A 121896-nucleotide genomic window follows, 5' to 3' on the forward strand; every position below is an offset into this window, starting at 1 on the left:
GCAGAGGTATGTAGGGAGCAGGTGCAGACAGCAGGTGTGTGGGCACAGGTGCAGAGAGCGGAGGTGTGAGGGGATCAGAGCGTCAGCACAGAACTTCTGATACATCAAGCTTTAAGCTTTGATTTAAGCTTTCCTCTGCCCTCCTTGGACACAGATGACTTTGCCCTTCCGAATCTGAGCCACGGAGAATTGGCAGGACCCTCAGTCCTGCCCTAAAGAGCCTCACAGTTGAATCCAAGAACGCTGTGCTTCTGAAGTGTATTTCCCGCAGCAGCACAGAGCGTGCATGCAGCACACAGTAGGGACTCAATGCAACGCTGTGTAACTGAATCCAGAAAAAAAAATCATTCACTTTCTCCATCCACCTTGGTTGCTGGCAGACTACTTCATTATCTCATTGCCAAAATAGCCCATAAATATGAAGAGAAGTGGTACCATTGAGAATGTGAAAAAAAATTTTTTTTGAGAGGTAATTCACGGTTATTTCCGTAAATAACAGATGCGTTTCTGTTCAAATTGGGCTGAAATGATGGCGTACAAATCATGGATGTGATTTGTGTGGCCATAATCCGTCCCACCTATGAATCATGTAGCATGACTTTTCCTGCAGATTTCCCTCAGCAACATGCTCCCAAAATGAGCACAAATCTCAAAGGGGCTGCTACGCTTAAGCAAGTGCCGTGTGACTGAGGAGAAATCGATGCATATTCATGAGAGAACACAATCAGTAAAAGAGACAAGATGCACAGTGCAGTAATTGTCGATCCTGGAGTCGGGACGTCAGGAGCTCACTTTGCACAGAGCTGCTCCTTCAAATAGCGTTTTGTTTTTTCCTTAATAAGGCTCTGCTTTTTCTCTCGTTTGTTTGCTTGTTTGCACTCTGAAAACCCATTATGCTAAATAATTCCTGAAGGACGGATTAGAATGATGAATCATAACTAATCCTTATGGCACCAAACCCGAGATACAAGCAGAGCATTTTTCCAGATATATGCACATGCATGGCTTTTGTCCCTTTGTTTATGTTTAATAAAATCCAGTCGTACTATACACATTACAGAGCAAGTCTGTTTTCTTTTTAACAGTCTATTGTAGACAGCCCTATCTTCCTATCCCCAAATTGATGTGCACGCCCACGTAAGCACATACATAATTTTATGTCAATGGGTCCACACACTGTATTTTGTTCACACGTTTTATTGCTTGTCTCCTCTTTCCCCCTGCAACCCCAACAACCACTAGCATTCACCGTGCCCCCCACCCACCGATCTCCACTAGCAAACTCAGTGAACAACCGGTATGTATTCATTCATAATTGTCTCCATGCTGCTCTAATTACGACCACTCATATTTCCACACCTGCGTGCTTACGCTGTGGTGTCACATTGGCATCGAGTGTCTGGGGCCAATACTTTCTTTACAAAAATGGGATTGTTCTGTCTGTATTTATCTTCACCCGTATTCGCTCAACAGCAATCTGCAGATCGCCCACGAGATTAATTGGCATACCTCAAAAACACCTCTAAAGGCTACATGAAAGGGGCCCCTGGGTGGCTCAGTCGGTTAGCGTCTGCCTTCAGCTCAGGTCGTGATTCCAGGGTCCTGGGATCGAGTCCCGCATCTGGCTCCTTGCTCAGTGGGGAACCTGTTTTTCTTTGCCTGCTCTTCCCCCTACTTGTGCACGCTCTCGCTCTCTCTGACAAATAAACAAAAGTCTTTAAAAAATAATGAATAAAGGCTGTATGATATATATATGTATATATATGTGTGTGTGTACATATATATATAATGTATTTACCCTTCCTGATGAGCACCCATGTCTCCAAGGTAGCTTTGGTCATCGCGAACAATGCTATTATGAACACCCTTGTTCACGTAGCCTGTCCTACCACCTGTGTTTTGGTGGGCTCCAGTCTCAGAAGTGAGTTGCTAGGTAACGGGGCACAGTCAAATTTAATTTGGATAGAATTTGGGAACTTATTCTAAAACAATTGTTCTAACAATTTATATTTCTGGCAACAGTGGATATATGAGCTTTTTTTCCCCATATTTCTGGCAGTAATGAGTATTATTGCTATTGACCATTTTTACCACTTTGATAGATATTAAATGATATTGCTGTTTTGATTAGAATTTTTCCGTCCACTTGTGACTTTGAACATTAGTGCGTATGTCCGATGGTCATTTGTACTCGCTCTTCTGAGACCTGATTCACACTCTTTGCTTGTGTTTCTACTTTGTGACTTGTCTTTTTCTTTGAATTTGTAAAAACTCTTTGTAGGTGACATATATTAATCCTTCGCTTATCATCTGTGTTCCAGGTATGTCTTTCCACAGCTATAAGTTTGGGGTTTTTTTTTTTTAATTTTTTTTCATTTATTTATGTGACAGAGAGACAGCCAGCGAGAGAGGGAACACAGCAGGGGAGTGGGAGAGGAAGAAGCAGGCTCCCAGCAGGGAAGCCCGATGTGGGACTCGATCCCGGAACGCCAGGATCACGCCCTGAGCCGAAGGCAGACGCTTAACGACTGTGTCACCCAGGCGCCCCTCCACAGCTATAAGTTTTAATTGACTCGGTTTGTGGACTTTTTTGTCACGCTTGAATGTTGCTTTTCACAGCTCCGAGGGTCTGCTATTGGCTAAGACATTATCTCGAAACTCCATGTGGGAATGTACTTTGGGACATTTTTTTGCATCTTAGAAGCACAAAATTTGTTTGCTTATAACCCTTAATTCATGAAAGAGTCTGAGCTTTGTTTCATGAATGATCCTCCAACATTTATTTACTTAGGTATTTGGGTAATGGTTTGGCCATAACTCGCCAGTCCAGACTTCAGAGCACAACTACTGCCTGACAGCACGCTACTGCCCTGCTCCGTGCCCTGCTTCTCCTCACCTCGACCAGCTGCCATTCTGCGTGCTGTGTTCAGTCGCCTTGACTTCCCTTTTTATATGCTCACTTGCCTCTTCTCCTGATGCTACGGACTGCATTGTGCCCCCCCAACTGCCCCAAAGCCATACGGTGCAGCCCTAACGCATTCTGCATCAGAGACAGAACCTTCGGGGCACCTGGATAGCACAGTCGTTACACATCTGCCTTCGGCTCAGGGCGTGATCCCGGTGATCTGGGATCGAGCCCCACATCAGGCTCCTCCGCTGGGAGCCTGCTTCTTCCTCTCCCACTCCCCCTGCTTGTGTTCCCTCTCTCGCTGGCTGTCTCTATTTCATAAATAAATTAAAAAATCTTTAAAAAATAAATAAATAAATAAATAAAATAAAATGTAAAAGGAGATCCTGCAACTTAATGGCTAAAAAACCCAAATAGCTCAATTAACAATGAATCATGGAACACGACATCAAAAGCTAATGATGTACTGTATGGTGACTAACATAACAAAATAAAAATAAATAAATATATAAAATTTAAAAAAAAACAAGAAAACCACATCAAGTTGTACACCTTAAATAGATACAATTTTTATTTGTCAGTTACACCTCAATAAAGCTAAAAAAGAAATGGGCAAAGGACCTGAAGAGACATTTTTCCAATGAAGACCTTTTTGGTATATGAAAATAATTGATGTTCTTATTACAGTAAATCTTTCCTTCTTCCCTTCCAAGAATTTAAGGAATACATCTTTAAATTTTGTCAGAATGTTTTTAAAGTTTTCTTTTGATGTTTAAAATTTTCTGTATCAAATCCCTCCAGTTTATATAGATTTATTACTAAATATGGTTGTTAATTCTATTGTAAGTTGAATGATTTTTTTCCTCATTTCTGTCTCTAGATGCTTAGTATAAAGAAATGCTATTGATGTGTGCATATTTATTTTGAATACAGCTTGACATATTTTTAATTCTAGTTTATTTTTAACAAGACTCTCTTGAGTATGTTATGCATAAAATTATAAAATCAGCACAAGCAGACGGTGTAACATCTTTTGTCTTATTTTAATTCGAATGGTTTCACTTTGTCTTACTGCTGTTCTTAGAAAATTTCCTTAAATAATAATGGCAGTCATGACGTAACCTGTATAATTCCTGGTTTTAACTGAAATTTTTTTAGAGTTTTTCCTGCTTAGATGATATTTTTATTGATTTTTTGTTTTGGGGTTTTTTGTTTGTTTGTTTATTATGTTCAGTTAGTCAGCATATATTATATCATTAGTTTCTGATGTACTGCTCAACGATTCATTAGTTACATATAACACCCAGTGCTCATCACAACACATGCTCTCCTTAATACCCATCACCCTGCTACCTCATCCTCCCAGCCCCCTCCTCTGTAGCCCTCAGTTTGTTTCTCAGAGTCCAGAGTCTCTCATGGTTTGTCTCCCTCTCTGATTTCTCCCCGTTTAGTTTTCCCTCCCTTCCCCTGTGGTCCTCTGCTCTATTCCTTATGTTCCAAATATGAGTGAAACCATGATAATTGCCTTTCTCTGCTTGACTTATTTCACTTAGCATAATCCCCTCCAGTCCTATCTATGTTGATGCGAATGTTGAGTAATCATCCTTTCTGATGGCTGAGTAATATTCCATTGTATATATGGACCACATCTTCTTTATCCATTCGTCTGTTGAAGGGCATCTCAGCTCCTTCCACAGTTTGGCTATTGTGGACATTGCTGCTATGAACGTTGGGGTACATGTGCCCCTTCTTTTCACTACATCTGTATCTTTGGGGTAAATACCCAGTAGTACAATTGCTGCATCGTAGGGTAGCTCTGTTTTCAACTTTTTGGGGAACCTCCATACTGTTTCCCGGAGTGACTGTACCAGCTTGCATTCCCACCAACAGTATAAAAGGGTTCCCCTTTCTCCACATCCTCTCCAACATCTACAGTATCCTTTCTTGATAAAAATTCTCTGCCATGTAGGGAGAGAGAGAACATTCCTCAATATCATAAAAGCATCTACGAAAAGCCCACAGTGAATATCATCCTCAATGGAGAAAAACTGAGAACTTTTCCCTTAAGGTCAGGAACACAACAGGGCTGTCCACTGTCGCCTGCTGTTCAACATAGTACTAGAAGTCCAAGCTCAGCAATCAGACAACAAAAAGAAATAAAAGGCATTCAAACAGCAAAGCAGAAGTCAAACTCTCACTCTTCGCTGAGGACATGATACGTTATGCAGATAACCCAAAAGACTCCAGCAAATTTATTTCAATAGATCTACATGTAATATTTGATTAAGTTTTCCATTTCAGACTTGACCTAATATTATGATTTCTTATTATTAATTTTAAATGTTTTTGCTCATTTTCTTTCCTTAATCAGCCTTTGAAAAGTTTATCTAATTCCATAATTTTAAAGGAAATTATTCTTTCCATAGTGTTTTCTTCATTTCATTAATTTGAGCTTTTTAATTAGTAATTCCTTCTTCCTAATTTTCTGTTATTTTGCTGTTCTTTGTTAAATGTATCAGGATTGATATTTAAAGGATATACTTTCCCCTGAATATAGTTTTTGCTGGTTTCCACCAGATTTGATATCAAGTATGCTTTATGATAGGAAATCTCAGTTTTGTTTTTTCTTTGGTCTAGGGTTAACTTAGCTCCACATGGCCTAATTTACCAGTCATTAAGGAGTATTTTTAAAATAACGTGGCAGGATACAAAATCAATGCACAGAACTCAGTTGTTTTACTATACACTAACAACGAGACTAAAGAAAGAGAAATTAGGGAATCAATTTCATTTACAATAGCACCGAAAACCATACGATATCTTGGAATAAACCTAACCAAAGAGGTAAAGTATCTAAACTAGAAATTACAGAACACTGATGAAAGACTATGAAGAAGACACAAAAAGATGGAAAAACTTTCCATGCTCACAGATCAGAAGAAAAAACATAATTAAAATGTCTAGGCTACCCAGAGCAATTTATACTTTCAACGTCATCCCGATGAAAATACCAATGCCATTTTTCAAAGTGCTGGAACAAACAATCCTAAAATTCGTGTGGAACCAGAAAAGACCCTGATTCGCCAAGGAGATGTTGAAAAAGAAAAACAAAGCTGGGGGCATCACAATGCCGGATTTCGAGCTGTACTACAAAGCTGTGATCATCAAGCAGCATGGTACTGGCACAAAAACAGACACATAGACCAATGGAACAGAATAGACTCCAGAAATGGACCCTCGGCTCTATGGTCAACTAATCTTTGACAAAGCAGGAAAAAATATCCAATGGAAAAAAAGACACTCTCTTCTATAAATGGTGCTGGGAAAATTGGACAGCTGTATACAAAAGAATGAAACTAGACCATTCTCTCACACATACACGAAGATAAACTCTAAATGGATGAAAGACCTCGATGTGAGACAGGAATCCATCAAATCATAGAGGAGAACATAGGCAGTAACCTCTTCAACATCGGCCACAACAAACTTTTTCAAGACACGTCTCCAAAGGCAGGGGAAACAAAAGCAAAAATGAACTTTTGGGACTTCATCAAGATGAGAAGCACAGCAAAGGAAACAGTCAACAAAATTAAGAGGCAACCCACAGAATGGGAGAAGATATTTGCAAATGACACTCAGCTAACAGGCTGGTATCCAAGATCTATAAAGAACTTCTCAAACTCAACACCCAAAAAACAAATAATCAAATCAAAAAATGGGCAGAAGATATGAACAGACATTTTTCTAATGAAGACATACAAATGGCTAACAGACGCAGGAAAAAAATGTTTAACATAGTTAGCCATCAGAGAAATTCAAATCAAAACCACATTGAGAGACCACCTTATGCCAGTTAGAATGGCAAAAATTGACAAGGCAAGAAACAACAAATGTTGGAAAGGCTGTGGAGAAAGGGGAACCCTCTTACACTGTTGGTGGGAATGCAAGCTGGTACAGCCACTGTGGAAAACAGTGTAGAGGTTCCTCAAAAAGTTAAAAATAGAGCTATCCCTGACTCAGCAATTGCACTACTGGGTGTTTACCTCAAAGATACAGATGTAGTAAAAAGAAGGGCCATATGCACCCCAATGTTCATAGCAGCAATGTCCACAATAGTCAAACTGTGGAAGGAGCCGAGATGACCTTCAACAGATGACGGGATTAAGAAGATACAATGGAATATTACTCAGCTATCAGAACAATTACCCAACATTTGTATCAACATGGATAGGACTGGGGGAGATTATGCTAAGTGAAATAAGTCAAGCAGAGAAAGACAATTATCATGTGGTTTCACTTATTTGTGGAACGTAAGGACTACCAGGGAGATCATTAGGAGAAGGAAGGGAAAAATGAAGAGGGGATAACAGAGGGAGAGATGAACCGTGAGAGACTATGGACCCCAGGAAACAAAGTGAAGGATTTAGAGGGGAGGGGCTGGGGGAGTGGGCTAGCCAGGTGAAGGGTACTATGGAGGGCACGTATCGCATGGAGCACTGGGTGTTATACGCAAGCAATGAATCATGGAGCATTACATCAAAAGCTAATGATGTACTATATGGTGACTAACATATCATAAAATAATAATAATAATATAAAATAAAATAAAATTGTTAATTTTTTTTGGCTCTCTCACATCTCCTTGATATGTGAGAAAAGTAAAACTCTGTATTTTAAGCAAAGGTGAGTTTTGCCCTATGTTACTTGTAAGTACATGTATTCCTGACTGATACAGAATTTGCTAACAAGAAAAGTGTCTTACAAGAAACAAATGCTAAAATGTGGACTTGGCTGCATGGAAGGGTCAGGGTGGCCAAAGGGAGCACACACACATTAGCACTCTGACTTTCTAGTAGGAAAGCAGGTGCCTCTGATTCCAGGTTTTGGGTTTTTTTTTAGATTTTTTTTTAATTTATTTATTTGACAGAGAGAGAGACAGCCAGCGAGAGAGGGAACACAAGCAGGGGGAGTGGGAGAGGAAGAAGCAGGCTCTCAGCGGAGGAGCCTGATGTGGGGCTCAATCCCAGAACGCCAGGATCACGCCCTATGCCGAAGGCAGACGCCCAACCGCTGTGCCACCCAGGCGCCCCTGATTCCAGGTTTTTATCACCCCACATCTGTGAGGTCGGGAGGGAATCATGGCATGAACGTACTGTATGAGCCTGTCAGCTACTATTTTTAATTTAAAAAACATTATTCCATTCTATGCACCCTTAAGTCAGGAGCACACCTTTGTTAGAGTCGCCATCACGTTGACTCCTAGAATTCCATGATTTACGCAGCATCTTCACACATACAATGGAGTACGCACCCCAGGGCAGCTCTGTGAGCCATTCCCCATCCTTCACCGTTGCTTGTGTAAAGATGGAGAGAAGAAATGAGTCGCTGAGGTGGCGCTCCTAGGAAGTGGCGACCAAGCCCACTCGGACCCGTACTCACCACACCTGCCTCGCTAGATGTTACCAGGATGTACCCTCCTTGGAGCAAATCAGTACACTTCCCCCTGACCCCAGCACCCGACCCACACTATGGGTGAATGTGAACCCGGACACAATGGTGCTCGTGAGGATAGCCACTAGCAAAAGAACAGAGAAGAACAAGAGCTGGCAAGGATGCGGAGAAAGGGGAGCCCTTGCGTGCTGTTGGTGGGAATGCAAACTGGTGCAGCCACCATGGAGAACGGTATGGAGGTTCCTCAAAAAGTTAAAAGTAGAACTAACCTACAATCCAGCAATTCCACTTCTGGGTATTTATTTAAAAGAATTGAAATTAGGATCTCAAAGAGCATTCGTCACGCCATTACAATAGCCAAGATATGGAAACAAACCAAATGTCCATCGAGGGTGAATGCATAAAGAAAATGTGCATATACACACAATGGGAATATTACGCTGCCTTAAAAACGGAGGAAATCCTGCCATGCGTGACCCCACAGGTGAACCCAGAGGATGTTATGCTAACTGAAATAAGCCAGACACAAAGAGACAAGTACTGTGTGATTCCACTCATATGAAGTATCTGAAGGAATCGAAATTGTAGCAAGTCAGCTGCAAAAGATGAGGGGCAGGAGGACGCGAGAGTCAGTGTGTAGCGGGGACAGAGGCTCAGCTTTGCAGGCTGAGTAAGTTCTATACACCTGCCGTGCAACCACGTGAATATACTTAACAGGACGGAATTGTACAGGCAAACACGGTTAACGTGGTAAACATCCTGTTGTGTGTTTTTTAATACCATAACAATAAAATGTAGCACTGAGATCCAAAACAAAGCCCCAATTATGAAGTATATGAATTTTCAATTTAGAAGCATTTCATCAATACAAGCAAATGTGTGGACAAAGCTAAGACAAGTACGTAGATCAGATGAAGAGATGTAATGAATCAGCGAATGTGATTGTGGTCGCGTGTTCCCTGGCGTTCTCTGCTCCAATCCAAGAGCCGTCACATTTAGGGAACCCAACCGCAAAGCACTTCTGTAATTTCTCAACAAACGTGAGCATCATCGGCCATCACGACATGTCAGACCTTGTACCAAGCCCTCTCGGTGCTATTTTAATTGGATGCTAATTTAATTAAGTGGCCTTTTATGTATCTCCCTGTTGTTTTTATTTTTAAATTCTCCTTCACTGAGTACTTTAACCTGACAAAACCATGAAAAAATATATATTGCTAAAAATATAGATATGAGATCTTTAAGTTGAGCCCATAGTGACCGGGCAGCTGCGTACGACCCCCGGGAGATAGACAATCCGATTCTATGGAGAGCAAACCCGCCCGCAGAGTCAATTTCTTACCTTTTCCAAGTTACTGCTCATACATCAGCCCGGGCACTACAGTGACATTCAATAAGTGACCTTCTCCCACGTGACAGATGACACCTGCTGACACGAAGTTGGTGTCACGGGCCGGCTGACCGCAGCTGAAGTGAGCGGGACAGGCAGGCAGCGCCAGGCCAGCCGCAAAGCCCGTGGCGGTCAGTGGACATCTGCAGGCTCCCCCTGCAAGGCTGCTCCTGGATGCAGCCACTGTGGACAAAAGTATGGAGCCTACCCAAAAACCTGAACATAGAACTACCCTACGATCCGGCAATTCCACTTCTGGGCATCTAGTCAATAGAACTGAAACTGGGATCTCAAAGAGGTGTCTGCACAACTATGTTTGTCACGCCATTAATCACAATAGCCAAGATGTGGAAACAGGGGTGTCCTGTGGAGGGCACGCATCTGCATGGTCCCCAGGCCCACAGTGCACACCCATCCAGCCCTCTTCATGCTCCTCTTCACCCTTCACGGCCCTTTATTCGTTTGCTGGTCGCCCCGTGCTCAGAGCCCTCTGGCCCTTTAGCCAGCAGATGCCAGCGTGATGGGTACGCCCAGGGACAGCTCGCTGTGCTCCAGAAAGAGGACAGCACCTAGACCAGGTGTGTCTACCCGACAGGTGGGGTGGGGGGCGGACTCAGGAGTGCTCCAGGGGCTAGCATGGGGCCTCCCCAGGGACTAGAGCACGCCAGGCCTCCTCCTGTGAACCCACGGTAGCACCCTTCCCTGAGGACAAACCAGCGTGAAGAAAAAGAACTCCCATCTGCTGAGAAACGGGGCTCAGAGAAGCGAAGGGTGCTCCGGTGGTGACGACCTTGTGGATTCCAGCCCCTGTGGTCCCCAGGGCCCCACACACTCCACCCTGCCATCCCGCTCGCCGCCTCGCTCGGAACACTGCTTTGCAGCACCAGTGCCATCTCCGTGGGACACCTGGGAAGATCGGGGGTGCTTGGGTGATCTCTGGGTCTTCGTGAATCTGGGATATCCTGAGGCCTGCAGAGACTCTGCTCAAAGGTCGCTCCACCAGCAGGGACAGCATGGGGAGAACCATGAACAAAGGGGAGTCCTTTACTCCAGAGAATTCAGGCGTCCTCCGTTTACGGCGTGAATCTGCGGCCGCAGTGAAAGGCTGAGCCACAAGCCAGGAATCAGGATCCAGAACCGCCACGTTTAGCTACTGTGTGTGACAGAACAGCCTTTCGGGAGCTCAGCTTCCGGTGTCACGTCTTTCTGATTCTAACGACCTCTAAATAGAGTCATGTTCTGCGGCGAAGTGTTCACCTGCGACTCTTCTAGCTTTTTATGGTCTTTTTAAAAATACTGAGATATTAGACTGCATCTTCCCACATACACATAACTCAAGGTTTAATTGGAATGAGACTAATTATTCCCACTTGATTGTGAAGATAATGTACTATGCGCGCTGCCCTTTCTTAGAATGAAAGATTTATAGATCATTTTAATGGCATTTTAATCATTCCATTCTGTTTTTTAATTCAGCATATTAATTTGCAGAGACATACTGGCAGCATTTAAAATCTCCACGAACTTACAGTGAAACATAAAAAGGGCACTTCCATTATTCATTAGTCTGTATAGGAGAGCGGGGCAGACAGAGCAGGTTGGACGTGCGGCTAATATGGAAATGCCCATAATTCATATCAGCGGTCACGGAACAAGCAGCTTGATGAAGGGGCCAATTTTTATATATTATTATTATTATTATTTGCCTGCAGAAGGAAGGAGGAGGTCCGGTACGTATTTTATCTCATTTGTTTGACGGCCCGCTGTCTGGCGCTCCGCGAGGGAGCTCCGCGTGTGTTTGCTGTTCGTTTGGATTTTGCAGAAATGGAGAGTCAAGTGCTGAGAAATGCACAAGCAATGCAGAAAGAAAGAAAGAAAGAAAGAAAGAAAGAAAGAAAGAAAGAAAGAAAGAAAGAAAAGAAAAGAAAAAAGAAAAGAGAAGAAAAAGAAAAAGAAAGAAAGAAAAGGCCAATAAGGGACCAGACAACCCAACAGTGCGTCCTGCGGATTCTGCTCTCACAGCCGCAGGTGGACGCTGGGCCCGGGTGGCCGCCCCGGGGACTGCCCAGGAGTGAGGGAAAGGAAGGAAGGGCACCAGACACGAGGGGATGAAATGTCCCGCCGGCCATATCAGCCTTTACAAAGCGTGCTTTTTTATCTGTGATATGATGTTTCTTCCTCTCTGAGTTGTGTGGGTACAAAAAAGTGAATATTCGGGAAGTCATAATAGCAGCTCCCACTATAACTAGAGAGAGATGTGGGAAGGGAGGAAGGGAAGGAGGGAAGAATCCACCCCCACCCTCCCTGCTGCTCCCTGCTGCAGAAGAGGCATCGGGCAGAGGTGAGGGGCTGAGAGCAGGGCCCAGGGGGACGGTGCACTTTCCCCCAGCGCAGGGAGTGTTGTGGTTAATGCCCCTCTAAGCGCCCAGGAGCAGAGAGACCGCAGCTCCTAAGAGTCCCGCCTAAAACAACGGGGGGGGGGGGAGCTGCATACCGGTCCCTCCTACATATTAGGAAACATCCTTAATCCACACGGAGCCAAAAACTAACCTGGTGTTTCCTCGTGTCTTGAATTTGATGAACAACACTTACTAGGCATACTTCGGACAGAATCTGCACAGCCACCACGTGTGAAAAGTATAAAACGTTTTTTTATAGAAATGTCCCTTTGGCAGAGGGAAGCAATTTAAATTCAAGATGAAAGTGAGTAAATAAACACTATTAGGGGGGGGAAAAACCCTTATCGGCAAAATAAATACACAAAAATTCTCCTTGAGACTGTAAGACGGAGCAAGGTTGAATCCAGGCAAGCCCATCTGTTTGACAGGTTGGCTTGATAAATGAAATAAGAAAAGGTTAACTATAATGTGATCAAATGTGCCTCGTCTCTCCTGAGAGAATGCTAATTGCACGGAGCACAGACACTAAGCTAATTACTTACAACCCTGGTGATTTCTGGTATCTGTTGATGTGTCAGAATGTGTAGACATTGCCAGGTTTTTTTAAATAAAATATTGATGGTTGGACAATAAAAGTAACAGGATATCAGTTGTTGGATAAGGTCCTAAGTGGGCAGCTTTACCCCACATAACTGCCCATAACCCACCTCATGTCCAAGGGCAGCTTCCCGCAGCCCTTGCTGCTACAGGGAAAGAGCGTCCCCCCAAACTGGGCTGTCCTTTTTGCTCGTACTGAATGAAAGCAGCCACCTTGCTTCTTCCCTTCTAGCACACATGTCTCTTCTGTCCCCCATCATCCCCAGGTGTGGAGAGGACCGCAGGCCCAACCGCAGGAGATGACATCCTTGGTGTCAACATCCCAGGAGACACACAGTCGTTGCCATCCCCCTCTTCTCCCTCCTCCACCACTTCCTCCTCTATCTCATCATCAGCATCCTCAGCATCCCCATCCTCCTCCTTCTCCTCCTCATTATTATCATATCATCCTCATCATCTCCACCCTCTTCCTCATCTCCTCACATTGCCATTCCTACAAAAACACCATGACTGTAATTAAAGATTCAACAAGAAAGTAAGATTCCTCTCCCTGGTTTCTATTCAATAGGAGTCCCTCAATGAAGGGCTGATAGGAAATTATGCTTTTTTATTCTTCACAAAACTATCTGTTGCTTAAAAAGTTATGAGTTAATTGAGGATATAGATAACCTTTGATTCTATTCTAGTCATCTCCTTCTGACACATCACCCTGGTCTCCTACTCTCTCGATGTAGACCCGGATAGCATTGTGCAATCCCATCAACAGCGTGATTCTAAATTCTTTCTTAGGTTACCACATCTTGCTCTTCCTCAATCTCATTCATAATATTGAATTTTCATGACCTTCATTTAGAGAGTAAACTTGTCCCCAGACATTAGTGTAGTTGCCTTGCTAGAAATCATTCATTCACATGTTCACCTGCTCAAACAGTGCTCCTCTCTCCACCGTAAGACTAATTCACATCCAGGTATATGCTCAGAGTCTGGTGCCATTCCAGTCCAGGTGGGATGGGAAAGCCCGGAGCCATACTCAGGGAATCTTCTTGCTTGTTCATCTCTTGTGCCTTATGGCCCCAGGCATCTTAAATGAGTCGTAGCTTTGTTCTCAGGCTCCTCACACACCACCGTGACCACCAGTTCTGCAGGTGAGTCCCACCATTGATTGCCTACCCTTGGACTCCTTCCAGGAACACCTTGGGGGTCCCCCAAAGCTCTTGTGACTTCTCTCTCATCACCTACCTGGGAAATCTGGGACTGGGGTCCTGACATCTCCCGGCCAGTTTGTCTGTTATGATCCCCCTAGATTGCCCTTGTCCCAAAACCCAGATAGCCCATCCAGAAACCCCATTAGACGCACCTGATGCTAAACGCTTCCTGGAATCCCACCTATCATGTGGCCATCCTTTCTAGGTTACTAAATCTTACCTGTCTGATTTGACATTATTGCATTACCAGCAGTTGGGTCTGTTCCCTGCAATAGGTGGATGAACACTAAATCCTAGCTCTTCTCACTTGGCCCAAAGCTTAGAGGCCATTAATTCCTTCGTGCCTGGCAAGACCTCAGACTACACTACAGATCTGTTTCAGGAAATCCATTTTTTGCACGTTTCGGCATGTCCTCTCATAAAACTTGCAAAGTCGGAGGAAGGGCCGAAATGGACATCCACAGATCATATCACTGAATATTTTAAACGTACAATCAAGCTAACTAGCAGTGAAGCAGAATGTTTTTGAAGTTCCACCCTTTGCAAATATACTTTCATAATACCCAGGGAAGTCTGGTTCTTCCTGAGACCTATCCTTCTCAGAGCTCTGCCTCAAATGTGAGGGTGGGTTACAAGGAGACCAGAGTCCTGGCCTCATCTAACACCCTGACCTTCCCACCCCCGGGTCATCCTACCCTGCAAGTGGCATCACACACTCATATTGATACCCACCCCTGACCACCTAAGTTCTATGCACCTGTTCATCCCTATAAACAGATAGCTTTTGGGTACAAACTGGTGAAGAGACAAGGACCTGGGAAAGAAGCCCAAGAATCTCTAGAGCAAAGACCAATCATCAGAGAATGTGAGGCCCCTGCTGGGCATGTCCCTTTAACTCTGTGGGTCGAGAAGCAGCCTGAGAGGGTCAGGACAGAGGTCCAGGTAGCTCCTGTCTGGATCCAACAGCAGCACATCTCCCAAAGACCCACAGTATGCTAGCAAGAGAGATGTCACGACCACTGTGGTATCTCCTTGCTCCATCCTCCTGAAAAGAAGAATGGCAGGCACCCTGGACCACCTCTCGAGGCTTTCAAGGGATTGTAAATCACCCCTAAGTCACCGAACAGTAAATTCCATTTGAAGGCTGGTCAAACTAGTTAACGGACCAGAGAAAGAAAGCAACACAACCAGACCCCCGGGGTTTGGAGGGCAAAAGGAAGGCAGCAAGCGTGCGGACCGTGGGCAAGGAGGGGGCAATGGCAGTAGGGGTCAGTCCTCCTTCAGCCCCGGTCCCGCAGGCTGGGGAGCTCTCTGTGAATGAACGGAGGGAGCCACCCTGAACACTGAACACGGCAACCACCGGAGCCCAGGGGGAAGGGTCTTTGCAGCTGGCGGTGAGGGAGTGGGTCTCCTCCCCACCTTCGTGGTCACCCAGAACTGGTTCTCGCATTTGAAACCTCACTGTGTGCACTGAGACAAACGAGATTTGTGACTTGACGGAATCCTGGGGCTCTCCCACCTGGTGCTGAAGTCAGAACGGCTTCCTTGCACAGCCTGAGCTCGTAGGAATGTTGAACAGTTCAGGGTGGGGGAGGCCGCAAGGAGGATGCGCTGGGACCCACACCTAGCTGTGATACGTGATACAATCAGCACCTGGTTGTAGGCTATGCAGGGAAGCAGTCATTTGTGCAAGCAGGTGCACATTTTTTGTTCTTCAGATCTATGTTTATTCAAAGGCCTCAAATTAATCTTAAAGTCAGATAAATTATAACTGACCTTGAGAACGCGTGTGCTGTGTGTCGATTTTGCTGAGCTGCACGCTTTGAGCCCTTTGGTTTTTTTCTTTTCTTTCCTTTTTTTCTTTTTTTTTTTTCCCTTAGTGCTCACCGTTCACATCTCGGATGGGAAGTCCTCCACGCTCAGCACTTTGGGAGCATCGTTAACTGTGCGGCGGTGGGTCAGGAAGCCTCCCGTTACCTCTGCTAGGACCTGCTGTGCACTGGTTCGGCAACAGGCATTTCTGCACACAAGTCCTGAGTGCTGCTGTGGACAATTTACTCAGACCAGGGATCAGGCTTCCTGACACCGCCTGTAAAGATGGCACACAAGGACCAAGAGAAAATGAACGTGTATTTATAGAGATAAAAAGACCGGCAAGCACCAACAGCACATCAAGAGAGCTGAGAAAAATGGTCCCTTTGCTCCTTATTTCATTTTCTGCAGCTGAGGACTGATCCAGCATGTATCTTTGGGCATGTAGACTATGGTTCAAGGGAATCACCACCCAATGGTTTTATTTAATTAAACATACACCAAACCAGCTGAGACCAAAGCTACTTTCCCTTTTGTTACCTTTCCCAATACATCCAAAACAGCCTCCACAGACTCTCTTCGGTATTTCCTTAAGACTTGCTCCAATTTCCTTGTTGTCTCTGGGTGCTCCTGGGCTCAGAGATAAACTCATTTCCATATTTCACCGCTGCACCATAACCATGGCATTCGCTTCTCTGCACGAGTTTTCAAAATCTTAATATACCTTCTTTATTTCCTCTGTGACCCAATTTCCCTTTACTTTATGCCATTGTGCTATCCAAGTTCTTGTAAATTATCTTTAAACAATTTTGAAATGAGGAACAGGAGAGATTGGCTGGGTAGTTGTCTGGTAGGTGACAGATTAGATGGATGGATGGATGGACAGATGGACAGAAGAATGAATGGATAGATGATAGATAGATAGGTGATAGGCTAACTTAAGATATTATTAATCTTCAATGTGGAAGAATAAAAACAAAACTGTTAACACTGATTGCCTGGTTTGATGGTTGAGGAAGACAGCACAGGTGAAGAAACTGGAATAAAAGTGAGTAGGAGATTGGTTCTTTTTTTCCACTTTCTATTATTTGATTTTTGCAATGAGGACTTACTATTTTCAATAGTTTAAAAATGCAAAGTGATAGAAATATATAACCCTATAAACATAAATGCTACATAAATGAAATATTAGAAAAATAAATACAAAATAAATACGAGGCTGATATGTATTATGTCCCTAAATTTTACATGTGAAATGCCACGAAGGCGTCGCCGATGTGCATTCCCACCAACAGTGCAAAAGGGTTCCCTTCTCTTGACATCCTCACCAGCACCTGCTGATAACCTGATTTCTGACCTCTTGGGACATACCTCCAAAGATACCTTCATATATACCCACTTTATATTTGGAAGATAGAAACATAAATGGATTATCTAGGATGGGAGGCAGAGCAGAAAGAGAACTACAATGGTTTTTAACCCACTCTCTACAAAAGAATTTAGAGAGTTGTAGTTTCCTGTAAATTTATGGTAGAATATTAATAGCGTAATCATTAACTATTTTTGTTAAATTATTTGACTTTTGTTTGCTTCGCATATATGATTTATGATAAATTTAGAGTCCATGAGATTTCTAAAACACAGTATATTAATAATTTAGGAATAGATGTGTTTATATATTTGGTGGGTACTTTGATTTATTTTTAAATACTGAAAAATAATGATATCTATAGGAAAAATGTGATCCACAGAATAAATAAGTAGAACAAATAAGCATATAAACAAAACATAGAATCTAAAAATGGTACACACACACTACTCGCTTCTGTACTTTTTCCCAATGTCTCCACTTTCGTGTACTTTGACACAAACTTCATGTATAAAATTTGACATTAAAAATTATCTTAAAGAAACAATTTTTTATAACAGTTATACAATCTGTCAAAATACCACTTCATTTAAGGAAGAGGAATTATACTGAAGTGCACAGAACAGCCCAGGAGAAAGAGGCATTGGCTTTTTAAAAGCTGATTATCCCTTTTCCTTGCTCTAAGCAACAAAAAAATAAAAAAGATATATCCAAACTTAAAAAAAAAAAAGCTGATTATCCCAAAGTTCTGCGGCCAAATGCAGAGTCCTAACTCACTGGAGGCTTAGGGAACTCTGGCCCTCACAAATCACCCCCGGACTTAAGGGTATTTATAGACTATTGAGTTACATAAGACATGCAGATACCAATTTCGTTAGGAGAGAGCACTAACTGCGCATTCTGCCCGGCGGAATGGGCCGGACACCTGGCGCGTGCAGGGTCCCCTGCACTGTGTTGCGTAAGCTCCTTCTGGACGCGTCAACCACGCCCCGCCCTCCTTCCGGCTGGCAGAAAGTCAGCACAAACGTCTCATCTACAGCTTCTCTTCATTGGCCTTCACAACCCAGGACTGCTGATGCTCTGAAAATAAAGGTCTATACCACCTGCGTGTTCTTCAGTGTGCGTGACAGCACCAGACAGCACGCACAGCTCTCACAATGGCTCACGCTCCAAAAAAGACAGAAATCATATTCCTTTTAAGAAGGATCAATGTCTGTTCTTGGTGCATCCAGTTCGACCCACAGAAAATTGAATTAAGAAGATGTCAGTTCACAGTAAGTCTCAATTTCTTAGAAACGGGTGAGGTACAGCTTGGTGGAAAGCGGTAAAACGAAGTGACTGTTGTGTCCGCAGTCGGCAGAGTTGGAAAATTCTGTGCTGACGAGGTCCGTGGGAATCAGGGACCGGGGCGAAGAGCCCCTGCTTTCAAGACCACGTTGGCCACATCTCTTCTCTGTGAACTGGGGCAAGTATCATCCGACTGCATGGTAACCGTGGAAAGAGTTACCATCTGGGTTTTACAAGTGGGGGACACGAAGCCAGAGAGAAAGAGGTCTACTCCACGACCCTAGCACCTATCAGCACACACTGTGATGAACACAAACAAGGGTTCACTGTTTCCTGCTCCCGACATTGGGAACCTGAAACAGAAAACAGCAGATTGGAGACATGGTCTGTAACTTGGATTATTCTCTCTCTACCAGCCAACAAGATGGTGACAACATGAACCTAGACCAGGCTCTACAAGGTTCCAGAAACCTTCCACCCTAACTGTACACAAATACCTCCCGCCCACCAAGTAGAACAGTCGAGGGCAGGTGCCTCTTTCCCACGTCGCCGTAGAACCACTTTCCTGTCATCCCACCAAAAACGACCCACGCAAGATGCTCCCATAACCGTCAGACACCGTCAGGAAGCCGTTCGCCCTCTGGTTTGGGGAAAGACAGGAGAGCTATGTGCTCAGTGAGACCGTCCAAAGGGCATCAGCATGATCGCTGAACAAAGTGGTGTGGACTTCAGTGACAAAAAAACCAGATTCTCATTTGCATTATGCCCAGAAAATGCCAAACTTTGATGACGTGGCAACAACTTTATCCCTTTATAAGGTTAAGAGTACTTCCTAGATCTTTGGGATGCAGCTGACGTAACATCCACCATCTCTCTTTTGCTCCTGCTGTTATAGGTAGAGCTGAGTAATGTGGTTCAATCACTTTACAATGTATTTTTCGTTCTGGAGGAAATGTTTTGGTTGGTTTCTGTTTCCAGTTTTCTTCTTTCTGAGGTCACTTCCTTTGCCTGTCAACCTTATATTCTCCATGTGGAAGCTGCAAGGGTCAGAAAATGATACAAATTCCACTTCTCTGAAAGTCCCTGAACTTAAAAATGACATTAAATAACTTTATCCCAAAAAAGTAAATAAATAAAATAAAAGCATCTTCTCAGTATTCAGCCTATGCCAAAATTTCTCCTTTCCCACCTAGCCTTTCCAGCTCTGGGGCACTCCTTACCCATCTCTGTGGTTCATGGACCACATCCAGTGTCAGTGCCTTGCTGAGCTCCCCAGCCAACTGTCCCGGAGGTCACTGCCTCCTGGTCTGCGCCCCCAGGGCCCTGATGCTGGACCTCCACTTAGCAAGCCTCCTGTCTTACTGCTTCCGCAGGTTCTAGAATTGGTGCTGCCCCCAAGCCTTGCAGGCCTGGGGTGCATGCCCCCTGAGAAAGCAGTGCCTTGGAGGGGAGGCCAGCTTTGGCACAAGCACCCACAAGCACCCACAAGACCTCAAAGCTGCTGTCCCGGTGGGTATAATAAACTCGATCTTCCTCTACTAACAACCGATATCTTAAACGGTCATGCATGAACATTCTACTGTTTGTGCTCAGCTCCTATTGTAGCAGTCAAGAATTTATTTTTCTCCTCTTTGTACCTGCTTGCCCAAATCAGCCTTTGCTAATTGGGTTGCAACAGGTTTAAAGTTAAAGAAATAGGATAAATCAGTTTCTTAGGATATTATAAACACGAGAGAGATAATTATAAGGTATCAATTGTTGACTGATTAGGTTAATTGCTCCTAATGGTGTTGCACAGTGTTGTAATGAAACTACAGTCCGAAGGCGTTCTGCCAGGTGGGGTATGAAATAACCAGAGGGAAAGATTCTGCAGGCCCCTCAAAATCAGGAACAAAAGTTTGAAGGTGTTTCTATTTCCAGAGGGTCTCTTACGAACAGTGGTGTTTTCAGATATCTGACAGACGCCCATTTCATACGGCGGTGCCTGTGGCAGGTGCCGAAAGGAGAGGTGAGGGTCAGTGAAGAGAGCACATGCGCTGGTGGGGGTGGATGGCTTCATGACAGTCCTGGACCCTGACAAGGCAGCTTCAGAAACCCCTCGGAACGCTCAGAAACACTGTCCTGAATCTTTCCAGGTTGAAAGCACATTCCCAGGGGCCAGGGTACAACATAATCTCAGTTTCTCAGTGAGCCTGGGCACTCAGCAAATGACACCTTTTTGTAATCTACCCACTATTCTCAAATATGTGCAAATGTCGATGAGATCGCATCTCACACACTCAGCAGCAGCAGGAAGTACTCCAACCAACGAGATAGAAATCCACCGTTGATGGGTAGGTCACACTGCACCGTTGATGACGCTCTCCAGGAAGATGTTCCCTATTTGACAGACCATTATGACAAAAAATATTATGTAAAAATAAACTGTGACATTGAGGCAAAGGGTGAATAGGATAGAAGAAAAATAAGCACTGGCAGGAGAAAAGTTAGTCAGTGTCTCTGCCTTAAGACCAGGCACGCTTCACTAGAATTGAGAGGAGACGTTGACGCTGAGGTTCTCGTTCCTAACTGGTTTTCTGTTCCCAGGTATGATGGACGCGCTCTGTATACATGCTGGGTGTGCAGGTCCGTGTTTGAGACATGTGCACCTTACGTAACAATCGACACGTCAAACTAATGAGCACGCTCATCGCCCTGCAGAGCTACCGTTCTCTCTCGTTTTCCTTTGTCTTCCTCTTGTTCATTTAGTTATTTATTTGGTAAGTAGTTTTTAAGGTTTAAGTGGCTATTATTTATAGAGAAATCGATTTCTGTGTTACCATAAGGGCAGGCCTTGATGGAACATCTGACTGCGATTTTGGATGAAATCTCATTTCCTTCGCTAGATTAGACTGAGATCACCCCATTGTGAAAAATGCTGCTGGCTGACTTCAACATACAAACAGAAAAGAAGTAAGTTCTCAGGGAAAAAAAAAAATCTGGTTAACATGATGCAGCGGGAAGGAGAAGTGACCCCTCAGGAGAACAGATGTAAAAATGGAAGAAGCCACGTGTGTGGAAGGCACAGTGTGTGCCCCACCACCAGCGGGACAGGACAGGGCTGCTGCTGTGATCTGGGGCGGGAATGGCAGGGGGAAGGGACACAGAGAGAAACTGATTTGAAGTCTAAGATTTTTGAAACACTGTGGGTGGTCGTCTAAATAAGGCTCTTTTCAGGCAGGAAATCCAGCCACATTAGGCAGATGCCATTGTGAGGAATTATGGTTCAGCAAAAGCAATGACATAAGGAGGCCATGAGAGTGGTCTAGCTAGGATTCTCTGTGGGTCTGACATGCTTCCCCAGTGGCTCCTGTCCTGCCCAACTGAGAACCAACGAGGCTCCAGCAGGCTCCCAGGCACCTCTCTTACACTGAAGTAAGAACATGGGATGACAAAATTGTGCAGGAAAGGGGACACAATCAGTGCTGAGATGGGTAAGTATGTGTAATTCCTTCGAGGGATTAAGAACCCATTACCATGGGAAATAAAGTACAGGATCAGCACTATGCCATCAGATTAAATAAATGTCATACAAATATAAGCACAAAGTGTTCGAGGAAGAGGGATAGGATGAAAGTTGCTTCAACTTCTTAAAGAATCAAAAACAGCTCCATGGACAAGGCCTAGTACGAGCTGGGTCCTTCACAAACAGAAGGAGGCAGAAAGACAGAAGAGGAACACTGCAGGTGACAAAACAGCTCAAGGAAGTTCCACAAGAGAAAGGGTTGGGGGTGACCAGACAATGATAAAACCATCTTTGCCACAACAGGGCAGAGAGGTGGAGGAGTCATGAGGGTAACGCTGAGAAGCTAAGCTGGGCTGTTGTAGTCCACAGGTGTGTGGACAAAATCATGGAGTATATCAAATGAAAGTCAGGCTTGAGGAAGCGAAGGCAACAGGGAGTCCTGCAAAGCTTTTGGAACAAGAGATTTTCTTTATCAATGCTTGGCTTTAGGAAGAGTGATGGGTCAGGTGGAAGGAAACCGGATGAAGAACACCCAGGGAGGACACCACCAGCGGGTCTTAGTTAGAGGTCTTAAGGACTTGACCTAGAACTGTAACAAAAAGACGTGCAAAGAGAATATAGATTTTATATAGTGAGAGATTCCGTGTTGCTCCATATTCTCTCCCTCTGACGGATGCCAGCTCCGCATTCGAGAATATGTCAGAGCGGCAAGGACGAGGAGTCCCTTCAAGGATGGTATTCATCAACATAGAAGTAAAATATTTGGAAGGAAATGGACTAAAAGGTAAAAAAAAAAAAATCAGTTAAATAACATGAAGTTTGAGAAGGTAAATTTACACGAAAACCACCACTTTCTGAAGTTGTGTCTTACACACGTCTGGGTACTAAAGAAAGCTCGTAGCAGACATTGCTGCTAGAAATCATGTGAGAGCCTAGAAAATAATGTACCGTGAATTGGACTTCCACAAACATGACATCCCCATCTTAGGGAATCTGTGTGTGAGAGGGAATGATGTCCACTGCCCACCTCTGAGCTCACTATGTAATTAAAAACACAACTTAACATATCCTGTTTGCCCAACACTCCCTGAGCCTCCCATTTGATAAACATGGCGGACAAGGATATTGTAGAAAAATTCCTTCTACAAACACCTAGAAATACTTTTAGTATTATTTTTTTTAATTCAAAGGATGGTGTAGTCCCTCCCTGGTGGCGGGAGTAGAGAGCCTGGGAAGGCTGGGAAGATGCACTGACAGCATGGGACCTTAGGGCTCAGAAGGGACAGAATCAGAAGCTGGAGGACAGCACAACACCTGAGGGGGGCCCAAGCCCAGAGCACTGACCACACACTGACAGCACACTCAAGTGCTGGCGAGAACGTGGAGCAGCAGGAACCCGTGTGTACCGTTGGTGGGGATGCAAGATGGTAAATGGGCTTTGGAAGACAGTTTGGTGGTTTCTTACAAAACTGAACATCCTCTTACCCTACAACCCAGCAACCATGCTCCATTGTATTTACCCAAAGAAGTTGAAAACACATGTCCACACAAAATCTGCATACGGATGTTTACAGCAGATTTATTCATAATGGCCGAAACATGGAAGCCACCGAGATGTCCTTCAGTTGGTGCTGGGTAGACAAACTCTGGTCCATCCAGACAGTGGGATAGTATTTAGTGCTGAGATGAACCATCAAGCCATGAGAAGACATGGAGGAATCTTATATGCATAGTACTTAGTGAAAGCAGCCAAAATGAAAAGGCTACATACCATACGGTTCCAATGGTATGACATTCTGGAAAAGTCAAAATTATGGAGACAGTAAAAAAATCAGCGATTGCCAGGGGTGGAGGATGAAGGGAGGGAGGAGCACAGAGGATGGGGGGGCAGCGAAACTACTCTGCGTGACCCTATAATGATGCATACATATCATCACACATCTGTGCAAACCCACAGGATGAAAGGCAAACACCAAGAGTGACCCGGATGTAGACTACAGGCTCTGGGTGATGACGATGCGTCCACGTAGGTTCATGAGCCGTAACAAACGCACCATCTGGTGGGAATGCTGATGGTGCAGGAGGCTGTGCGTCTGGTGGGGGCAGGGGCTACATGAAAAGTATCCGTGCCTTCCTCTAAATTTTGCTATATACCTAAAACTGCCCTTAAAAAATAGTCTTTTTTAAAAGGAAAAAGTTCTAGGTCTATGGAAGGAAGGCATCTTAATGGAGCCCCCTGTCAAAGCTGTAGCCCAGAAAACTGATGAACTTGATGGCAGGGACTGCAAGAAGCCAGGAGGACTGGCCAGATGCCAGGTGGGAAGAGAATGTTCTATAAGTTACAGCAAGGTGGGCAGAGACGCGCAGCTTGAAATGCTCGTACTAACAAGGAAGACAGACTGAACGGGACCACAGCCTTGGCAGAGAGGAAAGAAGGGCCTGCAGAGAAAAGGCAATAAGAGCAGGGGGAATGGGATTTGTGAAATCAGGAGCAGAACCGGGAACCAGGAAATGGAGAAACCATAGAGCAGGGGAACAAAACAAATGCTGGTTCTTGAAAAAAAGTGAATAACTAAGAAAATAAACAGATACTTAGCAATGCAATTGAAAAATCATGGCTCCATGGGAATTTAACTATAGGGAGAATATGAACTTTCTGAAGCATGAGCCAACACTACATAAATTCAATTGTAATGCGGTTGTCAAACCTGTACAAAAGGAACATTTTCAAAATAAAACAAAATTGTCTCAAAATACATAAGACTGAGAATTCCTACAACCTTTTATGAAAGCAAATCACAAGAGAATGTAAGCTCCAGATGACATTACAGGTGATTTCTATCAAGGAAGACATCATCCATGGTTGAAACCAAACCAGAGACAGTAGCAGAAGCTTAATTATAGGAAATAGAAATGCAAACATTCTCAATAAAATATTTGCAAATAATCTAGCAATGTGCATTAATAAACACATCAAGAAATGCTTATTCCAAAATTACAAGAATGGCTTAATGTTGGAACATCCATGAATATAATTCAACACATTCACAGACCAAAAAAGGAAATATGACTTTAAGTATTGAAGCACATGCAGATAAAATATTGACAAAACTCAACAATCCCTTGGGATCTGAAAACGCACACAACTTGTAGCAACTAAGAGTGAAAAAGAACTTGGATAGCCCGACATGCGGTATCTATGGAAGACTCAGCACAAGTGTGCGAGTTGCCCAACGCTGCAAACGTGGATCAAATACACCTGCTGTTGTCCCTTCTCCCCTGCACTGTTGTACTGGGGGGGGGGGGTGTAGCCTGCAAATGAACCTTGTGAGAATCATGAAGGAAGAAAGGAAATTGATGTTATCTGCAGGCAACACCGTTTTCAACATTGAAAATCTACAGACCAATTAGAACACAGAGCGAGGCAATCAAAACATAGCATTTTGTCACCACATCACATCACATTGTGTCAAATGTTCACAGGAATATGGAGCAACAGGAACGCCGTGTGCCGCGGCTCACGGCCAGAGTGTAATAACCATTTTGGAGAGCAGTTTGGCAATGGCTAATAAAGGTGACGGTGGCATTTCCTATGACCCAGCAATTCCAATTCCACATACATAATTTAGAAAACTCACAAATACACACAAAAATATATTATTAAAGTTCCTCATTCAATACAGTTTATGATATCAAAAATTAGAAACATCCTGGTTTTTTTCTCAGTAGGAGAATGTACAGCTTACAGACAAAGAATAAAAATAGGCAAGAGAACGGACACCAACTTTAGGACAGAATGGTTCCCTCTGGAGGGGGAGAAGGGAGAGAGCGGGGAGCACACCTAACCCTGATAACAGTTTTCTGAAGTGTTCTAGGTGTCTGACATTTTTAATTATAAAACTATAAAACTAAAATAGATCCATGCAGGGTACACATGAAAGGAAAGAAGAGGGAGAGAAGAAAAAGAGAGGAGACTAACCCATCCAGAAATAGCCATGATTATCCCTTCACGTTTACAAAGAGCATGATTGTTCTTGACTTGTTTACGCAGCCACAGACACAAGCTCCCCTCGCTTGATAAATGACAATCTACAACGAGGGTTCTTTTAATGTGTTCAAGGGCTGAATTATAAAAATGGTTCAGTAGATGTTTTCTTGACTCGCTTCAGTAATGCAGAGGCCCTATGTCGTTGGCTACAACTTATCTACACATTGCATAACACCCACGGAGCACCTGCCGTGTGCCAGGCATTACCCTCAGGGCCAGAGGCGCAGCAGTGAGGAACACGCGTGTTCTGCCCTCATGGAGCGGCAGAGAATGGATAGCTAGGGATTCCTGTGTTAACTGCTTGCATATTTATAAAGCAGGCTTTCAGTTTACTGCGACGCAGACTTCATGAGTGCAAATATTTCTGCCATGATCTTGTTCACGTTCCTTACTTTGCTTAGTAAATCCTCTGCTCATAGATAATTCTGAATAAAAGCTATTTTGGAGCCAAACTAAGTTACTTCACTAAAGGGCTCCAAAAAAGTCCGATTTTACCAGTTTTTATTGTATCAGTCCATGAAGTGAGTTCCTGATGGAAAAAATGCAATGTTTGTCCCCCTTCTATTGCTCTTTACAAATGTCTAGTGAGCAGCTACGGTATGTTCTGATCGTGCTCGGGGCTAGAGGAGCGTGGTGCCTCGTGGGCTCAGGTGCGTGTTGAGGGAGTGCTGGAATGAATGGCCGAATGAATGGTTTAATGACTCCTTGAGTAGAGGCAGGGCATACTTTTTCACGAGACTGCAAGGCAGGCAGCAATGGCATAGGGTTGGAAAATATTCTAAAAGCATCCTTTTACTTAGGTAACCTAGTTGATAAATAGGAGCACTGGTTTTGTTCTCTTTTTCTTCTCTTAATCTTTAGTAGCAGAAGCACAGAAATATATGCCCATGAGTTTTCTTCCATTGGGCAAAAAACAAAATCATTCTTTCTGAGGACTGAGTAATATTCCATTGTATATGTATACCACATCTTCTTTATCCATTCCTCAGATGATGGACACTTGGGCTGTCTCCATAATTCGGCTACTGTCGATAATGTTGCTATAAACGTTGGGGTACATGTTACCCCTTTGAATTAGTGTTTTCGTATTGGGGCAAATTATTCAGCCACAAAAAAGAATGAAATCTTGCCATTTTCAATAACATGAATGGAGCTAGAGAGTATTATGCTGAACAAAATAAATCAAACAAAGACAAATACGTCTGATTTCACTCATATGTGGAATTTAAGAAACAAAACAAATGAGCAAAGTAAAATAAAGAGAGAGAAACAAACCAAGAAACAGACCCTTAACTACAGAGAACACACTGATGGTCACCAGAGGGGAGGTGGGGGGGAAGGAGAAATAGATGATGAGGGTGAAGGAGTGCACCTGTCGTGATGATGATAGAATTGTTGAATCACACTATCTTGTACACCTGAAACTAATATAACACTGTATGCTAACTACACTGAAAATAAAATGAAATACAATACATAAATAAAACAAAAATCACCCGATGCCAAAGGCAGTCTTGAGGAGTACCTTGAAGGTGCCAAGGCCCCGCCCACCCACTGGAGGAGAAGACCACCCCCAAAGCCCTGACCACCTGTTACCCAAGCACCATGGCCCTGCCCACCTAGTGGCGCTGACCCCGCCCACCGCTGGAGCAGACCCCGCCCACCTGTCGAGAGTCCTGGCCTGCAGAGCTGGACACAGCGCCCTTCCTGCTAGAAGCCCCAGGCCTCAGCGCACCTGTGTTTCTCCACTGCTTTGAGTTGTGTGTGCGGGAATCCTAGGAGGACCGTCCTCCGTCTGTCCTGGGCTGTCCCCACCGTCCTGGCATACCGGCGCTCAACAAGCAGGTGCATACAATGGGCCGTCTGCAGACTTTCAGGTACACTCCAGCCTTTCTGAGTGGCTTTTGCAGATGGCAGTGAGTCCTGGAATAGCACTTAAATGTGGCCTGTTTCTTAGCCTCCCAGCTGACGGGCCGGAGGTCAGCTGTTCTTCACTGCGTGATGACCTTGCTCTTCAGACGTTCTCAATAGTTCAATGAGGCTATGGGAAGAAAGCCAAACGGACAAGCAGGCTGGCTGCTGTCACTACCAGGTGCCAGAACTGAGGTGGCCCGCGTGGCCTCACTGAACCGGGAGACAGCCCTGCGGGAGCTCGCGTCCCGCTCACGCTTCGCCGGGCCCGGGAGCACGCAGCCGGCCGCCCACCTAGGCCTGCGGCACCTGAGGCTCAGCCGCTGACACCTGCAACAGACGCCCCATCAACACGGATGCAAAAGCTGAGGGCCTCACACGTGAGCTGTGATGGGGATTTTCGGGAGCCTTCGGACTGCTACCCTACCTACAAACCGAGAGATCTCAACAACCTGTTGGAAAGCAATCTTTTTGGAACATCCCCTGTGCGAGACACGGCGGGAAGTCCCTGCCAGCTGGGAGCGGGGCTGCTAGGCCTCTGGCACCTGAATGGGGCTCCGCCTGAGAACCGCTGGCCCCACTCCCCGAAGAGGAGGCAAAGGCACAGAAACAGACAGACAGACAGGACTGTGCAAGTGCTAGTCTGTCCCGGAGCCACGGCGAGAGCCCGTTCTCTCCCCCAGCTGCTGCACTCCGCACTAACCTTTTCTTGACAGAGATGCATGAAAAGAAATGAAGAAATGTCTGTGTTCCTGGGGAAGTGGGCTAACATCGTGATGAGATAGACGCAGATCAGTTCGGGTAATGATGCAGGGGACACAGAAAGCAGAGGTCACAGGAGGAGGCCGAGGGCGAGTGGGGGGCAGGGTGCCTCCTGGTGCCACAGAGCTGAATCCGCGGGGGAGCCTTTGTCTCCGCTGTAATTTGTCATGTGCTCCTTTCACGCACCTCCTCCATGCGCCCTGATTGTTTCAAAAGTATCATCACAGTTCCACAGGTAAAATGTTCAAATGGATTCAATCCATTTTTAAGCCAGTGAAAAATGAGACAGTTCCACATCCTCTTTCCTCCCATTACTTCACTATACTTCAAAGGGGCAATTAAAATGCGGGAAAAAAAAAATAGAGACCACACAGTTAACCGTGTTTGTTCACTGTAAAAGACGGGGTGACAGAACTCCCTCATCCTCCCAAAAGCTTCTTCTCGCAAATACCCATTATGATTTTCTTTAAAAATCAAGAAGCAGAACGACCACTGAGAAAATACCCAAGGACACCCAAGGTCACCTGGGGGAGCAGAGCTCCCTAAAGATCCAGAAACTCTTCCTGTTCACCACCTCCACCCCCCACTGATCATTCTGCAGGATCAGACGCTTAACGTGAAAAATTTCAATGCTGTGTAATTTGCTGCTTTGACAAATGAGTGAGCGGGCTGCATTTGACATGTCTCTTTGAAACATGGAATATTTAAAATTCATACCCCAAACAATGTATAGATAGATCACATATTTTGATGACTTCACTGATGTAACAAGAGCCTTGTAATATCTCACCAGGTGTGTTTTATTCCTTCTCATGTGTATCATGTGAAGATTAAGAGGCTATATTATTGCCTTCAAAATGACCTGCTATTTCCTGGAAACAGTAATTTGCCGGACCTGTCCTTGTCACTGGGTAAGTGTAATGCCTTTAATAATCTTCCATTCGCGAAGTGATGTGTTTGCATCCAACAGATGGATCTGGGCCTCTGCGCGGGCAGAAGTCGGTGCCTGTTCTCCGAGCGCCATCTAGAGGTTGCACAGGGTCCAAGACCTGGGGAAGTGGGCTGGGAGGACCGCTCTCCGAGATGCTGTATCCTATAACTCCGCAGCCCTGTCAGTCTGGGAAGGGAAGCCTCCAAGGGCATAATTATCATGCAACTTCCCTCCGAGGGGGAACCGACAGGCGCTCTGCTGAGGGTTGCCTGAGTCTGGGGCCGGTGGTGCAGTGGGAAAAGAACCAGGAGGGCTCACCAGGACACCACCAGCGTCCCTTGAGATTAAGCTTCGAAGCCACTGAGAAGCTGGCCTTGGAAAGGCTTTAACAGAGGGTTCTTTCTCTAACAAGCAAGTGCACCAAAGGTGATTGAGGGAAGCCAGTGCTTCCAGAGGAGTGCAGCGCGCAGCCCGTTTGCCCAGCCCCACGGGCTCCAAAATGCTGGGGCCGCCCCCGACCACCGGCCACAGGCCAGCTCACGCTGGAGCTGGGCCCCGGAGGCCAACACGGGCACCGTCCACACTGCCGAAGAGATCTCAGATGGCCAGGCTAGGATTCACAGTTGCATGGTGCCATGTGACCCTGTGAGTGGTGTGCACGCCAAGTGTCAGGTACTTAACATGGGCTGAGGGTACCGTACTTCACACTGGAATCACACCTGCTACCTGGAACATACGTGACGGAGAGACAAGCTTGACTGGTCTGTTATTTCAGTGATGGCCACTCATCTATCCAAAATTCAGCATTCCGCGCTACAGTAACAAAACCATTATTTTGAAAGAAATGGGGTACAATCCCATCTTTCCAAGAGGGCTTTTTTTTTTTTTAAGTGAATGTTTACAGAGTAAAAGTAAGGACAAAAAGAAAGTATCCCTAAGTCTGCATACAGGTGGTCTGGGAAGGATGGGAAAAGGGCCCTGGCTCCAGATGAATTCTCCCTTGAAGGAAAACAGTAAAGAATGGCCTAAAATTTTAAATGAAATAACAGAAAATATAGTGGGTGGAAAAAAGCAACAAAGTGTGGATGAGGAAAAAGAGGAAAAAGTCAAGATCAAAATAATCTAGGTTAAATATTAAATATTAGTCACTGATACTAGCACATACTTATGTGGCACACACTTATGTGGCACCTGCTGTATACCAGGCACTTCACCTGCGCTCATCATATGGCCATACGTCCTCACGGCATGTGGGTGCTCTGGGGATGGGCGCCATTGTCGTTCCCAAGTGACAGCTGAAGAAGGAGGCACCAAGAGGCAAAGCCTTTTTCCCAGCTCGCAGGGCATCCACGCTGGGCCGGAATTTGAACCTCACGGCTCGGGAGTCTGGGCCCTTGAAGGCCTGCCGATGGGCTGGGAGACTAAACAGGGACAAGGCGTATCACAGGGTTGGGGGCAGGGAGACAGGGAGAAGAAAAGGGCTCCTATTTCTTACAGAACCAACCAGACCCCGTCAGCCTGGGCACACCTCGGAGGATATGCGGGCAGGCGGGTCGCTGGGGCGGGGCAGATTTGAAACCTAGAGCCCAGGGCAGCTTACGTTCCTCTCCTCACCTCTTGAATGGGAAGGGGAACGGATGCCAGTTCCTGCAAAAGCCTTCCCTTCATTCCATGTCCTCTTGAGAAAAAGACGGGAGAGCCACGTTGGTCTGACCAGTCACAGACGCACCATTTCATTAAGAACGGATCACGGAGGCGTCCACCTGACGCTCCTCTGGAGGTGAGACTGTACGTGCGCCCCCGACCTTGTTTAGAGGTCCCTCCTCGAGACTGAGCGTCTCTCCAGCCCAACCCAGAACCCCAGAGTGGGAGAAGAGGCTTTCTGCGCAGCCCTCGGGTGACAGACATTTCCCCCATCGACACGCTCGCAAACCTGCCTCATTTAGTTAACAAATAGTTTGAATCAATTAAAAAAAAGAAAACCTTTATGACAAATATCTACCAGCTAATGAAACACTCTCCGTACCTTTTGCTGCGAATGCGCATCTGTTCATTTGCTTACTGCCATTGTTACTGTGCATGTACTCCTAAGGAAATGTAATTTCTAAATCTATTTAGGGTTTTTAATTTTCTAAGCCACTAACGTTCACATGTGGATTCCCACTGCGCTCCTGGGTTAAAACGTTTCATAAGGAAAAAATTACATGTTTTGTGGAGAGCAGCACATTTGTCACCCACCGAATGAGGCACATGTATTATCCAAGCTCCTCCCATGACATCTGTCACACACTCGGCCATCGACGTAAATCCCCAGAATGGGTCTCTTTCTCCGCAAACAGCGACGCAGCTCTGAGGCCACGTGAGCGACACGCCTCGCCATCATGTCTGCTGACTAAGAAACCAGTGTGTGTCCCTTTGGGAGCTGTGAGTTCCTGGCACAGGGCCCACGTTCCCCTTTGTTTACCTGCCATGTGTCTTGGCGATCGGGATTCATTTGACGTAAGGCGAGCTGTACTAAATACTACAAAACACGGGGCGCCTGGGTGGCTCAGCCACTAAGCATCTACCTTCGGCTCATGGCATGATCTGAGTCCCAGGATCGAGCCCACGTCAGGCTCTGCTGGGAGCCTGCTTCTTCCTCTCCCACTCCCCCTGCTTGTGTTCCCTCTCTCGCTGGCTGTCTCCCTCTCTGTCAAATAAATAAATAAAATCTTAAAAAAAAAAAAAAACTACAAAATAAGTGGCACCTCCCTGTTCCCGGGTCTTGGCCCCACAGAAGTTTTAGCTTTGTCAACATGCACCTCTGATGCTTTAAACAAAACAGACAGACAGAAAACAGCATTGCCGGAAAGGGGCCTCCAGCTCACTTTCTGAGCACACACGTTTCATTCTGGCCAGGCCCGAGAGCAGACAGGAGGGAATCCATGAATTATTTCTTTAAAAACAGGATATGGGCAATCTTAAAATCCTGTTTTTAGAAGATGCAAAATCTTTGTATTTCTCACTACGAGCTGATCAGATTTACAAATACTCCCCCCCAGCCTTACTGAGATACAACTGACATGTAACGACGTGTAAGGTGCACAAGACGCAGCTCTAATACGCTTATGTGTTGCAAAATGATTACCACCGTGGTGTCCCATCACGTAACTACTGTTTCTGTTTTGTGGTGAGAACTTGTAAGGTCTACTCTCTAGGTGACTTTGAAGCGCATTGCTGGTGATGGGTAGTAAGGGGGGCACGTATTGCATGGAGCACTGGGTGTTATACGCAAACAATGACTCATGGAACTCGACATCAAAAACTAATGATGTACTGTATGGTGACTCACATAATAAAAAATCATTATAAAAAGAAATGGAGTACATTGAACAGTACTGTTAACCATAGTCTCCATGCTGTGCACTAGACCCCCAGAGCTGACTCATCTTGTAAGGGGATGTTTGTAGCCTTTGGCCGACATCTCCCCACTTCCCCTCCCCAGGCCCTGGTAATGACCATTTTACTCTCCTTCTGCGGACTCCACCTTTTTAGGTCAACATATAAGTGAGAAGATCCAGTATTTCTCTTCCTCTGACTTACCTCATTTAGCGTAATATCCCGAAGGTCCATCCATTTTGTCTCAAATGGCATGATTTCCTTCCTTTTTATGGCTGAGTACTATTCCAGTGCGTGCGTGTGCGTGTGCGTGTGTGTGTGTGTGTGTGTGTGTGTACACACATCTTCTTTATCCATCATCCATCCATCCATCCATCAATGGACCCTGAGGCTGTTTCCGTGTCTCGGCGACTGTGAATACTGCAGCAGCGAGCATGGGCTACAGGTGTCTCCCCGAGACAGTACTTTCATTTTCTTCGGATATGTACCCAGAGGTGTTAACACATTGTTTGAGTGATAAGCAGCTAGTAGGAATGCGTAAAGCTGCAAAAAAAAAAAAAAGTTTGGGTCTATTGTGCCCTCATGAGCCCTTGTCTCAGTGTTGGAAGCTCATGACTTGTGACACGATTGGTTTGATAAGCACAAGTTTTATAAACGCTGAGTCACATTTCGGGTCACTTACATTCTCACACACACCCCCGTCTTCCTGTCAGGCTCCGGGTCTCAGATGAAGCCTACTCCTGGGTTTGATTTAAATCAATCTGTATCTAACTATTCTCACGAGATGGCCCCAGAAACAGGAGAACTGACAGACATTTTCAACAGATGGTTGCCTTATTTAAAAGCCCCACCTGCACCCCAAACCACCATATTTCATAATCACATGAATCCAAAATTCATTCTTTCTATAACTGAGATATCAGAATACATATCACGCTCTCTCATAAAAAGCATCATTTCCTCAATTTTTATAGATAAAAGGAAACAAGGCTTAAAGAGTCCAAGTGACTTGCCCATAATGAAAAAGCTGCTCAGTCACTGAGCCGGGACCTGGGGCAGGATGCATGGACAACGCATATCCTTGCTTGTCCTTGGCCAGGGCAATGTCATTGGCCGGCACCCATAGGTGTGAGCAGGGGGAAGTCATGTCTGGGTCATAGGCCTTTCCTACCGCAACAACCGTCAGAGGAAACCACGTGTGAACCCTGACTTTAGCCTTATTAGGGGAGCTTCCGATCACCAGGGGAATCCCTTCCCTTGGATGCCAGCAGAGAGAGGCTGCGGAGGGGCGTGCGAGGAGAGCTCAGAGACACAATGCACAGACGTATCCCCCAAGAAGGAGAATGTCCACACTGAGTGCTGAAGACCAGACATTGCAGTCTGGCTGAAGGGGGACAGTGGGGCACAGCAGTGAGTCAGAGACAGAGAACAGCATGTGAATTGGGGAGTTGAGCACAGAAACCCCATCCTCCCCTGTGGGGGTGGGCATCCTCTAATCCACTGGGGCCCTATTGGAGCAAAAAAGGTGCAGGAAGGTGAACTCACTCTGCCTGAGCTGAGACAGCCTCCTTCTGCCCTTGGACATCGGTGCTTCTGCTTCTTAGACTTTCGGATTTGGGCCAAATTTCACCACTGGTTCTCTTGAATCTCCACCTGCAGACACAGATGGTGGGACTTCCCAGCCTCCATAACCACGTCAGCTATTCCTGTAATAAATCTGCTCATACTGAGCTATCTATCTACGCATCCATCCATCCATCCATCCATCCATCCATCCATCATCTATCTACCTATGTATCTATTCTATCTATCTATCTATCTATCTATCTATCTATCTATCTATCTATCTATCTATCTATCCATCCATCCATCTACATATCTACTTTATCTATATACCTATCTACAGATCTATCTATCCATCCATCTACATACCATCTATCTCTCCTCTATCTTCTATTGGTTCTCTGTCTCTGAAGAACGCTAACTAATACAAATAGTCACACAACCAGGGATGCATAGCTTGAACTTAATCACGAGGTAACATCAGCAAACCCAAATTAAGAAATGTTCCATAAAATAACTGACCTTTGTCCTTTGAAACTAACAACATAACTGAAGACATAGAAGGGTGGGGAACTGTCCCAGACTTGAGAAAAGTCAAGAGACATAACAACTAAATGTGATACACAATCCCAACCTGGATCTTGGACTCAGGGAAACCTCTAGAGCCTCTTACTGGGATAACTAGCAAGGTCAGAATATGGATTATACATTACAGTGTCGTATCAAAGGTGAGTTCCCTTTATTTGATGACTAGACTATGGTAACATAAGAGGATACCTTGTTCCTTGTTCTTAGGAAACATAAACCAAAGTGTTAAGGGATGGAGAAGCATGATGTGTCGGACATATGAAGTGTGCCGTCGTGCGGTTCTGAAATAAATTGTATTTCTTTGTTCAGAGAATCAGTGCCTCAGCCAGCCACCTCCGTACTTCTCACAGCTATTACGGGGGCACAGGATTCAGAGGGAGCCAGTAAGGTTTCCAGAGCCTGAATGGCTTTCTCTAACTGAGCAATGAGCTCTCCTCAACCCCGTCTCCTGATCCTAGGCCAGCGCGTTTGCTTCCAACTTGGGTGTGGATTCTAGAAAGGCAGACAACGGTTCCTCAGACAGTTAATGGACTTCCAGATAGTTAACGGATAACACAGATCTCTTCCCCGGGTACTTAGTTCTTCACATTCTGACTTCCAGGGAGTAACTAGTAATCATATTGGGATTACCTATATTGTGGGACATTTGCATAAATATAGTAGGTGAAGGCATGTGGGATAAAAAATATTAAAGACCCCCAACACCTAGACCTTGGATTCTGCAACCCCTTCTCCAGTACGAGGAACCGGGGGCCTTGGAGAAATGCTGGAGTCCAGGGCAGGGAAGGCACGAGGTGAGCCTGGAGGGTCCGCTAGAGCCAGGAAGTCAGGAAGTGCTCAAAACAGCCGGTGACAGAGCACCTGGGGCCAGAGCTGGAACAGCCTGAGCAGCAAGATAATAGCACAGCTTCGGATTCTAACTCAGAGCAGGACACGCGTTCATGAGTCCACACCGATACACATACATGACTGAACGGAGAAGGAAAGGGGAGGGAAGAGACACATCTTCCTCACAGAAGAACCCTAAGTAACTTATGTAGATGTTCTCCCCTCCAAGAGGAGCTCCGTTCCACAGACCCCCTCCCTTGAGCGTGACCTGGCCCAAATGACTCGGAGCCAAGAATAGAGCAGGAAAGGGGGAATCAGTAACGCCACTGGGAGAAGCCGGCTGGCACCATCTCAATGCATGACGAAGGCTGGTGTCACCCTGCTGTGTGGGTGTCAGGCACCTCCCCGCTGGGGTCTTCCCAAAGCCTGTCACCGAGACTATAATGAGAATATGTCCGGTAGACCCAGACTGGAGCACATCCCCCAAACCATCACAGTCTTGCAAAACAAGGGAAGACAGGAACTGTCACAGACCAGACTGGGGAGAAGAGACAGCGAACCGCCAAGGTGGTGTCCCAGAGAGGGCGCGGGTCCAAAAGCCTATCCGCAGTTAATATGGGCAGACCAATGTTGGCTCCTTCGTTTTGGCAAATGTACCATGAAAGCATAAAATGTTAACCATGGGGAGAACTACGGGAAGGGCACATGGAACTCTACGGTCCTTGTAACTGTTGTATAGACCTAAGCTTGATGTAAGTCAAAACCGTGGAGACTGTAAAGAGATAAAGATGGTGACTGCCAGGGCTGTGGGAGGGGGGAGGGACGAGCACAGAGGGTTTCGGGCAGTGAGACTGTTCTGTGTGACCCTGTCATGGTGGGTTCGTGTCATCACACATCTGTGCAAACCCACAGAGCGTGCCACACCACAGTGACCCTGATGTCGACTGAGGACTCCGGGTGATGACATATCCATGGGGGTCATCAGTGGTGACAACTGCCCCGTCCAGAGGGGATGTTGATGGTGGGGGAGGGAGGCACTCGGGAAACCTCTGCACCTTCTTCTCAATTTTGCTGTGAACCAGAAACAGCTCTAAAAATATAAAGTCTACCCCCCCAAAAAAATTATATGGCTTTAAGAAATTCATTCTTTCCCATGAACTATAATTTCTAAACAAAAATGACTATTTAAACTAGAAAATAAGCAAGTCCTGTTTCATTAAATAAAGGCCAAATTTAGGAAAATCCGTGTGTGTCTCCCCTTGCCAAGATGTTTACCAAACACTGCCCCGCTCTGCAGTAACGAGAAAGTCAGCAAAAGCTCACCTGCACGATGGAGAAAGTAAAACTACTTTTAAAGATTCTTGCTGCTGCTCACTTTCCCTACTATAAAAACCTGCTCAGCTGGCTGAGGGACATATTTAAATTTCAGGGTTTCGTTTACGACCTTAAGAAAATATAACACAATCTCATCGAGTTTGGATTGGCCTTAATGACAGAGACATAAAAATGTTCTGAACTACCAAAAGCTTTTTCTGATAAAATCAATGTTTAATATAAAACTAAAATATTGAAGTAGGAATTTGGTGCCCAAGGAATTTCAGCCTCTTCCCAAAAAAGGGAGAAAGAGTTCAAAGAAAGGCTATGTTCGGCCATCCATTTTGTTTAACTTCACTGAGAGACCCAGAGTCAGCCAAATTTCCAGTGTTCCTCCACGGCTCCTGCTCTGACCATTTCAAATGATGCCTCTTTTCTTTCTGAAACCTCTAACTAGTTAATTAGCGCACTAAAGAGGACCATGTCTGTCCACGCATCCTGTTTTCAAACTGCAGAGATTTTTAGATCTGTGCTTTCATAAGCACAGAACATCTCTAAGCCCCCACGAGGTACGTGCCTTTTCAGGAACGATGGTCCTGCGGGCCGCTGTCCCAGCCAGTCTCGGAGCTGCCACCAAGCCCGGCTGGGTAAATACTGCGAGTGTGATCTGTGCCCCCACCCCGTCTCCAGATTGCACGTTCACGTGCCCCTGGCTGTGCCACCAAATGATAATCCATCATTGAGCCCAGAGAGGGAGCGATGGAGATGGGTCCGGCTTGATACAGGAGAACCACACAAGTCGCCTCTTAAAGTTTTATTTGTCTACAGCGAGAAAAAACAGAGTGCAGCCAGGGGCACATGCGTGCAAGGCTTTACAAGCAGGATTTCGGAGCTGCTAGGCTGTCCGCACCACAGACCGCATGTGCAGCACGCCGGGGGCTTTGCGTCCCGGGCCAGCATCCACAGAAACCTGAGCAGACACCTTGCAACCCACTCTCGGTCGGTATCCACAGACATTAGCTGGTTTAGCCTGGTGCAAACAACCTGAGCTTTTGCCCTTAGAGGAACATAAAATAATAACGACCAAATGCCAAAACTAAAAGCGTTAACGCATGCTTGTCCATCGGCACACGTGACCTCACTCACGGTCACCGTTTGAATGAGCACACAGCACTCAGGGAGCCATCCACCCCCAGGCGGCTCCTCCTTTACTGGGCCAGCACGGAGCCCGATGCGGGAATGAGCTTTGGTTTCGCCTGCTGGGGTGGTGAGATGTCTGGGATCTTTTCCCCGTGCTTGTACACGCTGATGGTGATGTCTATCTTCTCGCCTCCGTACTTGTTCTTGACGTTCATGCTGTACTTGCCCGAATCCTCAGAGGTCACGCCCTTGATGGTCATGCTGACGTACTTGGCCTGCTCCACCTTGACTGAGAAGTGGTCACTGAGCTCGATGTCCTTGTCATTCTTGAGCCACACCACTTCAGGGTCAGGGTTTCCAAACACCGTGCAGGTCAGGTTCAAGGTCTTTGGGAGGGGAGGTTGGGCAGAGAAGGGAGGGTTAGAAACAGGGAAGGCATACTGGCTCTCCCAAGGGGATGGGTCAGCCAAGTGTTTACGGATCCTCCATATAGCTCAGTGAGTCACCAGGCCTTTCTCTACACAAGCACCAAGCTAGACATGAGGGATCCAAAGACGGCAGGATGCAAACAAGCTCGCAGCCTCGTGGGGCAGCTCATGAGAAAAAGCCATGATGATTTTTTTCTATTTATTCTCAATCTTCATCCATGGCCTACGTCAATTAAAGAATGTAGAGGTAATTAAACTCTACATTTTACAGGAGATATATTTAGCCTTTTTCCAAATTTCCTTTCTGTTCCAACTCGTGGATCCATTTTGCCAGCTCCTCTGGGAAATCCAGAGAAGATGCTGTCTTGTAAGCAGTGAATCAGATGCAGCGACCACACTGTGGACACCTAGTGAGCACGCGTGCTCAGCCCACGAGACAGCGGGGCTGCCGCTCACACCTCGCTCACACCCTTGTTGTGAGACCCACCACGACTCTGGCTCAGGAACTCTCTAAGCTTTTAGTTGCTAAAGAAAAGGCCTAATAAAATTCTCTCAAGTGTCTATGTCCCCTGGACATTGAGTTAGAATGGCTGAAGACTGACCGATGTACCCATGAGAGGTCAGTCACTCCCCTGACCAGCCACAAAACTAAACCTCCAATTAGTGGTTTCTGCTGTAAATTCCAAAATGACCTTGACAACTGAGCAGAGATGTGTTTCATTTCTCCTTGCCGCAGGTAGTTCCCGCCTTCCTACAGGCCCGTGCGTTGTGTGGGTACGGGTGTGGCCTGCCCACTCTCTGTGCAGTTACTGCCGTGAAGGGCCCAGGACGGGGGTGGACATGGGGGCCTGGAACCCACAGCTGCCACACACCTGCTCTGTGATGCCTGAGTCAGGCACCGTGTCCCCGTGCTCCTAACGCTGCTGTTTGTGGGTTCAGAAGAGTAAACTCTTTCATCCTTTGATAACATAAGGGTTACCAGAAGCTGCCTAAGACAAGCATCACCGTGGGTGGGGAGCTCCCCGTCCTCTTGGGGCTGAGCAACATGCAATCCCCTCCCCAGGCTCCCCATGCTGGGACCCAGGAGGGGGGACTGCATTGCACTGCCAAAACTCCATATTGTCCTAACTCTGTGCCTCTGTGCCCTGCTGTCTGTTCTTACCTTGCCTTCCATTATGGTCACCACGTCAGGTAAGCCACCAATCACCTTGCCACGATCTGTAATACAAAGGTGACTCATTCAGAAATCTATCAGTGGGGACGTTTCTACAGAGTAGGCCAAATGCGGAGCAACATGTGGATACAAACCAATACAGGGAGGGGCTCCCGCTACTGTGTATATAAAGTGGGGGACTCAGGAGGAGTGTCGGGTCCTGTGCAGGGGATAGCTGTGAATGTCCTCAAGGGAACGAGGGACATGCATGAGCTCACCAAGGGCTCCACGCAGGGAACCATATACAGCTAAACGCATCCTGGAAGGGAGAGGGGTCCTGTGCATCTAGAGAGCAGGGCCTTCCAAGGGCAATGGACCCTACAGGAGTCTATTTTCTGTATATTATGATGCTTTGACATCCTAGAAACCGTTGTGGCTAAGGACAGGGCCCCTCCCGGGGGAGCCAATTCTCAGAGAGAACAAAGGGCCCAGCCTGTGATACACCAACCAACCCACCTGGAGCCAGAACACCTCTACCGATCCCTCACCCGGGAAGCAACGCCCCTCCGCCCTGCCTCCCTTCCTGCCCCTGCACCCAGGAGGCAATGCCCTTCAGCCCTGCCTCCCCCTCCACCCTGCCTCCCTTCCTGCCCCTGCACCCGGGAGGCAATGTCCCTCCGAGCTGCCTCCCCCAACTGCCCCTGCACCTAGGAGCAATATTCCTCTACCTTGATCATGCCAGGGCCTGGGGCTCGGCCACTAGGGACCACACCTACTGACCAAAACCCAATGAAATGATTCAAACGGGCCAGTCCTAGGCGGTTTACCATGCCCCGCCTGCCTGTCCCATGGAAACCCCAACAAAGGCCATGGCCTAACCATGCCCTTCACCCCTGCCTCTGCCTCCTGACCCAGTGCTCAGGGGGGCATGCCTCCCGTCGCTAGGACCTGCAAGTGTGATAAACGATTTCTTGAGCCTCTACCTATGGCCACACCTGCCTGAGCATCTCATAAAAGAACGCAGAGCAAAAAGGCGGAGGGTGGAAGGGAGAAAGGAGGCCCCAGGCGTAACAAGGAGCCAAGTGGAAAGCCAGGCTGGGCTGGGTGGTGCGGGATGTGTTGGCAGAATCAGGAGTGTAGGTTTTGGGGAGTCATGGAAGTTTCTCCAGTGTGGGCGAGCAGGTTTGCTATTTAACATTTAACGCACAACATTAAAACTCTAAAGTGTGGTCCCTTTTGCCCCACCCAAAATAATCGGAGGTGTTTGTTATAATGTAACATGTACTTACTCTTCTCTGCAAAAGCAGCTGCCCTAAAAATCAAAGGGAGCAGAGAGAATAAAAAGATAGTCGTGAGAAAAGGCGACCACAACAAGCATCGTACATTTCAGAGCTCTGCAGACACGAAAGCGGAAGGAAGGAGGATGTGTGTTTGTGTCTGCTTAGAAGAACACATTTGCAGCAAGCACCTGAGAACTCCACACTATGTCCGTGCATTTTTCCCCGACCTCTCCCGCTGCCGCTAACGGCGGTGGCAGGATGCCCCATCTGTTGGCTGGTGAAACCCATGGAAAAGCTCAGGGTTCGAGCGTGTAGGTTGGAGAGATTTCTTTTTTCACCAAATTCACCAGATTGCACTGGAGATTTTTAGTATTTTTGAAAACACTGGTTTCTGATTTATCTTAGCCGTCTGTTCATCTGTTCAACACACATTTATTGAATAAGCTAGTATGGCCAGTGACTGCTCTCCTTTTTGGATACTCCAAAATTCAGATACATGTTTAGAGATCTCAAGGGATTCTTTAAGAAGTTGCTCAGAACAATGGGATATTCACCACTAAAAATAAACAAGGCTTCAAGCCACACAAAGGCATAGAGGAACTCTAAATGCAGATCCCTACACAAAGGATGGCAATCCGAAAGTCTACACGCTGCACGATTCCAACTCCAGGAGGTGCTGGGAAAAGCCAAACCACGGAGATGGGAAAGGGATTGGTGATCAGTGGCTGACAGAGGACAGGGGAGGGAGGCGAGAATAGATGGAGCACAGAGGGCTTTTCGGGTAGTGAATACGCCTTGTGTGATCCTACAGCAGTGGACACGCATCATCTTACACTTGTCCAAACTCACAGAATGGACAACGGCTGGAGGGAACCCTGAGGTCCCCACGGACTGTGGGTGAGGACATGACCTGCAGGTTCATTGCTGGTGACAAATGCACCGTCTGGTGCGGGGGCAGGGGGGGCTGGGCATGGGACAGGCAGGGAGTACTTGGGAAATCTCTGCACCTTCGTCTCAATTTTGCTGTGATAAAATCGCTCAAAAAAAATAAAGTCTTTAAAAAGAACCTAAATATATAACATGAAAAAAATCACTCTGTATGATGTGTTGCCATAATTATAACTATTTCAGAAGTCCGTCATTTTCATCATTTAAAGCAACCCAGGGCTATGACGACTCTAGAAAGTTAACTGATAAAAACATGTACAGTTTAGAAGAACGCCTGCCCTCTGCACACTGAGCTGCGTAAATAGCCATTTTTTTGTGGGCACCGGGGGGCCCCCCACGTTCCCAGCTCCCCTGAGCAGCCCCGGGGGAGAGACCATCATGCAGACATGCAAAGCCGAGCAGACATGCAAATCTTACTTGAGCTGCTGGAATTCTGCAAAGGCCTCATCGAACGCTGTAAGGAAATGTTTCGTACAGTTTAATGGTTTCGGTGTGTTTGGCTTTTCCCTCACTCAGGAGCTTTACCAGTGAATTGACTTAATGAAAATGGACAAACAGCCAAAGGAATAAACTGATTATTCAGAAATAATTTTCTCTGAATGAAAATCAGAAAATCAGAGTGTCTCCTCTTCTAGGAACGGATCAGTGAACACAAAATTAGGAGACGCTAAAGAATGATTATCTTACCCTGACCAGACAGGTCGAGCGAGCGCTGATGGTTGTTTTTGCCGTCATAAATCTCAAAGGTGTATTTCCCTTTGTCCTTCTCCGTAGGCTCATAGATCTGCAGCCAGGCCATCTCTTCACCGCCCCCAATCCTCATATGATCACTAGATGCAATCTTGGCATCTCTGGAAAAAAAAAAAAAAGGTAACAGAAACTCATCTCAATTTAGAACCTCATACTATATGCATGATGGCCACGGGGCAATGGACACATGTTTGGATGGGGTGCCCCATTGGGCTCGCTAGTGCTCGCGTCACAAGAGATTTTTCTGGATATTATACATTTATTTACTACATTAGTAGCTCAGATCTGAAAACCTTCTAAAATTGAACCTGATACCTAGTTTTTAAAGATACATTGTTATTTAATATATGCTCGTTGGCTACAACGCAAAAGACTCAAAAATGCTCTATATAGCACAGCATTTGTTTTCTCAAAAATTTTTTTCTCATGACCATATGCTCCAGCAACTGCACTTCTGGATGTAAACCCCCAAAGAAATGAAAGCTGGCACACGAGTATGCACACTCATGTTCTCAGTAGCATCAGTCACAAGAACCTAAAGATGATAGCTCCCCGATGTCCATCACTGGATGAACGAAGACTATGTCAGGTGCACATGCAATGCAACAGTGTCCGGCCCAAAAAAACGGAGGGAATTTTGACAGCTGCTACAATATGGATGGACTTGAAGGACATTACATTCTGCTGAGTGAGAGAAGTCACTCACAAAAACACAAAGACTGTAATGATTCTACAGGGAGGCCCCTGCAGTAGTCAAGTTCATGGAGACGGAGAGTGGGATGGTGCTGGCCAGGGGCTGGGAGAGGGGACTGGAGAGTTAGTGTATCCCAGGGACGGCCAGCGCTCAGACCTACTCATTCCCATGAGCAAATAAAAAGTTCAACTGTACATAGTGATTCTCAGGTCTGCAGAGAGAAACACTCTTTCACAGAAAATATACCGTGCCATGGGTTGGCCGATCAGTCCCAAGCCTGAAACACTAGGGCCAGTGTGGAGCCCACATGTGCAAACGCCCCAACATAAACGGAGAGCAACTCACAACACAAACATCGCAGGGGGACGAAGAAGGGGCTTCTTTATGCCTTGTATGTACTGACAATCGGCATTCTGATAGACCAATTGGCAAATCACCCATCATAGACTGGTGGGGAACTAAGCCTGCCATAACAGCTTATGGACTAAGCCGCCATGTCCAAGTAAACAGCAGCTAATGTGTATGGAAAGCCTCTTCCAGACAGAGTAAGAAGACGCCTTCCTTCCAACCAAATGGCCCGGGCCATCCTGTCACGCCCCGCTCCCTCTGCTGCAGCTGTTGCTGTGAGAATCAGTCAACTTTAATGCCCCCGAGCTCTGCTGGATGCACGCACAGCCACGTGGCACCAACACGGCTACCTGTGCTCACTAAGCATGCAAATATCCCGGATGAGGCGGGGATTTTAGCATGAGCCCCACCATGAATAAAGCCCTCACTCCACCCATCCTAACATACTAGGTCCCTGCAATGACAGGATACTGCTTTGGATTTGCAGCGTGCTGCCTGCTCTGCTGAGAAGGGGTGACCTCAACCGTGCTGGGGATTTGCATTCTGCCCTGAAGTCTGTGCCCGTGACAACTCGGGGCGGGCGGGGGGGGGGAGGATTGCCTGAGTCCACTCTGTGCCCGTGCAGGCTGCGCAGAATTCCACAGAGAGGCAGCGCTGGGTATGGCAGGCCCTGGGGGGTTCCCCTGTGCCGCGTGCTCCAGGGCCTTAGGGCTGGAGAGGTGCTTTCCTTTATCTCCACGAATTCAGATACATCGTCCTCAAAGAGGAAACTGTTGTGCTCTGGACACACAGGTAAAGCTGGTCAGGCATCTGCTGTATGTGTGCGAGACAGAGGACAGGGACAGTCAGGGACGGAGAGCCTAGAACTGCTTCAGTGGGGCATGGCTGGAGGCCCCTGAGCTGTCAGGGCCATGGAGAAAAGCAAACAGGGTTTACCTGTTATCAGCCACATCGGACCCAGTTTTCTTCAACGTGTGAAACTCGTGCAGCCCCAGAGTCACTGTACAAATGCTCTGGGAAACAGTGACCATTTCAGCCTCTGAGGACTTTATGTTCTGTTGAAATACGTCCCGTTCTGATGGTGATCTATTCACAAAATCAGCAGGTCGCTTGGAGGAGAGGACAACACGGTTTTCTTCTAGCTCAGCCTTCTATGCTCAGGGAAGAAGCCACCTCACACTCCAGCAAGCTTCTCAGAGCAGCTCTAAGCAGGTACAGACGTCCTCCTGGCTTTGATGCAGCTGAACACCACCGGTCAGCCACAGAGACAGACAGACACACTGCCAGCCACCACTCCTCCCGCTCCACAGCGACTGGGCTGTTCGTCATTCAAGTGTGACTTACAGAAAGCAACACTCCACCACCTTAAGACTGTCTTTTGGTGAAGACCATCCGCGTCCACGTGACGTCACTCAGTGGTGAGGAAGGGTAAAAGCCACTGCACAGGGTGGGGGTGGGGGACGGGGTGGGGGATTTCGCAAAGCTCGCAGTCACACAGCACCCTGTGTGCTGCCTCCTCGGGCCCCACGCGTTCCTGGCCAGAGCTACGTGTTCTCGGCTCTGGCTCTGGCTGAGGAATGCACGCTCCCTGAGCCAGGGACGCCACAGCTCCCTCCCAGAGCTCCGGCTCCAGAAAGAAGCCATTGCCTTAGGACGGGGATGTGCCTTCACCCCTAACCCAGGCTAAGCTGCCAGGATTGAGCTCTGAGCCAGCTTCTCCCAGAGCCCCACATTTTCTTGGGCCACATGCGAATTCTGTTCCCCGGACACCAGTGGAGCCACTGGCAGGAGATGGCCACACAACGCTCCACCTGCTACTGCCCCAGCTTAGCTTCCAGCCTCCAGCCTCCCCCGAGTCAACACAGCTCCACTAGGCCCACACCCACTATGCTCACTTCCCATTGAATTCGACAATGTTTAAGAAGACACTTCTCCAAAGAAGACATCCAAATGGCCAACAGACACATGAACAAATGCTCCACATCACTCAGCATCAGGGAAATTCAAATCAAAACCACAATGAGGTACCACCTCACACAGGTCAGAAGGGCTAAAATGAACAAGACAGGAAACCACAGATGTTGCAAGGATGCAGAGAAAGGGGAACCCTCTTGCACTGCTGGTGGGAATGCGAGCTGGTGCAGCCACTCTGAAAAACAGTATGGACGTTCCTCAAAAAGTTGAAAATAAATCTGTCCTATGACCCAACGATTGCACTACTAGGTATTGACCCCAAAGATACAAATGTAATGATCCAAAGGGGCACCTGCACCCCAATGTTCATAGCGGCAATGTCCACAATAGCCAAACTGTGGAAGGAGCCAAGGTGTCCTTCAACAGACGAGTGGATAAAGAAGATGTACAATGGAATATTACCATTCGGCCATCAGAAAGAAAGAAATGTTGCCATTGGCAATGATGTGGAGGGACTAGAGGGTGTTACGCTAAGTGAAATAAGTCAATCAGAGAAAGACAATTATCAGATGACCTCACTCATATGTGGAATTTAAGAAACAAAACAAATGAACATAGGAGAAGGAAAGGAAAATAAAACAAGATGTAATCAGAGAGGGAGACAAACTACAAAAGACTCTTAACCATAGGAAACAAACTGAGGGTTGCTGGAAGGGAGGGGGTGGAGGGATGGCGTAACTGGGTGACAGGCATTAAGGAGGGCATGTGATGTGGTGAGCACTGGATGTGATATAAGACTGATGAATCACTGACCTCTACCCCTGAAACCAATATTATGAGTTAAATACAGAATTAAAAAAAGAAAACCATAAGAAAAAAAATAAAAATAAAAAAGGAGGCCAAGCAAGGCCTAGTAGTCAGACACAACTGCTACCTGCTTGAGTGTCCTTTCACTACATCTGTCATTACGATTACCTGACCCAGACTGTGGCTTTGGCTTATGGGCTTGTTTATTATTGTTTGGAGACTTCAAAGGGCCAGATCTGACAAAACCTCTGCCCTGGTTTTATTATTTGATCACAAGACATGAGCGAATGACTTCATTCCAAACTACACTTAAAATGTCTTACACGAATGTTGGAAAGAGGGGGACACGGGAAAGCATACGTGCATCCGCTCATGTGTGCAGCAGAAGCGCAGGAGACGGGTTCCCTGCGGGTTCCCTGCGGCCAGTGGGGAGCGCAAGGAGGGAGGGGGGCCCGGGATGGCAGCACTCCAACGGGGAGCGCAAGGAGGGAGGGAGGATGGCCCAGGCTGGCGGGACTCCTCGGCTAGGCTCCAGCTCTCACAGCCATGCTGTCCTGCCCACCCCAAAAACCAAGAACTAAACTGCAACAGAATGTGAGGGGAGCCCAGGTTAGAACAGAAACGGTAGCAAATGACCTTAACCATGTTGTCGAGGAATTGCACACCAGCGGGGAGATGCTGGGGAAGAACACAAGGAAGTAAAGCGACTTCTGGAAGCAGCTCTTCCTGTGGCAACTGTCAGCCTGCAGACGCAAAGAACCATACATACATCATACACGCTCTCCTGTATGGAATTGTTTCTCCTGGAGAGTCAAGTTCATGTGACTGCCAGAACTGAAAGAAACAGCAATGTAAATGACAGGCGAGAGCCAGTCCTCTCGGTGGGGAGGGAAGTCACTAATAAGGAAGATTCATGGTATTGATCTCTTGATTGGAATCGAAGAGGTCAACCTGAACTCGGGTCTTCATGCACACGCAAGGGCTGCAGACAGCTGTGCAGACACGAGCTGGCGAGCCACCACGGTCCTGTCTGACTGCTCAGACACCATACGGACGCGGACAGCCCCCGCGGAGGCACATCCGAGGCACGGGGCCTGGGGTCTCATGCCACCCTCCTGCACAAGGGACAGGGCATCGGAAGAGGTTGTGGACTGCAGGCAGGTGCAGGCAGTGCAAGATGAATCAGGAAGTAAGAGGTTGCTCAAAAAAGATGTTGACAGAGATCGGGGAGAACCTGAAGGAGCTCCCAAGAGCCAAAGTTGGATCAATTTGCACAAAATAATAACAAGAACCAGTGTGATCATTTTAGATTATAACCCATAAAATAAAACAAATATCCACGAGCCCACACTGATACAAGTAAGTACCTGGAATAACAAACAGACAGGGGAGCAGGGGCAGCACCTTCTGCACAGACGAGCTGCATAGCAGAGGACGTTCTAGCACCTGCAAGAAATGGGTCATTGTCATCAGACACAGACCTCAGCAATGCTGGCTGCAGCAAGACCCACCACGGAATGCTCACATCTGTGGGCCAGCATCTCAAGACGACCAAGAGATGGGCAAAGCGCCAAGGTATTGCCCCCAGATACTTACTAATCACAAAGAGAAAACTAATGACGTTGCAGGGGAGAGACCTGGGAAGCCACCTGTCAACCAGGTGAGAGCCTATGTCAGCATCGCTTCTGCTGCGCACTGACCACAAAGGAACATTGTCGATCTCATCACAGGAAAGCACAAGATAAATCCAAGTGGACAGCTGCTCTGTAAAGCACCCACCAGAACACTCAGGGGGCACCCAGGTCACAAAAGGCAAGGAAGGACAGACTGAGGAGCTGCCCCAGATTCAAGGACACTGAGGAGCCAGGACTGTTAATCCACGGTGGCATCCTAGAAAATGGACACAACACGAATTAGGTCTGCAGCTCAGTGTGGAGGACCGTTCACCTCCCGGTTTTCACCTGAGAAGTTGGGCGAAAGCCACATAGGAACTCTCTCAACTGCGTTTGCAACTTTTCTAGAAGCCTGAAAGTATTTCGTATCTTACAATGAAAGATTTTAAATTATGATAGGTTAAAACAAGTAGTTGGAAGGGACACAAGTGCAAAAGTCTAAAAACTCAGTCGAAGATGAACAATGGCTGGAGAGAGGAAGGCTGACAGAGGAGTCCTCACAGCAGGTGGGGGCCCCGGGCCAGCCAAGGCTGCTTTTCCAAGAGACCCCAAGGATAAACACGGACCTGCTGTCCCAGTTGGAAAGTAACAGTTTACTCCTCTCACTCTGGTCAGATGTTCACATGACCTCCATCTGGATTCTGTACACCCCCCCCATTTAAAGGACAAACACAGATATCAGCAATAATCCCCCAACGTCAGGAGGCATTTGCGTCTGGCTGGAGGAGGCCGTCCTGAGGAATGCCAGCCGCTTACAAGAGTCCCACAAAACAACACAGCCTGCGAAGGGCTTAAACAATCCAGCAGGTTTTACCACTGCCCCGTGATAGCCAAAGTCACGAACATGTGTCGCCCAAGCTTCCGCACAGGTGCGTGAGCGGACAGGAGGGAAGCATCCACTTGGGCATCTGTATCAGGCAGGGAGCCCCGTCGAGGACACTACACCATAGCTAGAGAGCCCCTCCCCGGGGACCGCCCCGCTCAGCTCTTCCCACGGGGGCCTGTCCCATTCACCTCGTGACGTGCCAAGTGACCACAGACGTGCTGGGGGGTGCGTGGGAGGCTGTCTGGGGCCTCACACAGAGCCACGTGTCCCTTCCCTCAGCTGCTTCACTAGATTCCAAGGGCACCTCCATGGGAGAACTTTGCCCCAGCTGAATTAGAATACACATTGTGAGACTCAAGGCAGCTGGGGTTTTTTGCCTGAGATTTCCTCGGTGGCAGAGACACCGCTAAGCCTTCAGGGGTCACCACTTGCGCTCTGGATGACATATGAATTTCACCTCTGAGCAGGAGGACACAGTCCTTTTTCAGAAGGACGCTTTTGCTAAGTGTCGCTCTCACTCTGAAGAGGTTTGCAGCCCTTTCCTTGGAGGGCCACTTTCACACACCTGGATGGATTCCTCAGCATTTTTACCCAAAGAATAATGTCCTTGCTTATGCTCACACTTTTCCAAATCCTCTTCATCCTCTTTCGATCCCATGCCACCTACTGACACAACGTACTCGGTGTCCACAGTCAAGTCTGCACCCATGACATCCCCGCGTCTGTCAAGGGGCCAGTGAGTCTCCGAGGCGGATTTTATTTCCTATTCTCCTCTGTTTTTCTGTTTCTATAAGAACTTATTTGATAGTCGAATGGTGAAATACAGCCAAACATCATATCTTAGTGACAGCATAACCTCAGATTACAGTTTAATACGGCTTACTTAACAGTCTAGTGGAATAGAGTCCAAGTCATATTTTAGTCCTCAAAGTGCTCAAGAAAGACTCGGCTGGTTGTGGAGCATTTTCTGTTGGGAGAAGAGAACATGTACAAACAAGGCCCCTCTCGGGTCCATGGAGATCTCTGACACTGCCAGCTGCTCTGCCTCACTCTCCTGACCTTTCCATCTGACGCCACGTTATCCATAAGCCTCACGCCTGATCCAAGCCCTGACGTCTCCATCTGTCGGTCTGTCTGTCTGTCATCAACTCCCCCAAGCCTGACACCTCTGAGCAGGGTACTGGTTAGAGTCAGACTAACTGGTAGTTAAATCCTGATCTTTCACTCACTGCTTGTAGGACTTTTAACAAACCGATCACGTTCCTCTGCCTAAACCTCGGTTTCTGCATCTGTACAAGGTGATATTAGCACCTAACTCAGGGCTTTTGTGAAATCACGTGTGTGGTGCGTTTAATGCAGAGTGGCTGTGACCATGACATAGATCTCATGTTAATGCCTGTGCTGATATGTCTACCTCGTGTGTGTGTGTGTGCATGCGTGTTCACGCAGGTGTGTGTGTGTTCACTCAGGTGTGTGCATTCGTGCAGGTGTATGTCGGGTAGGTTTACTCAAGTGTGTGCAATGCACATTCACACAGGTGTGTGCGTGCATTCACACAGGTGTGGGGGGGCATCCAGGCAGGTGTGTGTACGCACACGTGTGCACGTTCATGTAGGTGTGTGTGCACGTGGGTGTGAGTGTGTGCATCCAGACAGGTGTGTGTGTTCATGCAAGTGTGTGCGTACATGTTCACGCAGGTGTGTGCCGTACACGTCCAATCCCTGCACCCCAGCACCTGGCGCAGAGCATGCCGCCCGCTGGGAGGAGTGGAGGAAGGCGCAGCCTCTCCCAGGGATAGCACAGGCTTACGAGGGAATACAGGACACACCTCACAAGCTCACAGGACCGCTGCAGGACAGCATGCCGTCCGGAACAAAACAACCCAGAAAGGGAAGTCATGAATTTTCCTTTTCCAGGGAAGGCTTAATTCAGCTAGAGACATAGATTTTACCCATCTGTCTAAGAAAATACATCCTTATAAAACATTACATCACAAAAATACACCAGAGTTTCCTTCCTTAAGGCTCCTGTTACGGGGCCCTTGACAACAAGACACTGTCTCTAACGCGTAGAATCTTCCTGCAGGATCTGTAATGACCCCCCTGACCCGGGATGCCATGCTGTTAAAAACACAGAGCCAGGAGATGCCACGCACAGACACGCTGAGACTCCAAAATATCTTATTTTGCATTTCTAAATAAAACATCAGAAACAAAAGCATAGCCCATCAAGATTTAAGTAGGAGGAAAAAAAACAATAATATTTACCCTTTTAGCACTTCACACTTTACTCACAAATAGATGCACCTAGACAAATAATGCTTTTAAAACTAAAATAGCCACAACCACAGAATTTGCCTTCTGAAGTGTTAGAGAAACATAATATCTAAAAGCATGATGTGAACACTGAGGGGTACGGTCCACTGAGGAGCTTAAGATGTTGGTATCCTGACATCACTGAAAATATGGGCTAAGAATGTTGCTTGCGACCTCAGGTTGGAGTAGAGACGACCAGAAGATGTGTGCCCTACTCCCCCATCCCAGCCGAAGCTCTGTCCTCTGCGGCTCTGGGGGGCGGGGGGGATCACTGACCTCAGTCCTGTTCACTCAGAGACCCACAGCTCTGAGCAGCTGCTTTAGGGATACCCTTGGGGTGTGAGTTTGAAAGAGCTGGATCCCAGGGGCCAGGACACAGGAGCTCGCCTGTGTCACCACTATGACTATGGAGTGAACCCCACCCACCTGGAGAAACAGCAGAGCAGCCAACGCAAGACACAGAAAACCTGCTATTTTACAGGGCCTCCTTTTTTTCTTTCTTCTTTTAACTCTGGGCTTATTTTGGCCTTTTTCTTCTTAATCAAGCCAGTGAGGAGCTGACAGATGGGAAATTGGGAGTGTGGTCTCTACACATTATTTTTCCATTAGCTGCCTGCCAGACTGCAGGTAAAATGTGTGTCACCCATTCAGTAAAACGCAGACTTTGCAGAAATGTGTCTCTGGCACCTTCAGGCATTTGTCATTCCCCTCCTGGAGGTCCTCCCTATTGCCGTGATGGCCCCTGCCCCGGGCCAAGGTTGTCGAGAGGATGGGCAGCTCCATGACACCCAGCCAGGAGTGCGGCGTCCAGCTGTACGTGCTGGGCACTGCCCCATTTGTGGCCACCATCAATCGCACTTACACTTACTTGTGATACCAGTTCGCTTTCATTTCTTCGGTAAAATACTTCAGGAAACACTGAAGTCTTATTCCTTCTTCAGTGCAGAGTACTTTTAGTGGAGAAGCGGATGCCCCTGCAGGAAACAAAACAGACTCAGACCAAGAAAAGCAGCACGGGAGCCATCAGAATGCAGAGGAGCAACCGCGGGTGTCTCTGCTCTGTCCCGCGGTAAACACAGCCTCACATCTGTATGTTCTGGCCACACGTTCTTCTAACCTTCCCCGTGCCATGTTCGTTCACTCCACAAGCATCTGCCAGTGCCAGACGTATCTGAAAACCTCTTTGCTGAATACTGTAAGGCACATATAACTTTAGGAAAAGGCTCAACATCTGCCCCTTGGCAGCTTAGCTTAAGAAGAGGAGGAAAATTCTTGCAAACAACACAGTAAGAGTAAATTCTGCATTAATTGGTCTGGAACTTAAGTATTGTGGGAGACAGCAAAAGGGAGAGGTTGAGTCAGCAGAAATGACCCAGGAAGGAGTCAAAGAGATGAAAGGCTATCGTCTATCCTCTGAGATGAGTAAAGACTGAATAAGAGGGAAGAAAGCAGGAGAAGCCACAGGCAGTAAGAAAAACCTAGGAAATGAGAAAGTATTTCATGTGTCTGGAGCAGGAGCTTAGCCTGACTGGACTGGGGCAGGTGGTGGGGGAGGTGAGGAGTCAAGAGAGGGGAAGTTACAGAGCAGCCTCTTATCTCGGCGAAAGCTCTGAGCTTGAAGCAGAGACTGTTATTAGATACGTAACTACAGAGCACTTATGCGAACTCATGGTACTCCAACACCTAGAAGATACTATTCATAGAATCAGCAAAATAAAAGAAATGATAGGATTGAAACCACTGACAAGGGTGCAGTGGAGAAGGAACTTTTGATCACACCATTTGCTAACTGTGGTAAGCCACCCGAAGACTTCTATACGCATCCTCAAGATACCCACATATTCCACACAGTCCTCATACTTCTGGGAACTCACTCGAAGGAACTATACCTGAATACTGAAAACGGCCTCTTTGTCCGATGATGTACACTGCATAATTATTTATAATGATGAACAACAGTTGCTATTCCTTACGGGGATACAGCAGCTCCATGAAACATGATGTCATTATGAGAAATTGTGGACATAATATCGATATATAAGATGGATAATTATCATAAAATATGTGGCCAAAAAAATAAGAAACAAATTATACTTATGACTTTATGTAAAGAAATAGAAACCAAAATAAAAATGGTCGTGACTGTGGTGTTCTTTGATTTCCATTTACTCTCACACAAGCACGTGTATCAGAAGACTATCCAACAAACACGGTGAAAACCGCTCTCGCCGACGGAGTGATTGGAAGAACTCCTCGAGACGGTGTCTGTGAGCCGGCTCACGGCAGTGTCCCCACATCGCCTCTGTGACATCGGCTCCTGCTGAAATTCACCCCTCCCCACAAAGACGTGAAGCACGCACAAACCCACATGCAAAGACGAGAGCCATGACAGACCTTTTGAAGGCAGAGAGCGCAGGGGTGAGGGATAGGGGGCTGTGAGAGCAAAGACAGCTGAACTGATGACCAAGCGGAGCGCGAGTCCCCAACTTGGAGGACCAGGGGGAATGGGAGGTGACCAACAGGGAGGTCACTGGAACCCCCATGCAGGGTGCAGAGGTGCCCCATCACCTCTACCTCTCCCGCATCAGTGCACCCCTGCGCCTCGTACCTGAGACCTCGCCCTTCAGAGAGTGTGAACTACAGCAGCTCAGTGGTGGGGGGCAGGAGCTTGGTTAGGGATAGCCGATGCAGCGGGGTGGGCATGTGTCTGCGGCACGGCGGGCTCCCCTGCCCACCCTGCCACACCTGCTCTGCTCACCTCCCACACAGCTGGCCCAACCAGCCCTGCCAGGAAGCACACTGGCGGATAGAAGCAGCCACACTGCCAAGCTGATGGGCGCCCCCCGCACCGTTCCCCTAACACGGCTCACGCAGCTCAGCCAGCCTCTCCCATTGCGCGAACCTTAAAAACCCGGAGTGAGTGGAACTCTGTGAAGGGTCACTGACGCGGATGCGATGGAAGAGGAAGGAAAACCTGGAGGAGGAGAAAGGCCCACAGAGCGAGAAGGACCCGGGGCCTAGGAAGAAGCGGGAATCAGGGGAGAAGAGCAGGTGCCCCCGGGAGGGGCCCTGTGCAGGTGGAACGGGGTCAGGGGCAGACAGAAGGAAGACTCCAGAGGCCACGGGGCAAGGGCCATTCAGCTGGATGGTCTCCGGCAGTGGAGCCCAGAGGGGATTTCAATCCACACATCATTTACACAGATTTTACAGAAAGCTCTTCAGGGGATGGAGTGCTTGTGGCTCCATCCCATTAGGGAGAGGGCTGTTTTAGTAAAGGCAGGAAGAAGGAGAAGGGAGGCAGGCAGGTGCAATCTCACACACAGTGCGGTTCCACGTGGATCCTGTCCATGTGAGACGCGTGCTCATGGCTTGCCTCCCACATTGACAGTGCATAGCCCTAAATGATGGAGGCTGGCCGGCGACCTGGGGAGCCCCCGAAGGAACATTGTAGGTGCCCTTTGAGTTCCTCAAGACCATTGTCTACGAGTGGGCCTCTGAGGTGAGGTCCACACCCCAACACACCCAGGGCGGTGTGGGCATCAATTAGCAAGTCTTCTGGGAGGTGGGTGCCTCCCCCACGGAAAGGAGACACAAGGCAGCACCTAGTGGATGAGCGTGTGAGTGTGTGGGAGTCAGTGAGTGTATGAGTCTGAGTGAATCTGTGTGAGTCTGTGTATATGAGTGTGAGTCTGTGTGTGTATGTGAGTGTGTGAGAGTATATCCACGTGAGTCTCTGTGAGTGTGTCTATATGTGAATCAATGAGTGTCTGAGTCTGTGTGAACCTGTGTGTGAGTCTGTGTGAGTCTGCGTGTGTGTGAGTGTGTGTGTGTGCGCCAGCACTACGGACACTCTCAGAAGAAGCTGGAGGACGAGGGGTGCAGGAGGCCCCCTGCCAGGCCCAAGAACAAAGGCCCCCTCTTCCTGAGAGAGCACAGAGGGACCCTCAGCACTTGGGATGGTGGTCTGTGATGAACACGCAGGTGCTGTAGGAACCCACACGTCGCTCCAAGACAAAAGCAAGACCAACACCCACGACACCAACACACCCCGGGTGGCCCAGAAATGTCCCTGCAGCCTGGGGAGGGGGGCGGTCACTGTGAGGACGGCTGGCACAGCCCGCAAGGCCCTGGCAGGGCAGGCTAGGGCTCGCGGACTCTGGCGCAGGGCGTGGGCCTGCAGGAAGCCTGGTGTGCTACCAACACACGCACATCGGGCACCAGACGGCGCTTGCTGCTGCCCCTCGCATGCGGGCACCTGTCACGAGCAGGGGCCTAGCCTCTTCAGAGGATAAAGGCTTCACGTATGTGTGGCGGGCAGCCCCGCGTCTGCGCTCAGCACACGGTCCTCCCTGCGCCAGATCAGGGGAAGAGCAGGGGAAGAGCAGGAGAAGATCCATTTCGCACACACACGCTGACTTTGCCAGGACCGCCATCAGCGCCTCCACGGTGCGTGCTACACGGCTCCAAGGGCCTTCACCAAGGGGCTCGGCAGCCGTGAAGGAGCGCTTGGTCCCTTAACTACCATCAAGGCTAAAACTCGTTTAAAATGCGGTTGTGTTTATCTGACCAAGCCAAAGTAGAAATGAGTAAAATCTACCTTGCAGCACCTTGTTTTGAGGAAGCAATGAAAAATAAACACAAGAAGGTTTTCAGAAGAACATCAGAAAGCCCGTGAGAGCCGCAGGGAAGCGTGGTATTGACGTGTGTCACTGCTGGTAGAGCCCTGACCCGGGGCAGAACGCCCGCCACTGGGCCCCGGTCCCACCCCAGTCACCGGCTCTGAAGAGCTAAATTAGGGCATCTCCAGGAAGCCCACAGTAATAAAATGCTGTCATTCTTAGCATAAAACTCTGCCCACGTAGGAGCTATTGTTACTGAATTACTAATCCATCTCTTCGTTCTCACGGTTTCTGTGAAGGGGAAATGGAGAGGAAGAATTTATTTGCAAAACTGAAAAAGGGTTTCATACACATGACGCAGAGCCAGAGGTTTAAAATTCATTATTGCTGCTCAATGCTGGTGATAAAGATGCTGAGAGCAATCACGTACAGAGCGGTCGCCTAAATGAAGCGAAGGCAAGTCGGAAGAAGTGGCTAATCAGGAGGTCCACACTGGGTTTCTTTTTAATAAAATTTAGATTCTAAATATAGTGCTGCAAACCCCTTTGGATCAGGGAGCAGCGGGAGGGCTGCCCCAGCCGCCCCTTTGCAGGGCTCAGTTCTCGTCTCAGGAAACGGGGATTTCGGCACCACGCATACCCTGGGAATCAGTAGGCATTTACTTACCACAGACTCTGCTCATTGCCAAAACCATGTCCTCATACACTGAAAGGAAGAAGGGAAATGTATCATTACGATGAATAATTTTATCAGAAGGCAGCATTTTCATGTTTAATTAAATTGATACAGGAAGTCCTGATGTTCATTTGAAAAATGAAACATTAACATGGCAACATTTATCCATAAAAGTCTCCTGTGAGTCATAAATCCCTCTCACCTGTTCACTTTTTACGCAAGGAACAAGAAAATCTTACTCCACATTAATCCAACTATACATTTAATTGAATCACTTCCCCGTTTCAATCATTTTAACTACATTAGTAATGGGAGAAAACGGCTTATGATGATGGACTAAAATGACATTTCCTATAAATGCAAAGTAACACCTCGCATTTTTCTAAAACACTGAAGCAGGTCTGAATGGAAGTAAAGCACAGACCGATTTGCTCCTACTGCGTTACTGCTAAGGGAACAGCGTGTCCAGTCAGGATACAGATCGATGTGCCTTCCTAGCACACCGCATCCTGTTGGCTAACTGGATCTCTTTGGGGAGGACAAAGGTTTTCTTTTACCTTTGCCAGCTATCTCAAGGACAGAGACATCTTGACCTCTCTCGTCTTTCAAGGTTGCCTTATATTCACCAAGGTCCTTCTTTGACAACTGCAAATAAAACATATCCCATACGCATGTAAGATCAATGCCAAGATGGAAAATGTAATAAATGATAATATGCTCCCTTTGCAAACCATGAAAATTCAGGATTAAAAATGGGAACGAATGCAGGATTTACACATCATTCGAAAGACCCGCCTTTGTTGGCCTCCAGCCTGCTCCATGCAACGCCATGTACCTTGGGTATGAGGAGCTGGCAGACTCCCTTCTCCAGATCGGGCAACGCTTCTGTTTTGTACAGAACATCATCCTTCAGCCACTTGAATACTGTCTCTTTCTTGGTGTTTGCCACCTGCAAGGCAGAAATCTTACGGTGAGGATGAGAATCACTCTTGCTTTTAAGAAAAAATCTCTGGGGGGACACACGGGTGCCTCAGTCAGTAAAGCATCTGCGTTCAGCTTAGGTCGTAATCCCACGGTCCCAGGATCGAGTCCCGCTTCAGGCTCCCTGCTCAGTGAGGAGTCTGTGTCTTCCTCTCCCCCTGCTTGTGCTCTCTTTTTCTCTCTTTCTCAAATAAATAAATAAAATCTTTAAAAAAGAAAAAAGTCTCTGGATTTTAAATCACAGACTTAAAAAAAAATACCATCAATTTTTATTATAGCCTCAGACAGAGGCTCACGGAAAAGCTGTCCATCCTAATAATGGCAAATGCATTTCTAAATTCCAGCTTCTAAAATAATTAAGCTCTCACCATTGCATAGAGAAGGACAAATCGTCCTAGCCCGTGAAATTAGATAGTGTAAGGAGTTTTTGAGTTATATGAAATGTCAGTCATAAAAACAAGTTGTAAGCAGTGTATTTTAAATTTATAAATAATGGGAAATATTCTTAGAGGGCTATAAAACTGTTTCGTGGCTGCTTTTTTGCCAGTATGACATTTCAAATGTATCTGTATAGAGGGGATAAAACCATAACACCAAATAAGCCCAATGAGAATGGGAACTTTCCTTCTACTAAAATTCCTTACAATTCAATCTGCAACATGAGCTCACATTTGACACTAAGCTTTGCAGAATTCCAGAGATGAGGAAGCATTTTGATTCACACGCTCTGATGTGTACATCCCATGGATGAGAAACAAGCCTGGTTCTTACAGACAGAACGAAACAGCCACAACGGATGATTTGAGACGGATGATTCTGCATTTATACCCCATATGGACTCAGCAAAAGTGATGTCAATGACAAAAAAACGAATTTCAAGCATTCAGACAGTGTGGCCAGTTCTGATCGTGTTGTAGTCAGCAGAGCTCAGAACTCCCGCGTTGGCCCTAAGTCAGTGTCACCAGTGACAGCACCAGAGCACAATCCGCAGGACAGCAGGGGTCCGGAACACACTCCTGCTCACCCTAGCATCTCAGGACAGGGCAGCATGCCCCACGAGTCTACAAATGTTTGCCAAGTGCGTGGACAGAGTGTCCCCTGGACCGGGAGGCGGGAGCTCCGTTCTCAAGTCAGGACCACGAGCTGACAACCAATGGTAAAATGGCTGTAGCCAGACAGTCCAGCAGACGACCTCCTTCCCCTACACTTCAAGATCTTGGTGTCCATTGTTAGTGCCAACCCAACCCTTACGTCCTTTACCTCACTTGAGTGCTGCTTCCCCTTACTCTGGTTTTCCCAGATGTTTTAAATTGCTGGTGTATGAGTGCTAAATACAACCCTTTCCAACAACATCCAATCTCTATTCTCTGAAACTGACATCCTCCATTGGCTTCCTTGTCCCATAGCTGGGGGGTTCTTACGCCCCAGAAGGATCCACTGTCTTTCCTCTATACTCTGCAATTTCTCCCTCCCACTCCTTAAATACAGGCACCAAAAATGTACATAAATACCTAAAAAAGAGAGTAACAAGACCCCCGAGACATGATGTGGCACACGCCTGACTCCGTCTCCAAGAGAGAGTGCCCAGTCCCCATGTCTGCTATATGAGAAATTTCTAGGAGATTTTCTTCTGTGTCTGAATGAAATTTATTTTATGGTAAACCTTTCTTTTAAAAGATGGTTTTATAAATAAGTAAACAAATATATAGTTTTCTGTGAAGTTATATTATGAATGTATAAATTTTCTTGCATAAATTTTCTCCATGTGTTTTGTTATGCAAGTACATTTTAAAAATGTATAAATTTTCTCCATGTGTCTTGTTATGCATGTATATTTTAAAAATCATCTAACATATTACTAAGGGGAAAACTATGTAGAATAACTTAAAGAATCACAGGAGCTAAGGACACAATTATATGAATTAAGTGTGTTAAACTGCAAAATGCTCAAATCTCAGTTACTATGTGTTCAGTTTCTCCAATATCTTTGTTTAAAAACTTTTGACTTGCTTCGGTCAGGAACCCTGAAATACCATCACGTATTTACAGAAGGGCCTGTGGCACTAGGATGATCTCAGGGCGCTCCAGGAAGGAGAATTCCCGTGGGCCGCACGGCTATGTAAGCATGCACTTGATGCCCTACGATCAGAAACAGAGAATGAACCACTGTAAGAGAGCCCCTCTGCCCAGGCTGGCTGCCCGTAGCTGCTGGAGATCTAAAGAACTGATTTTGGCAGCGCTGAGGTCTAAAAACTTGAAGACACACATCTTTTCTGCATATGACAATTATTTGAAAACACTGCTGTCTTTCCCATCCTGTTTCCCGAGTAAACAGCTTATCCTCAGTGATCTTGCGGGGTTTTCCCTGCAAATACCTATGGCGTTTTCATTTGTTGAACAGACCCTTGTAACTTCTGTGTCGGTAAACTTCTTTTATCTTAAAAATGATTTTGTCTCTGAGTCTTCCTTTTAAATACAGTAGGGTAAGAATGATCCAGCAATTGCACTACTGGGCATTTACCCCAAAGATACAGACGTAGTGAAGAGAAGGGCCATATGCACCCCAATGTTCATAGCAGCATTGTCCACAATAGCTAAATCGTGGAAGGAGCCAAGATGCCCTTCAACAGATGACTGGATTGAGAAGATGTGGTCAATATATACAATGGAATATTATTCAGCCATCAAAAAGAACGATTTCTCAGGGCGCCTGGGTGGCACAGTGGTTAAGCGTCTGCCTTCGGCTCAGGGCGTGATCCTGGCGTTATGGGATCGAGCCCCACATCAGGCTCCTCTGCTATGAGCCTGCTTCTTCCTCTCCCGCTCCCCCTGCTTGTGTTCCCTCTCTCGCTGGCTGCCTCTATCTCTGTCAAATAAATAAATAAAATCTTAAAAAAAAAAAAAGAACGATTTCTCAACATTTGCTGCAACATGGACGGGACTGGAGGAGATAATGCTAAGCAAAATAAGTCAAGCAGAGAAAGACAATTGTCATATGGTTTCACTCATTTATGGAACATAAGAAGTAGGAAGATCGATCGGTAGGAGAAAAAGGGGAAGAAGAAAAGGGGGCAGTAAACAGAAAGGGGAATGAACCATGAGAGACTATGGACTCTGGGAAACAAACTGAGGGCTTCAGAGAGGAGAGGGATGGGGGATTGGGATAGGCTGGTGATGGCTATTAAGGAGGGCACGTGTTGCATGGTGCACTGGGTGTTATATGCAAGTAATGAATCATGGAAATTTACATCAAAAACTAGGGATGTACTTACTGTATGATGACTAACATGATAAAAAATTATTATTAAAAAAAGATTATGTTAATTGATTTTTGAATGTTGAATCAGCCTTGCATACCTGGAATAAATGCGAATTGATCATGGCAAAAAAAAGAAAAGAAAAAAAGAAACTCATTACGAAAAGAAAAATAATTCTAGGTATTTTCCTACAATGAATTTATAACAACCTCAAGTGTGTTAAAAATCAAAACTTTAGCTTCGGTTAATACACACAGAAAAAAGAGATGGATACAGGACATCTAATTAGGACTTCATCACCAACACGAACAATGAGTACAGATGAGCAGGAAAGGTCGATGTAATCATGGCGTCTCAAGGTCTAACTGGCACTAACCCAGGGTGTGCACGGCCCTCCCGTGGCCCCAGACCACCACCCACCACCCGCCTGCACACGACCTTTCCTCAAATCCCCTGTCCCACAGCTATATGCTCCCTAGGCTTCATGTCAGCGCCCAGCCCATCTCTACACGTTATCCTGGGTCCCTCATCTGACACTCAGTGACACTGAAGAGCTGGCGGCCCAGTGTCCTACCCTACAATGACCCCACTGTCACCCTTATTCTCCTTCCGGCCCCTGTGCACCAGCCCCTCACACTATATTCTTTTTTTTTTTTTAAATGATTTTTTTATTATATTGTGTTAGTCACCATACAGTACATCCCCGGATTCCGATGTAAAGTTCGATGCTTCATTAGTTGCGTATAACACCCAGTGCACCATGCAATACGTGCCCTCCTTACTACCCATCACCGGTCTATCCCATTCCCCTACCCCCCTACCCTCTGAGGCCCTCAGTTTGTTTCTCAGAGTCCATAGTCTCTCATGGTTCATTCCCCCTTCTCATTATCCTCCCTTTCTTTATCCCTTTTTTCCCCTACCAATCATCCTCACACTATATTCTTAACCACTCCACTCTCATCTCCTCAGACCAGCCCCTCACACTATGGTCCTGACCCCATCATCTGCTTCATCTCCTCAGAAGAGCCCCTCGCACTATGGTCCTGACCCCATCGTCCACTCTCATCTCCTCAGAAGAGCCCCTCGCACTATGGTCCTGACCCCATCGTCCACTCTCATCTCCTCAGAAGAGCCCCTCGCACTATGGTCCTGACCCCATCATCGACTCTCATCTCCTCAGACAGCCCTCACACTATGGTCCTGACCCCATTGTCTACTGTGATCTCCTCAGAAGAGCCCCTCACACTATGGTCCTGACCCCATCATCCACTCTCATCTCCTCAGACAGCCCTCACACTATGGTCCTGACCCCATCGTCTACTCTGATCTCCTCAGAAGAGCCCCTCACACTATGGTCCTGACCCCATCGTCCACTCTCATCTCCTCAGACAGCCCTCACACTATGGTCCTGACCCCATCGTCTACTCTGATCTCCTCAGAAGAGCCCCTCACACTATGGTCCTGACCCCATCGTCTACTCTCATTTCCTCAGAAGAGCCCTCGCACTATGGTCCTGACCCCACCGTCCACTCTCATCTCCTCAGACCAGCCCCTCACACTGTGATCCTGACCCCACCGTCCACTCTCATCTCTTTAGACAGCCCTCACATTATGGCTGTTGTAACAGTGCTGCCAGGGACCTGGACGCACAGATAGCCATCTGCGTCCGTGGTTTCAATTCCTCTCTATGCTGAATCCTGCCATGGGGCTCTGCTGAATGTTTGAGGACCTGCTGTATGGTGTCCCACAACGACCACCTTCACAATGTCACAGTTTGGTACTAGCGTCCCACACAGCTATTTCCACATTCAGGCTCTTCGTCCACATTCTGGGTCTCCCTGGAGCAGTCTCCCCCCACCTCACGGACCTATGACATTCTTGGTCTTCCTCCAGTGCTCAGCTCAGAAACCATCACTCAGTTCAAATAATCTGTTTATTTTCTCTTTTACCTACCAGTCTGTTGAGTAGCTTGAGGAACAAAACAATGCATTATTGATCTTCCCCCAGCCTCTCCTATAGCACTGCTCAGGTAGCAGATGCTCCTTAAAATCCGTTCCCCCAAATACAGATTTTTATATTCAGTAGGAACTAATGAGGCTTACTGCATTACTCAATTGTTAGGACAAAACTTAAGGAGCATCTTATTCCCAAAACTACCTTCTTTCCCTAAAGAAATCGTGTGAGCAGCATGGAAATTACCAGATGAATTTCATTGTGGCATACTTTCCATATGCTCACTTACTAAAAATCTTAAATATTTTAAATTGCCTACTTGAATCTTCTTTTGCATGCCTCCACGCTGTCATCTCCTCATGAGGAGCAGAGACAAGCTCTGTAGTCTAACTAGGAAAACGTCCACGAGACTCAAAGTCACGCAGCGTGGCCAGCACGTTGTGTTTGTTCGCATCCTATGACTGACGGCGGACGACTTCCTGAAAGGTCTCTTGCCGCCCCACGAACGAGAGCTTACCACTCTCTCGTTGGAGCCGAGTCCTCACCTTACAAACAAGTCGAACTTCGCACTCGTCTGTAACATCCCAGTGCAAATACTCAGCAAAATGAGGGCCTGAGGGGGAAAATAGGAGAGACACATTTTTAAAAAACGTAAAGAAAAGGAAAACACACACACACATACACACACACACATATGCTGCCAGTGCCACGGGGAACACGAGCTCATGACAGCTATGCGGAGGCCTGAAGACCCAGCTCAGACTTTGGACAGTGCCCCAGTTTGCAGAGGTGACCGTGGAAAGCCATGTCGCTGTGGGATGACCAGACCACAGAGAGCTGGCAATGTGCGTGTGGACAAGGAAAATGGTGAGGAGAGCAGTTGGCTGACCCTGAGGGTTGTGTGGGGTGTGGCAGGAATAAAATGCGCATCCCTGGGGTGGGTGCGGATTACAGAGCACCTACGGTCATCTGTCATCTGTCACGTGGCCCGGTCATCCAACTGTCTTTCATAAAGGAGAAATGAGGGTCTGAGTTCATCTCCATCTCAGCAGTGAATAGGGGAAATGAGTTAGTTAGCAGGTCGGCCACACGGCCTGGCCACCCTGACCGTGTCCTTGACTCAAAATAACAGGAAATACGAACACGAAACAGTAGATCCTGGGGCTTTTAAAGGTAGAAGCAAGACAAAAACACAGGTGAAAATAAATGTAAAGTGCAAAGAACAGAAAAATACTCAAGTTTCTACAGATGAGAAACAGTCTAACTTCATGATCATTTAAAACAGCATCTACAGCCATTCGGCATTGAGCCAAATTTGCCATAAACAAACATTCGAATGCTGAGTCCGCTCGGCTCCTGGGGGGTGAGTCCAGTACCTACCTTGCTTCCTGAGGAATTCCTTTCTTTGAAATTCAGCCTCGTCTAGGACAGCCTTGAACGCTAAAGTCAATATTCAAAGGAAAAGAAATCAAAGATGATTGTCTCTGTGTAGTCAAAACAATTTTCAAACAATTCGCAGGAGAGCGTACCATCTCCAATGAGAACCAGTGAAGACTGATTCTTGGCTTTTCCGTCGTGAATCTGCACGGTGTAGGTGCCTTCATTCTCAGTAGTAAATCGATCCATGACCATCTCAATAATGCCAGTTGCTTTGTCACATTTCATTCTGTGTTTCTGGAAGCAATGGCGGAAGCAGAGAATTAATGCTACGGTGAAACTCCTTCTCCCAGTTTTATCTATGACTTTGACAATTGCATCAACCACTACACCCCAAGGGACTCTGACATATACAAAAACGCAAAATGAGATTGTACCCATGAAACCTCTCAGTGAATCACGCATGAACCAAGGGACACACGCACCCACTTGGTGATGCAGCCCCGTTCTGTGCGGGAGCTGCCTCCTCCAGGAAGGCTCCAGCAGGGACTACACACACCCAAGAACAAGCATCTAGCACAAGACCATTAAGGATGTGGGGGAAAAACGAAACGGTGTGTGTGTCCGCATACCCCACACAGATCACAAAACACAGGTGGCCGGCAACAATCAACCATCAAGCACCATGTTGTCTGCAGCTCTGAGGACTCAGAACCATGGCTTCAAGGCCGCTGCATGGACCAGGGCCACAGAAGCTGGTTGTCAGGTGTGCAAAGATATTTTGGAAGAGGATGCAGGAGCTCTGCGTGCATAAGCAAGTCTGGCACTTCGTGCTCCCCTCACTCCTGAGGTCACAGTTTGGCGCAGCCTCTCACAGCCCCCCCCACATCGTTCCCTCCAGACTAGCACAGGGAGGACCTAATGGGAACTGCCCTTGGACTTGGCTGGGTGCCTTTTCTGTAGCATCCCTGCTGCTCATGCCCCCCCGTTCGGGGGCAGACCTCACCCCAGTCCAACTGTCCACCCATTCTCTCCATCGTGCTGGATGGTGAGGCCTTCAGAACTCAGACTGTCCTCACCCTTTCCACCCAGCACCTGTGCGCCCCGTAGGCGGTAAACACCAAATAAACGTGTGTGGGATTCTCGCTGAAAAGCTCATTTCACCGTCCATGGCGCTCCACTGGCTGTGGTCCCCGACCACCGCACTGTAGTTTCCTACCAACAACATCTGGTTGGGGACACTTCCCCGCACCACCCAGCCCATCCAAAGCTCAGCTCTCTCTCACACTCCACTCTCCTCGTTTGTGAAGAGCTCACAGACACCAAAATGTTTTATGGCAGCTAATGGACTATGCCTTCTTCCAGCCTTGGACAAGACGATATCTGAAATGAAGCAGGGGCCATGGGGGCAGAAGGACCACATCCAAAGAATGAGTCATCTCAAAGTCAGGGAATGGTGCATGCAGAGGCCCCGGGGCTCAGGATTCTTCTCTCCAGTGACTGCTCATGATGCCTGTGGTGACCCACAGGATGCGCCCTGCAAGCTCCCCTTCTCCCTGTGAGCCCCTCAGGGGGTCCGGCAGGGTCTTCCCAACCTGAACCCTGATCTCAGCCCTGCAGGGGGGAGACCCAGGGAGCAGGTTGAGCAGAACAAACACCAGCCATCTGTGGTTGGCAGCAAGGAAAGCAGGGTCACCCCAGGGAAACTCCATTAGTCCTCGGAAAGCACACTCTGTCTAGAACACTCCCCTTACTAAGAATTTAGAAAGAATGTCTATCTGCAGGTGACCTTACGGAAAGTCTGTCCACAGTGCGAGAGAACAGTGCTCATTCTCTGATGAACGCTCTTCCCATGGCGCTCTCCTATCTCAGAGCTCACATTCAGAGTTCAGCGTTTCAAATGCAGCTGTTGCAACAGCGTTCAGAACATGGGTATGAGCAAAAGAGCCACTCTGTCCAGTTCGTCTGTGAGTTCACCTCCCCGAGCATCTGGCACCATTTCTAAACTCTTTTGCCTGACCTGGAAGGCTCCTGACGTCTCTTCTGACTGCACGTCCCCCTCCTCCGGCTGCTGGCACATGTCTGTCCCTTCGCCAGCACTCAGCACGGGCAGCAGGGCTGGCCTGGCCTTCTGTCTGTCCCCCCAGACTCACCTTGGGCACCCCTGCTCCCGAAACCCTCCTCACCGCTTCAGCCCTCCCAGCTGCTGTCTCTGGGCTCAGACACCCTTGCGGGACTGTTTGAAGTCCGGGATATCACTGTCTCCGTGAGCCGATTCGGCAGCTCTAGGAGGCAGGCTCACTTCCCACATGAGGGTCCCTGCCGTTTGGCTGGTTCTGGGAGACAGTATTAAGGAGGGCACGTATTGCAATGAGCACTGGGTGTTATATGCAAACAACGAATCATGGAACACTACACCAAAAACTAATGATGTACTGTATGGTGACTAACATAACATAATGGAAAGAAAGAAAAGAAAGAAAAGAAAGAAAAGAAAGAAAAGAAAAGAAAAGAAAAGAAAAGAAAAGAAAAGAAAGAAGGAAGGAAGGAAGGAAGGAAGGAAGGAAGGAAGGAAGGAAGGAAGGAGGGAGGGAAGGAAGGAAGGGGAAAAGAAAGAAAGAAAGAAAGAAAGAAAGAAAGAAAGAAAGAAAGAAAGAGAAAGAAAGAAAGAGGGAGAGAGAGGAAGGAAGGAAGGAAGGAAGGAAGGAAGGAAGGAAGGAAGGAAGGAAGGAAAGAAAGAAAGAAAGAAAGAAAGAAAGAAAGAAAGAAAGAAAGAAAGAAAGAGAAAGAGGGAGGGAAGGAGGGAGGGAGGGAGAGAGAGAAGGAAGGAAGGAAAGAGAGAAAGAAAGAAAGAAAGAAAGAAAGAAAGAAAGAAAGAAAGAAAGAAAGAAAGAAAGAAAATTATTTGTAAAATATATCCACGGGGAGAGGAGGATGACTACCAACTTCTCAACAGTCAACCATGATACTTCCAGTCCTGCCCAATCAAATATGACGCTGAGGTTTTAAGTGAATAAAACCCATTCCCTGGCCTTGACTTTCAGCAAACAGAAACAAAATCACCTTCATGGTTAGAAATTCCAATGTGGTTTCACACAGAGCATGCTTGTATAAGGTCACTCAGACTGCGTCTGGATGGGAACCTGAGCCAGGAACTTGGTCTGAGGGACACGATGGAGAGAGACAAATGAACGTGGCCTCAGCTCATTTTCTGAGAGGGAGGTCACTGAGAAACAGTCCCGATCACAGAACGTGGAGACCACGTCTCCTCCGGGCAGACTGGCGGCGGCGGAGGAGGGAGACAGGCAGGGACGGAAGAAGGACACCTGCACGGGTGGAGCTCGCTGGCCTGCTCCATTGTTCTGAGTATTTACTTTTGAATACGGGGAGCAAATTTCAAATCAGTGAGACAAAGCCCTGTTCTTGTTTGTCCGACACCACGCTCACTTCCAGCCCCTGCAAGGAGAAGCCTCCAATAGCCGGCCCCACTAGGTCTGAGAAGTAAGAACGCAGGACTCTCACCAACCGGATTCTTCGCGATACAGTAGCTTTTCCCGTTCTCTCAGCTACTGCACTGCGGTGTGTGGGCAGGTTTTAGAAATTAATTAGGCTTCTGGCGATCACCATTATGCAGCAAGATGAAGTTCAATGGTTTTATGGGTGCCGTAAATACAGGCTTTTATGTGACTCACACAAAATAACATCAATCTGCCCCCCGGAAAAGTCACCTGTGGATTGCTAATTAACAAGTGAAATAGTGCAGCCCTATCCCAAAAGATTAGCCACGTAGCAAAGACATCAGCTTTTAAAGCAAGCTCTATGCAGCAGGTAGGAAATGTTAATCAAAAGGTGTTCCACAAATAAAGTGCAATTACACTAAATTCTTTTTCATCTCCTAGCACGGTCTCTGCTCAAAGAGAATTTCTCCAAGTCTTTGATCATGCGGTATAGTCTTCTCCCAGGGACAGAATGTATACTGCTGGCTTTTCTGCAGCCAGGAGGAAAATGCCTGCTGTCTACTCATCAGCCACTCCTCCCACCTGCACGCCTCTTAAAGTACGTCACTGTCTCTCAAGGGTAAGAAAAATCGCATGATCTTTTTCCACTCCAGATTTCTGCCTGACACCTGTTCAACTATCCAGGTAAACATTACCAAACACCTATGGAACACAAAGCCTGGACTAGGGATGAGGGGCCCAGTTCAGCGACACGGTAAGCGGGCACTGCGTGGCCTGGGTGATTCCTACATGTCAACCATTCCATGAACGTGTGTCCAGCACACATGGATGAGGGGTCTGAAGTCAACAGGATGCTAAAGATACTGATGACACCACATACTAAGTCCCAGGGGAAAAGAGCACAGGAGGTGAAGACCCCTTGCTCTCCATTCAACAGTAAAGAAAGGACCCATCAAGCACGTTTTCCTTCAGCTGGAAATTACAGCAGGTGTGCTAGAATTATCAGACAAGAAGAAATACGTTGAAGCATACTCAATGTTCCGCAGCCAAAAAAAGGAATATTTATAATAATTGTAGGATTCTCTGCATACAGTTAAAAGCAGAACAACAGCAAAAGCATTTGTATCATAGCATTCTATACATTGTTGGCAGTTTGCTGTGCTTTGCCCAGATTTGCCATTAAAGAAAGCAGCTTAAAAGGTTAGGGAAGGTGTAGAAACAGATTTCACCATGGAAGCCTTCCATGAGAAGCTCTCAGTGGGAGGGGGGCCCATGGATAGTGGGGTAAAAATACATGCCTTCAAATCCAGGGTCAAGAATAAATAGGTGTGTCCATCAAGGATATTCCCATGCCCCCCGTGTCACCTGAACCTTTTCCTAGCACCAGGCTCAATGTCTCTAAAACAAAGCTGGCCTCTGTTCAGTTCTAGCAGGCTTGGATTTCAAGTACTCCTGATCTCTCATCTAACCCAGACCAGTCTCTAAACATCCCAAGAATCAACCATCACGTGTTCATCTCACCAACCCACTACACCCCAATTTCTGCAGCTCAAAAGGGGATGAAAACATGCGCAAAATATTGACCCGAAGTCACTGACCTACCCGGCCTCCTCAAAGCCAGAGATCGCTTGCACATGAACTCACCTCACTGTCAGAGACTTCTCTGTCATTAATAATGAATCGGTAGCTGGCGTCTGGTGATAAGTGCTCAGCCTGGAGCCAGAAGCGAACCTGGCCCTTATCAAAAATCTCATAAGCTAATTCTGATTTCAGAGGAATTGCTACAGGAAGAAAAGAAATCGAAAGTCAATAATGCATGAATCGTTGTGAGAGAGAATAGCTGCATATTGGAGGAAAATATCAATCCTGGTTATTAAATTTTTTGAGGATGTGAAACCCTGGAGTGTTGAATTGGATTATGAACACCAAAAAATAAAAATAAAACCCCAGGTTAGCCTGTTGTTGCAGGTAAAGCCCCGTGCCACGTGAGCCGTGTGTGCACACTCCTGTCTCTCCCCGTGGATCCCGTGGATCCCGTGGATCCCGTGGCACGCCCCCACGTGACCTTTCTGTATTCAATGTAACTCAGTAACCAAAAACTCCACCAGATCGACTTGCTTGGATTAGGGTCAGCTACACTAAACCCCAAATTCAAAACTCTCTCCATGCAATAAAAATTGCTACAAGTTGCATTATCAACTCGTATCTGTTTCCAATAAACAGGTGACAAGCCTGGAAACTGGTTGCATAAAATGAAACGGTCCGTTCCCCAAAGCGCTCCTTGGTGAGCTCCATGCCTTAATAAGCAGGGCCCTCCCCGGCTTGCTGTCTGCCTGCAAACAGACAGGGTCCCACGCTTACTTACTGGGATTCTTGATTTCGTTGCTCAGTGCCACCAAACGTTCAAGCTCTAAAATTAAGAAAAATACGGGCATTGATTTTCACCTGTACATTCAGAAGTTTGCAAAGAATTGCAAGGCTAACCCCAAGCAGAGATCTGACACCACCAAGATTTAATCTGTACTTGAATAAGAAACATGAACTAGAAGAGAAGAGGCACATAGGAGTTAAACCACCTTTGAATACTCTCTTCAGCCGAGATCCTCCCGGTATAATAACCCTGCCTTGAAGGGGAGGGGTGGTGGGGCGCATGAGGGCAAAGCCCTGGGAACAGTGGGGCTGGGGGCGGGGGCAGGATTTGCATGGAGGAGCTTTAAAGACACCCACTTCCAGACCCTCGAATTCCATACAAACTCCTTCCTAATACCGATCTGGCGCTGAGAGTATGCGGGTAGTCTGTGATTTTCCTTCCCCCTGCAAGATGTCCTTCAAAATGCTTCGCCCACCCAGGATTTCACTGTGACGTGTTACTGTCACAAGTTAAAAATAAGAATATAAATATAAATACAAATGCATCCTGAAAGCATCCCAAGACCAAGCTAAGAAAAACTGAAGGTTCTAAGCCATTTCTTTCCCCCTTCCTTCCTTTGTAATTAGAATTTAGAAAAGAGATCATGGTCACGAAAGTATGTATGAATATGCTTACTTGAACTGAAAAATGAAGTCAGACTTTCCTGACTGGGTGATTGGCTTGACTTCCTACCAATACGTCTAATGGTAGGAATTTCCATAAATCAAATGAGCTAAATCTGTAGTGCCAAGGTTTTATCTAAAAGATTTTTTAAAGACCCCATACATTATAAAACATACTAGAAGTTTTCATCCTTTGTAACTATTTAAAATTAAAGTGAAAATGTCATCTACAAACTTAAAACTGGTGCAGAGAAGCAGAACGCTGTTCAGGATTATTTAAGGATGTGAGTTAAACACTGTTGGAAGAGCACCGAATTAAGGTCAGGAAAAGGCAGCTTAAAAGGCACCCGTCGCAGACTCAGGATCTGCTCCGGCCCGTCTCTGGCCATGAGCAGCCAGAGGACCCCGGCCAGCAGAGTCCACACGGGCCCCTCGGCCGTCCTCCTGCTATATCTTATTATATGTGCACGAGCTTCCCCAGGTTTACCCAGCATCTGCATCAGCCCTGTTCGGGCCTGGGCCATCGGCACGGGGCCTCCCAGCCTGAGTCCATGCCTCTCCTCCCTGCCCACGCTGGACGGCCATCCAGAGTCAGGTGTCCTCGGGATCACAGCCTCAGCCTGCCACCAGCCAGCTTGCCCATGGGGAACTTCGGGTTCTGCTCCCCAGGCACCAGGCCTCCCAGACGACCCCACATCTTAACAGAGGACCCTCGGACACTCAACAGCTCTAGAGACCCAGAGAACCCTGGACAGCTGACCATGCTGTCCAGCACGACGGGGCTCACTCTGTGTCACTGTGAGGCTAACCCGGACTGTAGGTCGGGTCCACAAGCACTGGACACAAATAATTATAATCCCCGGAATCACAGGGCTCCCCAGCTATGAACAGACTTTTCTTTCTGCCATCTCCGATTTGTAAGAGAGCAAGAGATTTTGACTATGCCGGTTGAATCTTATTTCACACACAGAAAATATATATTTTTTTTCTTTTACCATCCTGACTATGTAGTGTTGGAAGGAAAGGGAGGGTCTCCCATCGGTGTGTCTCGCATTAACCTCATGGTCTTCTTTGCTAATAGGCTACTCCCTGCTTGCCAAGCTACTGAAATGTAGCTAGAACCCAACTTTAAAAGTACAAGGGGGAGCTCGAGAAGCCACAGGTCCTGGACCAGCAATTTAGGTGCTGGACAGAGTACGAACTCTGGAGAGTTTGTTTAACGTCTAAGGGAATGTTGCTTCTGTGAACACTCCTCACCCCAGCCTCCCACGAACACATACCCGTTTTCTAAGCAAGCAAGGCTTTTCTACGTTAGTGTCAATCTTTCAGTGCCATATACCAAAGCAGGCGAGCCTCCGTCGTGTAGACATTACCTTCTTCGTCCAAGGTGAAACTGGAGGACACTCCGTCTGTGTCACTCACAGACACCGAGTAAGTTCCCAAATCCCCTTTATCCGGGTTTTTAAAGTACAGCTTCGAGCTGAAAGAGAACCATGGGACACGTTACTGTTTGTGTCTGTCTGCATCCCCAGTGGTCCCAGGGGCCGGCCCCCGAGGGGACTTACTGGTCTCCCACCGTCTCGATCCTGAACTTCTGGTCATCCGCAACCTCCTCGTAGGCTTTGCACCACGTGAACTGGGAGGCGTCTGTCATTTCCTGGCAGTCAAAGCTCAGGTAGATATTGCCTTCCTCGTCCACGCCAGCGCTGATCTCCTTCGTGCCTGCAGAGCAAGGGGACAGCGCGGCGTCTCAGGAAAGCCGTGTCCTCCATATGCGGATTCTGTGTTTGGAGGTGGCGGCCTGGTTTACACCAAATCATCTGCTTCCCCTGCATGGTCACCTAGGACACCGAGTCGGACCCACGGGAGGGCAAATGGCTCCAGGAGCAGGTGGAGGGCAGAGTGGACAGGGTTTTAGGTTGTCACCTCTCTGTCCGTTCCCTTCTCTGCATCCAGTCCTGCCGTGGAGAATGTGTCGGCCATAAAGACCCTCCTTCTCCCTGAGATCTGACCCCTGGCCACTGCGAGGGCCCCGGGCACCCCCTGATATCACCATACGCGGGCTCCTCCCTCCGTCCTTCTTCCATAGGGGGCGGGAAGGGGACCTGCTTGCTCCTTCTGACCAGGTGGACACCCGGCCCCACACAGGCCTGTCAATCTGCCCCTGAGGAAGTAGGGAGGGGGGACATGGGGGGGACGCATGGGCCTGGGCAGGTACAGACACTGTCGGTTACTGCAAAGACAGAGAAGCACAGAGCGCCAGGTGGCAGAGGACATGAAGCCAGTCCCCAGAAAGAGGAGCGACGCAGGGAGACGACACGGTCTCCCGGTTCGCAGATGCAACACTCCTTTCCCACGTTCCCTGTGAGCTGACCTCGCCCTCAGAAGCACTTCCCGCTGACACCCCCTCCGTGGGCCTTTGCCACTTGCCACCAAGAGTGTTACCAATGGCTTTCTGACTCCCCGTCAAAATTCAGCAGTAACATGAAAGACCATCATCATCCCCACATGCAGCTTTACTGCTCCAAATACAGATCCCCACCGACTGTGCACCATGGCCTCGGGGACTCCAATCCAATGCAGGGGTGCTGGGGCCATGCAGGGCTGGAGGGATGGCCTGTTCTGTCTGCTGCTCAACACCATCAACAACACGGCAGGACTTGCCTTCCCTGCATTCACACACACACACACACACACACACACACACACACACACAGAACACACACGCCCTCCCTCTGCACCCTGGCTCCTTGCAGCCTCCCGCCGTCCTGGGCAGCCAAGCAGTCACCTCTCACCTGGTCGGGCCTCCACGAGCACCGGCTCAGACGTGTCCGATGGCCTTCCCACCCCGCTGGCATTCACGGCCCGGACCCTGAACACGTAGGTCTTGCCCTGGTGCAGGTCACAGACCTTAGAAAGACAGAGAAAATGTCACATGGGAATTGATAAATGAAAAGGACTTTTTATTTTTCCACATTTTACTATGAGCATGTTTTTTTTTCCCCCAGCTGTAAGATCTATGCACAGTGAGCTGGAAAAGCAGGAGGCAAGACAGACTCACAATCATTCACAATCTGACTTTGCAAGAAGAAACAGACTCTCTTCAATTTTGAGATCTGCCTTTTCTCTTTGCATATTTCAAAGCAGAATTAAAATCATATATCCAATTTGCAACCTGGTGTTCATAGTCAACATAATTCTATGGGATGAAATATTATTTTAAATGTGATTTGTAACTGTGCAAGATCTCCCATCATTTGGACGCTTTGAAATTAAACCGTCTCTCCTTACACGTATAGCTTACATGTACTGTAATTTGCGCTGATATGTAAAATACCCATCAGCTGATTTCTCATCACTGATATTTGGCTAGATCTTTAGAAGCTGATTAGTTCATTCAGAAGTTCATATCAGAAGCCGATCTGTTTTTGTATTGTTGGGATTGCTGCCCAGAGGCTGCAGCCGTGTGCACAACGCAGGTGTGACCTTCAGTCAGCCTCTGCTGTCCACACCACACCACAGAGCCCATGACCAAGCAGGGAAAGCCACTGGGTGAGGGCAGCTGGGGCAAGGGGCCAGGGCAGGTGGTCTACCCATCCAAGGACGTGAGTCACAACCAACCCCAGTGATGGGTAAACTGTAGGTGCTACAAACAAAAATATCTGGAGGACAGAAGAGAGAAATGTGCACATTGCCATCCCATCAGACATATTACAGCTGCGTGTATATGTGTGTCTATACACGTGACTTCTACGAGCAATTATGAATGAAACAAGTTAAACGCAGGCCCAACCGCAGACGCACAGTGGCCATCACCCCCATGGAGACCATTCACAGCGGCATAGGACTGTTTGAGCTGCTTGGGCGGTTGGCCTGGTGGCTTCAAGCCTGTCTGCAGTAGGGATCAGAGACCCCATCCCGGGAAGACAGGGAACACGGGAAGGATCATTGTCACCTTTAAATAACGGTTGGCAGTTGCTGCCTCGTTCACAGTACTCCATTCTCCGGAATCCTCTTCCTTATAGTCCACAAAATACCCCGTAATGGGGCTGCTGCCAGAGTACACGGGGGCTTTCCACAGCATGACCAGGGACGTGTCTCTGACCTCACAGAACGTCAGATCATAGGCAGGACCTGAAAAGTCAAACGTAGTCTGTGCCGTGTGTGCATACACCAGAACGGGGTGCCTGCGGCCGCGGGGACACACGACTTCATCGGCACCACAGACGTCATGACTCTGCGTATTAAATCAGCCTTTCTCCACACTTGTCCCAGAGGACTGTACTGAACGTGGAGCGGGGAGAGGGGACAGTGTGGCCACCTGTTCCTGCAGCTCGACCATGCGGCATCTGCAGACTGCGGGCACCCTGAGGTCATTCGTGAGTCCACATCCGCACTCACGACTGGCAGATGCATCTCCCAGAGAGAACAGGTGCACAGAGCAGGGATACGCGTGTCACCTGCCCCCATGCGGGAAGCCTGTCTGCTGCAGATGCCCACCTCCCAGCTGCCTGACACACCTGCTCCTCGAGCCTCGAGCACATCACCTGCTCAGACCCCCAGAGCACTTCCACGGGAGCGGCACTGACTCTTTGGGTCCAGGGGCCTCGGGCGGCAAAGGGAAAAGGTACAGGGGCTGCATCTGAACTCAATCATGCCACATCCTTAGAGGGTTGCCAAGCCCTTTTGGGTGAAGCCCCAAAAAGGCTCTGGAAATTGGGATAACTTTCCTTCCACAGGCTTTTCTAAGGGGCAAATATTAGTTTCATTAAAACAAGGACCACTCAAGAAAAGAAAAGGAGGAAAACTACACTATAATCTGGGCACAAAATGGCTTGAACTTTAGGTCTGTTGTTTGGGCGTTGTTTTGTTTTGCTCAAAACAGGAGCATTTTACCCATTCCATTTAGGTTCCTGACCGACTGAATGCAAATAAATGAAGGCCCAGGATTTGAGAATGTATGAAAACAGCTTTAAAACATAAAGTCCTAATATATGTGGATTGGCAACAATCTCACATTTTCAAGCTAGAGGCGCCCAGGTCCCCACAGGGTCTGGGAGGAGAACCGGACCTCACACACTAGGAACCCCAGTGTCACACACCCTGTGTCATCATGCGGCCAGCACTGGCCACTCCTGCCCGGGGCTGCCTTCCCTCTCCCTCATGCGACCCCGCCAATCACCGCTCGCTCGTCACCTGCTCAGCCCCCATCCACGACCCCACGGCTGGGAACTGGGGCCGCCTCATTCCCAGCTACGCCCCACACCTGGCACAGGGTGGTGACACCTTAGCACATGCAGATGAAACGCCTGCTAGTTCTGGGGGTTAGTGACCGCGGCCCTGCTGACACCAAGCTCACGCCACAGAGGGCCACTCTGCAGTCCAGGAGGGGCCTCTTACCAGGCTCAGGCATGGTCCAGGCCTCACATTTGAAGAGCTCGCTGGGGTCCGATGGCTGCCCGATCCCGGCCAGGTTGACGGCGGCGATTTTGAACTCATAGAGTGAGCCTTCTGTCAAGCCCTCCACCTGCGCAGGTCACATTTAAATTAACACAGGAAATAAAAGCCGCATCACAGTCTGTCCATTGGAGGAAAGAGGGGATTCACAACTGACTCCCAGAATGAACCATGAGGGTGGGGGCTGTGCCAGTAAACTGGGCGGTGCGGTCAGGAGGGGCTGTGAATGCAGCTGCCGTGCTGTGGTCGCTCCAGGGAAATTCTCATTCCTCTGTCACTCTTCCTAGGGGGAGGCGTGACAATCACCCTCAGCAGATAGTGCCTCGGAGGCTCGTGGAGATGAAGGCCGCAGAGGGCGAGTGGAATCACGGATTGGGGCCTGCCCTCAAGCCCATATCCCTTCTGCGGACGCCAGCAGCTTGGTTGCCTCTGGCTGGAGACCCAAAGCCTCCCTGCCCGACAGCACCTAGCTACGTGACGCCTGACAACCTGTCACCATCCCCAGTACACGGGCTGCAGGCCCTCGGGTCGTGACCTCAGCCACATGAGGCTCTATGCCCCAAAGATAAAGGGAAGACCTTGACCAGAGCCCTGAGCCCTGCCCTACCATGTCTAGAAAATATCTGCTCCTGGACAAACACAGAGCCTCCAGAGCAAGTGTGTTTAAAGTCAACAGTGTGATTCCCTGCAAGACGGAGTTCACCTCCCAGCAGTAGCCGGAACTCTAAAACAGGAGTCAGGGCCCTCGTCCAGAGCAGCTCCGCACAGTGTTGGGGGCTGACCGCGTACAGACAGCAGTAATGTCACACACATGCACGCACACACATACACACGCCCATGTGCACGCTTGAATTCTGGCAACATGTACCAGAATATGGACAGATAAAGCGGGTGATCAATGTATGTGTTATACAAATCTACGTTATACAGCAGAACCGTCTACGAGACACGGACTATGCCCCTAAGAGTCTCCCCACAAACAAAAACCCAACCCCCATCATACAACTGAGTGTCCCACAGGAAACAGGTGTGTCATGCTATTGTGGTGACATGAGCTGCTGGGACCCACTGCTGACACCAGCCCAGGCACTACGTGTGTGCGCGCACACACACACACGCATGTGCACCCTCACATGCATGCACACACTCCCGCATGCACACACACATACTTACACGCTCCCATGTGCACACAAGTGTGCATAGTCCCGCACATGTGTGTGCACATACATGCACACATACATGTGAGCACACTCCCGCACACGTATGTGCATGCACATGCATGCCTGTGACCTACACTGCACAAACAAGCAGCAGAAGGCTCAGGGAGGCAGGAGAGAAAGCCCGTGGCTGTGGAGGGTTTGCGTCTGGATTTGATTCCAGATCCTCCTTACTTCAAATCAATATTCCTTCTCCTCTCTCTGCCTGGGCAGAACGCGTGTTTGGGCAAGTGACTCGCTCAGAGGCTGGACACACAAGCCTTGCTGAGCAGAACTGCGATAAACAAGCCACAGGCAAGGGCGCTCGGACCGAACACCTGCTGAGTGCCGACACACCCCCCCGCAGAACCACGCGGTGACGGGCTGGGGGCCTGGGGCTGCTCCCAGCGGGGACACTAACCCCCACACCACCTGCTTCCTTGCCTCTCCGCCTCCTCTCGCGTCCCAGAAGAAAATGCTTCCTCAGATCCAATTCGAGAGCTTCTCCCACGAGGTTGTGAAGTTTTCTGAATCCACTTTTGTTTCTGTGTCACATTATCCAATGCCCTTGAACTCTGAGTCACTGAATGAAGGACACTGCCCAGAATGGGAAACCACCCAGCAAAAACAAATGGACCCATAAGAACCAACCGTTAAGATCCTCTCTTTGATGGGCGAAGAGTTGACCTCGTGCCAGTTCTTATGGTGAGCCTCGCGCTTGTCTATGTAATAGCCAAGGATGGGTGCTCCCCCGCTGAATTTGGGCACCTTCCAGCCAAGGGTCATGGAGTGGCCATCGCAGTTCAGAAGTGTGACCCCATAAGGATGCGAAGGGACAGCTGCAAGGACACACAGCAGGAAGGTCACCCCGGTCTCCACCGAGGATGCCTGTCCTCCCCAGGGCCACTCCTGCCCAAAGGGGCCCCACACCTGAACCACCCTTCCATGTTTTCATCTTTTCCTTTAAAGACAGTAACTCTGTCATATCTATTTACTGCTATTCCTAAACACATCCTCCAATAAATAACACATACACACATACATCTTCCAATATTTCACTAACACGGGGGCGATAAATTATTTAAATCTGGCCTGGGTGGTTGAAATAAGAGATTTGTCCCCTTCCTATAAGGAAAACCTCAAGGAGGAGCTTTCTCATTACTTTCATGAAAAATAACAACCGTGCCCCCATGACCAGAGATGCTGCACATTACTGACCCAGCCAGTCTTAGTTTCCCACATCAAATCAATTCAAGTGAGTACAAATTCACATGAATTCATTTGGAAATGGATGGTCTTCTCCAAGGGCTCGTTGAGGGAGGGTGTGCCTCTTCTCCCCCAGGCCCAGCTCCGGGTGACCTGTGTCCCGTCCTCCTGTTACGTGAGAAATAGGTGACTGGGGGATGACCTATTCTCATCACAGAATACAACTGTAGATGATTGCTTTGTATTAAGTAGGAATGGTAATGTTTGGAAGTCCCTCCTGGGAAAAACGGACAGGTTAGAATAATGACCTTCAAACAAAAGAAGAACGATTTTTTGTTATATTGCCCACCTAAGTAGTATCAGATTGGACACTTCTTGGATTTTCCATAACATGACTTTTATGTGTTGTTAGGAGAGAAGGTTGAACTTCTGAAAATGCATTTAAAATTTAACTGGAGACAAAAGTAATTAAAGAACAACACATTTCTATCAGAAATGAAAGGATATCGGTACAATTCAAAATGAGTAGCATGTGACATTCATGCCCCCAAATGTCCCAGGGCATGTGTTTGCGTGTGGCCCATATTGTATGAAAATCACCGGGGTGACAATCACAACACCCACATTCCCAGGGCCCACCTCTGAAGTTGGGTCCCAAACTGTTTGGTTTGATCAAAATCATTTTTAACAATGACCACGAAGTTCACATCAACGTTTCGGATTCTCTGAGGTGACTGAAGCCCCTTGAGCTGAGACTAGCTGGAAAGGCCGTTTTTCTAGGTCAGCATCAAATCTGACAGAGACGTTCATCCCCACAGCACGCACGTCGATGTGGGTGCGCACACACACAGGGACGTGTGACCTGCAGTGAAACCACGCGTCCCCAGTGTGCGCTCTGCCGGTGTGTCACCACTCCTCCCTCACCCCCGTGTTTCTGAGACACGTGGCCGGCGGACGAGACGCCTCCCAGGACAACGTGTTCTCGGCACCCTGAATGTTTATTACCACAGAGCGTCCGACGTGCCGCAGAGCCGGACCGGGAGCAGCGTGGCCCACGGCTTACTCACTGAGGGCGGCCTGGACTTTGATGACGTCGGACTCCTGCGAGTTCTCGCTTGTGCCCACAGCGTTGACGGCCTTCACCCGGAACACGTACTGCTCGCCAGTCGTCAGGCCGTGCACCACAAACCTGAGCAAAACACCAGTCAGGGGTGTGACCACGTGCCTCAGCCTTTCCCCGCCCTCCTCCAGTAGAAGTAATAATCATGAGAACACTCCAAAATTTTTGTCACTGGGACTAGAAGGAGCTTCACTTTTTTGAGTTCTTTATATATGCATACTATATAACCACTTTCCGTTTCAACGTGAGTTAACGGACACAAATCAACAGCAGGGTCAGGAAGGAAGGCCGTGATGCCTGGTTACAACGGGGGCGGGAGCAGCACAGGTCGGGGACGCAGAAAGCAAATGCCCACGGATCCTCAGTACAGGTCACTGGCTCTGTGAGATGGCTGTCCCAGCTGTAAAATGGGACCATAGTCCCTACCTCCCAGCATCACTGCAAGCATCAAGTGGGAACCCGTGTGGGAGGACCTCCGCACAGGCCAGCGCCCTGTCTGCGTGAGCACGTCCCGCTCACCTCTAAGAGCCCGCAACCATTTAGTGATCATTTACACAACTCTGGCTCAAGAATGCCATTTTAAGTTTTTTGTCTTGAGATCTCTTTCTGCATTTGTTGCCCGTGGACTTGAAACAACATCTAACCAATACTCTTCTCAGTGATATCTTTCCTTCCTGGCCACGGCTTTTCCCAGGTTCTTTTTCTTAAAAAGTAGATTGAAAAGGGAAAGGTGGCTGAGCCATCCACGATAACCCATCCGCAGTGGAGAGTCTGACTGCTGCCTCTGTTTACCCGAGGAACATACCCTGGAGAGCACCTAATAAAGTCAGACACTCTGCACACTCGGCAGGAAGGGGGGGAGTAAACCAATGCCGGGGGCAAAGATGCTCTTCCCCATCCAGGATGAGCCGATGCCCCCCCCCGCCACAAGAGAGGAGATGGCCCCCCACTTTGTTTCAATTGGTGGCTAGAGCAGAGGACTGTCAGTTATGTGAACAAAGCCATTTTAAAAGTTTGAAAAATCAATACAGAAAAGTAAAACGCCTCTCGAGTTGCAGCTGCTGTTTTAACTTTCCTGTTGGAAGGTAAGCCTTAGCTGCTAATGACGCCAGAAGGGCCAAGGTTCTAGAGTTCTCTCATCAACACGCTAGTCGTTTCAGCCCCGTGCCCAGAACCAGCTTGTCAGCTTTCGAGTCCTGGCCCCTGAGAGCGGGGAAAAAAACAGACACTCGTGTAGGAGCCTCGTAGGTGTGTGGCTCCTAGTTGGCTGTGCGTTCTTCCCATGCAGTGAGTCTGGGGCCCCCGCACCTGTTGTAGCCAATGGGCTTGTGATTGCATGGCTCCCACACATTGGACCCCGCCACGCAGCAGTCCACGTAGTAGCCGAGCAAGTCCTCCTCGTGTTTCGGCCTGTCCCACTGCACCACGACTGATGTCTTCGTGTTCCGCGAAGCCAGTACCCGGCCGGGGGCAGAGGGGACAGCTGTGCAGAGGAGATAGAGCAAGGAAACATTAACGGTGTCTGAGTTCTGGAAGCTGCACCAGAGACCCTCAAGTCCGTTGTCCACAGGGAATGGCTCCCTAAATCTGGACAAGGAGGGAGGAGCAGGGGAAGTGGGTGGGGGGGGGAACGCTGACTCCTGGGGAGGCCAGGAGGTGCTGGACCCTCCTCTGTGTCTTCTCAAGTTCTACCTGATTCACAAATTATAATCATGCAGTCTCCTGTACCTGTCCCCCAGAACCACTAATAAGCATCTTCTCGTGACACACACGCTTCAGCTCACAGGGTAGTAACAAATTAAGGAGGGCACATATAACATGGAGCGCTGGGTGTTATACGCAAACAACGAATCATGGAACATGGAACACTACATCAAATACTAATGATGTACTGTATGGTGACTAACATATCATAATAAAAAATTTAAAAAAAAAAGAAGACACAATTCTATAAAGATTGGCTGGAACCTGTAAAGGGATTCAAAATCCAATCATGATTTGACCCTGGATTTTCTCTACAGGGCGATTCAGAATTTCTGTAATTCCTGTACGCCTAAATCTTCAGAGCAGGGAACTTCGGGCCACACGGGCCAGAAACTCCAGTGTGTTCAAGATTTTTCAAAAAGCAACTAATGCCTAAAAATATTTCTAATCCATTTATTAGTCTCATAAAAATAAGATGGAACTTTTTGGAGAAATGCTGAGTACCAACCAAAACACAGCAGAGAGATCTCCATGTCTTGTCAACTGAGATTTTAAGGCAGCTTGAATTTTGACTCATATACAATATTAGTTGTCTTTCTCAGCACAATGGAAGAGCATCTGACGTCCCTCACTTGGGGCCCATCCCAAACCATGGTCACTCACCAACACGGCTGTACTCACCGATCATGTCCTGAGCCTGGATGGGGGCGGTGATCTCCGACGGGTCACTCAGGCCATGCTTATTGGCTGACAAAACCCGGAAAACATATTGCTTCCCATCAGCAAGGTCAAAGACGGCATACCGAGGGGACCGCACGGCCGTCTGAGCGTTGACCCGCTGCCAGGTCCCGCTCCCAACCACGGACTGCAAAGAGACCCAGGATTTACATGAGGAAGCCAAGAATTCCCCAACAGCGTGGTGAAGGAAACACTCTGCTCTAGCTAGCCAAACTAATCTTCAGGGATGTCCAGGCAGTGAAGCATATCCTGGGCCATCGATAAATCGGTTCTGAATTTTATGAAAAAGGAAGCCAGTTTGGAAAAGTAGGTAAGAAATTATCCAAAGTTGGAAATGCTTACCAGTAAAAAAATTCTATGTGAAGGCAAATAAACTGTAAAAAAAACTTAGGGGAATTAATACATAGGTTATAGTTTCAGCAAAGTAGAATGAACTACAAAGGATTAAAGATAATTTAGGATATTCATAAAGTTCCATCATAACTCAGCTGGTCACATTTCAATTTAAAATTTTCACTATTTTAGGGGCGCCTGGGTGGCTGAGTCAGTTAAGCAACTGATTTTTGATTTTGGCTGAGGTCATGATCTCAGGGTCATGAGATTGAGCCCCACGTCAGGCTCTGTGCTCAGTGTAGAGTCTGCTTGAGACTCTCCTCTCCCTCTCCCTCTGCTCTTCCCCCTGCACTCCTCCCTCTAAAATAAATAAATAAATGTTTTAAAATAATAATAAATAAATAGAATAAAACTTTCACTATTTTGCCGCTAGTATCGTAGTAATAAGATAACAGCAGTCTAAATAACCAGCAATAGCATGAGACACATCACGATACATTCACACGTTTGAAACGTAGTCATGGGCTATCTTCTAAAGATCTTCCATCAGATGAGAGCAATTATACCATCTTGCTAAACGTGACACAGGATGCAAATTGTACCTGTGACGTATCATAGCCCCCACCACCGCTCTCCGCTGCTGGCAACAGCTGGCCAAGCCAAAGGAAGCCCCGGTGATGTGGCCTTCTGTTCAGAAATGTGTCTGCTAGGACTCGGTGGCAATTGCCTCCGGAGAGGACCCCAGGGGACACTCTTCCGCCTGGGACAGCCCACGTCTGTGTTGACCACTGGCTCTCTCGTGATGCAAAGACCGTACACTGTCACTCAGAATTCAAGAGCGAGCGTCTACCCTGCGTTGTTCCAGGGACAGCCACCATGTAACACAAGCGGAAGGTCAGAGGGTGGGTGTGCGTCCTGGAGCCGTGTCCCAGAGCCTGACAGAGCTCGTTCCGTTCCCATGTCTGCTCTGAGTCACCTGGCTGAACTGCACAGCGTTACTGTACCGTCTGCTACTGTCACCTGCCATCTTCCCTACGCGTACGCCGTGCCCAGCGCGCTGCCTACCACACTACAGTACCAATGTGGTGTCACAGAGCCAGTCACGGGATTGGAAGGACTCTAAAGGTTTCTCCCACCCTATCCCACAGCCCAGCAGCTGGTCAGCAAGCCGAGGAAGGGGTCCCGAGCTGCATCTAGTGCAACAGAACAGACTAAAGCAGAAGAGAGTCCTAGCGTGGAGTAAGGACGTCACTGCCTGAGACCTTGCTACTTATATGCATGTGCGTGTGTGTGCGTGTGTGTGTTCACGTGTGTGTGTAGGGCTGCACTACACAAGCTTCTTCTTCCCATGTGTCCAGAGCTAGTCTTCAAACCAAGGAGTCTATCACCGCTTCATCTGAAGAGTGAATTCCTGTATCAGACCGCCACCAAGTGGCCACATGGCTTATTACAAACTCCGAGCAGCCGCAAACTGCCCTCCTGCCCAGCTCTCTTGCAGTCCTCAAAACCTGCGCGCTAGAATGTGTCAGCAGGAAGAAAACTTAGAGACCCCCCATTCTGGTGGGGGCACTGGAGCCTGGAGACATGAAGTAACCGATTTGCTCATATGAAGGCAGCAAAGCCCAGACCAGGACAATGTCCCCCGATGCCCACGTACATGGCAGGGGCTCACCATGCAAGCACAGCTCAGCCAGTGCCCTCAGCTCCACAGTAACAGTGGTCAAGCCTGTGATGACTGACCCAATGGTTGCTCAACTCTAAAACACACAGAGTAGCACAATGTGAAATCCTACAGAGAGCTGCTGTTTCAGGAAACACGACCGCAGGGTACCTTCTCGATGAAATACATCAGCGGCTCCTTGCCACGGGGAGCAGGTGGGTCCCAGCTGAGGACAACATATGTTCTGCTGATTTCCGAAGCATGCACGTTGGTGGGAGGCCCTGGAATCTGAACGTCGCCTGCAGGAGTGATAAAGTCGGTTAGCGCTGGACGAACCCCAGGTCACCCCATTCGCTGGAGCCCATCTTCAGAGCACCGTCCCTTGGGTACATTACCAGGCACTAAAGAACTGCCATAGTAGGGTTGTCCTTTGCTTCATTTCTATTTTGGGACAGCAAGCCAACCATTTTTCCCAGCCAAGTATAATGCACTGGTTAAGATCACCTAATTATTTTTGTTTCTAATATAAGCCAGTTCATTTAAAAAGAAGAAGAGTCTAATCCAAATATCTTGCAGAGTTTCAGCTGGAAGGGAAGGCGGGAAGATTTACCCAGAAAAATAGGGCATTTAACCAGGCTTGGAGTTCTGGCTGTGCTGGGAATCTGTGCAGAGAAGGTAGGAGCGGTCCATGTTCTGCCAAACAGAGCCTTGTGGCATGTGATTATCCTTCCTCTAATGGCCCTCTCCGGTTACGCTCCTCATGCGCCATGCCCTCACAGCACTGAAACCGTGTATCAACTTCCAGAGTGCATGGGTTCTCCCTCCCTAGGTGGATCTGTGCCACGTTCCCAAGCACCGTAATCTATACCTATATGTTTGCAATTCTGGAGTGACATCCGTCAGCTTTTTGCAGATAACTAGGATGGAATATTTGCAATCAGAGATGTCTGCTGTATCTGCCTTGTGACGCACACCTTGTTTAAATAGGACTTAAGGTGTCAGGGGTGTTATGTTTGGATAGGAGAGCTTTTGCTACAAGGTGGAGGTTTTCCAGACCCACAGTCCCTGTTGTTGCGATACAAAATATTATGAGCTTCCAATTAGATTAGCACATAATTAAAATGGTTTGAACGTCCCCAGGACATCTCTGAGCCCTCCTTGATATCCAAGTGCTCCCTCAGGACTGTGCCGTGGGCACGCATTGGACAAGCCCGCGGAGACAGCACAAACAGGCCTGGTTTCATTTCACAGGAGTCCTGTTACGGAGCGTATCCCGTTTTACAGGCCCCGCGGGCACGGACACACGGCGTGGCCTTATCTAGGAGCATTCTGGCAAGTGGGTCAGGTTTCAAACAAGGAGTCAGGGTGTCTCCAGGGAAATGCCAGTGAGGGCTGGGTGGAACGGGGCCTCAGGACACCCAACAGGCCTGCTCTGGACCGAAGTGCTGTGTCCACACCTACAGAGATGCGGACACGGGCCCTGAAGAGAGAAGATGCAGGAATTTGTCCTCGGGTGACGCATGCCGAGCCCCCATGACTTAGTCCGATTTCCTTCAGAGGTGCTGGAGGATGCAGGGAGCCAACCCAGGGACCAGAGGGAGGCTAGGCAGGCAGTAAAGGTGGCGAGGAGAGGCAAAGCACCTGCACACAGAGCTACCTTCCAGACCTGAGCAACTCGCTGCTTCCAGACTCAGCACACAGCTTCCAGGCCCAGAGACAAGGGAATAAGAAGCATTTCATCTGCTGCTGGGGAAGGAGGAAGAGTCCGGTTTTTATCAGCAAGGAACCTCTGATTGGGGTCAGAAGGTTCAATCCTGGAGTCTTTCGGGACCACTCTGGGCCACACAGTAGCAGGAACACCAGAGATGCACAGATGACCCCAACCATGGGCAGAAGAGGAGAGGGTTCAAAGGGCCCCAGGGGGCAAGGAGAGGCCAGGGAAATGAGCTGATCTCTGTTGTGGACCCTCCTAACTGCTGAGAGGAGAGCACGGACAGAGAAGCAAATGAAAGCAAACCAAGCGGTGCCTGGGTGTCAGAGTTGTTTGAGCGTCCGACTGTTGGTTTCGGCTCAAGTCATGATCTCAGGGTCATGAGATCAAGCCCCGTGTTGGGCTCCGCACTCAGCGTGGAGTCTGCTTGAGATTCTCTCTCCCTCTGTCCCTCCCCCTCAAATAAATAAATCTTTAAAAGGAAGGGAGGGAGGGAGGGAGGGAGGGAGGGAGGGAGGGAGGGAGGAAGGAAGGAAGGAAGGAAGGAAGGAAGGAAGGAAGGAAGGAAGGAAGGAAGGGAGGGAGGGAACAAGGAAACCAAGATGAAAGGAAACTCCAAATGCATCACCCAGGGTATTATTCCCCACGGACCAGGTGCCCTGAGTAATGGGTGCTGCCAGAGCCTCTGCTTCGGTCACATAATGCATCTCACAAGTCACATCCACATGGGGTGAAGATGGAGCTCAGAAAGCCGCATGCTCTCCTGGGATCCCTGGGCTGTGGGGTGGCAGGACAGGGGCCCAGGCCTCTGTCCCCCGATTGCAAATCCTGCCTTTAGTTCTACGCACCTATGGAGACCACAACCTCTAGAGGCTGCCAGGCAAGCAGTATTAGGAATTTTCAGACTCCCCAAGATGACAGAGCTCGAGAGAACACACACGTGTAAATGAGCACCACACCGGTCAGAGCGCACGATTCCTTCAACGCGGCGGCTGCAAGCCACCGTGCCCTGAGCGCCAGGACATGGAATTAGCAGAAGGAAACCGGTCTGGCTGTGGTCCGCAGAAGCCTGCTCCGGCTATCCCCCAGAGCCCAGTGCGCATTTCTCAAGGGACCAACGCAAGAACGGCTGGAAAAGTTGGATGATATTAAAAGAGGAGCACTGACAGTAATTCAAACCTTTGAGGAAGACATAAAGATTAAATTGATTAGAAAAACTAAGCAAAAAAAAAAAAAAAAAAAAACTTAAAATAGCAGAGGAGCAATTTTTTTAACCAACAAAGGAGTATTCTTTTTTCGTTAAAACTAATGGCATTTACCAGTTCTTTTCTAGCTAACACAGCATGAAAGGAAACAGACGGGCCTCCATGAAGAAAAGAGTAAGGGTAGAGACAGTAAGGACTTCCTAACAGCGCCCGTTTGAACCCAGAAACAGGTTGCTTGAAAACATCAGGAAATCTTTTTCTCGAAGGATTTTTTTTTTATTAGAAAAGGCATCTGTTGGTTAAAGTGAGTAAATAAACTCGTGAACTTACAAACCCTAAAGCAAGTCACAAGAGTTTAGGTTCTTCCCAGGTCTGTACCGTATCCCGGGAACAGCCCACGCAAAACTCGCCCCAGAGAGTGGGCGCCCTGTGAGGCTTAGTGTCCCCACCCAGACAGCCTTCCAGCTCAGGGTCCTAGCCCCTGCCTCACATGACCGAGCCTCAGGAATGTCATCCGCAGTAGGCATGTGATGCAGCTGCGTTTGAGAATGCATCAAATGAAATGACGGCACAGGCCCCAAGGAGCCAGAAAACCTGCCTTCTCATAAGAAAGGAAACGGAAGAAGAAAGATGACAAATGGTGACTCTATTCCAGTCGGAAAGAAGATCCACTGTGTCTGTAAACCAACTTCCATGTATTGGTTAGGAAGCGAAGTCTGTTACGAGTGTTAGTTCTGTATTTGATACTTCGTAGCCGGCTATTTATACCCAACTCACATCTATCTATGGGAGAGATAGCTCTTCTCCCCAGAAGGGCACCATTCCCATCGCGGGCAGCTCCGTTATACTATTTCATGCCCTCACTGCCTGGCGCAGTGACCCTTACATCATGCGGATTTTGCCTCCTCGTTGGGGATAGTTTTATTTGAATGCCTACGCACCCGTGTAGGAGAGCTCAGATGGTTCCCTCCTCACTGATCCCATCTGCCCGCTGGAGGTGATGAAGAGAACTTCCCTTCCCTCTCTCATGTCAAAAACGCACGTTTCGTGCAGGCCAACAAGAACATGGCTTCCTCTGTAAGTAGGAGCCAGATTTTACACGTTCAAATAGCCACATTTCAATCTGTTATTTAAAAGGCATAGTAAGTCAACCTTTCCTGAATTATTTTTCTTTTGTTACTTATTTACTGGGCATCTCCCCCAATTTCTGAGTATGTCCTGGAAGTGGAGGTCTTAACTAAGACTTTAAATGTTGCCGTGAGGTGTCCCTCTGGGAATTACGTGTTCTTCTCGAGATACTAGAGAAAAACCATTATAGGTGCAGAAGATCCAATGTGTGGAGACCATCTGGGGACAAATATGAAAATCGACCAATGAACTCCTGAGTCTGCAGCTCTCTAGGGAAAGAGCGCTTGGGACCACAGCAACTATATTTACATATATGTAAATATATATGTATTTTTAGGACTGCAGCAATTTTAAAGGAGAGCTTCAAAGTACATCTCCTGAGGCACTAGCTCCAAATTCATGTTTCTTCATTTGTAACTTGCCCATTGTCGTCTATGAACTCTCATTATAAGTCTGCTTAAAATCTTTGGATTTCTGATTAATAATGCCAGGTTCCCCTCCTTAATAAATCAATCCTCCTAGCTACCTCTGAAAGGAATATCAAAGAGAAGTATTCATAAAATCCAGTATAAATGAGGGAAATGCAAACTTTCAGCCCAGGGATACTGACAGGAGGAACTCAGTCCATTTCAGCTAAAAGGCTAAAGATAAAATTTTTGCTTAAAAAGAAAAACTGAAATGGTCCTCCACTCACGGAGTCTGAGAGAAAGGGCTCAGCCTCGGCCAGTGACAAAGGCTCGGGTTCAGTTTGATCTTCTCTGCACGGCCCCAGGAGAACCCAGAACCCACATGGAAGCGATGAAACCACCCAGGAAGTCCCTGGATCCTAATCCTCTCCCTCGATCTGCCTCGTCTCTTGTTTTCTAACTCCTACAGGCCACACGCTCGCAGGCTAGACCTACCGCTGCAGTGGTGTAGACCGTACCCCCCAGCTGGTGTTTGCTGTCAGTCACTGTGGTCTCTGACCACCATCCTGAATCCCTAGGGCACACACAGCTGGGCCGCGGTGCTGAAGGGCCACTCACCTTCGAGGTCATCCTGGTACATTACGATTTCTTTATCCCCTTCCAAATGGACTGCTGCAGAGAGAAAGGCAGATGCTGAATTTGGCATCCATAGGTTTCCCCAAGAAAGTCCCACTTTCCCTAACTCAGTACGAGATCCAAATCCCCTCTGTGGTATGATTACAGCACGCTCACAACTCTAAAGTAATCAGAGTTGATGTTTTAAGCAGTCTTCATATTTAGCGCTTCTCAGATCTTTGTACTGGCTTCAGAAGACCACACAGGTAAGGAAAATGTAGGGGCTCACTTCACACCATAATTAAGGGTCCAATCCCTTTCGGGAATCTGTGTCATGTGAAATTACCATTCAGAAATAAAGTGGCTTGGTTTCAAAGCCTTCTGAGTCTTATCATGTGTTGAAATTATATCATCAATGGACCAAGAAAATTCTAATTCTGAACCAATCTAACTGGATCACAGTGAAGAGCATTAGGAAGGTGGTGTGGTTAGTGCTGAAGTATATATGTCAGCCTGACTGCACCCACTCTTAAAGCAGGCTGGTGGACATATGGACACCATAAAATGTCACCACGCCATGCTCAGCCCTCGAAGGCATCCTTAAGATTCATATGCAGCTGAGCAAGGACGAGAAAGAACAAATCACAGAAAACGGCCCCAAGTTTCCCAGGCACTGCTGGGGCTTGACAACTGCACAACCTACCTTGTAACCTCTTGAGGTCAACGGGATCAAGGGCAGCCACAGCCTCAGACACTCTGGAAGGCCTGCTGATGCCCGCGCTGTTGACCGCCCTTACGCGGAAAATATAAGACCTTCCTTCAAAGAGTCCAGTCACGGGGTATTTGCAGATTTTCACAGGTGCATCATTGCACTGGACCCAGTTGTTAGTTCCCACTTCGCATCTTCAAATAAAAATGAGTAGAGAATAACAAATATATCAGTCGAATAAATACACACAGGTCTATGTATATATTTTATACATATTACGTATATATAAAACACCTATAACAGGAAATTACCTTGCGTTGTAGAAATCGATACCATTGAAGTACTAGATTTATATAAGCAGTAGTATAAACAAACTTAAAAAAACAGAGCTATTTAGGAAATATAAAGTATATCTATTTATATATTTAAAAGCTTTATAACTTACAGCTTGAAGATCAATTCCTACCTTCAACCACACTTAGGCAAAATCTCCTCCAAAAGTCATGTGAGACGTATTCTTTTTTTTTAAACAATTTTTATTATGTTATGTTAGTCACCACACAGTACTTCATTAGTTTTTGATGTAGTGCTCCATGATTCATTATTTGCGTATAACACCCAGTGCTCCATGCAATATGTGCCCTTCTTATACCCATCACCGGCCACATGAGACATATTCTTAATAGTCCTTTTTCCAACCTAGATGGCAGAATCAGCGGGTGCCCTAAGCTCACCCGCATGCCCAATGCCAGGGCATAGGGAGCGAAACGGCCCTCGCCGCCGGTCCCCCACACGCTCCCTGCTGTACTGAGCCTGGGGACTGGAATCTCTCCAGAATGCTGGCTCGATCTGTTCCAATGCCAGTGAGATGTGTCTTTCCAGCATCACATACGGGATTTGGAAGTCTTTTGAAAACAGTAAGTCCTGACCAGACCCCTGGAAATGCAGAGATTAGCTTCCATTTTTCACAGGTTGAGAAATTTCAGCACCAAAACATCATGTCAAATCCCCCAGAGAACATAAAAGTTCAGAAAAATCATCTTTTAGAGCTGTTCTGAGCCAGCATTGTATATTCACTTTAGAAAGAATCAACTCTCTTTCTCCTAACCATCCGGAATTTTAATGCAAGTTCTGTGACCCATGTGTGCTAACCTGTTATAGCCAGAACACAGTCAAAACTGAGAGTCTGGCAGCGGAGCAACTCAGCTTACCCCCCAGCTGGCTGCTGCAGGGTGGGAGGGCGTGCAGGGTGGGAAATGCCTCCCCTGACCCCAAGGTTCTGTTGTGTTCATCCCTTTTAATGAAGGAGGGAGGGGAGTGGATCACTGAGAAAAGCCATGAAACTGTTTTTGCCAAATGGCTGACAAAATGTGCAGATGTCACAGGGAAACAAAATCGTTTTATTTTGTTTTTCTGTGTTTTAATTCAAGGTAAACCCTGACCAATTCACTCCACAAATCTGACCTTTGCATTTCCAAACATTATCCCGATGGTGAATATTTTACCTAAACAAGCAGCTTTGTTGGTGTGGAAATGGGAACTCAGCCAACCTGGTGCCAAAACACAACCAGACTTGATTTTTCTGAAGTCAACATCTTATTTTACTGTGCTTTATACACGTAACACCTTAAATTCCTCCCCAGACCTGCCCTCCTTAGACCCTGTTGTGTTACTTCTGAATTCCTTTTCTTTGACTGCAATTTCTCGCAGTGACTGACGTGTGTAATTAGGGCATAAACTGCACGTCCAGTGAATTCCCTGGCTCTGCTCAGTCTCCTCCCCAGGCCCGAGCCCCACACCAGGTAAAGGAACGGGAACGAATCAGACCCCACTGAGCTTCATGATGATCCGCATGTAAGTGATGAACCCAAGGTGAATTCCAATATTTCGTACTTTGAAATGTCAGTATTTTTTTGTTTGGAAGCAAGAAGAAACCCTAATTCAATGGAGAGGAAGAATGGAACCTGGGTACGAATGGGCCCGCATTCTTCCCAGCTATGTTTCCATATTGCCTGTTTTCTCCTGCTCTAGAAGGAGAAGCAGGACTGAGCTCTCCCTGGAACCCAGAACCGGGGTTCCATGTGCCTGGAAAAGCTGGAGGGGATTCAATCCTGGGTGTTGAACAGGCAAGAAATTACAACACACAGAAATCTACTTACCCTAGGCCCACCATGTTCCAATTACTCAGGAGCACTAAATAACCAGGGAGTGAATTCCCTAATCCCATCAAGAACAGTGTCATGAACTTGACTTTAGACAAATATCCAAAGACGTTGTCCAGGCCAACATAACATGAGTTTCAGGAACATCCCCAGCCCTGCAAGAAGGCAGCGGGCACTCACCGATCAATGAAATAGCCGATGACGGGGCTCTCGGTCGTGGTGTTGGGGGGCTTCCAAGTCACAATGACGTAATCACGGTTCGCATCATGGCACTGCAGGTCCATGGGCGCGCCGGGAGCCCCGGTGACCAGCGGGTCAGCATCTGCGGGGGGGGGGGGGCACACGGGTGGGGGCACTGGAAAGCCTGTTGCCCACTTCTTCGAACTCAGCTTCTATTCCCCGATTCAAGTCCACCCCCTGTTTAATCCTCACGTCTAAATGACTTGACTTTTTTGACTATGATGGCTTGGTGACAAGAAATATAAACATATTTGTGAGTATTTAAAGTCAAAAACATTCTATCCTCTATAAAATACTCAAGTCTATGATTTTTCATAATTGATTTCAAAATCAAAGGTCACCATCTCTTGATGGTAGGTTGTCACATAATGTCATGTCCAAAACTGACCGAAGAAATGATGATAATAATGTGTCCTTTTTAACAACTGAGAAATATTACTTTAGACACTTCTACCTTTCAAAATCCTTTGTATATATGAACCACATCTTTATCCATTCATCTGTTGAAGGGCATCTCAGCTCCTACCACAGTTTGGTATCGTGGACGTTGCTGCTATGAACATTGGGGTGCATGTGCCCCTTCTTTTCACTACATCTGTATCTTTGGGGTAAATACCCAGTAGTGCAATTGCTGGGTCGTAGGGTAGCTCTATTTTTAACTTTCTGAGGAACCTCCATACTGTTTTCCAGAGTGGCTGTACCAACAGACGAATGGATAAAGAAGATGTGATTCATACACACGATGGAATATTACTCAGCCATCAGAAAGGATGACTACCCACCATTTACATCGACATGGATGGAACTGGAGGGGATTATGCTAACTGAAGTAAGTCAATCAGAGAAAGACAATTATCATATGGTTTCGCTCATATGTGGAACATAAGGAATAGCACAGAGGACCATAGGGGAAGGGAAGGAAAGTTGAAGGGAGAGAAACCAGAGAGGGGGACAAACCAAGACAGTCTATGGACCCCAGGAAACAAACTGTGGGTTTCAAAGGGGAGGGGGTTTGGAGGATGGGGTAACAGGGTGATGGGTATTAAGGAGAGCACGTGTTGTAATGAGCACAGGGTGTTATATGCAACTAATGAATCATTGAACACTACATCAAAAACTAATGATGTACTATATGCTGGCTAAATAAATAAATAAATAAATCCTTACAAGATTGAGGACTTAAAATGCCTCTTTTCTGCGAGCTGTGAACAGATATTTGGGTCTGTACTATACTAAATCTTTCATAACCTCCTGGTGAATGTGCTGCAGGTACGTTTGGTTCTCAGATGTTCATTACAGGGGCACAGAAGGCCAGCAGCACTAGTCAGAAAGTGGACACACCAAACCTTTCATTTTCTTATCGGCAGTCTGTACTTACTGGGTAACCGTGACTGTTGTACTGTCTTGTTCGATTTTCCTCAGCATATTAAAAGCTAAGGATTCCTTGACACTGAGCCAAATATTTTCTTTCGCATTCAGAATCCTCAGGAAGTAATCAGGACAGTTAAACTCCCCCATACGTGCATTATTTTCCTCCTGCTACCGGTGCTGAATAAGCAAGCAATCTCAGCTATGTTGTATTTATTGCCTTTTTATGGGGCGAAACCTCTCGCCAGGAGGCATACAGAGAGAATGGAAAGGTACACTTTAATGCCAACCTAATAAAAATGGTTAAAACTTTGTGGAAGGGTCTAAAACCCCAGCCCTGCAGGTTTATGTTGTTTCGTAGGGGTGGGGAGGATGACTGTATTTGTTTTACATGTGTTCCCTTTTTTTTTAAGTTGTAATATTTCCTGATGATACAACCTTTCTTTTATGCTTTGATCCAACAGTAACAGTTTGGAAACAATAATATGCTGATAGGGTTATTCCAGGCACAGGTAACCTGGAGCCGGCGGGAGGTGTAAAGGCACAGGAAACTGTGAGCAAGGGGTGGGTAAGGCTGGGCGGGCCGTCAGACTGGAGGGCAGCCACCCTTGTGGGCCGCAGGCTCAGGACAGCAGTGCCTGCCAGCTAGAACCAAGTGTTCTGGGTTCTTCAGGGTGGCTCAGCTGGGCCCTGGGAAGGAGGCATCCCTAAGCCAGAGACCGCAAGGGGTCTGGGAGTAGATGCAGGGCAGGGTTCCAGCAGGTGCCCAGAAAAGCCTGGGAGCTGTGAGTATACAAGTGTGGGCCCAGACAGCTGACCCCCAGCTGCTCCACCCTGGAGAAACCCCTCTGAGCCTCCACATCTGCTCTTGAGACAGAATTATAGCACTGGCTTACAAGATTGGTATAAGAGTTTTAGATTATATATACACATGCATGTATGTGTCTCTGTATATGCACAGATATGCACGCTCGTGTGTGTGTGTGTGTGTGTGTGTGTGTGTGTATACATCTAGGTGCATTGTACACACAGGATATACGTAATTTTATCCAGTTCACGGATCCAGTGTCCGTTTTCTACAGCACAGGTATGAAACGCATGCATGCCCGGCACGTACGTGCACAACGTCTAACCCTGCCTGCTATATCATGACTCCAGTTCTCCTTTCCATAAAGTGGGAGTCATGAAGCCCCATGGGAATGCATGAGGAGTAAACGGAGCCGCACACGGACTCCTGCATGTGAAGCTCTTAGCAGATACCAGCCCCCCAGCTGGCATCATAAACACACACTCGCTGAGGTCGGTGGTGGGGGTAACAGCAGTTCTAGCATCGTGGTCTCGCCTCATAAGCAAGCCTGAGGCATGAGGGGGCACCCCTCACTGGCATTCCCTACTCAGACCCCTCTCTGCTCTTGAATTCTCTTCAAAATTAGCAACACAGGCATGTTCATGCTTAGAAGTCATTTTATGAATTCTACCAATTTATCAACAGAGAGATGAAGGTTAGGATTCTGATCTGATTATATCTTCCTTACGTCATGGACTGATTGTCAGACACGTGCTGGCATGCACGCAGGACAGGAACACCGCCATCACCGTCAGGAGGTGTGCAAGGAGGCAGTGAGCCGCCCTGTACACGTGCCTGCTCCGTCCTCCTCTGAGGTCCCGCCATCCTCTCACGCTCGCACCCTCCCCATGCCGCTTGCACACCTGCAGCCACGTACCTCGGACAAACATGAAGGCGCTGTGCTCGCTGATGCCCCCTCTGGACACAATCCTCAGGGTGTACAGGCCCTCGTCGTCCTTGTTCAGGTGGCTGAAGGACAGGGAGGCCTGGCCTTCTCCGAAGAACATCTTGGTCCACTTGGACTCCTTCAGCAGCACATCTGAAAGAGCGTTCAGTGCAGGACTGCTTCAGAAACCATCAAGGAAATCGGGCCATAAAAGTGGACAAAGGTGCCCTGGGGGTTGGGGGAGGTTTTCGAGCCTGACACAGAGGAAGGAAGCTTCATCCTCAGAATGATCAGAGAGCTGTGTTTTACAAAGGAGCACACACACAACAGCCGATGGCAAGGGAAGAAGCGTCTGCAGGGCAGGACGAAGATCAGTGTCGGGAGGGAGGGAGAGAGCGTGTCTCTGCCTGTGGGGATGGTGGTGGACCAGGGCCCAGCTGCCTGCCCCTGTGCACCCTGCAGGGTCTCACCATGTCCATCGCCATGGTTTTCTGGAGGTAACACAGAAACCCAGGAAGACACATCCAACGAAAGAAGGAGCAACTACTGTCCTCCTCCTCGTCGGGCAAACACAACCACACGGCTATGTCCATGCTTGGAAAGGACAGGAGAAGCCACCACCTCCTGCCCGTGGAGCGGCCACATGGCACACAAGTGGGAACATGAGCCAAAAGCCTTCAGGCAGGCGTGCTGTCTGGGCGCCTACACACATTGTGAGAAGGGGCCCCAACGTAGTGAACAGGTGCGCGATGGTAACTGCATTCGAGAATTGTTCCTAACGGAAAAAAAATAAATCAACTCCAACACCGAGACCTGGGGCAAATACGGACTACTGTATAATGGGGCACAGTGTCCTCCAGCTAACAGCCACAGGATAATTACTGTCATGGAGACACAGGTATGGCATTTTGTTACGTGAAGGACATTTCAAAGTGAAGGTATCTTCCCTGTTTTAAACATACATGCACAGACACAGAGATATATTCTATAGCCGAGTGGTAAGAGTGATTTTTGGTGAACGAAATTATAATTTGGGGTTTTCTGCAATGAAAACCACATGTGTATAAGAAAAAGGAGCTATGTTTATATTTTTAATGTCTCAAACTTGACTGGCAGGCTCGGGAGTACTCTGCCCCATGAAGGACTCTGTGCACAGAGTATTAACTTTTCCTTCACGGTGCCCAAGAGACCAAGCCCACTAATCAGCACTGTGAATAGAAAGTGTCGAAAGTGTCAGAAAAACAGATATTTTAAGGTATTTTATCAGTTTTTCTCTCTTTCCCAGAGGAATTAGCACAGGACCTGATACACAGGTAGGTACAATACAAATATCTTATAACACGATGTAATGCAACATACAATTTTAAAATGTAATACTCCAGGCAGGAACGAGTGAGACAGGACGATGAAGTCATTAATTTGGAGCAGAAAGGGAAGGCTCCCCAGGCTGCAGGCCAGGAGGGGAGTCCTCACTGGGAGCGGAGTCCCAGAGCCTGGATCTTGGACCCCCAGCCCCCACGAGCGTGGGAAGTCAGTCTGATGTTCAAGCTGCCCGGGGCTGTGGTATTTTTGTTAGAGTAGCTGGATGGACTAAGACTCCAGGTTACTCATGGCAGGCTACCGTCCAGGCACCTGCTCTGGGGGACCTGCTCCTCTCTGGCAAAGCTCGTCACATGCTGAAGGAGAAAGGGCTGTTCACAGGAAATGCACAGCACGTGCATAATGTGAGACCCAGGCGCTCAGCTGAATGCAGCTTCAGTCGGAGGGAAGGTCTGGCCCGTTCCCCGAGCAGAGGCCCACCCCACCACTGGCTCCATAACTGTCTCGTGACTTGCCAAATTGGCCTCACGTACAAATCACACCTAAGGTTTTATCATAAGTAACCTCGGTTTTCCTCTCTGATGAGATTCAAGTCCTAATCCATCTTATATTGGGCCCCCAAGTCCACATGCCCTGTTTGCACGGCGCACCTGCCGTGCCTGACAGGGGGTGGTATTCCTTGGATTGACATCACCTGGGGGTGTACCAGTCACCCGGTGGCTCAAAGCACATTAATTCTAAAGACAAAAAAAAAAAAATCTCCTTGCAATTTAATGTCTAAAAATAAGCCAGAGAGAATGGTCTCTGCTGGTCTCCACTTGAATCCCAGAGCCCGTGAAGATCTGAACATGACTGTGGACGTGGGGCACTTTGCTCAGCTAAGCCTCCTAACTTCCGCAAGGATCCAGCTAGACACGGGGAAGAGGCCTGTCGGCAGCTCTGAGCATGTGTGCTCCTCGCACACCCGTCGAGGCCACGTCTCTGGGAATCCAGGCTTTCTAGTCACTAGGAAACGCTCCAATACTGACATCACTATCCTCTGGGGATCCGATGAAAACTCTCCTTGAATCTATTCCATTCTCTCCAGAAAGGGTAAATTAGAATCTTGGAACTTCAGTCAGATCTTATGTCTTAAATTAGAACTGCAGAGGGTAAATTAAGTCTCCCCTGTCATCACAAAGAGTCTCTCCTCCTCGCTAGGCTCCACATTGTCCGCACACGCGGTCAGTGTTGTGTCTTTGGCAAATTGTCACACCCTGTTCTGGGACATTTCTCACACTTTAAAAAGACATTGCTTTATAGTTCTATTTTCCCCCAGCTGGATTATAAATATCTTCTGGGCAGGCTGGAGTGTGTTTCTTTATAATAGTTTGCATTGTGTTAGGTCCCAAGTAAATATAAGCAGGACAGTCTCACTGATTCCACAGAAAGCCAGTTTCCTTCAGGAGCCCCCCCCCCAGAGAAAACGAAGGAAAACTCCCTTGCACCGTCCACAAGCACAGGGCAGTGAGGATGGCCCCGCAGAAGGACGCAGGCGGGAGAGGAAGGGGGAGTCTGCACCAGCCCTGCCCCTGGAAGGAGGCCCCCACCTGTCACAGGGAGCTACAACACCATCCCTCTCTCAGACACCTGCTGGAAGAAAAGCGTCACACTCAGAACAGAGTCCAACACTCAACAGGCTCTAATAAATGTGAGGGGTTGTTTCAGCCGAGGAAAAACAGGCAGATACAGACACCTCCCTTGCTCTGTTTAATCACTGTGAAGCTATAAAAAATCGTCTATGCCTCATCTAAATTCGGGCATCCCTGTTTCCCTCCCCATGTCCCCGGGGTGAAGGTCAAGGTGCACGGCAGGCCCCAAGTTCCCACTCTCTCTGCTCGCCGTGCAGGCTGCGGCAACCACCGTGCTGGGTGTGAATGCCACACCAGCACTCAAGCTTACCATGCGTTCTCACCCCCAGGACGCCGAGATCAGCAGTGCATGGCGCTCTGAGGAGCGTCCCCGGCTGGGGGGCTGTCCCTGCATGGCACTCACCGTCTCTGTACCACTCGGCACGCGGCTGCACCCTCTTCAGCTCCGGGGTCACCAGCAGAGTGCACTTGAGAGTGACAGTCTCGCCTTCTCTCCTGAAAGTGACCCCAAACTTCTCCAAAAACTGGACGTCGAAGTGCATGTACGGAATCACGGACGAAGGGGGCACTGTGCAGATGAGGGGGACATGGTTAGAGCGGGAGGGGCAGCGGGGTCACGCTCGGCAGACGCACACTTCCCCACGACCACATGCATTCGCGCCCTCGAGAGAGCTGCGTCAGGGAATAAATGTGTGTCCCCAAATCACACGTCAAAGCCCTCGGCCCCAGCGAGAAGGTACTAGGAGGTGGGGTCCTTGGAAGGTGCTGAGGGTTAGCATGAGGTCATGACAATGGGCTCCATGAGGAGACCCGGGCTTTCTGTGTGCAGACGCGGCAAGAAGGTGCCACCTGCACACCAGGAAGAGGGCCTCCCCCACTTGGCCGACACTGTGACCTCTGACTTATCCGAGCTGTGAGAAGTAGACGCCTGTGGTCTGAGCCCCCCGTCTGTGGAGCGTGTCGTAGCAGCGGAGCCGACTGAGCCCCTCCTGAGGGATCAGAAGACCCATTGTGGAGACGCGGCTCGTCCTCCAGGCCAGAGGGTGCAGAGGCACAGGGAGGCCACATGGAGCGCGAGTGACGCGCTGAGACCAGAGGGCTGAAATCCAGCCTGTGGGGCTCCGGGAAGGTCACCTGGACTCTGCGCCCGCAGCGTTCTGGTCTTCAGAACGCACGGTGGTGTATGCATCACCCACAACACCCTTTATGCTGTGCACAAAACGAAGTCACTACATCCAGAAGGAGAAAAATTAAGTCTCAAAAATATAATGATTAGTGGGGGGGGGGTATATTTCAGGGGAAAATGCCCAGTAAATTTTCAAAAAAAAAAAATCAATGATTTAGAAACACCTGCACGCAGGGGAGATTTTTCTAAATAGCTAGGAATTTTCGGAGGTGGTTTCTTCATAGGAGGTCGCAGGGGAGGGGCAGGAGGGAAGAGGGGGTGGAGTTCCATCACCTCCTGATGCCCTTAGCTCCTAAAAATAACCAAGGGTCACCAAAATGTACATCTGAAATGGTTAGTTTTGTGTGATGACAATTGGACTTCGATTTTTAAAAAAAATAACTGAATAAAATAGCAAAATATTCACGTGTGTTGAATACGGGTGGTGAATATGTGGGCATCTATTATGCTGTGATCCATACACTTCGGTACGTTGTAAATACTGCCAAGTTTCTATTTAGACAGAATTGCAACAGGGGAGGGACCCGGGGATGGCTTCTGAGCTCCCCGCCAGCTTCTCCTGCACTTCAGGGCCGTCCACCCAGCAGACTCTGCGCCGTCCATGGATTCCGGGGGCGCCATCAGACACTCCCCAACACACACATTCTCAGGTCACCCCTCCTCCCCACCCTGTGTGGCCCTGAACTTGTCCTGTTCGCCCACCCATGGTCTTGCACAACCCCAGGTGTCGGGCACACGACAATCCAACACAACTGACACAGAAATGACCAAAAGCCAATGACACCCAGGTGTGCAGCGGCTGCCAGAAAGGCTTTCCCCTCAGGCACTGCTTCCGTCAGGTCTTCCCTCAGCCACACCTGACCTGACCTATAGCATCCGGACCCCAGATTATGACACAGTCAATGCTGCTGTTGGAGTACACAGCTGTTCTTCTGGGAGGACAGGTCAATCCTGAACCTCATTCCCAAACCATGGAAGAGCCGCAGTGAGTGGGTTTACCATGTCCTGGTCCTAGAAAGACTACAGGCACGGCTGCCTTTGCCACGCTCACCAGACTCGGGTCAGCCCGGCTTCCCTGCCTGCTGGCTGCAGAGACACCCGACTACCCCATGACAGGCCACCGCAGGTCACCCTGAAAACAGGGCCCGGGCGGGTGGCATATGGCTCCCCAGCACCACGGAGCAGCCGGCAGCCCTACACACACACTCACAGTGCAGAGAAGGAACACTTTGCGGGGGGTGTACGTAAGACAGTGGGGTACAGAGGAGTCACATATGCTGTGGGCATATCACACACATCAGGAAGAGAGCGGTCAACCCTCTAGAGGCCGGCTGGAGCCAGCTTCAGAGCAAACATCCGCTTCACATCCTCGTCCTGATCTACGTGGCTGCTTGCTCTAAACGGGCATGGAGGTTCGGGTGGCGGCAGGACGCTGTGACAGGAGCCGGCATTCCAGTCACGTTTTCCCCCCAATTCAAAAATGTAATGTCTCCCAGTTTCTCCAGTGTCTTAAAATTCCACCTGGCCCCACAGAACGACACAGGAACAGACTGTCCACAAACTAACACTGCCAGGAAAGACTTGGAAGAGCCCTTGAAATATGATTTTAAAAAAAGATTTAACCCTTAGAAAATACTTTTTTTGTAATCACATGCTATGTCACTACACATTTTTCTGCACACAAAGGAAAACTATTGACTTACATCCAATTGGGAGTCCCACCGAATGCCATGGCTCGTCTCCGTGGAACCCTGCAAGAGAACCAGATGAAGGGCACGGACAGAAGCAGAAGGCGTGAGGCGTGCCGCCCACCCCAGGAGGACGACTCACTTCTCACCACCACGGCAGCGTTGGTCGACACCTGCCCGTACCCGTTCGTGGCCACCGCAGAGTACGTCGCTGTATCGTCAAAGTTTGCCCTTGGAGAGAGAAAGCAAGGCGGCATCCTAAATGCACTGTGGGACTGCTCTGGAAGCCAGTGGCCCAGACTCGAACACGAGCGTTCCTCGAAAGCCACTCGTGTGACCTAGATCCTTTGTTCATGAGTGATTTAAGAACAATGCCAGCTCTATCCTCGGAACAAGGTATTAATTATAGACACGACGAGGTCTGGCTCCAGAGCGTGGCTTGCCTTTGTCTTTGAGGGAAACCGTACATATGGGCACTTCATCCTCAAGGGGAAGTCTCTCCTCCCCGCTAGTTACATTTTTCTATCTGGGTAGAATTCGTGGCTTTATCTTGCCAGTGGGAAGCCTCCGCTGACCTCAACCTCCAGGAAAATCCACTCAACCTCCCTCCCTACTAGGAATATCCATGTGTATGGGAGATTATGCCCCAAACCCCAAAACTACATGCTCACCCAGATATGAAGCAGCCACCCCAGGGTGTTCTGAAGGTGTCTGAACTGAACCGTTAAGGAGTCGCAGGGAGGGTGCGTGTCCACCCCAGAAAGAACAATGACCAGCAACCACCAGACCCCAGAGTCTCCAGGGTGGAGCTCCTCTGCACCGCCCTAAATCGATCTTACAAAAGTTGAAGCTTATTTTCTTGGCTGTGAACTATGTTACCCCCAGAACCCAGAAAATGCCCCTGGGCCCAGGGCTGTAAGGAGGAGGAGCTGGTGTCTGCTAAGCATTTACTAAATGCCGGGCGCTCTGCTGGTTGCTTCTACTTTGGCGTCTTGCGTAAGAGCCTCCGGCGCCCCAGAAAACACACACCACTATGTATTAATGTGAGAAAGTCAACACTTGAAGACGTGGGTAAACAAGGTCCATGTGACTCCAGGATCTGCGCTCTTTCCGGCAGCTTCCGCCACCTGTCTGAGAAGTGGGCATCAGGACCGTGATATTAATCTGGGGAGAGAAATTACACACAAAATCCCACTCGCAAGAAAAAAAGAAAACGTTGACTCCAGTCTTACTTTTAAAATGCGTCAAGGAGCCAATGCCCCAGAGATAAACCCGTTCTTGGGAGCTCATCAGTAACCTGATTTTCTTCCTTATTCCACTTGGAGCTGAAACTACTTCCTTTGACCAAAAAGCATGCAGTGTCTCCAATAACAGGGAGAGGGAGCTTCAGAGTGCCGCGCTCTCTGCTAAGAACCCCATCCCTTCCTCCGCAAAACTCATCAGAGACCATGCCGCCTGCCTCCTCTCACTGCCACCACTCCAGGGAGCTGCACAGACAGACCGCCGCACAGACGGAGCACCGCACAGACGGAGCACTGCACAGACAGAGCGCCGCCCGTGGGGCTGTTCAAACCGCGCACCGTCTCTAGGTTCACCGTGTAGCCGCTCGAGCCCAACTACAAAGCCTATCAACGAATCTGCAGATCTAGGCTAGACTCATTAGGAGCTGCTTGCCCCACACTTTACAGACTCACTGCAGGTGCAGCCAGATCCCTGGGCAACAGGGACATGGAGTAAAACACATAACCCTCCCATGTCACAGGGGCTTTCTCCCCCCATAAGCACTACCATTCTGCGCCAGCACACGCATGCCCTCCGCTGCACACAGACCGTTGGGGTGGCTGGGGCTGGGGGTTTACACGGAAGGTACGATTACTTCTCTTCCCTACCCTTAGGCATTGCTCGAATTATTTTTTTTTTTTTGCGTTTGTGTGATTTCTTCTAAACAATGAAACCATCACATTTTCATTAATTCATTCTGCAAACAGGAAGGTACCCTTCTTCTGGGATTAGCCCCACACCTTTCTCTACAGCCAGCAACCCCCTGGCTGTATCACAACAGGTGAGAAGAGGGAGAGCTGGGCACAGCTGGGAGCATCACCCGGCCGGGGCCACATGCAGAGAAACACAGCGCTCTGTAAAACCACTTGATCCACATCTCCTGACCTGGAGCCTGACTGCAAACACACAGGGCCTCCAGTCTTAGGAGGAGCAATGCGCCCAACTTGTTCACGGACCACAGCAAGCGGGGCTGGTCCAGCCCAGGAGGCGACCCCGCTGGGCTATGGCACTGTCCCCTGTTCCCAGCCGACCCATGTCGCTACCCATTCCCGAGGGAGGAGGCTCCTACTGCTGCACGCTCCGCGAGTCCTCAGAGTGTGTAGAGATCTCACTGGTGCTGCCAGATCGAGCACCATATTTTTCTCATTGTCTTCCTGACCCCTCTGCCACAAACCCTTCAGGGTCGGGTCAGTACCAGCGGTTCTCAAACTGTGCCCCAGTTTCCAAACTGAATCTCCCAATTTCTTCTTCAGTTTGTATTTTAGCAGTTTTCAGAAGTGCAACAAAAGCACATGCTCCATGAACGGCTGCTGGGAGCCCTGGGAGATGGCAGCGTGGGCCCCACTCCCACGTCAGCTCTGTGACTCGGCTACACCTGGCTGATGAGCCTCACCCGCGGACTTCATAATAAATAAACGTGTCTGTCTTAAACCTCTATCGAGCACCTACTCTTTGCTTGGGTGCCTCTGTTAATTAAATAAAACGGTGTATTTGAAAACGTTTTGTAATGTATAGAACCATCTTTATCTTGTATATTATTAATTAGAATATATTAGCCGAACTCCTGGACCAAACTTCAAAGAAGCATCCTTTTCTCCCCTTGACTAAGGCCCTCTCCTCTGCCTCCACAGTCCAACAAAACAGCACAGACCTCCAGTGTGCTGAGAATGGCCGCTGATTGCTCTCTCGTCGTCCTGCGGGTGGAACAGCGGGAAGGCACAGAGGAAGGGAGTAAACCAAGTAGGGCCAGAGAGGAGAAGGAAGGGACAGGAGTCCCATGGAGAGGGCGAAGCGGCCCACCTACACAGCAGCATCTCCCACGAGATCTTGAGCTGGTTTTCCAGTTGAGAATAAGATACGGAGGAGAACCACCTAACACATTAGCACTGACAAGCTCGTCAAGGGACCGATTAGCACGTAGTACTTAGCAGGAGGGATGAGGCTGGGGAGAAGGAAGCCTGCACTTAGGAGCTGGACCGTCCTTCCGTGTGTGGATGCGTGCATGTGTGTTTATCCAGAAAAGGATCCACAGTGTCCTCTGGGGTGTTAAGGAAGTGTATTCAGACCCACTGCTTTACTGCAATGGTCCCCATGTGTCCCCGTGCCCCATGGAGGGAGTAAAGACAACCTGCTGGATGTGAAGGTGTGAGTCCTTGCTTCTGGGATGTTTACTCTTATCTCATTGTTTCTGCATTTCTCCTTTGCAAATGTTTCCTATTGCACAAACTACACCGGGACACACACAGGTGATGAGCAAGCATGCCTGTCTGGACTCGGGGCCGGGCTCCCCTGTGCTGCCCTGAGCCAGTGCCACGTGCAGGCTGCAGGGAGGACGGGACCCGGGGCGGGCGCAGCATAAAAGCGAAGAGGTGGACAGGCCAGGCATGCAGATTTTGAGGAGACCGTGCCCTACTCCAAATTTTGTCCACGGGTAATCTGGGGACCCATATGCCTTCCCACACCCCAGCAGGACTCTGTTCCTCTGTCCCCCCCAAGGCCACAGCAAGAGGCAGCACCCGGCCAGCCCCTAGAGCCTGCTTCTGGCCCGCCCATCCTGCTGTGAGAAATTGTGAGCACGTGGTAAGAGGCAGAGGATTTTATGTTCTGTTTGGACGGGTTCCCAGAATAGACAAGAGGTCTCAATCTTTACAAACTTCCGTGGGGCACTTGTGCATCTCCAAGTCTCCAAGTGTCCCCAGAGCAACTGCATGGAGATAGTCATGCCATCTGACCTCCTTTCAGGAGGGTAATCGGACAAATGCTTACATCACCCATAACCTGTCCTGGGGACTCGGGCCCAGTGTCCTTCCGCTGGAAGCGGTGTCCACACTGGATTTACAATTTAACTCAAATTAGAATTTGTATATGGAAGTCTAAACTAAAGTGCCCAGGAGGTCAGCCCAGAAGCAGTGCGGGGGGAGCCGCGGGGAGGGGGCAGGGGTGGTGCTGGAAACAACACACGTGAGGGCGTTCTTTGTGCTTTCATGAAAACATGAGAGCAGCATTAAAATTCTGCGAAGAAACAGAATTCACATTATGAGTCTCCAGGGAAAATCTTACGAGCATATAAAATCGTGTCGATTACAGTCTAAATTCAAACAGCACCAAAGGGTCAGAAGCACTTGAAGAATTCAGGCAGTGGCCAGAGAGTATTCATAGGAGTAAGCGTCACCCAAGCACCCGGAGGGACAGCTCCCTCCCTCCCTAGGAGCCGGCACATTCCATTGCACTCAAAACGGCCACGGATCAAATGACGGCAACTCAGCAGTTTGGTATGAACAGCTGAGCCATGTGGAGATGGCGGGCTCCCCCTTCGCTCTTCAGCTGGGACAGGGTCCCCAGGCAGACAGCAGTGCTGGACAAGTCCCTCTCCGCAAAAGTCCAAGTGTATCTGAGGGGGGTCCTGGGCTGCTGAGCCAGGAACGACAGCATCCCGGGCTTCAGTCTGCAAACTTACAACTGACAGACTCACAGGTTTATCAGTCTGCTGGGTTCAAAGCCAGTATTATCCCCAGGATAAGAGAAGTTTCATACTTGAGAACAGGAAACGGTTTTCCCTTGTAAATGCAGTTATTAACTCAGAAGCAAGCTGGCTGAAGCCTCAGGCTGACCCAGGGACCCCTAAGCAGCCACGGTGCACCCTGGTTAGAGAAGAGGCAGCCCTGAACACATGCACATTCGCCACAATGAGGGCAAATGTTCTCCTTCTACACAGTGTGGCTTTCTGGCTACTGAAATAGTCACAAAGTTTGGAAATCGAAGGAGAGAACATTATTCTCTGAGAATTGCGGCAAGGGGCCAGCACGTCCCAATCCCACAGTGAGAAGACCCCAACCCTCTGCACGAGCGTGCCCGCAGACCCGCAGCCCACAGCCTGCCTCATCCCAGTGGCACCCCTTCCCACCAATACCCCACGTCCAATCATCCCGCCTCCCACTGGTCTCCCTCCAGCACCTGCGTAGAACCCGTGCCCACCTCACCAGCCCAGCCCGCCACCAACAGGTCCCCACTCCCCACACCCAGTACCGCGGCCTCCTGATTTACTATATAATTCACTTTTTTATTGTGCTTACTATTCACCTCCTTATGCCAGATTGTAAGACCTCAAAGAAGAGGACCTTGGTTTTGGTGCTGTATCCCAAGCATCTGGACCAGTGCCTGGCATACAGTAGGTTCTCAATAAACAGCACCAGAAAGCCCAGAAGGCCAGGCCCTCCAGCTTCTTGAAAGAGCCTCAAATTTACCTGGGAAACCAGGGTAATGACTTGTCACAAATTTTCATCTTAATTACAACTTTCTAACACCTGTTCTGAGTAATCTGTAGGTGGAGTGCTGGTTCTCATGATGGGGAACCTGCCAGGCCTCCTCCAGAGGCTCATCCAAGGTCTTGTCTGACTGATGAGGAGGCCGACCGCGTGAGGAGCAGGGAGGCTGCAGAGCCTGCAGCTGGCGGCTGGCGGGCGCCCCCTGCAGGTGTGCTCCTGGGAGGGGCTCAAGCCTGGGCTCCCACCCCAAGTCCAAAGTTGGGAAACAGAAGGAGGGAGAAAACAGGCAGGAGGCAGAGGAAGAACCAGTAAGCACAAGGCAGAAAAGCGAAGAAATGTGGTAAAACCATCCTCCCGCAGGGTGGAAAGGGGGAGCTGGCGGACTTCCTCCTGGAAGGGTTAGGCTCCTCTGAACCTCAGCCCTGGGCCTTGTCCTCATGTGCAGGAACACTGCTGAGTCAGCTCAGGGGGGACCACCACCCCGTGTCTGAGCAGGCGCCTCACCACCCCCTCCCCAAATGAATCCCATCACCTGGCCCGCCTTCAGCAAGAAGCCTGCAAGGTTGGTCTGGCAGAGCCCCCACCCCCTGACACTTCCTCCCCATGATTTCCCTGCGTGCCCCACCTGCTCCTGGGGTGCACACCACACTTCCCTTCTAGTGTGCCGGCCTGAGCTCCATGCAGTGGTCACGCAGATGGAGCACGTCGGAGTAATCTTTTCTTCAACAGAACCAATGTATAAAATCTCTTAATAAAGAAGGAAAGAATCCTCTCCGTCGAAGAATGCATCAGGGAGAAGGTTCCATGATGAACGCTCTGTCGTACTAACTTGTGACTTCTCCAAGTCACCTTGGGGATTATTTCAGTGGGACCATTTTACTGACAATTATATTATTTTACTTCTAAGTAAACTGAGCCTAATGATGTGGTCGCTCTACAAGTTAGTAATAATAAAGTTATATATTCCAATGTCTTACTGATTTTTTGCATTTATAGTAGTATCCCTCATGTTTTCCTGGAAAGGACTTGATATAACTTACTACATACATACTCACTGCATGTTTATGTAACATACAAAAATATATATGGTCTTATTTTGTCTTCATGATCGTTCCCACTAAGCCAACAGAAAAGATAAATTTTTTTATCATCTTTCTCTTGATAATGATTTTCAGATAAAAGCATTACAGTTCAGGAAAAGTTAATGACCCCTCCAAAGTCACAAGGTACACGGGAGATCGGGGCTCCAAACCCAGGTCTCTGGTTGTGGTCGCTAATTACAGTGCAGTAAGGAGCCCCATTTACCTGTGAGTTTAACAGTTGGGCCATGGGAAAATGGCATGATACACTGTGAGGAAAGGTGGATTGTACCATGTTAAGATCTTCTTATAAAATAAAATCTATGTGTACCCAGAAGCAGAAAAAGAAAGGCAGAATCTCACTTTTGAAAAAAAAAATCTAAGTGTGTGCGTGTGTGCATGTGCCATGTAAGAAAAATGAAATGCTATCTGTACATCAAAATACTGATGCTGTGGGAAATACGAATGATTTTTATTTTATTTTCCTCCTCCGTATTCTACATTTGTTCAATTTATGAGAAAAAAGATTGAAGTTATATCTCTTTAAAGAGCCGGGGTTTAGTTAGGGACTGGTCCCCAAACCTGGCATGCAACATGGCCCCTTGCTGGGCAGGTGTGGGGGAGTCTTCTGCATCCATGGTCACCTGCACACCTGAACGCCACTGTCTGTCCTTAAACCAGCTATTCTCTTTGCTCCCAGAGCGGGAGCCTCGACAGAGCTGCAGGTTTGTCTCCTGGGGGCCCGACACCAAGGACAGCAAGCTTCCGGAAGCTTCTCCCACAGATTAAGTCAGAAATACCACTGAAGTCCCATGGCATAGACACGAATGTGGTGAGCCCTGACCTCCCATTTCTAACTACGATGTCTCTCCTGTGTTTGGATCGCTATTTGAAGCAGGTGTCCCAGGGCGCCCGCCATGCCCCCGACACCTTACCTGTTGATCTCCAGCGTGTGCACGCCATACTTGCTCTCGATTCTGTACTTGCCCGGCTCTCCTGCTTGGCAGATCAAACTACCATTTTTATACCTGCAGGAGGGAAACACTTACGTCAGTGCAAAGGCAGAGTGGAATTTGCATTTTGTCCCAGCCTTCTTCACAGCCCCTCGGGATGCTATCGCCCTGCATCTGCAAACTCCACTTCCCAGGACCTTGGTCGGTGGGCACAGCGGAGCAGCTAGGGGAGTGACCCAGGGCCCATGTCTGTCTGTCCGCTTAGGAGAGAGCAGCTCCTGCAGAATTCAGCCTATCTGGGCCATCCTCAACGTGCGACAGAGAGTGCCACAGGTGCCCTTGGACTTCATGAGGAATTTGGGATAATCATTCCCTAAGGGAAGAATGTTGCCATTGTTAGCTGGGTCCCAGGCCAGCCTCTCTGGAGAGTTCCACGGGATCCTGACTGCATTGAAGCTGGCCTCCACACCCCACCCAGGACAGCAGGACCTCATCTCCCTGAGACCGGGAGTCAGTGGGTCTCTGCCTCCACCACCTGCCTGGCAAACAGCACAGGACCAGGTGCTAGTTTTCTGAGCTGGGCTGAGCGCCCCAGTCAGGTTACAAGTAAAATGTGTATGGTTTTTGCAGCAGGCTACAAACTTGGGGAATGTCATTATCACTTCCAGCAAGTGGGAAACAAACATAGGTCTGCAACAGATGGAGAAACACAAGGGTCTGTGGGGCCTGGAGACTTGATTCTTGACATCACCAGGTACGATCGACCACAGCACTGCACACGGCCCCACCGCCGTGCTGTTTGGGTCTCCACCCGTGAGTCTTCCAAGAATTGAAAGCAGAGCCACTCACGTAAACACAGATTATCTGAAGGAACTTACTCTTAATTAAAAATCCTCCAAAAACTCAGTTGAGTCAATTTCACTAAAACAAAAGCGCAGGCATGGTATTTACAGTGGACCATTGTGAGTATTTATAAATGTATGTCCCGTGGAGTTTCACACAAGGTGGGCAATGGAATGGGTGTGTACCACGCGTTCCCTTCACGTGGCTCTTCTTCCTCTCCACGTTGGCGCCAACTGTTACCAGACCCTTAAGAGAGTGCGGCACGACCCGCCTCGGACCTGGGGGCAGGAAACCCTGCACTCACCACTGCACTACAGGGGTGGGGAACCCTTGCACGGTGAAGCACAGTTTCACAGACATCCTCTCCCAGACGGTGTGAGACCTCAGGCGCACCAGGATCTCGGGGGCCCGGCGCATCCGCTCCAAGTACGAGTGCCTGTCCCCAGCCAGCTTGTCCTCCACCTGCCCCAGGAAGCAAGGACAGGTCAGTGCGCTGCAGGAAGGGGGCTCAGCACGGGCAGGCAAGGCTCTCTGCCGACAGGCCATACACACGTCACGCAGATGACCCACGACCAGACCCATGCCTCACAAGGAACCCCAGGGGTCCTCCTACCATCTCCTGAATGGCGTATTTGTCCAGCTTATCCTGAGCCTGTGAGCGCGCCACGTGCACGTTTTCCTCCATCTCAGCCAGCTCCCGGAGGAAACGCTCCCGCTTGGCTTCCCCATAAGCCGCCACCAGAGACTGGTACCTGCCGGGGAGAAAAAGTGACGTTACTCTCACAACATGCAGAAAGGTTGAGTGGTCATGGAAGGTCTGGAGACCACATGTGCTCTCCCCCAGGATTTTCTCAAGTGGGGTGCAAGAAGAGGAATGGAGAAACACTGTTTCTGCTTTTTTTTTTTCTTTTTAATTTATTTATTTATTTGTCAGAGTGGAAGAGAGAACATGAGCACAATCAGGGGAGTGGCAGGCAGAGGCAGAGGGAGAAGCAGGCTCCCGGCTGAGCAGGGAGCCCAGCATGGGGCTCAATCCCAGAACCCAGGGATTGTGACCTGAGCCGAAGGCAGACGCTTCACCCACTGAGTCTCCCAGGGGCCCCTCTGCTTATATTTATCTCTTTCTTTCAAGACCACGGTCTGGCTAGTGAGCTAATACCATACATAAAGCGGCTGTGAGAAGGGCAGGTGTACGACTCGTAAATAAAGCAGTTACGGGAGAAGATGCACCAGCCCTCCTTTTACCAGGAGAAGCACACAGTCAGCAACATTCAGAAGCCCATGTTCTTTGGCGGGTTGCTGCGAGCAGCCACATGCCCGTGATGGGGCCACTTCTGGCCCCATCACACTGGAAGGGCTGGCAGGGCCGCCGCATGCGTGGAGCACAATGAACAATTACAGAAACGGACGCAGAGTCACAAAGGGAGTCTGAGGCCCCTAAAAATGGACTCATTTACACCTCTGGACCCCATGACAACTCACACGTGGCTGGTGCTCAGTAAAGACTGTAACCAGAGCAACTCACTCCGCTTTCTCAGGACGCCGTCTCCCCATCGATAAGGCAAGGAGCTTGGCCGCCCGGGGTTCTGACACCCAGTGCTTAGGCGCTGCTGGGCTGGCGGCTGAATAAAGCCAGGCCAACACAGACAATGTCAGGAGAGCTGAGCCCCCTGTGTGCGCTTTCTTCTGCACCGCGCTCATAAAACCCGCCTCTTTTCCTGGGGAGGCTGTGTTTCTGAATGAACATAGGGCTGCATTAAAGCCTCCTGAATCAACAAATGTAGATACAAAGTAAGTCTGTGTTTCAGAAGAATAAAAAGGATTCAATAAAAAATTCAGCTTTCTGATTTGTAAGAGTCGAGAATGAGGTGCCGTCGGTCTGGCCCGAGTGCCGTCTTTGTGAGCCCAGAACCATCCGGCCCATGGCCACGCCCACCCCGGGCCCTCTCCTGCAGAAGGTCACCCATCACACACTGATGCTTAGTGACGCGCCCCACGTTCAGCCCAGGCATGACGCATGGAGGCCTGTCTTTCCCTAGGACAGAAGGAAAGGCATCAAAGGGGTATTTCTAATCTGCTGTATCCTCCAGAAGGCCATGCTGAGATCCTCAGAGCATGCCAATGCCTCCTTGGTTTTTATTTTATACGAAGACATAGCAGTGATTCAAACCGATGCACCCACGATTCATCTTTCAAGAAGGACGGGTTTGTCCCATACGTGGAACTAGCATCTGCCTCAGTAGGGGAGAAACAAAACGGGGCAGAGCGACACAGGCAATCACCCACATACATGCTGGGGGTCAACTGACTACTTCAGGAGAGGAGCCTCGTGTCTCAGAAAGACTTCCAACAACGGGGATTGTCCCAAAAGTCATTACTGCCAAAACCACATGAACCATGGTAACCTACTCCCTGACCCCTCCAGTTAATGCAAAATTACTTTCCCCCATTCACTCCCATGGAAATCGAGGGATAGAAATTTCTGTGACATGTTCAAGGTCCACAAGGATAATTAATAAAATTGTAAAGGTCTAGACTTCTCACTCCCCACACCCACACCCTAGATAAAGATAAAACCATTTTTTAAGTAGTCCAATAGCAGAAAATCCAGATTTGGGTAATGTGTACATTTTGAAGTGATTCTCTCACAAAAGAAATCCTCACTTTACCATAAAATTTACATGGCAAAATGCTCATGAGGCATTTAAAAGATCATTCAAAGTGAGCAAAGAAAGCCTGATCTTTTCCGCTGCCCATTTTTGCTACACAGATCCCTTCATTGTAGTGCAGGGTTCAAAATGAAACATGTTTGCCAGATTCTCATTGTCTTCTTCAGGTTGTAAATGATCAGAATAAGGAGAAAGTTTTCTAGAAATAGTCGGGGGAGGTGAGGGACAAAATAGAGCAGGTATAACAGCTTGATGAGATGCTTCACTATTTTGTTCTTGTAAAATCACCACCTGTTTCTCTGTGATCTGGAAATAATTTGAAGACTGACGTCCTCGTTAATCCATGTCATTCCTGGGACATTTTCCTCCATGAGCTGAGTCCCCTGCAATGCGGGGCACAGCCGTGTGCAGAACCGTCACAATGTTTCCACTCAGACACCCGCTGGAAATGCTGGCACCTCTCTGGGAGATCACCTTGTCGGGAGTCAACAGCCTCAGTCAAAGAGGCTGTCAGTGGAAACTCGACATGAACTTCAACCTGTCAGGTGGGGGCACTTTCATGGGAGAAGCCTGTTCTGTGCGGAAAGTGGTGGGCGCGGTGTGGAACAGGACAGAGCGCGGACACGGGATGCCACCACGTGCCTGGCCCCGTGGGCAGCTTCTGTTGTGCAGAATGAGCTGGAAAACACCCGGCACGGTTGTCCTGTAGGACTCACGGAGATAGAGACGGGCGAGAACGAGCCGGGCATCACACAGCGGCAGCTGATCGCCTTCTCGAGAAGCAAGCGTGACCCTCCTGGTTCTCGGGTGTATTCTCTGCTAACAGCCTGTCCCCGTCCTTTCTGTGGCCGCAGACCCTCCCCGGAGCCCCCGCTGCGGGGCTGCGACGCCACAGTGCTAGGCGCAGGAGGGGGGACGGTGCATTACCTCTTTTTCCTCTCGTGCTCCTCCTCTTCCACCGCGTCGGTGCTCAGTCTCTTTGCGCAGATACTGCAGGTCGTCCCTCCAAATGCCGCCTGGCCGGACGCTCTCTGGGAAGACGACTTCTGGGAGAAAGACTTCTGGGAGAAAGACTTCTGAGAAGATGAGCGGGTGGAGGCGCGCCTGGATGGACACGGAAACAATCAGATGCGTTGGAGGGGTATGCGAATTCATCCTAACAAGCTGCACGCCCTTTCTCCTGCATGCAAGTCAGCCTTGAACCGTGCAGGCACACGAGCACGAATGAGCATGTGCACACATGTGCAGGCACACATGTACCTGCCTTTCTGAGCACGCCAGCACGTGTATGCACATATACACATGCATGCTCACATACGTGTGCACACACAGAGAAACCTACGTCCCTGCGCAGGCACAGCCCCCATCTGCACAGGCGCGTCCTCAGAGGGGCGCCTTCACACTACCCTTGCCCATTTTCCATCCGTGCCCGCGAGTGCCTCCTGCCGCAGTTTTGGCCTAACGCCACGATTATATATATCTGAAGGGATTTGGAGCTCCCAGAGGCTACTGGGAGGGCTGTGGCTCTGCGGCTGTTACGGGGATGGCAACAGAACACAAGGGCCATAGGCAGGTCTAAATATAGGGTGCTGGTGACACGCACACACTCCAGAGGCCAGGGCACGGCACACCCACACTGTCTTCCATTGGTCAGCATGGCCATCTCCTGGGTCCCGGAGACCTCGGACGTCTGCGCCCAGGCACGTGTGGCACGTCCCCGAGGACACTATGCTCCAGAACTGGCTCAAGATCTGTGCCTTCGCACCAGCCCCTGAGGCAGGGAATACATTTCCCTTTTTGCTTCATTTATTATTATTACAGCAAAACTACTGATATCAGCCTCCATGTGATCTTTACTTTGCCCCTCTGAGCTTCTCTCCCACTGACATTCTTCCCATTGCCCCTTCTCGCTTCCCTTCTGTGTTGGTGACTTTTCAGATCCTAGTTCTGCAAGATGTGTGAAGAGGAGCAAAGTCAAGGACCACTTACTAAAAAGTCTCTGCCTTCATAATCTAAACGAGGGGCTCAGAGCCAGTCTACCAGGATTCACAGGGATCCACCAGGATCCACCAGGATCCACGAGGATCCCAGCAGTGCTCCACACGGAGTTTGCTGTGCAGCCAGGAGAGCCGAATTCCCCCTCCAGTGCGAGGAGCATGCCATCCCTGACCCTCCCCAAACCAGTTCATGTCCAGGGTGCGGGGGACTGGATAAAGCTTCTTTAATGCCAGACACCCACAATCAAAGCTCTACCAGTCCAACCCCAGAATTTCAACTTACTTTTTTGCAGCATACTCATCCAGAAGGTACCTTGTCTGAACATTGCGGTATGACTGGTCATAGTGTTTGTGTCGCTTTTGGTAGAAGGGCACTGCAACAAGCGACATCTTCGTGTGCACCTACGAGCAAAGAATGTGTCAAACAGCACTGAGCTCCTTCTCAAATGCAGTCCTGCTCCCGCGATTTCTACACCAGAACTTCCAGTTGTTCCGAAGAAGAAAATCACCTTCAATTAGTAACATTCATTCAGGGAAGGGAGGATGGAAGAAATATTGTATAAGTGAAAATAATCTCGGGCTACAAGTCTGGATGCCTAGTAGGTTCCCTGGGACTGGATATCCTGTTTTGTTTGCTTCTATGAAAATCAGAAGACTGACTATGTTTCTTTTAATTGTGAGTTCAACAAATATTTATAGAATACCTAGCTGTTCAAGGCAATGTGAAAAGCAATGTGAGTGATAAGAACAAAAATAAAACACAGATAAGAGAAGTAAACAAATACTTAGAATACGAGATAAGAGCAGAGGGAGTTCCAAACTGCTCTGGGAAGCAAGGAGGGGGCACACATAACAGGACAGAGGGCAGCCAAGCGAGGTCCCATGAAAGAGGTGACGCTTGAGAAGAGCCTTGACCATGGACAGGCTGACAGGTGGAGATGGGGCAGGGGGCGGAGCATCCCATGAGCAAAGGTAGGAGGCAGGAAAACACAGGATCTCAGGATGCTTGAAGACACTTTACGAGATCGCTCTGGAAAGACTGCAACCACACACGGGGGCTTTCAGCATCTGCCTGGGCACTGGGGATCTTCACTGCTCAAAACGGGACCTGGAAAGGGAATTCATCTCCAGGACACTGTCCAGATCCATTCTTCTAAAACTGCATCTCACTGGTTATGTGTAGACTCGCATGGCAGGAGTGGGCAGGAGCAGGGCTGGAACCAGCAAGAAAGTCAGAGGAATGTGGGCAAGCAAGCACATTTTGGTTAAATTCTCTGGAAACAAGAAATGACTGAAATCCATACTGCAGTGTGGAGTCTGGGAATTGAAGTAGGGCAGGCATTGGACACTGGGCCATTTGTAGCCTATGCTCACCCAAAATAAATACAGCCCCAACTTACTGGGCTTACTCAACCCTCTCTAAAATGTAACCCAGACGGTATTCCTAAATCTCGGTGATAACTAACTTCTGAAATAAAGGACCGAAGGAATTCCAAGTCTGAGCTCCACTTTTGTCCTTTGTGTTTAAATTAGAATAATCTGCCCCAATTTAAAGAAGGAATTCTAAAGCAGGGCCCCATGGCCCAGCACCAGGGACAACAGGGACACAGACCAGCAGTGGACCAGGGGCAGGTGCCGCCCTGAGATGGGACAGCTGCACCTGCTCCCTCCACCACCCCACCGCTCAGAGCTTTGAGTATGCATTAGAAAGCCAACCACATACAGAACATCCTCCAAGCGGACTCCTCATGGCCAATTTCCTACAGACTGTGATTTCCTAGAAGCACAGAATTATAGGTCTTGGAAAGATCCTTAGGGATTATCCAAACCCTTAGTGTACTTGGAGTGGGGACATGATGCCAGAAAGGAGAAAGGGCTGGCCCACCCAGAGGCCATCAAATCTCTATTTCTGGGTCTTTTATACTTTGCCACACTAATACCAATTTTTCCTCCTAAAAATCAACTAGCCAGGCAACCACTACATATGCACTGAGGGTCCAGCACACGTTTCACAGCAGGCTAGCATCAATCTGATGATGAGTATGTGACAGAATGCAGCATCTAATGGAACTCAGTGAAAACAGAGCTTCTCCGTTCCACCCCAGCTTTGACAGGGCATCATAACGTAGTCAAGAGCACAGGCTTATATCTGATAGACCCGGGATTGAATTCTGAGCCTGCACGGGGACATGGCCTTGGGCACCCTTCTCACCCCCCGAACTCTGATATTCTAAACTGCTTCTACGGAATGCTTGGCACTGTGCTTGGCCTGGGATATCAAACGACCAAAATTGGTAGGTGTCCCTACCACACAGTGCTTTGCTGTTGCTGTGATGAAGTGAATGGTGTAGGTCGGAAAAGGTATTGAAACAAATACATCCGGTCACTTTACCATCTGGAATATTCTCAACTGCAGCTCGGTGGGTTTTCCAGTGAGTCAATCAAGGTGAACTGGCAAGAAAAGCTTCCCGCCCATAAAGGCAGCCTTGCACTGATTATCTCTGGAGTCCATGGCTGTGCTGGGGTCAGCTCCCTGAGCGGAAGTCAGAGCAAGGTCAGGGGACACATCTCACCAGAGTGAAGCAGTCTCCTCTCCTGACCACAGCTGCCCCGATGGAGGAAAAGGCTGCTACAGCACAAATGAGAACCGCGGCCGCAGGTGCTGTCATGCCCGGGGTCATGTCCTGTCTCAACAGTCACTTACATTTATGCTGAGTTAACCTTCAGACCTGTTTGCATCTCTTGGCCAAGGGAAGAGTCTAAAAATGGCCCAGATGATAAGAGAGGATAGGCTATCTTGACATGTTTAAACTGGGGGAGCTGCCGCCCCAAAAGAGGGTAAGGCGCACTCAACGGGACCTGTGCTTTTGCTCTGAGCATGAAAGGTCAGCTTCCCTCACAGCCCGGTGACCCCGTTAACTCCTCCGCAGCATCCCGTCTGTGCTCCGTGGGCGATCAGCACTCGGTGTATCGCTGACCTCACTCGACGCACGCTTGTGTGGGCCTGCAAGTCCTCAACACTTCCCGTGTGAGGAGCGTACACTTTGTAACAATTAGCGCCATGGAGCTGGAATCAAGTGCACGGGGCTCCTGTGTTCCTCACTCTGACCAGCACACCTGCTATAGCTTTTCTCCCCACCCGAGGCAGCTGCGGCCCACAAGAGCCATAGAACACTTGACTGCATTTACTCCCACCTAATGCGACACGGTGCTAAGGGCCGTCACCGTCAGGAGCTTTCGGGGACTCTGCAAATGGGATTATCCTTGGTTCTACCCATCTCTCACTCCACAGACACCGGGAGCACCTGCGAGGCGGCAGGCAAGCCCGAATCACAGAGCACTGCATTTCAAGGACGGGACCATCTCAGAGGTCCCCCGCTCCAAGGATGGCAGCAAGCTCACGTCCTCTCTATGGTCGACCCTTGTGCCAATGTGTCCTTGGCTCCCGCCCCCACTCCCCGGCCTGGGCTGGCTTTTCCCAATGCCATGGGCAGCCCAGACAGAGCAGCAGGCCCACCACACAGCCAAGCCCACGCCCAGGCCACTCTGGGAACCTCATGTCTCAGAGCCTCCCCCGTTGCCCCTGAGCACCCCGGAGCAGGAGCAATGAGCTCGCTTGGAAATCTGCTCCCTGCAAACTCAGCACACGCCCTGCAGCTGCGGCCCAGGGCACAAGGCATTCATCCGAAACCACGGGAGATTCCACAGTCTGACGTGGATGATCTCGTTCTGTCCTGCTTAAATGTCGGCCTTCCCTGTGCGGAAACGGAGCTCTGGAGGGTGAAAATCATCCACTCAGGTCCCTGGTCCATCGGACACAGAGCCAACGTCCCACCTCGCCCTCTGACTGTGCCCCCAGCCCCCAGCACCCACCCACCCACACCACTCACAGAAGGCTTCCCACACATCTCAGAATGATGACACCAGAGTGAAACGTGAGCCTGTCCTCAAGTACTGGGGACCGTGCGTCTATGACATGCCTAGACCTAACGCCTTCCTGTGAAGGGTGTCTGGAACCATCTTTCATGCCACAAAGAAGGATTGTAATTCATGGAAACATTTTAACTACAATGCACTGACTTCCACCTAATAAAAGACACTGTTGTTTATGCACCTAAAAATGTCAAAGTCGATGAAAGCTTTCGAGAGGAAGAAAAAGGATTAGTTGGCACACACGACGGGCCTAGGCCCCCAAGTAACTAAACCCTAAGACCCCAAGACGGGCTTTGCCCAAGCTCATTGGCACTGGGGTCTACTTTCTCCGAAGCTTTTTCCAAACTGTCCAGCACCAAAAGAAACGGTCACTGAGCACAAAATCCCTCTTAAAATCATCCTCAAAGAGAAATCCACCATGGTGTGACATCTGATTCCCGGCAGCTAGATTTCTGCAGTGTTTCTCCAAATAACCTTTTGGGGCCGCGGCAGGAGTGGCAGAGGGCTGTCCTTGCAGCCACAGAGCTCTCTGGCTTCCAAGGACCCTGAGTCCTTCTGTCCTGACACTCCAGCAGGATCAAATTCAATCGAGCGACAAGATCATATGCAGCTTCCTGGACGGGAGAACTTTCCAGCAACCCACACAGTTGCCATCATCACCAGCTAGAGAAATGTTCCATTCCGTTACAGTTTACCCCCAAATTCTCATTTTGGTAAAGAACCAGCACCCCTCATTCAGCATTGGCTCCAGGTACATTTGTTGCCTGGTTTATTTAAAAATCCATGTAAATGATCTTTGCTCTAGTTACTCTTTGATACCTATGTCACTTGTGCTTGGGAAGCAAGGGCTGAGCCCGGGAAGTGGAAAAGTGAAGCCCTCCCAGCTCCAGCGACCCCACATCCCTGAGCCCCACTGCCCTCCCGGGCCTGCCTTCTGGGCACAGGCCCCACTACCACTACCACCCTCCCTGCAGGCACAGCTCCAAGGCCGTGGGGGAAGGCGCTAGGCTCCATCGGCCGAGGGATTCTGCAGGATTACAGCTCGTCACAAAGCGCAGACGAGAAGACAGCCATGAGAAGCTGTCGTTCGAAGCCGAAAGCCTGTGGAGGCTGAGAGCAGCCTTCTTTCCCGTCCCCCAGACACCAGCATCCAGGGCGATGCTAAGGGCCTGATTCTCTCTTTCTCTTCAGAAAATCGCCAGTTTTATTTCACACCTTTACAAATCTGCACTGTCCCCAGAGACTCCTTCATGGCTCAGATTCTCATGAAATTGCAGACCTCAATGAATGGGCTCAGGGGCCCCCCCGGGAGACGCTGCAGAGCTCGGGGCTGACAGGCCAGGGCTCTGAGGGGACGGCATGTCATGACAGTTGAGATCGTGACTGCGGGAAACAAAGCAAGTCCTAAAATCTAGTCCAAGAAACGCAGACCTCAGGCTGAATCATTTGCTGTCTCCACTGTTTCCCGGAGCGTGCTAACACGGCCCTCCCCTGAAACGGGTCCACTTAGGAAATCGGACTGCTACCCACCTCGGCACACACTGCTAGTCCTTCTTGCAAAGCCCCAAATTAGAAAACGAAAGGAGAAAAGAAAACTTACCCAGAGAGAAAGGGAAAAGGCCAAGAGGAGAGAAGCCCTGCCTCGCCCGGCTCACCCACGACGCGGCTCTGGCTGAAGAAGGCGAAGCTATTTCTCCCTCCAAATGCCCAGCCCTCCCTCCCATTTATGGCCTGGGAAGATGCTATATATAGCCACAGAGACTGCCTCGCCCCAAATTCGTGGCCAGCATCATCACTCATCAGCCTGATCTTAGGAGGCAAACGTCGATGCTTGGAAAAAATGAAAATCAGAAAGTGCCAAGTGTGGTCCTGAGCCACAGAATGCGCCGCTCTCCTCCCAGGACAAGAGGGTGGGGCCGACATCTCCCCCCGCCCTCCGTGCCCGGCTCTCCTCCGACTCATTATAACGTTGATGCACAAATTCTCAGACTTCTTTTCAACCCTGTTGAGCTGCAGGTTCCCCGGCCCATTCGCTGGTGCTTCCAGATGAGTCTAAGAGCTACTCAAATTTCGGGGTGCACTTGCTGACCAGGGCATCTGACTCGAGTGCTGCTAGTTCCAGAGGAAAGGAAGGGGGCCTCTTGGGGGAGGGGTGTTTGGGAGGTTTTTTGGTTTTGTTTTTATTCCAGAAACTACTCAAGTTTTCACGGGTCTCATCCTGAGGTTAATTTAGCAGGACAGCCTTTCCTAAAAGAGGAGCCGTGCCCAGTCGCCAAGTTAAGTCTTATTTATAGTTATTAGCACAGATGTGCGCTATGGATAATTGCAGGGTATCCATCGTTTTGCACAGCTTGTGTCCAAGTATAAATCACACAAGCCTGGCATGGCCATGGGCTGGACCCGGGCATGTGCCGCCAAGAGAAGGGGCCATGCAGGGGTGGCCCCAGACCTCAGAATCCAGAGGACTCCATTCAAACCACAGCTCAGCATGAAGAGGGTGTGACCATCAGCCGGCTGGCTGGTCTACCTCGCTGTTCTCCCCACCTGTAAGACTAGCTTTCAGTTTGTTACGATTAGAGGAAATTCTATGCAGTGGTGCCCAGGCACTCAAAAAATCTCCACGTTCACATATGTGGTGTATCAGGAACACAGCCAAGGGCCAGACCAGCAAAAAGAGTCAACGAATGTGTCCATGAAACACTACAAAGCGAGAGCGGAAGTCATTTACGTGACTCATCTGAGAGTCCCTCACATACTGAATCGGGGTCTACATACTTTTTACCTTGTGTCTTCTTCCCTTTAGTACTCCAACAGCCTAGCATTTAATTTAATACATGTGTGGTAAGGGGGTATCGAATAAACACAGGCAGCTGACATGTTATTTCTGCTTATCAGCATCCTTTCCAGAAGGAATCCAGTGCTGCCCTCCCTCGTGAGGTCCCGTAGGACCGCCCATCATGGTCCTCTGCTCCCTGCCCACACAGGTCGCCCCTCCAGGCAAAGAGGGACGATTATAGTGCCCCATCTCCTATCAAATGGCATCTCAGTCACCTGAGTCTCCGGAAACTAGCCTCTCCTGATAAAACAGTCTCACTTTTGGGGAGAGACCAGAGGCCTATGAGCTCCTCACACTCCTCACGGTAAATTTCGGAACCGCTCCAGCCCCTCGTCTAATGCAGGCGGCTCACCTCCTAGGATGCGGCCTCTCAGAGATGCTGCCGGGCCCAGCTGCGCTGCTCAGAGCAGCAGAACACGGAGCTGGGACAGAGCAGGCCCCTGACAGGAGAAAGGACTCCATTCAAACCACAGCTCAGCATGAAGAGGGTGTGACCATTGGGGGTAAGACCCTCCCCCACCGCCTGTGAGGTCTCAGCTGTCTCACTGAGGCCAGGACTGTCTGTGGGAATGATGCCATGGGCACTGCGTGTGTGTGTGTGTGTGTGTGTGTGCACACGCGAGTGTGTGAAGGGAACCTGCCAGCTGC

The 121896-nt window shown here is 48.6% G+C and overlaps 1 protein-coding gene across 1 annotated transcript; it reads right to left on the minus strand.

The window, feature by feature from the left end:
- Positions 1 to 38045: 38045 nt before the first annotated feature.
- MYOM2 (myomesin 2) lies at positions 38046 to 120130 on the minus strand. Its single transcript, XM_045811191.2, has 37 exons — positions 120013 to 120130; positions 114763 to 114881; positions 113410 to 113586; positions 110427 to 110565; positions 110118 to 110275; positions 108953 to 109045; positions 101535 to 101623; positions 101408 to 101455; positions 98922 to 99086; positions 95559 to 95720; positions 92407 to 92548; positions 90059 to 90258; positions 89359 to 89412; positions 84461 to 84588; positions 82240 to 82423; positions 81163 to 81337; positions 79802 to 79923; positions 78180 to 78367; positions 76276 to 76402; positions 74831 to 75009; positions 73671 to 73785; positions 72441 to 72597; positions 72249 to 72355; positions 70208 to 70252; positions 69487 to 69623; positions 64537 to 64681; positions 64388 to 64447; positions 63553 to 63620; positions 57652 to 57765; positions 57374 to 57461; positions 56808 to 56846; positions 52391 to 52496; positions 42883 to 43046; positions 42613 to 42649; positions 41257 to 41279; positions 39977 to 40032; positions 38046 to 38772 (listed from the first exon to the last, which is right to left on the minus strand). Exons 2-37 carry the CDS (start codon positions 114867 to 114869, stop codon positions 38455 to 38457), a joined length of 4416 nt encoding a protein of 1471 aa, XP_045667147.2. The 5' UTR covers positions 114870 to 114881; positions 120013 to 120130; the 3' UTR covers positions 38046 to 38454.
- Between the last annotated feature and the right edge of the window lie 1766 nt (positions 120131 to 121896).

This window comes from Ursus americanus, chromosome 27 (genome assembly GCF_024610735.1).
Source record: "Ursus americanus isolate L20-20 chromosome 27, mUrsAme1.1.p, whole genome shotgun sequence".
Classification (NCBI taxonomy): Eukaryota; Metazoa; Chordata; class Mammalia; order Carnivora; family Ursidae; genus Ursus; species Ursus americanus.

Coding starts and splice junctions, on each gene's coding strand:
- MYOM2 (XM_045811191.2), bottom strand. CDS start 114,869: ATGTCGCTTGTTGCAGTGCCCTTCTACCAAAAGCGACACAAACACTAT. Junction 84,589..89,358: donor GTACCAGGATGACCTCGAAG/GTGAGTGGCCCT, acceptor TCACTCCTGCAG/GCGACGTTCAGATTCCAGGG. Junction 40,033..41,256: donor AGCTGCTTTTGCAGAGAAGA/GTAAGTACATGT, acceptor TTTGTATTACAG/ATCGTGGCAAGGTGATTGGT.